The following is a 141764-nucleotide window of genomic DNA, read 5'->3' on the forward strand; positions in this document are numbered from 1 at the left end:
TATCAATACAGCCTGAGCATGAATCAGATTCTTCCCTTCTATAAATATCCAGTTACAGTACTGTACACCATCATGCATATTATCAGAGGTCACAAGGCTGCCTGAGGTATCTGTACACTTATCTCCACTGCACTTACTAAGTTGTCCGCTGACTCGAGAGGATTTCAGCAATGTCTCATGGTCTTCATCAGCACGTGGAGTTTGAGATGGATTTGTGGATGTTTGTGGACAAAATTAGGATTATTGAGCATTTGAATAAGCACTAATTTGAAGAGTTTTGATATTGAGTTTTCAGACCTCTGAAAGGGAAAACTGTAACAAGTGTGCACCACAAAATTTAAAGTGAAAGAGAAAAACGTGCAAACTTTTGTCAAACATAACAGTCACATATTCTGCTTTTCTTACTGTTGCACAAGCCATACTCTGCCAATCCCAGATTATAAGACTGGCCCGCATTTCTACTCCAGTTGCACTTACACGCATCCATGTGTAAATTCTAATTGAATGTTAATTATTCAACAACTGTCTTCGGTTCAACCATGACCTGGTCAGCCACGTGTGACTATTTTGTTAAGATCAACAAATTCACCTTGTCCACCTTCAAAACAGATTTCAACATCACTAACTGCCGCAAGGGTCATGGGAAAGCAGAACATCAGTGACTGGAAAGACAGTGAAGACTTGTGACGGCTGAATTCTGACTATTCTCGGTTTGTTTTGACCCTGAAAAAGTTAAAAATAGCATATGACTACTGTTTTCTGGTGACTATATGCTCCGTTAATGCTGCCTTTTGGTACTGTTATGAAGCAAATCTATTTCAACAGTCATAAAATATAACTGTGGTGGCATCTTTCGAATTCCGTGATTATATTTTGAAAGTTAAAAGAGCACAACTGAGTTGATATTATGTACATACATTTAGGGCAAATATCTACACCAGCTATGATATCCAACCACTTTGTCAGAGTTGTGGTGTTCTTATTTAAACTGTTTGAAATTACACAAATGACAGAAGAAGGGGGGATGATGCTTAACTGCGATAGATGCATAGATAAAGAGATACTGGAAAGGTTTGCATCTGAGTTTTTATAACTTGTCACACGTATAAAGACAATTTTCTTACACCTCAGAGAAGCGGTATGAATCCAAATAGCGCAACATGAAAACATTCTGGCTGACTGATTGTCTTTTTGTGTTGATGGTAAAGAAAAAAACAGAACAGGACCATATCCAGTACATGTTTACAGAAATATAATTTTTTGGAGTTTGACATTTATAATAAGCCAAAACTGATGAATAACTGTAATGTGTAAATTCTTCAAATAACAGCTTCCACTTTGTCCAGCTCTCAGTCTTCTAAAATATCTCTGATCTTACAAATGCAAAATGTTTCAAATGATTAAAAAAAAACTGATGATTACCTCTGACTGTTTGTCTGTTGTAATCTTAAACTTTAATAAAGCTTCCTTTGTAAAAGGATGTCTGCATATTAACAACCAACCTACCCAGATGGAAATATTTTAAAGGCTCATTGAAGTTGATTAAACAACAGCATTAAAAAGTCCTAACATGAAATAGTCTCAACATTTTACTCTTTCTTTGCTCTTAGAGGGGTTTGTTTACTCCATTTCAGTACATGAAGAATTTCTTCACAGGGCTTGTGATTTAAATCTCTTTAGTCAGTAAATTCAGGATAATCGCTGGCTGTGTGGAGGAACGGATTTTAATTAAATGATTTTCTAACCTTGATCCAGTCGTCTTATCCCTGGCAGTTCCTTCACTCTGCTGGAATTAGCCATGGTGTGTGCCACCTACATGTAAGGTTAAACCTACGCTAACACAGGGCAGCTAATAGGCTCATCCATCATGAGGAAATGAGACAGCCCCCCCCCCCCTGTTCTATATCTACCCTCTACACCATCTCGCTCAGCCAGCCCAGACACACTTTTGCACTCTTACAGGCAAAATTGCTGCAAAGTTCTCCACCAGGGTATCCTTTCTTTATTATTCCAAGCGAACAAGGGGGCCCTTCATATTCAATGTAATTTATCCAGTGTCTCATTTCTATATAAAAAAAAAATCCCCAAAAAACGAAACGAACAGAGTGAGAAGGTCGTTGTGGTTTCAAACCTCCAAGCCGCAGGCCTTCCTGAGCGCCCCGAATGTGGAACCGAGGCCAGAGGGTCATGACGAGGCCCATTCAGTCCTGGGTCTGTTTGACACAAGCAAAAACACAGATCCATCAGTAGGACCATTTATAAACCCTGCATTCCGACACTTTGTCCTCCACTCAGGAATTGGCTGGCTTGTAGTTTCATAATATTTTCAGGACTTTAAGAGGATGAGATGCTAAAACATGTAGAGGATCACATTTTCTTAACGCAGCATTAAAGAGAAATGGAAGCAAAAGGAGATATGTATCATATAAGAGATGTCACTCACAACTCATACTGATGCTTGATCAGAATTAATTGGCATCAAATTTTACGCACTGGCATACCGTTAGAGACATTTTTCACCTTGGAGGGTCGGGCTGGTTTCATGATCGACAAGTGTTGGTTGTCGTAAAACATGAGACTTTCACAGAGAAGACTTGAGCTGTTAATGTATAAACTTTAAATTTGCTTAGTTTGAGTGTTTTACATAGTTGCATCAGAACAAATTGTGTGGGTTGTGATGAAAATTTGATGCCTAAGATACACCCACTAACTATGATGACCACAAAGTTGAAGGTACACCTCGTCCATCTACAACAAAACTTCCCCTCTGTTTTCACCATTGTGATAGGTTCCATGAAAGCTTCAAGCTAAAGAGCATTTTGCGAGAGGTCACCATCGCATCTGTTTCAGATGACTGGGACCTTCTAAAGTCCATCATTCTACCCTGCATATTGGAAAGTTAAGACACAGTGGCATTATGTGTGTTCAAATGTGATGTCCAAGTTTCTCTGACAATTAAATGACAAGATATTCGTCCCTGATCCTCCAGGGCAGTTAATCCAGCCATAGTGGGTAAGATCAGTACCATTGTGAATTAGGCCTGAAAAAAAACTTGTTTTATTTGTGCAGATGGAACAAATGGATCTTTTTCTTTTCTTGACACACAGCACAACTTGGGCTGCACGGTGGTGTGGTGGTTAGCACCATCGCCTCACAGCAAAAGGGTTCTAGATTCAATTCCCAGCAGGGGCCTTTCTGTGTGGATACCCATGTATGCATGGGTTCTCTCCAGGTACTCCGGCTTCCTCCCACCATCCAAAACATGCATGTTAGGTTAATTGGTGTCTCTAAATTGTCCCTAGGTGTGAGTGGTTGTTTGTATTATTTGTCTCTGTGTGGCCCTGTGATGGGCTGTCGGCTTGTCCAGGGTGTACCCCGCCTCATGCCCGATGACCGCTGGGATTTACTGTCGGGTATAGAAACCGACAGATTAAGCTGGTATAGAAAATGGATGGATGGACAGCACGGCTTTCAAGGAATGTGGTAGTTTGTATTATTTGGTGCTTAAACTATGTATCATTTACAGATGGGCCAGGACTTGCTGTGTGGTAAAGCTGAAAAAAAGAAAATCGGGTTAACATGCAAGGGATGTGCAATGTTTTCTTAACTCTAACCCTTCGTTTTAATGCCAAAACGGATCCCCACTCCCCCATTTATATTAGGCCAGGCCAAAGAACATACTTGTTTTTATCATCATACTCATTTAGAAACTCCGCTTTGTTGTCAGCATTAATTGTTCACATAGTTTTATTCGAGGATCCCAACACGGGACCCCACCAGGAAACTGAGACCTTACAGAACTCTCACATTATCATAATGTAAATTATGAGCTTGGAGATAATAAAGGAGGAAACTATTTGACTGATGTTAATAGAATGACTGTAAAAGACACAGCTGTGGCATTTGTTGAAGGTATTTGAAGCCCTTGAATTACAAGCCTTGGATATCCAGTCACATATGCCCCTACACCGCCTCTAGTGGTCACCCTCATTGCATATTGCATATAACATAGTGTTCATTTCTGAGGATGTACAAAAGCTATGCTACAAACAAATGTAGAATGGCAGCCATAATAAACACACTTTCATGTAATTTAAAGTGACACATAATCTTAGCCTTGATGCAACCAAACGGTCAGTTCAAAAAATGCTCTCTGACCGTTCTACTACATCAAATTATTTTCTTACTGGATGTACAAATGAAAATGTAATCATGTCCTTAAACATGAGTGAATGAATGATGCTTTGTGATCGTTTAACAAACACAGTAGGTTAAAGCTAAATAGATTGCAAAGCTTATTTTCCATTTTAGATCACAAAAAAATGTGTTTTGGAGCGCTGTAGAAATACAAATAAATTTCACTGTAAATGCAACAGCACATGAATCCCTTTGTAAAACTACACAAAAACCCATGTATCATGAATGTTTTTAAGACGTAGAGGTCTGCACAAAGCCAGTTTAGTTTAACAGACGTTAATGTTCGGTCTGGTACCTTTCCCTTTCCCTTTAACATGGTTGACGCAAAAGTATCCAATAAATTACATGTATATTATATAACATGTATATTCTACTTTTGATTTATTTTCATATAAAGTATTCTGTAAAATTTCTAGCTCAATCTTTGTGATGAGTTTTCTATTGTTGTGTATTTCACATGGAGATTTGCAGGTTACATGCAGGTACTTGCAAACAAACTGGCGCGCACACAAACGTGCGGACACACACACACACACACACACACACACACACACACACACACACACACACACACACACCTTTGATGGTAAAAGACATCTTTGATTTTGTCCCAAGTGCTACCTAGAAGTCTGTATGTTTTCCCAAAAGCAGGAAAATCACGAAAAAAAAAGCTGGGTTTCTAAATTACTGTCACTCAAAGGGTTTCTTTCTCTTTCTCCTCTCCATGTCTCCATTCACCTCTCCTCCCGCCAGCCCCGCAGTCTCAGACTCTTTCCTGCTTCCACCAGCAGCAATGGGGGCTTTCTCTTGTTTCCTGGTGCTGGCGCTGCTGGATAAACACACAGCCTTCCCCTCATATAAAGGCTCAATTCTTCTCCATCATGCTTTAAATATGGATACAAAGAGAAACTTGTATGATAATTTTTGGCATATGGTGGTGGGGGTCAGCGGGTGGGGTGTGTGTGTGTACAGGAGGGGCGGAGGGTAGGCTAGACAAAGTTTTGCCTTGTTCTGATACCTGTCTAAAATTTCGAGGTTTTTGTTTTATGCAAGATCAAACTGATGCCATCTGACAGAGTGAGTGACTGTGAAACTGAGCTGCAGCTTGTGTTCAAGTGTGCCTGAAAATGTGAGGTTTAACAAACGGTTGGCTCCTTTCAGTATTGTCCTGATAAGTGGTGGCAGGGAATGCGGCACCATAAAGTAGCACTGTTATGGCATTCAGGTGGCATGTGGAAACACTGAGCAACCAGAGATAACACAAAGACTTAATTTCAAAACTTAATCGAAGGAGATCACTTCTCCTCTTTGATAGTGGGCTGTAAAGACCCTTGAGTACAGCTATCTTTCATCATTGATTTTGTGATGTAGTAATGGAAATGGAGCCAGTTGGAACATGCCAGAGATGACAAAGATACCCTGGATGATACTGATGGCCTGCTGATAGCCTGTAGATCACCTTACTGCCCCCGTGCCAGCAGCACTGCTGCGAGTCAAGTATGGGCCTCTGAGGAGAGTGACATTACCCGCTGTGGATGCTTTAGAGACTTTAGAGACTAGAAACAGCTTCCAGTGGTACAACAAAGTAGCTGAAGACTTTAGAGCAAATGAGCTGTTGGTCCTTTGAAGGAATATTGACTTTCATTTTCTATTTAGCTCTACTGTACAAAGTTAAAACAAATGACTGCTCTGACAATGATATGACTAGATTAGCCATGAAGTCACAGCTTTTAACGTTTTTTAAGTTGTGCAAAATATTTCCCCAGTTCTGCTTTTTTAACTTTGCATTTTTGGTAATCAAGAATCCTTTTTACATATCAATAATGTATCAACAAGTCCTTCTGTTTCAAGCAATATGTAAAAAAATCCCCACCTTTAAGGCAATCTCAAAACTACTGGCTGTCGTCTGATGACAATTTAGATTTTTATCATAGCCTATTTTAAAATTGATCTACACTCAAACAATGTTTGGCACACCGAGCTGTAACAGACGCACATAAGGCCGTTACTTATTATTTAAATATCTGTTGACAGAAACCCAAAAATACTGTCGATTTCCCCAGAGGCACGGCCATTAACGGTTCCCTGATTGATTCAACAGTAAGTCATTTCACAAAGCCTGTTCAAGTTGGGACTGTTGTACTTTTAAAGTATGAAAGGTGCAGGGGTGGAGTGTGTGTCTGCAATTATTGTTCCTTTAAGTGGAGTTTGCCACAAGAGCCAAATCCATCTAAAAAGGGGATCCAACAGGACACACTGTACACAGGGACTGCTGTGTTACACGTCACGCCTCTTTTTCCGGAACATTGGCTTGCTATTTGAAAGCACACACTGGGGCGTCATTATTCTGGCTTTGTTTGGTTCAGTGTGAATAGGCATAAGAGGCATAACGAGGGGGTCTAATTTTTGACATTATGGAGCAGTTTCTGTGTGAAACGGGCCATTAATAAAGACTCATTCTCACTTTGTAATAAACCGTGAGGCCAAACTCCGGAAAATCTTGGGTTACTCAAGGACACTCGATTATGTGGGTCTCTGGCCTTCTGACTGCTGAATGACTGCTCGCTCTTGAGTTACAGCTTTCCCCATTAATTCTGAATGTAAGATGTATTGATGATGGTGCCCGAGTGAAAGCCAGCGACGGTGACACTGTGGACAAACGGGTGTACTTTGACCAATGATGATGACCAAAAAACTTTGGTCTATCTCTATCTGAGGGAACAAGTTCAGCAAAAGCCTAACATGTTCAAGACACAGAAGCTGATTTAGAGTGAAATGGCTAACCTTTTTTGGAGTTTATTACTGCAGATCATAGCATCTGTTTGAATTTTGAATCTAGCGTACTACTAAAACAGAAGTTAAAGCAAAGCTAAATAATATTTCAAAGATCCTTAGATTGATCTGTCTTTCAATCATTCCGTTTAAAATTCTGACTTAATTTGATGAACTCAAATAGGACTTTGAATAAAATCATCTTTTTACTTTAAGTGCTTCCAGATTTTTTTCTTTTACCTATTTAAGTCACACAAACATTCTATACAGCTTGCCTTTGGTATTGCAGATTTGGACGTTATCAGCAGGTCTTTTTAGGACTTTTAAAGACTTTTTTTTAATTTGCTGAGTGCTTGGTACAGTGCTCTTGAAGCCCTCCGACTCAGGTAGACTCAAACTTGCCCTAACAGCAAATTTGTTCCAGAATTGAAGCCATTGGACGGCCCGAGAAAAATTTTAATTTAAATTCTATGACATACTGTTACAGTCTCTATAGGAATGCTAAAATTAAAGCAGATCCAGCACTGAAAAAAGGGACACTTTGTTCTCTTGTATTAGGGGAGTTTGAAGAAATAGTGTTCGCATGCACACTACATAGTGTACATAGTGGCAGTATGGGGAAGCCAACAGGGTTGCATAACATCAGTTTGAATTTGGTTTTTTAGGAGTAACAGACTCTCCTTGGACTTAAATAGCATGCTTTTAAGAGGATTTCTTCTAGAACTAGCAAAGCTTTTCCCAGCTTCCTCCATGATGTTATTTGATGAGTACTCAGTTCAGTGCTCTTGAAGGCATAATTTCTATGCAGTAATGACAGCATCCAGCTCAACTGCACAACCACGAAGGGACTCGAAACCTCAATCTTCTGATCTGAAGTCAGACGCCTTATCCATTAGGCCACGTGGTCTCATCGTAACTGGGACAACACTGGTGTTGCACAACCGTCTCAATTGACATGCATGCGCAGCACAATGTGAAAGTAGCAGAAAGTGCCACTGGATTTGCAGATCGGGCTGGTATCCCCCAAAAGGTGTGTTCATGCTAAAGGGGTATCTAGCTTTTCAGTCTCCCTGGGGAAGTTTGTGACAGGGTGCTGGACTGAAGTATCAGGCGGAAAGTAGAGTCTCAGATTCAGGAAGAATAGTTTGGTTTTGTCCCTAGTGGTGGATCACTGAAACAGCTCCTTATGTTTGCTAAGAAACACAAGGGTGCCTGGGCCAAACCAGTCTAAATGCGTTTTATAGACTTGGAGAAGTCTTACAACCATATCCCTTGTGATGTCCTGTGGTAGCTTGGGAACCGGTGCAGGACAAGCAGCAGAAAATATATTTATGCATGAATGAGTGTTGCCATTAGAGCTGAGTTTAAAAGATTTGGATGCTTAAACAGCACTGAATGCTGCAACTGGTTTAAGTGCAAAGAATATTTGCAAGGTTCTTCAAAAGTGATGTGTTCTGGAAAGGTCTTTACACATCTGATTTTGCTGTTGATGTTTGTGGAGTCTTGGCCAGTATGGGGATTGAACCCATGACCTTGGTGTTATTAGCACCACGCTCTGACCAGCTGAGCTAACCGGCCTATTTTTGGGGTGCCCTAACAGCAAATTTGTTCCAGAATTGAAGCCAGTGGACGGCCCGCGAAAGCTTTCACTTTAAATTCTATGACCTACTGTTACAGTCTCAATAAGAATGCTAAAATTAAAGCAGATCCAGCACTGAAAAGAGGGACACTTTGTTCTCTTGTATTAGGGGAGTTTGAAGAAATAGTGTTTGCATGCACACTACATTGTGGCAGTATAAGGAAGCCAAGAGCGTCGCGTAACATCAGTTTGATTTTAAGAGTAACAGACCCTCCTTGGACTTAAATAGCATGCTTTTAAGAGGATTTCTTCTAGAACTAGCGAAGCTTTTTCCAGCTTCCTCCATGATGTTATTTGATGAGTACTCAGTTCAGTGCTCTTGAAGGCATAATTTCTATGCAGTAATGACAGCATCCAGCTCAACTGCACAACCACGAAGGGACTCAAACCCTCAATCTTCTGATCAGAAGTCAGACGCCTTATCCATTAGGCCACGTGGTCGCTAATGTGTGCAAACTGATTGTCATCTCATCGTAACTGGGACAACACTGGTGTTGCACAACCGTCTCAATTGACATGCCTGCGCAACATAATGTGAAAGTAGCAGAAAGTGCCACCGGATTTGCAGATCGGGCTGGTATCCCCCAAAAGGTGTGTTCATGCTAAAGGGGTATCTCGCTTTTCAGTCTCCCTGGGGAAGTTTGTGACAGGGTGCTGGACTGAAGTATCAGGCGGAAAGTAGAGTCTCAGATTCAGGAAGAATAGTTTGGTTTTGTCCCTAGTGGTGGATCACTGAAACAGCTCCTTACGTTTGCTAAGAAACAAAGGGTGCTTGGGTGCCTGGGCCAAACCAGTCTAAATGCGTTTTATAGACTTGGAGAAGTCTTACAACCATATCCCTTGTGATGTCCTGTGTTAGCTTGGGAACCGGTGCAGGACAAGCAGCAGAAAATATATTTATGCATGAATGAGTGTTGCCATTAGAGCTGAGTTTAAAAGATTTGGATGCTTAAACAGCACTGAATGCTGCAACTGGTTTAAGTGCAAAGAATATTTGCAAGGTTCTTCAAAAGTGATGTGTTCTGGAAAGGTCTTTACACATCTGATTTTGCTGTTGATGTTTGTGGAGTCTTGGCCAGTATGGGGATTGAAACCATGACCTTGGCGTTATTAGCACCACGCTCTGACCAGCTGAGCTAACCGGCCTATTTTTGGGGTGCCCTAACAGCAAATTTGTTCCAGAATTGAAGCCAGTGGACGGCCCGCGAAAGCTTTCACTTTAAATTCTATGACCTACTGTTACAGTCTCAATAAGAATGCTAAAATTAAAGCAGATCCAACACTGAAAAGAGGGACACTTTGTTCTCTTGTATTAGGGGAGTTTGAAGAAATAGTGTTTGCATGCACACTACATTGTGGCAGTATGGGGAAGCCAAGAGCGTCGCGTAACATCAGTTTGATTTTAAGAGTAACAGACCCTCCTTGGACTTAAATAGCATGCTTTTAAGAGGATTTCTTCTAGAACTAGCAAAGCTTTTCCCAGCTTCCTCCATGATGTTATACGATGAGTACTCAGTTCAGTGCTCTTGAAGGCACAATTTCAATGCAGTAATGACAGCATCCAGCTCAACTGCACAACCACAAAGGGACTCGAACCCTCAATCTTCTGATCCGAAGTCAGACGCCTTATCCATTAGGCCACGTGGTCTCTAATGTGTGCAAACTGATTGTCATCTCATCGTAACTGGGACAACACTGGTGTTGCACAACCGTCTCAATTGACATGCCTGCGCAACATAATGTGAAAGTAGCAGAAAGTGCCACTGGATTTGCAGATCGGGCTGGTATCCCCCAAAAGGTGTGTTCATGCTAAAGGGGTATCTAGCTTTTCAGTCTCCCTGGGAAAGTTTGTGACAGGATGCTGGACTGAAGTGTCAGGCGGAAAGTAGAGTCTCAGATTCAGGAAGAATAGTTTGGTTTTGTCCCTAGTGGTGGATCACTGAAACAGCTCCTTACGTTTGCTAAGAAACAAAGGGTGCTTGGGTGCCTGGGCCAAACCAGTCTAAATGCGTTTTATAGACTTGGAGAAGTCTTACAACCATATCCCTTGTGATGTCCTGTGTTAGTTTGGGAACCGGTGCAGGACAAGCAGCAGAAAATATATTGATGCATGAATGAGTGTTGCCATTAGAGCTGAGTTTAAAAGATTTGGATGCTTAAACAGCACTGAATAATGCAACTGGTTTAAGTGCAAAGAATATTTGCAAGGTTCTTCAAAAGTGATGTGTTCTGGAAAGGTCTTTACACATCTGATTTTGCTGTTGATGTTTGTGGAGTCTTGGCCAGTATGGGGACTGAACCCATGACCTTGGTGTTATTAGCACCATGCTCTGACCAGCTGAGCTAACCGGCCTATTTTTGGGGTGCCCTAACAGCAAATTTATTCCAGAATTGAAGCCATTGGACGGCCCGCGAAAGCTTTCACTTTAAATTCTATGACCTACTGTTACAGTCTCTATAGGAATGCTAAAATTAAAGCAGATCCAGCACTGAAAAAAGGGACACTTTGTTCTCTTGTATTACGGGAGTTTGAAGAAATAGTGTTCGCATGCACACTACATAGTGGCAGTATGGGGAAGCCAAGAGCGTCGCGTAACATCAGTTTGATTTTAAGAGTAACAGACCCTCCTTGGACTTAAATAGCATGCTTTTAAGATGATTTCTGCGAGAACTAGCGAAGCTTTTTCCAGCTTCCTCCATGATGTTATTTGATGAGTACTTGGTTCAGTGCTCTTGAAGGCATAATTTCTATGCAGTAATGACAGCATCCAGCTCAACTGCACAACCACAAAGGGACTCGAATCCTCAATCTTCTGATCCAAAGTCAGACGCCTTATCCATTAGGCCACGTTATTAGCACCATGCTCTGACCAGCTGAGCTAACCTGCCTATTTTTGGGGTGCCCTAACAGCAAATTTGTTCCAGAATTGAAGCCATTGGACGGCCCGCGAAAGCTTTCACTTTAAATTCTATGACCTACTGTTACAGTCTCTATAGGAATGCTAAAATTAAAGCAGATCCAGCACTGAAAAAAGGGACACTTTGTTTTCTTGTATTAGGCGAGTTTGAAGAAATAGTGTTCGCATGCACACTACATAGTGGCAGTATGGGGAAGCCAAGAGCGTCGCGTAACATCAGTTTTATTTTAAGAGTAACAGACCCTCCTTGGACTTAAATAGCATGCTTTTAAGAGGATTTCTGCGAGAACTAGCGAAGCTTTTTCCAGCTTCCTCCATGATGTTATTTGATGAGTACTTGGTTCAGTGCTCTTGAAGGCACAATTTCTATGCAGTAATGACAGCATCCAGCTCAACTGCACAACCACGAAGGGACTCGAACCCTCAATCTTCTGATCCGAAGTCAGACGCCTTATCCATTAGGCCACGTGGTCTCTAGTGTGTTCAAACTGATTGTCATCTCATCGTAACTGGGACAACACTGGTGTTGCACAACCGTCTCAATTGACATGCATGCTCAGCATAATGTGAAAGTAGCAGAAAGTGCCACTGGATTTGCAGATCGGGCTGGTATCCCCCAAAAGGTGTGTTCATGCTAAAGGGGTATCTAGCTTTTCAGTCTCCCTGGGGAAGTTTGTGACAGGGTGCTGGACTGAAGTGTCAGGCGGAAAGTAGAGTCTCAGATTCAGGAAGAATAGTTTGGTTTTGTCCCTAGTGGTGGATCACTGAAACAGCTCCTTACGTTTGCTAAGAAACACAAGGGTGCCTGGGCCAAACCAGTCTAAATGCGTTTTATAGACTTGGAGAAGTCTTACAACTATATCCTTTTTGCTGTCCTGTGTTAGCTTGGGAACCGGTGCAGGACAAGCAGCACAAAATATATTGATGCATGAATGAGTGTTGCCATCAGAGCTGAGTTTAAAAGATTTGGATGCTTAAACAGCACTGAATGCTGCAACTGGTTTAAGTGCAAAGAATATTTGCAAGGTTCTTCAAAAGTGATGTGTTCTGGAAAGGTCTTTACACATCTGATTTTGCTGTTGATGTTTGTGGAATCTTGGCCAGTATGGGGATTGAACCCATGACCTTGGCATTATTAGGCAACGCAAAGCAAGGCATCTCTATCTATATAGCGCATTTCATACCACAGGCAACTCAATGTGCTTTACATAAAGACGAGGCATTTAAAAGATAAAAATTAAAACACAGTTAAAAGCAATCAAAGAAGAGGGGGAAAAATAAAAATATAAAAAAATAATCATTTATTAATTAATTTAAAAGTGAAGAGTGCAGATAAAATACTTTCAGGTGTCATATGCACAGCTTAATAGAACTGTTTTCAGCCTGGATTTAAACATTGTCAGAATTGAGGCCTGTCTCACATCTTCTGGAAGACTGTTCCAGATTTTAGGAGCATAAAACTGAAACACAGCCTCACCTTGTTTAGTCCTGACTCTGGGCACCAGCAGGAGACCCCTCCCAGAGGTTCTCAGAGCCCGAGTTGGTTCACATAGCTCTAACATGTCAGAGATTTACTTTGGCGCTTGACCATAAAGAGACTTGTACACAAGCAGAGCTGTTTTAAAGTCTATTCTCTGAGTGACAGGAAGCCAGTGCAGAGACCTGAGCACTGGACTAATATGGTTGTATTTCCTGGTTCTAGTCAGGACTCGAGCAGCAGCATTCTGGATGTACTGCAGCTGTCTTACAGCCCGTTTAGAGAGCCCAGTGAGCAGGCCGTTACAGTCGTCTAACCTGCTGGAGACAAATGCATGGATCAGTCTCTCTAAGTCTGGTTTAGACACTATTCCTTTGATTTTGGCAATGTTTTTAGATGGTAAAAAGCTGCTGATGTTACTGATTTAATGTGGCTGTTAAAGTTCAGGTCTGAGTCCAATATTACCCCGAGATTTCTAACTTGATTATTAGGTTTAAGAGAGAGAGACTCAAGGTAACTGATAACACTTTCTCTTTGTTTCTGTGGGCCACAGACAATGATTTCAGTTTTGTCTGAGTTTAGCTGGAGAAAATTGTTTTGCATCCACACACTGATCTGTTCGATGCAGCAACACAGTGTATCTACAGTCCTGTGTTCTCCTGCTGTCAGTGACACGTAGATCTGAGTGTCATCTGCATAGTCGTGGTAGGACACATTATAGCTGCGTATTAGCTGGCCTAATGGAAGCATGTACAGATATAACAGCACGGGTCCCAGGATTGACCCCTGGGGAACCCCACAGGTCATAGCCATTTGGTCTGAGACACAGTTACCAATTTCAACAAAATATTTCCTGTCCTCCAGATAGGACTTGAATCAGTTTAATGCACGACCAGAGATTCCCACCCAGTCTTCTAACCTCTGTAATAAGACCGTATGGTCAACTGTGTCAAAGGCAGCACTCAGGTCAAACTGAACTAAAACTGTGACTTTACTTGCATCTGTGTTCAGGCGGATGTCATTTGTCACCTTGATCAGAGCTGTCTCAGTGCTGTGGTGGGGCCTAAAGCCTGATTGGAAAGTATCAAAAGCATTGTTAGACAGGAGAAAATCACTAAACTGTTGGTATACAACTTTTTCTAGGACTTTGCCTAAGAATGGCAGGTTTGATATGGACCGGTAGTTGTTCAGGACTGTGGCATCAAGATTGCTCTTCTTTAGAAGGGGCTTAATGACAGCAGTTTTTAAGGCCTTTGGAAATGTTCCAGTCTGGAGTGAGATGTTGACTAGATGAGCGAGTTGTGGTAACAAACTGCTCAGCACAGACTTTAGGAATCTAGTGGGCAACTCATCAAGGCAGCACGTTGATGAACTCAGACTGCAGATGGTCTCTTCGACTGTTTTGTCAGTGACGGGTGTGAAATGTGTCATCTCTAGGTGTCTAGCTGGCTGCAGAGTAGTTATTTGTATTGTGGAAATTATTGCATTCTTAATGCCTTGAACTTTGTCATTAAAAAATGTTGCAAACTCATTACACTTGGATGTAGAAATGAGTTCTAAAGGCAGTGAAACTGGAGGCTTTGTTAATCTGTTTACTGTAGCAAACAGGACACGAGAGTTGTTACTGCAGTTTTTGATGATTTCAGAAAAATAACTCTCTCTTGTTCTACGCAAAGTCTGGTTGAACACACATAGCTTTTCTTTGTAAGTCTCATAATGAACCTGGAGCTTTGACTTGCGCCATTTCCGTTCGGCTCTCTGGCACTCCCTTTTCTGTGCCCTAACCGACTCTTCTTTCCTCCATGGCGCCCTTTGCCTACTTTTAACCATTCTAACCTTGACAGGAGCACTGGTATCCAAAACATTTAAGAGACTTGATGTGTAAGAGTTCAACAGATCATCAACATTAAAACACGGGGTGTTCTCAAACCTAATCATTTACATAAACTGTGTCCCTGTTCTGTCATTTATGAGTCTTCCCCAAACAACTGCAGACCCGGCTGCTGGTTTGAGTGTAACAGACAGGTCGAAGAAAACACAGAAATTATCAGATAAAGCAACATCGACGACATCCACGTTTGAAATAACAACACCCCTTGAAATGAGCACATCTAGAGTGTGCCCTCTGTTGTGGGTGGGCTCAGTCACATACTGAGTTAGACCAAACATTTCAAAGACAGCAGTGAGCTCTTTAGCTTCCTTGTTATGGGCTACATCCACATGCACATTCAAGTCCCCTGTTATGACTAAACAGTCAAAAGCAGTGCACACAATTGTTACAAACTGAACGCAAGTGCTGATGCAATATTACATCATCTATTAGACATCTCAGTCTTATCTGATGCAGTCTGTCAGTAACGTTGCCAGGTACTTTGATTGTTCAGATGACAGTAACAGTTTTCAGGGATGCACTTTCGTTGGACACAAGATTATATCCAGGGTGAAAGATGTACTTTTATGCTTGACTTATTCCAACATGGATGGGAAGTCTTAAAACTACAATAGATGGCATTATACCGACTGACAAGTTTGCATGCCAACTCTATTCCCTAAGAAAGACCCTGAGATATTAATGGTTTATTCTGGATCCATCTATTTTGCCACGTTCATACAAGAAGGACAAAGTATTTCATGCTTATTACGTAACAACAGAAATCAAGAGAAGAGAAGGCAGCAACTAAAACCGTCAGATAAGGGCTTGCTCCGGGATTCTTTCTGGTGATATAACAGGATCAGATTGGATTTGAGAATGACAGGGAGTGTGACACTGGGAGTAGGTGGAGTGTGGGAATGGTTGAACTCCCACTAAAGAGGTGAAAAAGACTGAAAATGTGGATTTGATGAGAGATAAAATGACAGGAGTGCATTGTAAAGTGGGGATTACAAACACCCTCTAGTGTTCATGGACTTTTTTTTAATTCACTGAGGGATTAACTCTGTACAGCACAGGTTATAATATCAGTTTAACAATGAATATCTGTTCAGATGGAATTATTTTACCCAACACATTATAGCCTGGTTGTTTCTGTACCAGTGTGTGGCATACCTACGATATGATGATTGGCAGCCCTGTGCAGGGGTAATAAAGCAGCTCTTTCCTGTCTGTCAGAGTATAGAGCTCACATTCACTGGCCGCCAATGGACACAGCTTGGTTTGGTTTTCTGAAGAGGACATATAAAAAAATCCTGTTTCTTTTGTAATCATCCCAAAGCCCTATTTGATATTTTAATCCTGTCTCACCTTACCCCAGAGTCTCAAAATTGAGTACTCCAGAAATCTGGAAAAAACAACACAATAGTTTACATTTGGCTAAATCTAAAAGTACATTTTTCCACCGAGAATGTTTTTGTTTTTGTGGAATAACTAAAAAGTCCACATCAAATGTTTTACAATTACTCATGCCCAATCCAAAAAGGAGCCACTCACAGTCACAGTTGGATCCCAAACTAGATTCCAAACCAGATAAACAACAGAAAACCTTTTTTCAATGGGCTCTCTATGCACTCACTGATTCTGCCCAGTTGACTTTTGTACAATGCATAAAAGACCTTACTTCAGGGGCATTTCACGCTCACACAACTTACACCTCGCAGAAATACCAGAGGTGTCTTTATCTGAGCACTGACCCTGTGCAGCATTTTCACGTCATTTGCATCTGGTTGTAATTATATCAGCACAGAGAGAAAATGAAGCCTATACATTGGAACTCGGCTCACCTCGTGCCCTCATCTTAAACTGAGGCACGGGGGAGATTAGGAGACATGCAGGGGAGAGGATGAGGTGAGATAGTGCCCCTATGCCAAACTGTACACCAGAAAACTGATCTTAGAGATAATAAAGATCTAAAACACTGATGTTCAGGTTTCAAGCCGGTAACTTTGACTCATAACAACCTCCTCAATGCAGCGGGCATTAAAGGAAAACCCTGAATGGATTTGACATGTGGAGGAGTAAGAGATAGGGTGAGTGAAAAAGCAGGAAGAAAAAAAGACAAGGCTTTTAGTGTTTGCAGTGAGACTTGTCAGCGGTCTTATGTTGTCTGTGTCATGGAGAGAGTTGTGTACACAAATATATACACCACTCTGACCTGTTCTTTTTCAAAGCTTGAGTTTTTTTCCTTTTTCTGTTTTAAATTTTCTCCTCATGCTCAGGTACCTTTGGCTCAGGTACCTTTGCAGTTAAAAGTCTTGCAATCTTCGAGAAAAAGAGCAAAGAAAATTTTGTGTATTCATACAAATAAAAGCTACCTGGCTGCTGACTGCAATATAAACCATGAAATGTGAAATGATTCAAGGCTGCATCAACTTGCAATAATTTAATTATTTCTATTTGGCAGTCTAGCTTGAACAATGAAAATAAACACAAAGACTACACTAAAAATAAAAACTCCCAAGTAAAAACTCAATCCAAAAAGGTACGCACACTCACACAAAGACCATCATTTTCTTGGGTACATATGATCCAATATACATTTCTGTGTAGAGCTGCATTAATATTTATTAATATATATCAATATATATATATATATGTTGTAGAGTTTGCAACATAAAGTCTTTTCCAGCACATCCCAAAGGTGCTCAGTGGGGTTAAGGTCTTGAAACTAAGGCCTCGTGCACCACTCTTTTACCATTGGATACCATTTCACCTGATGGATCCTGTCATTTTCCTGTTGAAATATGCCCGTGCCATTGGTGAAGGGAAAAAAAATCTACTGATGGAAAAACCTGGTCATCTCAGAAAATTTAAGTAGTCACCTGACCCCAACTTTGGTCAAATAAAGTTGCTGAACTTGGATTTTTACGAAGTGAAGCAACCCCAGATCATAACACTGCCCCTGCAGGCTTTTCCAGTTTGCACTTGGCGTGATGGGTCTAGCACTTCATCCCCCACTCTTCTTACCTCTTCTTATAATAATTTGACCCCTCTGAAACAGAGTAACATGTTTTCCACCACCACGGGATGTGTCTTCCAAAATGTTGTTTAAAGAATGAGAAGCTCCTCACAACATAAGTTAGAATAAATTGAATAAGTTGTTACCAGCTGAAATGTATTCATCATTTCAGTACTTTTCCAATAGGAGGCTCTTACCCGTTTATCCAGGTGTTGACTTTGGCCAGTCAGTGTATTTGGTTGTTTGATAGCTGTGGTCACGCAATGTGTACTCCATGTATAAATACTAGCCTTACATCCCTTCATTAGATATGTTAAAGGCCTACAGAAAGCTGACACTACACCCAATACATAATGATAATACATACACAGAGGAACAATAATGATCATTGGACTCTACACCAAAACATTTCATAAACGCATGAAATTTGCGATTTTGAATTTGCCGCTTGGAAATCCTTCCTGGAATTCCAGACTGGGGGCGGGGCTTCCGTGTGACGTCACAGGTGCCATGGGTTTTCCTGGCTGCCGCTATTAGTATGCTTGTTGAGTGGTGAAGGCAATAAAACGTTGGGTTCAGTGCAGTTTTTATTGCGAGTAGATGTACGAAGTGCTGTGGGTGCGTGTGTTGCCCTCAGCAGCAGCAGCTCACACCACCGGGGACAGAGGAAGCAGAGAGACCCGCGGTCTTGTGTCTGTCTCCCTGTTCGCCTGCCTCCTCTCTGGTGAAATCAGCCGGAGCCATCCCGCCGTGTTCAGCTCCCTGCGGTGCGGACGCTCAGGGGGAATCCACTTGGCGGAGAGCGGACACACCGCCGGATGGTTGCCCTGGTCAGCCGGCAGAGCGATCATCAAGAGCCCCGTCGTGTGTCCACGTCGGGGCTCTTGATGATCGCTCTGCCGAGATTTCCACTCTCCACCTGGCGGAGAGTGTGTCCGCTCTCCGCCAGGTGGATTCCCCCTGAGCGTCCGCACCGCAGGGAGCTGAACACGGCGGGATGGCTCCGGCTGATTTCACCAGAGAGGAGGCAGGCGGACAGGGAGACACAGACACAAGACCGCGGGTCTCTCTGCTTCCTCTGTCCCCGGTGGTGTGAGCTGCTGCTGCTGAGGGCAACACACGCACTTCGTACATCTACTCGCAATAAAAATTGCACTGAACCCAACGTTTTATATTTCCAAGCGACGTCCCACAGACATCGAAATTTGCCGTGAAGAAGCTGTCCAGGTCTGGCAAACTGCTGCTTCGCTACTAGAACTACTGGTGATTGTTCCAGCAGCTGGCACTCGCGACATCACGCACCTGTCGTTCCAGTTTGCCAAATTCGAGTCAAATGTGGTGATAGTTTATTGGGCCTAATCAGGACTATCCAGGGGCCTAAAATTATTTTAAAATCATAAAAAAAATTCCATGGTATATAAGGAATCGATCTGCTATTTCAGTTTTGTGCAAAAATCACCTTTCTGTAGGCCTTTAAAAAACATAGCTTCTTACATCAGCATGTTTTTTTTTTGTACTAATTTTTTATTGATTTTCACAAGCAAATATCAATACAACAGACAAGAGCACAGCTATTGCACCTACCCTCCCTCCCCCCACCACTCTACACGGGAATATATTAACACTTACAACAGTTCACAAACAGTTATACAGACAAGTTCGTTAGATTTTCTTCAGTAACAAGTCTTTAACTCTGGTAATTCCATTGTACCAAGTTTGCATCGTCCTTGGTTTGGCACCATTTGTCTTTGCAGAAGAAAGTTCAAGATAAAGAATGTCCAGAAACATATGCAGCCAGTGTTGCAACGATAAATTGTGGGGGGGTAGCCAAACCTGTACAATCATTTTCTTGGCCACGGTCAGACCGGCAAGCCAAAGTTTTCTAGACCTTTCACTCATACAAATTTGAGAGTCATCACCCAGAAGGTGTAGAGCAGGGTCCATGGGCAGTTTAAAGTCACTTAAATCTGACAGACTCCGTACAACAATTTTCCAAAAATTATAAATCTTGGGGCAGTCCCAAATTATATGCATAAAGGTCCCTACTGTATTTTGGGAGCAAAACACAAGGTAGGTGTAAGGTATGCTCTGTGAGCTATCTTCATATGAATAAATTGGTGATTAGGGTTATGTAAGGCGCCACAAATGTTTTCCCAGCTCGTCTCCCAACTTATCTCTACATCAGCATGTTTTTAAATTCTTTTTTTTCTTTATCATGTGTCGTTCAGTGAACTTATTCAATAACTGATGTAAGCACACAGGCCTCTGGCATGGTCCCTTCTATGAATCTGTGGCGTGCGTTCTTTGCATTTAGCTCATTCGGTGAAATGTACAGTAGGTTCAACAATGAAAAGATCGTGAGTATGATCTCTGCTCAGGGCACCATCTTTCTTCCCACACAGAAGACAAATGGTGTCTTGCCGAATCACAAAAGGAGAAACTTCATAGATAACCATATCTCTAATCTCATAGATGCACACAAAGCTGGAAAATGGTCACATCTCCCACACTGTAGGAAATTTCATCGAGCCAGAAGCAGTGAGGGAGCAATGCACTGACTCGCGTCATCTTGTGCAATTTCATGTGATCTTGTCATGAATGAGATGAAAACGATATGTAGAATGTTGTACAACAGCTCTCTGAAACTTTAGAAACATGCTGTAGTCAGAAAAACAACAAACCAATGCTGAGGGTTGAATGAGCCTGAGAAAAAAAAAAGACAGAAAAAATAAAGGATGGGGAGATGGGCTCAGCACCAAGGTCTCAGGTGTCATTTTCTCCTCCGAACATTGGAACAAGTTAATCTGGGTTAAATCAGACTAAAATTTCTATAAACAGGGCCTAGTGTAAACATTTAAAGAAAGATAGAAGTAGAAGAACCATCCCTAGAAAGTTCTAGTATGCAGGAGCTTGGAAGACAGTGGCTACCACAGATTGATTAAATATGATGACTGTCATCATACCGGAGCTGCCTCAGAAAACAGAGACGTCTCTTGCCTTTCTTGAGGGGACTGGTGCTATTGACCCAGTCCAGGTTATTTTCAATGAGCATGCTGAGATGTTTTTGGTAATTTACCATCTCAACACTGAACCCTCAGATGGAAACAGAGTTGCTTGGTGACCTGAACTTCCTCAGATCCATGACATGATCCTTAAGGCGCTAGCATGGTTGACGCGTCTGTCACGGCGGTGTCACACCGTGACGTCAAAATGACGTTTCAGGCATGGCGCTTCCCTTGAAAAGACGGCGCAGCGCGGTGTCGTGCACCAGTCGATTTTTGTAACTTGGCGGCGCCACCAACGAAAAACCGGATGGACCGTTGTGAGACCAGGCTCAGTGAGGAGGTGCGTTTGTACAGACAGCTGTACGAAACTGCAGTGAAACAGCACAGGGAGCACGTAAACTCCCAAAACTCGTTGGCAGAGATTGGCAGAACTTTGGGGAAAGAGGGAGAGTTCTGTAAGAATGTGTGGAAGAAGCTACGGGACAGATACGTGAAGGCAAAGAAGAGGGCAGAGACTCTGTTGATGCCGGGGGCTTCAAACCTTCACCTCTTTTGACTGAATTAAAAAATTAAAATGATCCGAATACTGCAGCAGTATCATTAATTACAGTATTCCTGCTCTTGACAGCGGCATTGTTTTCTTCTCCACTTTCTTCGTTGTAGAGTAGTTAGCGGTAACCTTAACGTAGCAGCGTGTCGTGGAAATTTTGTCTGAACTCCCTATTAAGATTTTGCTTACCTTCCTATTACATCTGATGAGAAGTGAAATATAGACTTTCAATGTTTCTGCCGGCCATTCACATGTTTATTTTCTTCTGCAAAAGAGGTCAGTCCTCACCAGTCAGCGTTCATGGTGAAGAAAGAACCAGGACAATGTAAAAACGATGCATTTATACAGGAGGAAGGGTTTGATTCTTTCAAGTGTGTATTCTTCAACTGTCTCCTTGCCACACACCCCCCGGGGACGGTCTCACACTTTGGGGAGATGCAGAATCTGGGACAATGGTCATTTAAATGATTATTGTCTCTGTGTTAATCAGCAGACACATGGTCTGCAGATATTGGGTTTACAACAAGGTGTCATCTAAGAGACAAAAGGTTAGCATACATTGAATGTACCATAACACAGCGCCACCTCTGTGACGGAGAGCCCCAGTACTGCTGACCACTCTGATAAAGTCCAACTTTATCGCCGTCAACTTCTCCACCAGTGGAGCCAGCCTGGAGAAGTGAACAACACACAATTTTCACAGTGTCCGCTGGTCCAGGTAGGCATAGATGCGATGAAGCGGGAAGATGATGACATCTTCAACTCCAAGTCTGAGCTGGTAGGCAAACTCAAGGGGGTTCAGAAGTGGTTCTACCATGAGTTGGAGCTGGTCCAGAATGTGTCTCTCCAGGGTCTTCGTGACATGTGGTCTTTATGTGAGTGCCACAGGTCTGTAATCCTTTGCGCTACTGGGATGGGTATCTTCTACACAGCCATGCTTGTGTCAACTATCCTCTGTTGATTCAGAAGATGATCAACAGTGAAGGACACTGAAGAAGTGACAGCTGGGGGAGGAGGAAAGTGCAGTCATGGGTGGGAGCAGGCCTCTCACAGGAGTTTGAGGGGTCGTGAGGAGGGGGATGGCAGCTGTTGTTCAGAAAGTGGGGTGGTCAATCTCCCATTTGGAGGGTTAGCGGTTGGATCCCTCACTTCCAAAGTCCACATGTCCAAGAGTCCTTGGGGAAGACACTGAACCCCACATTTCCCCAGATTTATTCATCATTGTGTGAGTATATGAAAAAAAAAACTTTGTGTGGTTAACCACACTCAATCGCACTTTCTCCTGAAACTTATGTAAGAATGGTATCCTCCATGGCTTTGATTGAGGATTGAGTCTGTCATCAGTTACATACCATGTTCTTACTGTGGGGCCTGTTTTTTTTAATATAATGGAACCAAAGCCTTTTAAAAAAATTAACATTACTGTTCAGCTCAGAATACAATCACTCAGTTGCAATGCATTTTCTAATCTTTTGATAGTGAAGTTCCATGTGAAGTTGCACATGGGTCAACGCACTTCTATTATATAGTTAGAATACAGATATGAGACTGATATAAAACAATGTCTACTTGTTTGTTGGGCCTTTTGATGGGCTGACTCATTTTAGTTTACAGAGTGGTCTGGTTCATGTTTGCTTGGCACAGTGGCAGAGTTGGAGGGAGGAATGTAGCCTCTACTAAAATAGAAGAAAACCATCTTCTGGTGATGCAATAGATGTGTTGCTTAAATGAGTTCTCAGCTGGCTTGCAAAGTTAGCCATGGGTACATGTATGTTCAAGAGTCACAGTTTATTTTAGAGTTGAAAAAGAAAGAGTGTGAACTTAGTGGCTGAAGTCATGATCTCACCTGTGTTGCGGTCCTTGTTCTCTCTTACAAATAACTCCAGAATTATTACAATTCAAGGGATAGTATCATACCACAGGATACGTATGGAGGCCTGTGAAGTACATTCCTAGGTTAACAAACTGACTGCTGCGGCCACCAAGTAGAAGTTAGCAGTCATGATCGTGTATACAGGGTAGAATGTAACAGTAACCACCCATAAACCACTAAAACAAGCTAGATTTATTTGAGAGCTTCCTCAGATGGAACCTCAATTCAACAACAAAATGGTTAACAGAGCATTTTAAAGACTCTAATCGGCTAAAGTGTCTGTATCATGAGATGTCAACAGAGCCACTCTTGGCTCATCTATGTCAGAATTATGGTTTCTTTAATGCCTTACTGACAGCTCGACTTCAGATGAATTATCAGAGGTTTTCCAAATCCGCTCCATTTTTAGGCTTTCCGCTTAAGAATAAAGTTATTCATATTCGCTGAACCTGTCTGGGCCAGTTTATGTGAATGAAATATCACTCAGATCTCCATTAAGCATGTGCATGTGCTTGTAAATATTCTACGTGTCTGCACGCTTGTTTTCTCAGCTTGTCAGGTGATGCGTTTTTAGGAGAGCTGCCACTTTGAAGAAAATTAATCAGCCAGAGCATACCCTGTCAACATTCAGTAATGCACTTTGCTGTGTTCTTGATGCTATCAAGTTGGCAAAGCAAACCTGCGAATTCTTAGTGGAAATTTTGATCGCACTCAGTTCTCCTCATAAAAACTGTCAACAAGTTTTTTTTTCCAAATTTCACAGCTGTTGGAGAACCTTAAGGATTAAGAACAACATTGATTTTGTAGAAGAACTTTATTGAAGAGATTTTCATCCAGATTCAGGTTTGACTCTTCTTCAGATCCACCCCCCTCTTTCTTTCAGGATAAGCACTTATGAGTCACGATGTATGTTCACCTGTAGGAGAGTTTCAGTTTACGTGGGCTACAGTGTTCTGGCTTGCTGATTCACAACATGTGTCTCAATTGTTTCTTTTGACCTGATACAGCTCTGTGCAGGACGTGTTTCCACAGGGAGGTGCAGTAAGGACTTAGTATTGCTCCAGCGTGCCTATGAGCAGCGAGGCCCAAGTCCATAGGGAGACTCAATCTGTCATGGTCCATCAGTGAATCCAGCCAGGGCTGTATTCCTTACAGCTAAATGGAGCAGTTAGTGAGCAGGACTGAGCTGCTACATGCTAACTTAGCATGTAAACGACACCTTTTTTTACGACTTTCCTCATTTATGATATCTATAGTTTCATCATATCTTTGTAGTGTCACTTTTCTTTAACACCCATGAAAATGTCGTGTTTAAAGCCATCTTTTCAGATACTTTGGTCCAGTTTTCATCTTTGTGAATTACGTTTTTACTTGCAGCTGCTCTGCTCACCTTTCTTTCTTTATTTCTTCTGCTTGATATTTTGCAGTCACTTCCCTGCTCCCGTAGGTGAGAATTTATCAGACAGCTGCTCATGTCCACATGCTTTGTTACACTGTTAACACATAATAAGGCCACGCGCTCACGTAAACATCAAAGGCCATCCTTGTTCAGTCGAGGAAATGTCCTCTGTGTTGTTGCTTTGAACACATTCACCTTTATTGTGACTGGTGTGAGGAGATGGAGTGTTCCTGGGACGACGTGTCAATACTGAACCCACTGCAAATCCAAAACTCACACAAAACACGTATGCACTTTTACACACACACAAACCTATATATACAGCCAAGGTCTTGGCACGTCTGAAAAGAACTCTTTGATGGTGCGGCCCTCGTTCCTCATTTGCCGTTTTAGTTGGCATTGAGTTCTCCTGTGGTCCTCTGGCCCCTGCACACACACACACACACACACACAAATGCACGCACACAAAGTCGCGAAAGCTTAATGGAGTCTGCAGGGAGTCAAACTGCTCTCACCTGTTGTCTCTGGCAGCCTTAGAGGAGACGATTAGCGCCCAGCACTGACAATCTGCTCTTTGTTCCCCTCTTTCTCCCTCTCTGCCATCTCATACTTACAGTCTGTTGCTTCTGCTGCTCATTGCTCCGTCCTTTGCCTGGTCTTCTGCTTCTTCTGTTTCTACCTCTTAGAGTCTCTCTGTCACTCTTTGTCTGTGTGTCCATCCAGTCTGCTGACTATTTCTGTCTCCCTCCCTCATTCCTTTCACTCTCCCTGCTTCTATCCATCTCAAATGCCCTTGTGACCATGAGGGCAGCGTGTGGAAAACAGTTGAGCACTTTATCACAGGTCATCGGCATAATCCCCCGCAAACACGCTTTCGTGAGGGCACCGCACGCATGTGCTGCAGTGGTATCATCACTGGGCAGTCACAATGACTGAAGCCAGATTTAACTCTGTTTAATTTGCATTGATATCGAGACGTGGAGGTCAAATGTTTTAAACATTAGAAAGGATGTACACTACACACTACTGGGATACAGAATACAGCACATGTTCCACTCTGAATGCATTAGCAAGTATTAGTTAGGCCCGTTCATCATTTACTGGAATCTGATGGTGTAACGGAGCAGTGCACAAGCCTCAGACCGCCCAATGTGACATTTCCACAGAGTGGATGACTGATATACAGCTGTGTAAAGTGAACTTTGTGACTAGAGGGTATGACCTTTGTGAGATCTGTATGGGTGAGTCGAGCAAAAGCTCCCTGGTACGTAGAAAACGTAGTGAACAGCACTGATAGGGGGAATCAGGTGCAAATGCATGCTGCTCATCATCATAATATCAGCTGCATTTAAAGACAAAAAAAGCTACAACTGAGAACAGAAAACTCCGCCATGTTAAATGTTGTGAAGTGAAGCCTCGTAATATGTTCTTGTAATTCCTGTTTATTACAAATGTAACAGATCAGATGGTTTCTCTGAATGAACCATCAGGAAACCATAATCAGATAATACTTGCAGGTGATTAGGTCCACCAGTCAAACAGTCAAATGAAAAAAATCAGACCCAGTTTAAAAGAACATTTTTTACCTGTTAAAAAAACTGTTAAAACTGACTGTTTTTTTTAGTTTTTTCACTGAAGAAAAGCCTTCGCTGTGATCTGTCCTCTTATTTCGAGGAGGACATTTTCTATAGTTCTGATGTGACTAATACCTCTTTGCATGCATCTTCAGAGCTGCCATTGTTTGCTCACTGTCACATCTAAAACCCACAGCTGCCAGTCAAAGATGCTGATTGGTTCAAAACAACTGTGCCTCAGACACATACACATGGCTTAAACCTACAAGATGGATTATATTGCGATTGTGTTTGAGATCTTAAAATCTGATGCGAATCAAGCTTTGGGTCAACTTAAGAATATAGGCTCAAACACCAGTTAAGGTTAATTGTTTACTAAATATCTGACGGTTGAGAGAAGGTGAAGAGGCAGTTGAACAGAGCATTAATTAAGTTTAAGTTTAGTTGCAAGTCTCAAGACTTAATTTGAGAGCAAGAAATAATGGAAACAGCTGCAGTGAAGCTGCATATTGAATTGAATTTTATATTCAGAAAGCAGTTTGGATGTCCAAGTTTTAGTGTTCTGTGATCTGGTTTAGTTTAGCTGAGGAAGAGGTCCAGAAATGAATTTGGTGACAGTTCAAGTGAATAAACTAAAAGAAGGGTCAGTTGAAGTGCAAGATCTAAAACCAGCTGTAGAGAAAACATGTGGGTATTTAAAGTGGCACTTGATTACAGAATGTGAACATCTAGTCCTATGGCTCAAATAAGATTTACCTTTAATTATATGTGACACCCTCTTTCCTTTAAAGCTTTATTTGCATAAAGGAAATCATTTTTAGCAGAAGATTTACAATTTTGAGAAGGAAGTAATAACATTACAAGGCAAACATACAAATGTATGACATGTTTGCACAAATCTGATTTCCTAATAAGCACTCAAAGTAATGAAAACACCCTCTTTTATACAGTGTCCAGCAGGCAGGGTGTTTGTATGGAGAACTGACACTGCCATAATACGAAATGAATACATTAATATATAAAATGATAAATAGATAAGTTTAGATGATGATAAATGTGACTAAAATCAAATTGCAAAATGATTCATGCAAAAATAATTTAACAGAATGTGAAACAGATACATTTTTCTGCTATAATTTTAAACATTTACACTTGTGTTTTAGTTATTTTAATTTACTTTGTCACTTAGTTTTCATTTTTATTGATTTTTTGATTGGAATATATACATAATTTGTTTCTTTGTTAGTTTGTCACTCCTGTGTTTATTTCTGTATTATTTCCCTTTATTATTGATCAATTTATTCCCTCCAAATCATTTACTTATTTATTTTATTTTGACTTCACCACAAATAGAAACAATAACACAGGCATAAATGAATGAAGTTTCAAATTAAAACAGAACAATGTAACTATTTCACATTCTATTAAGTTGTTTTTCCATTAATTATTTCATTATTTAATCTTAGTCACATTTATCTTCATATAAAGTTATCTATTAAGACATTTAAATACATTTGTAATCATTTTGTTTTATAGCAGTTTCAGTCCTCCACACGTTTGAAACAATCAGGTGCAACCCTTCAAACAAGTTGGACTTCAGTGGTTAATGTGACTGTTAGCATAAGTCTCTTATCACACCTGCTACGAACGTATTTCCGTTTGCATGGAATTGTGCAAACAAAACAGTTTGTGCAAGCGCAATGTACACATACCTGAACAATGACTTAACTGTGACTGGGAAAGGGAACACGATAGATGTCGAGTTTCCTGATACACTAAGGTGTTTCTCAAAGAAATGAAAAACCTCTTTAAAATTTAAATAAAAAGTTACACGTATCAAATTTATAAATGCTGCTTTAATCAACAGAACCAGTCACTCAGTGAGCTGCCCTCTTGTTTCCCTTGGCTTCTCTGAATCTGCAGCATCGTGACTTGGTTTGACTTGGCACGGCAGAGCAGCTGGAGTTCAAACACTACCTGTCAGTCCTCTGAGACTCGTGTCGTTCTGCTGTGATCTCGTTTCCTGGAAAAAAGCAGCAGCAACCTGAGTCTCTGCTCTGCATTTCTTCTGTGTTGGGCTGTAGTGCAGACAAGCACACCATATCACATGTATCACCTCTTGATCTCAGACTTGCTTTAAATACAAGCACAAATACTTGTACTTTATTTTAATACTTCCATTCCATACAGCTTTATATTTCTACTCCCATACATCTCAGCAGCAAAGATCTGCCAGTTCTCCCTCTCCCCTCTCAGTGTTAACTTAGTATAAGTTATGAAAGCGGTGCCTGAAATCAGTTGCTCCTGCACCTGCACTCAGTCTACTCATCCACTAGCAGTATTTCAAGCCTGGCTTCACTTGCTCTCACCTCTGGATTATTCAGTCTTCGAAGTGATTCTTGTGACGCAGTCAGCTGGCCAAACCTTTCTGCCTCAAGAACATTCACTTTTTTTTAGCTTCTGCTATCATGCCAGGGTTCATCAGCCATCACCACACCTGGGTGCCCATTCACCTTACTGCTGGGATACTGTAGTGATAAGAATTATTTATACCTCCATCCACTAGAGGACAGCTACGTCCTGTAAGTTAGGCTAAGAGTCACCTATGAAAAAACAAAACACTCATGTTCAGGTCCATGATACAACAATGTCCCCATGTCCCTTTTTTAATTTAGACACTTTTAGTTTAGATTTTTCTAAGGTTTAGTCATTAAAGCTGCTCGGTTAGGGTTACACAACATAGTTGTCTGGATAGGTTTAGGAATCAGGAATCAAGATAACCAGGTTGGGATAAGGAAGAGATCATTGGTTTGAACTTAAGTACGATGTTAACGTCATGTTACAAGAAGCTATTTCAGAATTCTAATTTATGTAGTGTCATTTTAGGCCCACACATTATACAATCTTATAGTCATGTTGAAAAGAAAGTACACCCTAAGAGATAATAAGATAATACAGATCAAAGCATAATAAAAAGAAGTAATAATCTGGAGTGTGGGCAACTCCATAAAAGCAGACATTTTGGCTGTTTGCAGGACTAGTGCATTCAGGTGTCTGTTAGTACAATGCCATGGAGGAAAGACATCAGCAATGATCCGAGAGAAGCAGTTGCTGCTGCTCAATCTGGGAAAGGTTATCAAACCATCATTAAAAAATTATTCACAAGTGGGAATCATTCAAGACAGCTGTCAGTTTTCCCAGGAGTGGACGTCCCAACAAGTTCACCACAAGGTCAGACTGTGCAATGCTCAGAAAATTAAAAAACAAACAAACACAGGAGCTGCATCTCAGACTCTACAGGCCTCAGTAAGCATGTTAAATGTTGAAGTTTATGACTTTTTTAAAAGAACGTGGTTGCACGGCTCAGGTTCGCAAAGTTGCATCTGAACAAACCACAAGACTTCTGAAACAATGTCCTTTGGACAGACAAGACCAAAGTGGAGAGGTTTGGTCATAAAGCAAATTATGTACAACACATAACAACTGGTGACAACCAAACCCAGCATGTCAGCACAAACACCTCATTCCAACTGTCAAACACAGTGGTGGAGGGATGATGATTTGGGCTTGTTTTACAGCCACAAGACCTGAACACCTTGTAGTCATTGAGTTGATCATGAACTCCTCTGTATGCTAAAGTATTCTAGAGCCAAATTACAGGCTTTTAGCTATTAGACTGGCACGTAACTTGACAATGATCCCAAATACAGCAGCAAATGTACAACAGAAAGCCTGAAAGAGAAAAGAATCAAGGTGCAATGAACCAAAGGCCAGACCTCAATCTCATCCAAATGCTGTGTTATACAGCTTTTGTCAAATGAATGCCCACCAAAAGAATAGTGGGCCAAAATTCCTCCTCAACAATGTGAGAGACTGATAATATTATATAGAAAATTATTACTTCAAGTTATTGCTCCAAAAGGCAATTCAAGAAGCAACTGAAACCATGGGGTGTACTTACTTTTTCATACATTGCTCCTGAGTTTTGGCTTAGATTTTGTAAAATAGATAAAAACATGTTGTCATGATAATAAGGTTGTCATGTGTTGTTGTAACTCAAAAGCCGTGTTCAGGCCAGCTAATTCTTTAATTATTTCCTGTTAAATGAAGCCTGAAAGGACCAAAAGAGGGTTTACTTTCCTCTTAACATCACTGCAACTCAAAGCTTGCAGAAAAGTACAGTAACAGCAAACCTTTTTTTGGGATATTTCTGTGCGAACCACTGTGTTTCTGTGGTGGTTCAAAGGACTATGAGAGGGGAAAAAGTTTTGTTTTACTGTAGTGTGACAGAGCTTTTTTGTGCAGACCATGGAGAGTTAACTATGCATGCAGAGATAAACAAATCTCGAGCACTGGAGTCACTGCAGACCATGTCAAGCAACATCTGGGGGGAATGTGTGCATGAATTTATGCTGGCACATTTGTGTGTCCATGTGCTTTTGTGCATGGGAGCCCACAAACCATAACCTCTTGATCATCACATGATAAAGCCCAGCCCTTTAATCCATCTTACATACAAGTATAAAACGTCATTTACTAAAGATAAAAATAAGAGCGGTAAGGTTACAGTGGGGAGTGTTTCGATTTCAGGCATGCGACCACTGAAAGGATTCCCAACACAAGTTATTGCCACTGTTGGTGAACTGGCAACTTGAGCTGAGTTTGATTTTAAATGCCAATAGATGGCCTGAAGCAAGAAAGAGCCCAAAGTAGTACTCCCTAAATTAGCCCGTCCGTTTAAACAAGACGGAGTTCCTCTGAAGACGCTGCATCCACAAAGGGAGTCTACAACATCTGCAAGCTAAAATTAGAGATGTTTTTTTTCTTCTTCCAAACAGACAGAGCTTTGAGGTTATTTGGGTCAAAGTTCTAGCTAATATCTCATTGTACTTCAGTCTGTCACACTGCAAAACAACCATGCACTTTGTTGTCACATTTTGTTTCATTTTGCACGGTCAATAAATAAATTCTTTTTATATCTAAATAATCTCTCCCAAGAGCTTTCGTCTGTGTGAGGTCCATTGTTTTCTCTTGAGATGGGACTAATGTGAGCCTGACCAATCTGAGTCTGAGTTAAAAAAAAAACTAGTCCTGAATAAATGTCTTGAGACAGTGCACAATGTTCACAAGGTGCTTTAGGGCTCAACAGTCAGCTTGGTTACATACACAGAGGAGTCGAACTACGATTACAATACAGCAGCAAAATCTATTCATTCACTGGCATCTTCAATGTGGATTGTGTGAGAAAACATCCACTTTCTGTGTGGGACATCATTTAAGTTGAGCCAAATTCTCTGCGCAGGTGTTGTCTTTAAGATATTTTCAAAGGTGATTTTGTCAGATGATGCTGCGGTTATGAAATTAGGATTTTATTAGAGCAGAGTGACAGTCTGGAGATGTGGTCTTAAAGGGATAGTTTGCCTCTTTTGACATGAAGCTGTATGACATCCCAAATTAGCAATATCGTTTATGAACATTGACTTACCCCCTGCTGCGTCCTGTGAGCCGAGTTCCGGCCTCGTTTTGGTGTTGACGAAAGTAGTCTGGCTAGTTGGCTGGGGTTACAAAAATAAAGCGTTTTGCTTCTCAAAACAATATGCGTTCAAAAGAGTAATACATTTGCATCACAAAATCGCTGTCCAGGAAAAAGTCAGACCTAACAAATTGCTTGGCGCTATTTTCTCTCCCTTCGTATCACTGCACGCTGCCGCCTGCCAACAACCGCGGTGTAGACCGTGGAGACCGAAGCGCAGACCGAGCAGTAAACACCGTGAAACAGGCGCGAGTCATTTTCAGGAGTGTATTAGCCCGGTTTTGAAAGGTCTGTTGTTGTACAATTTCAGTTGGACAAACATGTTTGGTTTTAGTCATACTAACACAATAATTTGTGATTTTTTTTTTTTGCCATGCGTGCTTACTTACACCCCCCTGCTTGCAGGTCAGGACTGGTGGACAATCAAGGCCCACCAGTAACTGTCCTTTGCCTCATTTGAAACAGGGAACAAAAATGCTTTCCCTGCTGAGGCCTACCCACTTAAAACTTAAGGCTAGATGAGTTCATGGTGCTTCTTTGACAAATAGAAATGGCTGAAGCATGTTGGAACAACGGTTATATAAAATATGCAAAACCACATATTTACAGAAATTTGTAAAGGAAAATGCTTTTAAAAGTTTACAAAAAAACAGAGCATCACAATATGGAACCAAGAGCTGAAACCCAAACAAAATACAAGATTTCACTTTGCAAACAATTGTGATCATATCATCACATTTCATTGTTTACCACAAGCAGACATACTGAAAATCATCATTTTGTCTCATTAAAGGCTCACTTTTTCAGTTCAACAGCATAGAAAACATCTGGATTACTCACATTATTGGTATTCAGTGCGAAGCAACTTTGAGGTATGTCATAGTTTTTTGCCAGCAGGCAAAAGTGAAACGAGGCACTTTCATGCAAAACTAAGTCAAGGCTGAAGCCATGAAATGTTATTAGGTAAAAAGGTGTACTCATTGCCAATGTGTGCTCTTAACGTCTAGAGATCAGTGCACGATGTTTGGATGTTTGTAACAGAACAGAATGTGAGGAGCAGCAGAAAGAAGACTGACTTGAAATTTTAAGTGTATTCTGGCTCAGTGCCTTTTTTTAACTGATGCACCAAACAGTCATTTTCACATGCTTCCAACTGGAGCTGCTCTGCCTACCCTCCTCTTTTTCCTTAAGAAGCCATATACACATGATGTCATCTGAACACATCCAGGATGCCAGACTTGTCAACAAACTTAACACTCCCCAGACCTCAGCAGCATACTGACATCTCCTCCATAATGAGTGAAAAAGGAAACAAGGGGCGTCCATTTAGTTGCACAAACTTTTTGACATAAATCTGAACATACCTTTTTCTCTACTTCAGTCACATGATGAGGAGTACCTGGGGGGAAATTGCACACAATTTGGTCATAGTTTGGTTGAGTGGCTTTTTTCTGTGTATTACTTCATGTTAATAGACCTTGTCTTTCGACAGAAAAGGACTTTGCTTTGTTACAGATGCAGGACTGTATCCATCAGCAGCATCAGCACACCCCAGATGTCAAGGGATAGTGTGACACACACACACACAGACACTCACACACACCTAGTGATACTGTCAGACTGCAAGAGGTAGGTTACAGATTCTCGGAACACACACAAGCACTAAGCTTAAATGGACTTGGATTAAGTCCAGACATCTTCCCCCACCAACTGTCAGTCATATCACACTGCAAACAAAGAATGCAATAAGTACCAGCTAATTAAATCAAACTTCATACGCTCTTAGAAGCTAATACCACTTCACAGCTTATATTTCTGTTTTGGTGCCGCCGTCATCCAACACTGGGGAACCGATAGCTTTGGTACCTTTCTCTAAGCACTCATCTCATTCACATACACCAGTTCAGATAAACACAGATGCCAAAACCTGTCCGGCCTGTGACCCCTGAGCTAGCATGGTGCGCTGTAATTAAAGTACATTAACACATGCAGCACAACTGTTTTCTCCTTCACTGCTGACTGTTTTCCTCTGCTACAGTATTTTGTATTAGGATGTATCAGTGTTCTGTATAATAGCCCCCTCGTTTGATGTGCTGATCTTCAATCACCCTGCAGTGGTGGGGTGAGAAACATCAGACAGTTTTAGCCTTTGGCCAACTCAGGTTTCAGGATGCTATAACTTTTTGAACTTTAAGCTCTGTCCGTGGGATTTTTTCCCCTCGAAGGGAAGCATTTTATTCCTGGTGACAGGTGACCAGAGAGATGTGGCAGGGGGCTGATTGCGGAAATGGCTGAGCTGTGAAAGTCAAGACGTCGGATAGCTATTTAAAAAGCTTGGTGTGGTCCCTGTGAAAAGTATAGGGTAAATGGTTGAAGCAGCTTAACTTTATAAACAGCTGAAAAGGTAGAGAACTAAAGAACAGCTCTTTATCAAATTTCAATGGCTCAAATTCCCCAAAGATCCTGCAATTAATTTATATACAAACCCACTGATATGAAGAGAGTTTAGGGCTTCCAGGACCTCAGGGTGTTTTTGGTCCTTGGGCAGCTGCCTGCTTTTCTCTCTTCATTGTCAGTTATTCAGAACAAAAAGGCCTCTGAAGCCATTTTGGTCTATAACTGGGCCTGAGAACACATTTTTCTTAAACAAAGTGACTACAATATTTTCATACAAGGAGTTGACCTCATTTTCATTGCCACATACAAAAATTGAAATGTTTAATGAACTCTAAATAAACATAAAGTCCGCATCTTGTGCAGTTCAACACAAAGACACTATTTTAAAGTAAATTCCTAAAACATGGGATTTGGAATTGTTTGCTATTGTTTGATCTCTGTGCATTTTCCACAGTTTGTAGGAACGATACCAAAAATGGTGCATAGATAAAACAAGAGCTTGGGATTGCAGTTGTCTGTGTCTGATCAGGCTCTGTCCGTGACGTCCAGCCCCTGGTAATGGTAGGGGTCTGTGGTCTGAGCACCATGGAAACTGCCCATTGGGCCTCAGTGGGGAGGATCATCATGCACACACACACACGCTCCGTTTTCTTTGTTTCTGTTGGACCACCATGTAGGAATTCGCTTATTTGTGGAAATGTTAAGAATTCAAGCACTGAAGTTTAATGTGAACCAAAAACTTCTCGAGCAGTGCGGGTGTCACCCTGGTAGCTCAGTACGACAAGGCTCTGATCGGGTATTTGGCTCTTATTGTAATTTCTCAACTGTTTTTAGGACAAGAAATGCCACGGAAATTGCTTGTGAAAAACAGACTTTAAACCTATTGAAAAAAGACGCTAGCCTTGAGTATATGAAAGCAAGCAAACCCCCCTTTATTTAATTTTTCCCCACATTGCTGAATCTCATTTTCCTTCAGCAGACAATGGCCTCTCTGTGTCCACTGTTTAACGTTTTCTCACCTATCCTAGATGCCCATGCTCACTCTTAGTGTCACACCCACACAGGTGCATACTTTTCATGTTGATGCCTTTTGAAACACACAGACAAATACGCATGAACTCATGAATGCAGCCACACATTTACAGCCAAAGAAGCGGAAAGCAGCAATATCAGTGGTGTGATACCATCCCGAGGATGCCAAGGCAGAACTCAAGTGTGGCACATGCCTTTGATGTGAATCCAGAGCATAGGCATGTAACAAACGCAGATACCAAATTACACCCTGTCCTACTTTGATCTCTTTAAACCCCATGCCTGCCTCTTCAGAGGTAATAAGATTGTGTGTTTGTGTCAGAGTGTGTATGAAAGTGTTCTGTAGGTTTGTGTACATGTTTTCCTGCTCAAACATGCACATGAGTGTGTTTGCATGCACGAGTGCAAATGTGTTAGAGTGCATGCAGCGGATGTCTGTTGCAGGGCTGTTCATGCTGCTGCATTACAGCGCCTGGCTGCAGGGAACTGAACCCTGGCAGCGGCTTGTACGCGCCTGGTAAAAACATGTTCCTGGAGACCTTCTGCTCAGTTTGTCTTGTCGTCACGTAGTCCGCAGCGGACTCCCCACTCTGCCTTCACAGCCGATGATGATCAGGTTGCATCTTGGATTTCCATCTGAACCACCCTCTAATCTCATGACTGTCAAGCGTGAATGGAACCACTTCTCAGGCCTGTAAGGTCACCCCCTAACAGGAATTAGCACAACTCATGTTAATGTGTCCCTCATTACTAAATGGTGTCTTGAGTTTTTTTTGGTACAGTGAGTGAGCTTGTAAAAAAAAAAAAAAAATATGGGAATAATCAAACTGGGAAGAAATGATTTTGTAATTATGAATGCACTGTGGTTATGAGTTAAATACTTGCTTCCTGCTTTCCTGTAACTTTAAATGTGATGTTTGCGTTTTTGAAAATTCGTCTTTATTCTTCCTCACTTTTATAATAAAGTTCTTACTTTTTTTTTTACATTTAAAAGAATAGAAGATTACTTTATTCATCCCCCAATGGGGGAAATTCAAATGAGTCAAGTAGCTAAAAAAAATTATAAATATTTACAATGATTGTATATTAACAACAACAACAATAATAACAATACTAATAAAAAATACTACTACTACTACTAATAATAATAATAATAATGAATAATTAAATAAATAAATTTGAGAAGAACATGTCAGCAGGCACCGTTAAAAAGAATTATGGTGAATGCAGAACTTGTTAAAAAAAAATTGTTAAAAAATACACATTCAAAATTCTCACAAGTCAAAGAACTTTATGAAAGTATTTTTTTATATATTAATTACAATATTTCTTTGGCAGACAGTGGACCCACAGAGACATACAACGAATGCATATTGAGAACAAATTGAGTCATTTGAGTCATCCTGAGCCTGAAAGTCTGTAGGTGTCAAGTGAGGAATACAGTAATGCATGTAGTTGCAACATCCGTGGTTTGAAACTGGTCTGAGCTTTATGTTGCATATCATACCTCCCGTGTCTCCTCACATTTCATCCCTCTTATCACTTCCAAAGAACAAAAAAATGCCTTAGATCTCTAGAGTTTCTTGAACAGAAGCTCCACAAGAGTCTATCATGTCTTTCTTCCTTTAAACCAGTTATTCCCAATCAAAGCAAAGTAACCCAAGAGATAGATGTTGAAGGATTATCTCGACTAATTAACAAACTAACAAAACAAGCAAAAACCATCAGGGAACTGAGCGGACTTGAAATGGTTTAAGCGGAAAAGCAGAGATTTAACCAGAGGCAATCAGTACTTAGAGTTAGGTAAGATCTATCCACACCATTAGTTTGGAGCCAGTGCAATAGAGGATGCGAAATTACATTGCACCATTTTGCATGCTAGGGACAGGAGCTCGAGGTCTTGTAAGGACTGTACCCTTTACAGTCAAATCTGTAAACGGAAGGGACATGATGGCGAGACAGATGGTGAGAAAGAAAGAAGATGGACCTTACCGGAAGAAACTGAATCAGGTTGCCATGTGCAAGATTTGATTGAAGTTAGCTAATTCTGAAAGTACCAAACACAATCATTGATATGTTTGTCCGTTTTATGCGTCACAATAATGATGATAAGGCTGTACTATATGCTTAAAAGCCTTTTTTTCTGGTTGTTGTTACTTGCAGTGGACAGATGTGTTTACCATTTGGTTGTGAAGAGTAGACTTATACTGAGATATGATTTGAGATGCCCACAGTTTCAGCAGAGACACTATCCTGAAGTCAGATTTCAGGGTCAGTGCCTCAGAGCAAGCAACAATGCCATTTGGCATCTATACAAACCGGTGTGTGATGTCAGCTTCACAATCTTTGTAGAAAAACTACTGATCCATGAAGTAACCACTCGTGAAAGCTTAATAAACAGCCCGTACTCCTTTCTGTTGATGTGTTCTCAGGGCTTAATGTCTCACCTGTCTTTTACGGCTTCAACCTGGAGAGTGGTTGGGGGGGTTATAAAAGAAATTGGCATTGGATTTTTACTCTTAATTTTTTTCTCCTTTTTGTTTTTAGGGGGAAAACAATCTATGTGAGAGACAATTTCTCCCTGCATTAATCGTCAGGACTGAATGCTTGTAAATACCTGAGCAACACTGTAAGGATAATGAACATAATGAGAAGAGCACAGGAGGTTGAATGCACTTTATGGGAGTTTGGCGGCACTTAGTGGTGAATATCTGCTACTGAAAGGCTTCGCATCGATGAGGCTGCATTAAACTGTCCACTCTAATTAGTAAAAGGCCCTTAAGGTATTACAGTGACACTTTTGCCACCTTAAGAATTGTGGCATATTACTGTAAATATGGAAAAATCATACAGCTGTCACTCAGTGACTCTAAACCATTACGCAGCTTGTTTACAAATACATGTAAACAATTGCCTGCCAAAATAGCTGACTGATGTAATGGAAACTATGAATGAACTAGGACCTACTGTCTAACCAGGAATACAGGGCAACGTATAAAGGAGCAGCATGAGGCTGCTTAAATGCTGTGGTTTTACTTTACTGCTGGGACTGGTGTCCAGTAGTGTTTGGCTGTGGCACCATAACTCTCTTAGCTGATTTTTGATTCTATACAAACTTCCAGGATTGATGGGAGAGAAACATAATGGAGGTTAAAGAAAGTGTTTAGATAAAGTTATCTGGGCAGATAAATTTAACATTTTAACCAGGCACTTCATTCGCTTCGACATAAGTCAATCGAACAAAATTTTCAAGTATTCAAAATTCTTGCTCGAGATGCAGGTCAGATGAGGAGATGCTTACAAAATGATGCACGTCCTGGATTTCCAGCCGTTCTCACGCAGGAGTCCATTCCTTTCCGAGTTGTTCAGATCGTCAAACACTCCGCTGTTAATTATTTCCTTCTGCCACTGGATAGAAACGGCACCTGTGCTGAACTCCTTGAAGAATTTCGCATCCCTGGCATCGAATTGGACATTCTTGAGCTCAGAGTTGTCCCGAAACTCATCTATGTTTTTGGCGTAGACCACGTTAGGGTTTGGCACCCAGGGGGGCTTCACCAACCCTGCCTCCAGGCGGTGGAAACTGATATTCTTGAAAAAGATATGGTTTCGTGGGTCCCCATCACTACTGACACAAAAAAGACACACGCAGGTCACACATCTGGGTGATTTAACTGACAAGTAAGTGCAACAGCTTCATTACACAGCAGCTTTGCACTGAAACATAAGAAATGAAACATCTACTGAAATTAGAGATACATTTTCCCTGACATCTCCCTCACTCCACTGTTATCAGTTTCATTCATCTTTGTTGCTCTTAATCCACGTTTTCCTGACATGTACACAGATGATCTTGTATCAGCCCAGTCTCTCTCGAAAAGATGTAATAAGTGCATTTGTATAAGTGTAAAAAAAAGAAGTATTTTTTACAAAAAAACAAAGTACAATGTTTTATTTTGTTTTGTTTGGTAATGGAGAAAAACTTTGCTAATTTATGGATTTAATTTGCTAATTTGTTTTGAGATTTTATTTACCATAAAAAAAATATACAGAAGAGAGGATTTTTTTTTTGTGTGTTTATCAACAAGCTCTATTGTCTTTAGAAAAAAATGAAATCAATCTACAAATTGATGCCAGCAACACACTCGGGAGAGAGGCCAGGAAAGAAAAGTTTATGGAATATACCATAAACAGTGCTCTGGAAGATTCGGCAGATTAACACCCCTCTCACCCTCTCAACAATTCTATTTTGTTCTTTTTGCCATCAGGTGCGGACGTATCACAACCAGAATTCCAGGGTTTCCTCCCACAGGTTGTCAGACTGTTAAGTAGTCTTTGAGGTCTAAACTGCTGGGGGACCTCCCATGATGCACCTTTCCTCAATCTCTCTTCTTTAGTCTTCATGTACATATGACAATATTGTTGTCATTGACTTTTTTCAGCAGGTATCCCTGGCCTGGAGTGCGTTGACCCCTCCGGCCTGATCTCTCAGATCCCATCCAGTGGAGGCAGATGGCTGCCCTTCCTGAGTCTGGTTCAGCCAGAGTTTTCTTCCCGTTGGCTCGAAAGGCGAGTAGTTCCATGTTCCCAAACAATGAAAAAAGTGTAATTAACAGGAAGGGGGATTTAACACGATCATAAACGTGCCTCTCTCCCAACTTCTCTGTATTGCTGGCATCAAATTTGAAATTTGTTCCCATTTTCTTGATACAACGGAGATTGTCAGGAAAACACGCTGAATTTTGCTGCATTTCAAACCTCCTGTTTATTCTGGAAATAGAGTGTGCTTCAGAAAAATATTTGGCTCAACAGTACTCCAACTTTATTCATTTGCAGGACAGTCCCCAGATTGATCCAAACATTCATTCCTCCGACCTATCAACACATATTTATGAGCGTGTTAAAAGAAGTATACATAGACATTTTGCCCTTTTGAAAGGCGAATGTGGGTATGTAACTATTTTTGGAACCTTTAAATTTAAGTCATTTTCTATATCTTTTTAAGCTTTTCTTATGAGACTGTAACATTTGTACCCTCGCCCGACGTATCTAATAGATGTACTGGGGTGAGACTGGCATAAATTCCAGCATAGCTCCTTCCAACATTAGTCTTTGCAGAGTGAAAGTGCTGCGTCTTAAGAAGAGCCTTAAACAACTTTGATACAATCAACGAAAATGTGAATACAGAAAAAAACAAAGGCACAGATAAAAAAGACAACCATTCTATCAAGAGATGATGAAGTAATAAGTTGTTAAACGTTGATTTTAGTGGTTCACCAGTTTTCTTCTAGAATTTTCTTTTTTCTTTTCCAGCCTCTAAATAATAACACCCTAAACTGTCTTAAAATCAGTCAACCCGTTCTGTGGACCTCGTGTCACACTTTCCACATGACAGAGGGTTGGGAACAGTTCGGCCGTGTACTTTTCCAGATTATAACATTCAGATCCTTTTCGAAAAGCTTGAGGAAGTGAAACGTGACAGTATTTCTCAACACAAAAGAAAAGCAGGAAGACAAAGTAACAGAGTATTGTGCCATAATGGCTGTTTTTGTGACTCAAACAAATCTTCAACCACCCGCCCCCACTACCCTGTAACTTATTATTACCTTTGATTTATCTGATTGCTTTTTAAAGGATCCTCACCTCTGTGTCATTTCAAAGACGCAGTAACTGTATGTTTTCAAGAGTGTAACATGATGATACATTTTCCCTGCTATCAAGATATTTGGTCAGTGACACCCACAGCACATAATTTAACCTGAAGTAAAAGTAACTGACTTTTTTCTTACCGGCACCCAAGACGATACAAAATCTTCTTCTTGAGAAACTGGCTGATAATATCTCTGGTGGGAGCATCAAAGCGTTTGTCTTCGAACTTGCACTCGTCCTCCAGAGTTCGACGAGACACCTCAGTATTCTGCACCTTCTCCCTGAAGTCTTTAAAAGGAAGGCGAGCGGCCACCATCTCGTAGATGCTGCAGCCCAGAGCCCACCAGTCCACAGACGTGCGGTAGTACTCCTGCTTCAGAACCTCAGGAGCCATGTAGCCTGCCGTACCAGCCTACAACAAGCAAGAGAGAGGGGGAAAGGAGAATGAACGCAGGCTGATTAAGAAAAACTAACAAGAGAAATAGTGAAAACTATCAGTAACTGAATCTTATCATTATGAGGCTGTGAGAAGCTGTGGTTAACTGTAGTAACATGATAAGATAAAAACAGCACCTCAGAGAGGCAGAGTCTCTCAGAAGTAAAGACAGGCAGAGGTTCAATAACCTGCAAAAAGCTGCCTCCACAAATTATGGAGCCATTTCAGAATAATGTTCCAAAATGTGAATGAAAATGAAAAGACTTTGAATATCTTGTCAGCTACAGTTCAGCATTGAATAGAAACGTGATTCTGTTGTGTAAATCACTGCAGAAATCATTGTCTGTGAACACAGATCACAGTGCCATCCACTGAACTGGGTTAAAGGTCTACCATGCAAAGAAGAACTCATATGTGAACATGATCCACAAACGCTGCCGTGCTCGACTGACGTGCCTGTATCAAAATATCAAATACAGCAGAGAAGACCCGGACGGCCAAGCAGCTAAAACCCTACATCAGACAAGAATAAGACACAATTCCTCTGCCAATGGTCCAGCAGAAGAAGACACTGAAAGACTTTTGATTATGAAAGCATGACTATTCATCGTGATCAAGTAAAATGTCTCACTTTCAACATTTGATATGCTTTCTTTGGTCTAATGTGAGCAAAATATTGGTCCTGGAGGTTTGCAAATCATAGCACTGTTTTTATTTGCCTTCAGAGTCACACTTTTTTTTAAAATGGAATTATGGACACGTGGGAAAAGGGTCCACTCAGAACAGGTACTCTGCTAGCCTGGCTGACGCGTCCACAATCTCGATGAGATGGTGGTCTGGGAACTAGGTGTGCATTTTCTCGTATTTGAGCCGTGGTTTACGAATGCCTAGAGCCGTTTATTGGGCGCTACGAATGTCTATCAAATGGCGTCTGGTTCTTCCCATGCTGCTTTGCGCGCGATTCATAGCCAATTGTATCACTTATACCAGATGACGTATGTAGAGCGACAGAAATTCGACGAGGCAATGAAATCTTTCAACGCCAAACGTTGCTCTTTTTTTAAAGTAAACTTGCGTTCTAAGCTACTTAAAACACTTTCTAAGGCTGCATCGAACGGTAACGTTGTGTCCGCTGCCATGTTGGATGAACACTCTACAAGCTTCGGTGTCGCGCATATAAGACGTCGTCATCGTCTTGCTGCCCCCCCCCCGGTCTGTGATTGGTTCCCTAACTCAGGCAAAAATAAGGGCGGTGGTTTCCAGGCTGCCTTTGCAGTGTGAATGAAATCGCGCGCAAAGCAGCATGGGAATTCCCAGGCTACTACTCTGCATCAATTCGGCGATCACTTTAAACCACCTCAAAGTTTGGATCAATTTAATTTTCTTCAGTGAAATCGAAATACATCCTAGTCTTATGTATGCATGCCTTTTATTTGGACTCGGATAGACCTCAAGTTCATCTTAATTGCTGCAACAAACCGTCTTAATCACGGGGACAAAAATATGCAGGCACAAGAATGCCGAACAATAACACACTGTGGCAGAAAATGAAGCCGCTTTGAAGGCACTGCATCAGGATAGCCAGGTGACAAACAAACTCCATTTTCCAGTCTGCATCCCGTCAGTACTGAATGTAGGCCTGCAGTGACTGTGTTGACTCATCTACTCAAACAGACCAGTAAAAGCCACATCTGGTATTGGTACAGAAAAGATTAGTCAGCTAATGCTAACGAGCAGTCCACCATAGATTTCTCAGTGACGTGGTCAACTGAGGATAGGGTCAGGCACCTTTTAATGAGATCAATTTGCGTTCCACGGGGTCACGCTCTGTGCTCTGACTGTTACTGACTGACTATTCTTGGTAAGCTACTTGTAGCGGTGAGTGAAGTGTGTGGCTGCATTAAAGAGGGAAACTAGTGTTTGTGTCAGCAGGAATCTCTGTCGGTGCAAAAAAAAATCTGCAATGCCTGAACTGGGACCATGGAGAATAACACCAACATATATTCTATGAAATGCAGAAATTCATACTGTGGCACAAACTACTAGGAGGTTTTTTGCAGAAAGCTTTGCCATGTAGGTGTCCGACAGTGACAATGTAGGTTAATCTGAAGAGACGGGTCACTGTACTTACCTTCTGGCAGATCATTTTTCCCTTTGGCAGCTCCACTGCCAACCCAAGGTCTGACAGACGACACTGGCCTTTACCGTCCAACAGAACATTCTCAGGCTTCAGGTCACGGTAAATGATGTCCATAGAGTGCAGGTGGAGGATTCCAGTGATAATCTGGGCCGTGTAGTAAACAACACGCTCCATGCGTAAGCCCCTCTCCCCCAACTCGTAGATATGAAACCTGAGGTCTCCCCCAGACATCAAGTCCATGATCAGGCACAGGTGGGTTTTGTTTTCATAAGCGTAAGCCAGGTTTACAACGAAGAGGCTGTTGACCTTTTCCAGGATTTGCTTCTCCAGAAGGGCGAGCCTCTCGCCCCCTTTCTTCTTCAGGCGGCTCTTGTCCAGCTTCTTGCAGGCGTACATTTGGCCCGTGTACTTCACCTGCACCGCACACACCTGACAGACAGAACAACATCACCAGAGGATTTAACAGTTTTTTTTCTTTTCTTTCAATATCAATTGAAACCGTGACATCCTGAAGAGTTTCATTTGGCAAGTTTTTGCTTTAAAAGCTAAACGTTGTTCGCGTGCAAAACAGTGTCGCTTTTACCGAACGAGGACTGCTGCGGACACAAGTGAGAGTCCTTGGATAATGACATATGAGGAAGCCTTACATTTTAAAGCAAAGTAATATCAAGTTACCTCTGTCTGTCCCTTTCTTTTTAAATTATGCATTATGGCAGCAGAATTGTAATCTGAATAGCGTTTATGCCAAACACATTTGCTATGCCAAGGGAAGCTTTATGAATGTAAAGCTCCCCTTGATGCCCATCAACTCCTTATTTATTTATTTATTTATTTATTTTTGTTACAATACTTAACATGTGATAGTGCCGAACCGGACCGGGGGACAGAGAGAGAGGGGGAGCGAAGAAGAAAAAAAAGGAACAGAAATAGGAAGAGACAAACATAGAAAACAATGAAAAATCAGACAACCAGCTGCTACACCTGTAAAAACAAAACTGAAGACAATCCACGGCTTTTGTGGGGAATCCGGCCTTAGAGCCACAAGGAGCACCTGGAAGCAGACAAGCAGAGAACAAACACACAAACAAACAAACAAAGAAAAAAACACAAGCAGCAGCAATCATATATAATACAACTGTGGATACAGATGACCTGTCCCATTCTATTGTACTATCAAACTAGAGTTTGTCAAGTCAGCAGTGCACTGAACAAAGAGAAGGTGCACTATCCTACTGATTGAGCATTTTGTGTATTAATTTAGATATCTTCCTTTAGTGTTAATTCCAACTTTAAATAATAGTTAAATCCATCAAGTAACCTGAGTTGCAAACCCTTGTGGAGATGCTGAGATTCGTGGCACCTACCTCACCAAAGCCACCTTTTCCTAAAGTCCTGAACTCGTAAAAGTATTTGTCAGTGATCTTCTGCCTCTCACAGTCCTTCCACTGCAGAAACCTGTAAAAGAAGGGGCTCTTCAGGTACTCCGAGAAAGGCTTCCTCTTCAAGAAGTTCCTCGTGGCTTCTGTTATCTGGCTCATCTTCGCCTCATCAAAGTTTTTCACCGATAAAGCCTTGCACATCTCGGCATCTTCTCCTGTGAGGTAGGAAAGGAAGGTGCAAGACTGTGGTTGACAGAACTTAGCAAGTATCCTCTGCTTGGCCTTTTCTTTGGCTCCATCCTCAGCGAAGCTCCACTCACTGAGCTCCTCCAGGAACTCAGCGGCAGCCACACACTGCAGGTCAGAGGTCAGGAGAAATTGCTGGAATAACTTCCTCCCAATGGGCTGTTGCTCACAAAGTGACTCGTATGTCATCTCCACTGCTGCCTGGTCAGCAAAGGACCTCTTTGGTTTGGGCAGCGTCATGGATACTCTCTGTATTCTCAGCTCTTTCGAGTCACTCTGCTGAGCCTTCAGGTAGGCTGTGTTGGCCACCAAGTTGTCCAGCCCTGCTAGGTCACCCATGCTGGATGTATCCTGTGGCTTCTTGGAAGGAAGCGGGTAAACTAAGAACACTTGAGTTCAACCATCTGCATGGTCCAGGCACAAGTCCTCAAGCGCCTGCATCCTGAAAGGTCTACATTTATTGCTTCACACCTGACTGAGCCTTAAGGATTTGTTGGTGGCTAAGTGCCTTTGCACGTTTATTTGAAGAGGGCACATCGGGAAAGCAACTTATGTGGTTTGAACATAAGAGGATTTAGGCTGTTCTATTCTTAGCAGACACAAAGTGCCTATGTGCAGTGATTGGGCTGGGACTGGGACATGATAGTATGGCAGGTCCTTCTGTACAGGTGTAGGTTGAACACGACTTAGAATGAGCTAAAGAGGCAAATGAGTGTGTAATTAAGTATCCACAGTTAAAGCTTTATATGGATATGAATGATTGGCTCTTTCTACTTTGATGAGAACTGATTTTTCCTGACAGATACTTTCAATGCATTACTTTATAAAGTCTACCTATGTAGCCTTTGAAAATCGCAAAATTAAGTAGATTCCTCTCAAATTGTACCGGATAAGCTTTATAAATCTAGCACTGACTGCATTGACTTTGTGCACGCATGGAATTATTTGTTCTATCAACAGAAAAAAGTTGATGGAAAAAGTTGCAGTCAGTTCATCATTATCTACTTGATAGTGATGGTTATATCACCGTCAATGTTTCAAGTGTACAACAGGATTATATATATCTATAAAAAAAAAGAATAAATATTATTATATGTATATATTATTTTATCAGTAAAAATAATGGCTCATCACAAAAAAAAATAATGCATCTCATCAACTTGACTAAGATTTTGTTAGAAAACCTCCACCACACGTTTCACATGGCTGGATGCGGCCGTCAAATCCTTAGATTCATGTCTAAGTAAATTATTCTGGTAATTTTTCCCCACGTGTTAAGTAAAGTTACATTTTTCTTGAATTGGCAAAAACAGCAGATACTGCACAGAAACTTTTATTGATAATACACCGCGTGTTCCTTAAACATATTTACCCATAATTTAAATAACCTTAATGGGTTTTTACAAATACGCAACAAGGTAAAGCTTGGCAGTGGAACAATGGCGGCCTCAACCCTTTTGTAATTAAGAGCTCATAGTCTAGTTGTTAATAGAGCTGACTGCCAGGTTGGTCGATTTTAAAATCAAAGCACTTACGCCAATGAGGCCACAACTACTCATTACCAAATGTTTTGTGCTCTATCCAGGTCTCGTCTGCATATCAAATAGCTGCAGACCTCTGGTTATTATACTAAGTAACACGTTTGACCTAAAGGACAGAAATCAGTCTACAAATTATTCCATGAATGTGCACTTCCCATTTTTAAAACTAAAGACATTTATTGTATAAATGCTGGAGTACCACTTCCCACATTGCTCATAGGAATTACATACCAAGCATACTTGAATCACAGCTATTCACAATTCTTTATTCTTAAAAAGAAAGTCACATAATAAAGATGTGCCGAACTCCACAACAGACAATAATGTAAAGCTAACAAGTGAGCAAACATGTTTCATCCATCTTGTCACAACTCTGGTTTCCTTTAAGTGATCGATCTGTGCAGCTTTAAATTTGTCCACTGTCTTCCTTTGATACCTGGGCAATTGGAGACATGCAATCATTAGTTGGAGGACTGCACAGGACGTAGCAGGGGATCACTTGCAAGTCTGTCACCACTCAATCTCATACATGCACAGTCCACCTGGATGTGGTGATCATTTGCCAATTCTCTGAACCACCCAGTCTTGTTGGCAGAGGGGACAGCGATTGTTCTGCTTCACCCAAAGGGACATGCAGCAGTTGTGAAACGAGTGGTTGCACTCTCCCCAAACAACTGAAAGATAAAGACAACACATGAACTGAGCAACAACGTGAGAAGGACAGTAAACAGGCATTTACAAGGTAGACAACCCATAATAGATAAAGCAGAAACTGTATCACAACAGTGATTAAATGACTAAGCATTACAACCTAAAGATACCCTGGATGTGCTGAACCTGCTCGCTTGCTGTGGGCTACATTTAAATGATCTCAGCCTCAGACCTGACAGCAATTGCTCTGCGAGGAAGTACAAATCACATGGCTGAAGATTTTAGCACAACCGGATCTTTCATCGTGTGTCACTGAGGCTTGCTACGTCTTTTAGTGGAGCAGAAAAAACACGAGCTAAGAACAAACACTTAAAAAATTAAGCTCAGAGGACTGAGTAGAATAAATTCAGGGTAAGTCTTTGGGAGTGCAATAAACACTGCGCTGCCTTGCACTGCAGCAGCTTGTGTTTTTTTAAGTGTAAAAGATAATGACGTTCTTCCCTGTGTCCAGGCTCTTCAATGTCGCTCCCTGAGCTGCTCCCCTGGGTTTAGTGCTTTAGTGAAAGGGGCAGATGTTTATTCTAAGACAGTGGTTCATTTGGTGATTTTTGTACATCTGCATAACGATTTAGAGCTCTTTTATGGTTAGCTTTTGAAAGGGTATTGTTCAACGTTCTGCAGCAGAACCGCAGTAACACATTAGCATTTCTTTCTTACTCTGTCACCTCTTAAAAGTGTGGAGTAATTTTTCCATAGGGTAAATTAATTAAACTGCTTCTTACTTTACAGAAATTATTTTTCTTTTGCGTGAAACCTTTGTAAATCACTGCTAGTTTTCATCTGACATACATTTGGCTTCTGATTAACCCAACATCATTTTAAAGCACCATGTAATCGATCAATATTTTTCTTCACGCATTCTTAGAATTTTAACTGATATTATTTTTTTCAGGCTGCAGGTTTATTATTTAAATAAAGCCGTGCATTGCTTAACATAATATCACTAGAACATAAAAAAAAAGAAAAAATTAAGAAAAATTTGTCTTTCAGTTTGTCCATACTGTTGAGACACGAAATGCATCCCTCTGTGATTATCTGGATTAATGACTTCTCTGTAACACCTCAGTCGAGCTAGCTAATGCTAGCTTGTTTAATTTATCTGACAAATATTTGGGCTGCTAATAAATGTTTTAGAGCATGAAGCGTCTTACCAACACAGTCCTCTTGTTTATTTTCCGCCTGGCATCTAAGGCATGCATCTATAAAAAAAAAAAAGGTCAAGGAAAACACATTACAGCAACCCAAAGCCTTGGATTCTGGATAGAAATGGTACTACAGTATTAGGGACGTTAGCCTTCATTAGCAGGGCATCCACTAGTCAGCTAGCCGTCTAAAAGTTCCTCGGACTCACCCATAACTTGTACCCGACAAATGGCGCAAGTATCACACTCCACGTCCCAGCTCCACATAGCCACTGCATTCCACTTCTTCAAGGAAAACATCTTGTCACCACTCGACTTAGAGCCTGAAGAAGTGTTGTGCGAGAGGACTAAACCCGGCTCGTCACCGTCGTCCATCTCTGCTGCACGGCGAACAAGCTAACGTTAGCCTGGCTAAGCTAAACAAAATGGACGAAACCGACTAGCGACGACAGTGCTAATGCTAAAATGGTTAGAGAGCATATTGTCGCCATGGTGACGGAAGAGGGAGCTGTTTGTCAGTATTTTGTAAAGATCATCCAAAACACACACAGCACATTTGTCTAAATACCAAAAAGGTCACGCAGATAAAAATGTCTTTAAGTGAAAAATAATACAAAAACAGAATTTTTTTCTATTTGCGTTTACCTTCAATAAGGGTCTGTTTTACTTGTATCAGTGATTTGCATTGTAGCTACTGTACTTGCATGTGGCCACTTAAAAGATATAACATCCGATGTCTTTATAAATATGAGGCACTTTTTAGATACCGTTTTAGAAATTGAGTGTTGCACTACTTAGAAACCAGTTAAACTTGAAAAATTCTCTTGCGTAGCTATGATACATTGATTTCACACTTGCATAAAAATAAATTAACTTTTAAAATTGTCTTAATATTAGCCTTACATAAAGAACTAAAAAAATAAAAAATGTGCAGGTCTCTACCAAAAGATATCAAAATATGATCGTGGCTGATAGCCCACCAAACATGGATGCTACGGAAGCTGGATAAACAAAATGAGTTCCCAGGTCAGTTCTGATGGGGCCTCACCAGTAATTCATCACTGACAAACTGCCTCTGGGTGCTTATTTCTCACGGAATTCATCTCTTCCTAAAACAAAACAATTGTGTTTCCAGTAAAATAATGTGGTTCATATGGTAAAGTCGGATAGGCAGCTGTTAATATTAGGATGCTTTATGTCCATGAAGTTAAAACTGACCCCTCTGGAGGGAAAAACAGAAGTTTATGAAGTAAAAACTTCCATAAATTTCAGCCCAAAACGAACTTATTGTACCTTTGAGCTCGTTTTAGTTCCAGCATATTACTGCAACACGATGCACGTCGTGCTGCTAAAAATCCTGATCCATCTCAACAGCTTTGGAAAGAGCCGGAACTTGCATTTGGGAGAAGGCATGAGTTTGTTGTCATATATAAAGAACATGTTAGAAACATGTTCCTGTACGATGAGATTCTTCCTTTGCTGTCCGCCAGAATGCTGATAGATTGAAAGGGCAAAATAAAGTAAGAAAGGCACAATAAGTAAAAGTTCAGCATGTGCAAAAATACAATGGGAATATACATACTTAAGTATACAATAGGAAACAATACTACTGTAGCTGCGCATGTGTGGAGAAGTTCAACACGGCTCAACAGGAGTTCAGCAGAGTGCAGTAATAGCTTAAATGTACTGGGTGCCATAATGATACAAGTCCAGTGTGTGCAGGTCCCTTAGGTAGAGAAGTAGTGGAGTATTGTCCATGAAAGTAATACTTCTGTAACAGAGCAGGTGTGCAGTAGGTCAACAGAGGGCAATAGCAAATAATGCTGAATACAAATTCTTTGTCACAGTTCAACTTTTTGGCATAAAATCAAAGCAGTAATCCATCTTCTTTTCTCTGTTTGCCGTGCTGCAGGCAGATGCTCTAGAAGGTTTACTGTAAAAAGGCTGTGAATCAATGATTGTCTGGATTTGATCTAATTTAATTAGATTTTTCAAATTCAGCCTTGGTTGAGCTATTTTGTACCGCTCCTGTAAACCCTGTCACCCAGCAAATGAAAAGTCCCAGTTCCTAAAGGATGGACATGCAGTAATTCTTAGTTAGATCTCAGCTAAAGAACAGCTCCTGAACTCAAAAGAGATGAGTTCACTGACAGTATAGTGCATTTACCCTGCGTAGCATCTACGTCTTCAACACCAAGCAATAACAAGCTGCGTGATTTATAGTTTTTGGGTCCATTTTTTTTGTGAAGGCTATTATGATACGTTCTCATTCGCGGAGGTCAAATACAACAGGGTGACCAGTCTTTGAACAGTTTCCTACTGTCCTTGAACGCAGCGGATTGGTGAACGCTCTCCACACACACACAGCTCCACACACACACAGCTCCACACACAGCTCCACACAGTTTCCCTTGTTACTCAAGACTCAGAATTCTCTCAGATTTGAACCAGCTGAGTGAGAAGTTCTATCTTCTGGAAGTGAACTCAACATGACTGCAAGGATTCAAGGAGCAGCGGGCAAAGGACAAAAAGCAGCGCCAAAGAGCCGAGCATCAGGTAACTTCACTGGGGAGCAAATGGCAAAAGTGCACTGCTGAGACTGACCTGCATGATGTATCCTTATGTCAGAATTTTCTGATTTGTTATGTTGCGCTGTGATACGTTTTGATATGTTCTTCTATCTTTTGAGATCTCCCGAGATTTCTTATTGCAATTACATCGTAGACCTATGATATAAAATGATCATCATTATTATTAGTATTAGTGTTATTATTTGATAGACCACCTTGTTATCCAAACATTCTTTAACCGGCTTTAGTATAACAGTCATGGGGAGACAATCATCACAGTAATGAGCGGTCCAATCCTTTTAGTTCCAACCCCACTTTTAATCAAGAAGATCAACTCCTGAAAGGTTTGATAAATATATTGATGAGGCAAGTGACGTTTTGATTTAGCCATTTATGGGGTGGTTTGTAAAACCCACCGTCTGCGACATGTTGTTAGACACCGAAGCTCACATTTGAAAGTAAATTAATGTGCCGGATGATGTCATGATCAGAAACACTCGGCAGTGGACATCATCATGAATGGTAGCACTTCATTTTCATAGAAATGCCTATCAGGGCATGTGTTGGTTTATCTTTTTAATGAGGTCCGTCAGCTGTGTATGTGTTAATGATGGTGATTTATTTTTTGGTCATCTGTTGTAATCCTAACTTGTTGAAGTGATTGCTATTGTTTGCTATACTATTGTCAGAATTTATATTACTTGGAAAAGTTTAATACACATGTTTATTTAGTCCATCAAACAGTAGAAAAAAATATTTTTTTTCAAATTTGGATAAATGGTGTTTTAAATATGTGTACATATAGCCTATATATGTCTGTATGTATGAAGCATTGTTTTCAAGTGCAACATCCATGCTTAGTCAAGCCCTTTCTCAGTAATAAAGCCTTTATTTGCTCTCGGAGCAATGAAACAGTCCTCACAGCTTTGAGGTTATTAAATCTCATTTTGGCTTACCAGCATGTTTTGCAGGTGCTGCCCTCTTGAAAGGCAGCCAGTACAACAATCTGTTATAGTGCACAACAGTTTGTGCCTAATTACAGACTAAGGGATTTCTTTTGTGGAATATTTACTGTGTCTTCCAGTTATCACATGACCTGCATTAACCGATTCAATTACTTTATAAAAAGGAGCTGATTGAGTTCTGTTTCTTTTTAAGGACACAGCAGCAAACACAAGTGAGCTGTCAGAGAGCATCAGAAATTCTGTTGTCAAAAAAAACCAAAACACCTGTCTGAAGGCAAGAAGGCAATCATCAAGATCTTGAAGTCGTTGTTTTAACTATTTATATTGTTGTGAAAACATGTCACGGTCGGTCATTGAACAGTTTGGTAGCTTCCAGGATTTGACACTGAGATGATGTTTAAGGAGAGAAATCAGTAACTGTTGGCACAGATTGTGGAAAAAAAATAACACATGAGACATTCAAAGAGAATCCGAGTGACATAGAGCAATCTGGAGCGGTGGTTTCAGTCCATACCATGTGCTGCTGCACACTGAACCAAGTGGAGCCTCATGGACGGCTGCCAGGGAGGAGAAGCAAGACTAATGCTCTCAAATGCTTTCACAGATAATCTGTAGTATTTCAAGGACCAGACAAACAGAAAGTGGAGTACTTTTGTAATGTATATGTGTGTGTGTATCATGTATATAATGCACATACAATGCGCATCGGTTTATAGGTGATGAAATGCCCAAGAGGAGAAGAAAAGCCTGCCTGTAGTAAAGCACGGTGGAGGTTTTTCTCATCCTGGGGGAGGCTTTTCTGCCTCTGACCCTTGAGGCATTGAATGCATCAAATACACACACAAAAAAGTAACTGTTTCTTGAGTACATCGTTTTGTTGTTTTTTTCACTTTTGTTCAGCATTCTGGGACATTTTATTCGGGAAAAAAAAAAAAAAAATTCTAAAGGAGTTCATTTGCCCATCAAAAGTTTTGACAGGTGCTGTATTAGTGAGGATATCTTCATTTGTTTACTTGATATTCTGCTGCACGGGACTTCGCAGATCTATTAGGTTGAAGTTGTGCATGACCCACCCATGTTTTAGAATATCTAGCCTCTCTGCAGCGACATCCATCTTTGAGACATTGTGTGCTGTCATTGTGGGCTCCAATTGTTTGTTGTATGAGAAACCAGCTTACTGCCAAAAAGACCTCTTATTGAATTTGGGCAAACCGGAATGTAAACCGCAGCTTGACTGGTTGACTGGGGAACATTTGCTTGTTTGTGTAAAGAGGATTTCTTAGTTTTATTGAATGTACAGGAGCAATGACAAAAAAAAGATTAAAAAAACGTTGAATGTTTCAGCGTGTACAAAGTTCTAAACATTTCCCGACATTCAAACGCTTTGTGTTTTATTCATCCTGCTCCAGGCTTTTGTAAAAGGATTGAAAGTGTACGCTCTCTTATGTGTTTGGCAGAGGTCACGGTGAAGGTCAGGAGAGCTCTGTGGTTGGTACTGGGCACGCTCAGTCTGTCCATGCTGTTGGTGGTGCTGGGAGCCTACACAACGACCCGCACAGAGAGCCTAAATGTGACCGGCTACGCCTCTGGAGTTATTGTAAGTATTGTGTTTGGCTCTTAATACACTCTCGCCATTATTCAGTCGTTGAGATGAGAGTATGATATGTTTCCAGATAATCTCCCAGCAGGAAGTTTAAAATCATATCAAAACATCCTCAGCATGTGATTTTCATTATGAAATCAAAGCAGCAATCCATCTTGCTGCCAAAGCCAGAAGTTTCTCTCTTTGCAGCCCACAGACAGCTGCTGAAGACACAGTTTGCCTTAAAAAAATCAATCAGTGACGGCTGAATAGTCGACGTATATCTGCCTTGAAGTTTTCTTCTGCTTTTGAAGCTGGAAGAATGTAGCAAGTCGTCTTGATGTGTTTTCTAGGTTGAGTCATTTTTAAATTTAAAGGGACATTATGTAATTTCTTCCCCCATCTAGTGGTGCAATTTTATTTTGCAAAGTCGAATGAATTTGCTCTCTAGCGCCTCGCGTTTTCAAATGTGCGTTGCAACTTCTTGAACTACGGCAGGCGGAATGTGTCAAGATTCAAGAAGCTATAGCTTCAGACTCAAGGTCCATACAAACAAAAATACATCAAGACACACAGTACAAAGGATTACATAATACACATAAACAACACTATAAATACAAATGACAGATAACATGTCTGATAACATAAGTTGACATAGCCTTTGGTAGGCAAATCATAATCCGGGAGTTACCGGAAGTGACGTTGACGCAGCGGTAGCGTTAGCCGCAGTGTGTAGTTGCTATCTGGATGTTCTTTTAAATAAACTCCCGGTAAACTTACAAACTTTCTAATGCCTCGTTTTGTGAGTTAAGAGCCTATGTGTACTACGGCAGAAGTTTGGTAACAATCAATGCATTATTAGTGGGATAATTTACGAGATAAAATCTATTTACCATTAGCGCCGGTAGCGGACGTGACGTCAAAATGACGTCATTTCCACTTCCAGGCCTGGCGTTGGGGACACGTCCCCTACCCGGGGACCATATATTAAATTGATTTTTGGAACAGGGAGATGAAATAGGGGCTTGCTCCGTCCACTCCACGCATCGACCTGGAATTGCAGTATCTCCAGGAACGGTGTACTAAAAAAAAAAAAAAAAAGGCCTGGCGTTGGGGAAAACGCGATTCAAAGTGCTTTATGTCCCTCTCGGCACTTCGTCGTTTTTCATAGACCGGAAGGACATGGCAGTCTCCACAGAGCTTGCCCGCTCTATGTAGATACAGACAAGTTATTCTTCACTCAGGAGGATAAGTGAGATTTTTTACAGAGATAATTTTACACCAATGAGGACTAATTTATGAATGAATATGTTGATTTGAGCTAATAAATGACTTAATTTATTACTTAGTGTCCCTTTAAGCCTGTAATATCTTCTCAACGTCTTTAACATGAAAAAAGAGAAACGCTGCATGCTCTTGGATTTGGACCACACAGGCATTACTAATTTCGCCTCCCCATTCATCATTACACCGAGTTTTTTCCTGGGATGAAAGCCAAATCAAAAGAAAGTGTAGAGGTTTTTATGAGAGCGAACCACCGTTTTTTTATTTTATTTTGTGCAGCACTTTATTTATAACAATGTATCCTTCGCAGCTCACCATCGGCTCTTTCCTGGGACTTCTGGGACTCCTCCTGGAAGAGAACCGCAAGCAGCTGGTACTGTATATTCTTCTGCTCGACTCGTACGTTGTTCAGACAAACATGCTCATACATCTTGTACTGGTTTTGTCCCATTGTTGGATTTCTCAGGGAACAATTCAGTGAACAAATTAGCACTTGTACAACTTGTCAGAAATTGTTTAAGTATGAGATATTTTTTTCAAAAAAGATGTAAAGAAATGGTTGAAGAGTGTTTGCCAACAGTAGAAATACCTAATCTGAATGAAGTTTTAGGGAAAAAAGGCATAAAAAAAAAAAATCAAAACACGTCTTAGATTTTACATTCTTGGAATTGTTCATTTTTCTGTGTTGATGACAGCTTTGTATACTCTATACACACAAAATGATTAAATAGATCAATAAAATAGATCATTTCTCAGATGACTTTTGGAAAACACAAAACCAATTTCCACACAATTTATGTTTTTTATGGCAGTAATGCATATTTCTGTTCACTTATTATTTATGGATTGTTTTAACACAATCGTCACTGAAACTAAATCTAATCTTATCGTATGAAGAGGTATTTTCTATGTTTATGTTTGAAAACAGATGTAACTGAAGCAACATGGCTGATTAGAGTTAACCTATATAACTGAGATAGGTTAATTTAACCACTTAGGACAAGTGATAAATTGGTCCAACGCATGCGATTAAATTTAGCCGCAGGTCTAGTAGACATAGATTTAATCAACCCATTTCAAATAAATGAATTAACTGCAAATTTACAACAATCACTCAATGCTGAAAGAAAACCATATGATTAAAACTAACAAGAACTACTCGACAAACCTGAAGCCAATGTTTGTATTCGGATCATAAAAAATGTTTTAGAGTGTAGGCGACATTTAAAAACTCCAGTTTGTAACATCTAACGTAATATGCTGTTTTTCATTTGTGCAGAATCATCTTGAATCACCTAAGAATCAATGAGATTTCAACAAGAAATTTCTGTCCAAAGATGTTTTGGGTTGCCCCTCCCGCCTCTCCACCACGTTGCACTGCCGTCCTCTTGCTGTAGCCCAGAGCAGACAAAGCCAAACCTTGATCTAGTGCAGGCATGACATGGTTTTGGAGCATTTTTGCAATTTTGTAATCTAGTCTGCTGCAGTGACACATTCTGTCAATATTCATCCAAACTGTGCTTTAGTGACACCCTGTGGTAGAAGTGTTTTATCACCCAGGAGACGTGGTTACATAGCATACAAAAATGGGCCAGTTAATTCCTTACATTTACAACACCCTCTATCGTGTATCAGAGCTACCCTAAAGATTTTCAGTGGTGTTTAATAGTATCTAAATATTCTTATATTAAGTAGATTTACCACTGACGTAATTTGTGACCCTGCCTGAGTTGGATATTGTATTCTGCAAGGTCTCTTCCTCAGTATTCTTTGACAGGTCCCTTAGCCAAATCCATCCATCCATTTTCTATACTCGCTTAATCCAACTGTCGGGTCGCGGGGGGACTGGAGCCTATCCCAGCGGTCATCGGGCGAGAGGCGGGGTACACCCTGCATCACAGGGCCACACAAAGGCAAACGAGACATACAACCACATGTACATGCTCACACTCACTCCTAGGGACAATTTTAGAGACACCAACTAACCTAACATGCATGTTTTTGGATGTTGGGAGGAAGCCGGAGTACCCGGAGAGAACCCACGCATACACGGGGAGAACATGCAAACTCCACACAGAAAGATGTCCCCGGGTCGTCCATTAGCCAAATTAGCCTTAAATTCTCTGATTTCTCCCTTGTTAATCAATGTGTAAAACACGATCCCATAATGCATTATGGGATCATCTATAGAAATCACCCATAACACTCATCCCATTGCTCTCCCAACAAAGTGGGGGTTTCTTTGTTGGCAGAGGGGTTATTCCTGCCTATAATGACATTTCCCCATTGTTTTATGTACCTCTGAGCATAGCCACTGGGATTGGTGTGATGTGAATTTTTCCCACCATGCTTTTGCTTCACCTAAATTACTTGTATAGACAAGCTTTCTTGTAATTTCTTTAAGTAGTCTTCAGGAACAGTTCTCCAGGCTTCTTGAAGGACACCCCAAAGCTCTTCTTTGGATGTTGGCTGCCTTTTGTTCTGTTCTGTCAAGATGATCCCACACTGCTTCAGTAATGTTGAGGTCAGGGCTCTGGGGGAGGTTTCATCACTCCACAAGACCTGTTGCCACTGATCTTCAGTCCAGTTCATGCGTAATTTGGCATACCTCAGCCTCATCCCTGTTTCTTTACCTCAAAAATGGCTTCTTGACAGCTACTCTTCTATAGAGACCGTTTCTGATGAGGCCTAGGATGAGATGGATCCACTGAAAGTCCAGATGCATCTCTGGATTTGTTAACATTATTATTGGAGCGTCACTGCTTGTATTTTATTGATGTTTTTTTCTTTGACCTGACATTTCTTCTGTTTCCTCCACTTGTCCAGTTTCCTCACACATGCTGAGACACGTTAAGGTTTCAGCCAGTATATCTTTGTGAATCACCCAAAAAAAAACAAACGTGTGTATAATACGTTATATATCACACGTTGCCACAGGCTGTTAGTAACAAAGTACCTAAAGGAACAATTTAAAATCAGTTCTTTGCTAAGCTCTTTGTTATGTTTAGACACAACACTGGATCATCATTTGACACATAGGTCAGTGTTAAGTGGCTTAACAAACCAAAAGACCTGTTCCTCTGAAAATGGTCAGGTGAACAGACCGGACTGAAAATGAGTGAAAAAGCAGCCGGTCCAAAAAAAAAAAACAAAAAAACATTGTAAGATCTTCAGCAAGCAGGAGAACTATGGTTTTCAGATAAGATGAAAACCATAGTTTATACTGGAGAATTAAAAAAAGCTTTAAAAGTTTAGAAGAAAGTCTGTCCCTGTGACTATTGCACAGTGCTGTTTGCTTTCTTCAAGGCTTTTACTTCAGCCACATCGCTAACTGATGGGATTGGAATGACTGACGGTTGAAATCCAACATGGCAACTTAAAAAAAACCATCCTCTGCTGGGCTCGTCTGGATCTTCCTCTCATCTGTTGGAATAATTTGGTGTAAGGCTCACTGATCAACAGCATTAGGCTGATCCACGTGTGCACATTTCTAACCGACTGTTATTCATAAAAGGAACTTCACTAGATTTGAATTGGCCTGGCTTTGAAAAGCTGATCATCTTTGGGTAAACATACATATTTCAGAATGGATCTCTCACAATGTTTTATACATGTGGCCTCAGATAATCCTGTCCACCAACAAACTCAAGTTTGTAAAGAAATAATCCTTCCTGGAGTTTTCGGAAAGAGCCTGTTGTTCTTGGATTTGGTATCACATATCTACTCCAAGCATGAGGTAAAGTCCTCTTTTTTTAAAATATTTTTTTCATAACATATCAAAATGTGTGGAAAGACAATTGCAAAATAAGGTGTCATGGTGGGAATCCCATTTGTCATATTCGGTTAGCATAAACAATGTGCTGTCAGGACACGGTTCAGGTTATTATTAATGAAGTGCAGAAATTAGGGAGAGGCACCGAGGCGGTTCTGATTTTCTGCACTGCACAGCTTTGCTCTAAGTGGGAGCGTGTACAATGACTTTGTGGAGCTGCTTTTAAAAGAGTACTATCGCCTTCCCATCGTATGACTGACTTGCAGCTTGTCAGCAGATCTGTTGTGTCGTGTTGATGGGAGTCTTACTTGTAGGAATGAAAATTTCTCGGCAACTTTGTTAACTGTCTTTAGTTGTTATTGGTTTGCTTCAACATGAAAAAACACATTCATTATTAAAGCATGTTATAGATCACACAGTCAGATTCTCATGCAGACATGTATGCAAAGTTGTGGAAATTTTACAGTAACTCATAGTAATTAATATCTTAATCTGTCCACTTGCCAAAGGTGTATTTTCTAAGAAAAGTCATTATTAGATTTGCCTCCAGACCTCGGTGGAGGCCTGTTGTGTGAAGAAAAAAAAATGTTCTTCTTTCACACTCCACCGTGTTTTCAGTCTCTGCTGTTATTCACATCTGCCTTCCTCTCCTTTTTTCTCTCCTCCTTTAGGTGACAGCTTCCATCGTATTCCTCAGCTTCGGGATCATCGCCTCTTTTTTGTGCCTGATGATTGATGGCGTCGGTATCGTCTTAGATATGGTGGGTTACCCGCTCGTGCATGTGAGTGCTGAAACACTGCAGGTGGTTGTGTTTGATGATAGAGCGATGCGGTAACGGCAGATCCTGAGCCGCAGTACTGGGTGAGGACTGTGCGGTGTTTGCCAGCATCACACTGTCGACACTGTGCACAATTGTGTTTGTGAAAATAGAATTATAGCCTAGTCTTAAAGATGTCTGCCAGCTTAGTTTTAACACCCGCTTGTGAGAGTTTGAGTTGAGAGGAAAACTTCTGTCCAAGTCTCCAGATGTCAGATGTCCCGAATGAGAGATTAACCCCCTTAAAAGGAGAAGGCTCTCTCCTTTTTAAACATGAGGACACAAGAAAAAGAACGAAGTTTAAAAACGTGTGTAGTTTAAACAAAATACCTCAATGTTTGTGTGGTTCCTGGTTTTCAATTGAAGTTAGTAAGAAATAGAATCAAATCCACCATGTGTAGGTTGATGATAAGAGCAATGAAAACTTTTTGTGACAGTAAAATGTTTTCATGTTCTACTGTGAAATAATCAAATGTTTGCGCTGATATTGTGCATTTAGTAGAGTTGTGAGGGCTTACCCCCTATTGGAGGTACATTTTCAAACAATCAGTGTCATAATACAAGTAGGCTGTAGATTAACTTTTCCCTTGATACAGTGTGTTGAAGGTTAAATCAGAGTATATCTGTATATCTTTCTTTTTCGATTTTAAATATAAAAGTGAAGCTATTGTGTGAAGATAAACCTCATCAGCAGCATTACTCTGCGTGTGGATACTTATCAACACTTTTTCTGAAACCAGCCTTCCTCTAAATGCAAAAACAAATACATTGCATGATGGAAATAGATGGAAATGAGACTAGAACTTTATTATTTTGTCATTCTTGAAATATTTGAAGTTATTTCCATTAACCAAAAGAAACCTAAATCAATAGTAATGATCATGAACTCTCATTCCACCTGTTTAAGTAAATTATGTTTGTAGGGTCAGAGCGTACAGTGTTGTTTTAGGTGAAACTTTATGGGCGATGTTTATTGAACTTTTCACAGGACATGCGTCCACTGAAGGCAGGGAGGTGCCAGTATTACAGCAGCGGCAGCAGCTACATCTACGAGAATTATTACACCACCGTGAGTAAAGATGCACAATAGAAAATAGTTTTCTATTTGGCTTGCTGTGTTGGACGTGTCTGTGTTGATGAATTTTTCCTCCTCAGGTCACGTGTTGGAGTTTGAAGGAGTCTTGTACCATGACGGTCCGAAGTGGGACCTGCTTCTGCTGCGACCTGTATGACTGCGCTAAGTGAGACAATTCATCACTATCCTCCTGCATGGAGATAATGTTAGCGCTGCTGCTGCTGTGTCACTGCAAATGAACAAATGAACACCTAGTTTCCGCTGAAGCGATGTCTGACGAATAATTCAGATTTAACCGAATTGTTGTTCTTTTTGTCTGCAGTGGAGGCTATCTCAGCAACTACTATGAGTTTGTTGGAGTACAAAGCTGTGAGGAAGTCTTCACGCTGTATGTTTTGATTTGGACCCTTGCCGGCCTGAACCTCGTGGCCTTCTTCACAGGGATATTGACCACTGCAGTGCTGGGCAGCATCAAAGACTTTGTAAGACATCCACAGCACCCTGCTGCGCACACATCAGGGCACATCTTTGTGTGTGGACATTTAAGCTCAGCTCAAAACAACCAACTCTGATTAAATTATGACTCCACGATCCAGCTGTCAGAAAAACATCACTCACAGGCTCAGGGCTTTAGGAGCTATGAAAACTTTTACACTTTTTTTTTATGAATATACGGCAAACAATACATTCAAAATACAATTTTCTACAAAAAATCTTTGAATTTTCAAGCTTAACTAAGCTAAAAGATTTTTGGCTGCCAGGGTGCAGAGTAACCGTCAACAAAGCAGAATCTGCACTTGTTTTTAAATGTTTAGAATTGATTGAATTGTGCATTTTAGTTTTACTTTTCAGTACCTCCGAACCCAACTTTATGCTATAGGTCACAGCAGATTTGGACTATTTTCTCATGCACTGTTGTTGCATGTGAAAGGTATAAAGGTTAAAAACGTCTGTCTCCAGCCACAGTATTACGCATTTTTCTTTCCCAGTTATGGGTTGTGCGGTTTCATGGCCCTTGGTTGTGTCCTGGAATCTTATTGTATTTATGTAACTCCCTGGAAATGGCACGTTTAGGTTACTGTCTGTATGTGTCCAGAGTACTTATATTTAAAGATCATTTGCTGAGTGTGATGCTCCTTCAGTACCCTGCAAACTTTCAGCCAAATGATCTCAATATAACATGTTTTATTTAAGATCAAGAACATTTATTTTCCTCGACTTAGGATGGGAAAATTTACAGTCTCACCTGCTCAGTTGACCAGAAACATAAAAACTGGCTTCATGTTCACACATTTTTGGTGAACATGCGTCCAGATGTTTTTTGCTACAATGCTCTGATTTACTGAGACAGCTCTCCCTGCCACTGCTCCGACCATTATGACTGCGCCAAGTGAGACAGTGCATCACTTTCCTTCTTCACTGTCTCCTATAAAAGTGGTCTCCAATAAAAAAAAAAAAAAAAAGGAGTCTTGCTTCAGTCACAGCACCAAAGACGGGATACAAAGTTAAGAGGGTGGGCCATGAAAGCTGATAGTTGCACGAGCAGGGTCAACAGGGCCGTCTCTGGCTGCTAAGCTGATGCACATCAGCGAGGTTTATCAGAAACATTCCTTCACAGCCCCATCCCGCAGCCTCCACCTGTAAAACTATGTGTCACACTGAGTTAAAGACACTTTTCCCACCAAGCTCTCCACAAAGCATTTCGAAAGAAGCGTTATGTTGCGAGTCCCTTCTTCTCACTGTGGTTTTCAGTTTTGAGAGGAGATTAGGCACTCGTTACAGAGGAAAAAAGTGCTGGTTGAATAATAAAAGTAAAAATGTTTTCCATTGTCCTAGATTTGACCACGTTTGTCTGTTCGGTGGCAAATATCTAGTAATACACACCATCAATTTCATGTTTAGATCACAGAGGCGTGTCTGAGGTCCCCGTTCCTGACTGCAGCTTCATTCACACCAAAAGGGGCATTATTATGGGGAAAAAAGGAAATAAAAAAATATTTTTCTGTGCTTGAGAATATATATTTGAAAATCTGAAGTCACGAACAACTAAAAAAATCTAAACAAAACACAACCATAGGGCTTTATCTGGGTCCCTCGAGAACTTCAAATATCTTGTTCAGTGAAACATTTTTAGGGGAAAAGTTTGTCACATTCCCAAAATTCCAGCACCTTCGTCTTTATCTCTTCCCAACTTCAGAATCAATATCAAATAGTGATGGATTCTCCCCACGTCAGAATCTGGAATTTCTTACTACATGCCCTAAAACTAGCTGCTTTGACAAGGTGTTTTAAACAAAGCACGTGTCGGACATTTCTTTAAGATTTCATTAAATGGGAGACCTTGTGAGAAAGGGCATAATATCTCCCCTTCAATTCTAAAACTGAGGAAGAAACTGAGAAAAAAGGAGCGTTCGGTGAGAATAGATTAATCATTTGAATTGTTTTGGCTTAAAAGAAGCAAAAATTAGACTGACAAAACAGCCATTACAGGCCATCGGGATTTTTTTCTTGCATTTTACATACTAAACAAAGATGTTGCTATCATCGTAAATTGTTTGTAAAAAAAAAAAAAAGTTGCCGCCCTGTTCTAAATCTTTATTAAAAGCTCTTTTCACATATTAACTCTGTCCACTTAGAGCACTAAAGATTCTTTGGCGGCTCAGAGATCGAGCTGATTTGACCGTCAACTTTGAAGGCGATAACCCGATAACCCGCAGACCACACACCTTCTGCCATCCTTCACTGCCTGCTGCCAAAGTGGCTATCTGTCCTCCTTATCGTGCTTCTTCCTTCAGCGAATAAGAATATCTGCAACAATCGTTTGTTATTCATCTTGATTTAGAGACCCACCCAAACGGAAAATTCCACCACAGTGGCAACATCTGTTGTTTTATTCGACAGTTAAGAAAGGCTGATTTTGAATACAGAGTTACGAGCAAAAATGAGAAGCTTTTGAATTAAGAAGTAACAGATGTAATGTTGCCAGGATACTGTGAGTCAAATCTGATCAAATCACACCCACATGTTCCTGATGAAGAAGACTTGATGACTTTATAACCATTAAATTCTTCCCCGATCATATTTTTTGTCTCTTTTTTTTTTGTCTTTCTTGTTTCGGATCCGTTTGAATAGATGAACTAAACAGATTGTTCTTCTCTGATTCTTAACAGATCAACGAACCTTTTTGTGTGTTTTTATGTTTTCTGAACACGATAATATTGTGTGTGTGTGTGTGTGTGTGTGTGTGTTTCTTTCTGTGTCAGAGGAGGAGCGGCCCTGCGACCGAACCCACTGAGAGTGCAGCATCTTCTCCTACAGCTCCTCTGCTGATGGACGCCAACACACACACAGTATGCCAGCTCCACCCAGTCAATGTACAGTCAACACACACACACACACACACACACACCAGCACGAGATACAATTATCTGCAATGCAAACATAAACCTCGTCATCTCCTCCCAACATCCATCAGTTCAAAATTCTTTATAGATGGGGGTTTCAAAGTCTCCACCTCACTCAGTCAAAGCTCAGACAGGTGTGCTCCTCCCTACACCCACTCTTACTTACTTTGGCATTAACTTGGTGTCATCCACCACAATTTATGGGTTTTGTGGGGGATGAAAATGGGTTAAGATTGATACAGTGGGTTCAGTTTTTTAGGCTCAGCTTGTTTTGGCAAATGATCACAATGTGCTTAAGTCTTAAGAGGGAATTTGAAAATAAACACATCGACCACAACATCAAAACCAGAGACAGGTGAAGTGAACAACATTAGGATTAAGAAATAGTCAGGATATAAAGTTTTAAAAGAATGTATGAATGTGAAAGATATTTATTAACACTACGGAGAAAGATTAGTGGAGCAGAGTATGTATTTAGACAAACAAAAATATCATGGACTAAGTGAACAAGTGTTTTAAAATGATTTATTTGACCTAATTTGTGTTAATGGCCCATTAGCGCGTGTTCTCTGCTCATCAAAGCCTTTGGGGACTGCTGCTCTGCTCGGATAAAATCAGGATTTTATTAACGGTTCATCCGAGAAAACCTCCATCCAAATACGTTGAAGGCAATGTCTGTGCTTTAGTTTTGATTAAATCTGACATGACCACCCTGAGAGGAATTAGAGGAAGCTCAGATGAACTGCGCAAACAGAGTTTTTTTTTTTAACTCAACCAAGCTGTTGATGAAGATTCTCAGTCGTCCAGGTCATGGTGATCATAAGAGCTCGAATAAGGGCAACTGGACTTCATCTTGGATCTTGATGACGTTTCGCCTCTCATCCGAGGTGTGGTGTGGAGTATCAGCTTGTAAGCAGAGAGGGCCGTTACAGTCGCACTCAGTTTTTCAGCTCCCACTCATCTTCGTCATCTCTCTTAACACTGAGTTGCCAGGGCTCGCAGTCTTTGCCTCCTAAAGACTATACTAGTTTTATATTCTGAAGACTTTGATTAGGCAGTTGTGAACAAGCTTTGAATCCCGCTAAAGTGCCAACAAAATGAAACTGTTCAACAACCTTCTCATTCTTCACGCCTTGTGACGTCAGCACACTGGTACAGGCCTGATCTTTGGCTTAGGAATGCAGTTATTCTGTTGTTATATCTTGGGTCTAGGTCATTAGCACTTTGAGATTTTATTGTAAATGTAAAGTGCGATATAAATAAAATGTATTATTATTATTATTATTATTATTATTATTATTATTATTATTATTATTTAATGGTGGAGATGGACAAAAGGCTTTAAAGAACAGAGGCAGCCGGTTCTGTCATAAAAAACGACCTGAGGTCAACTTCTGGGTACTAAGCTATCACAGGGGGTTGCATAAAAGCCTCACAGTTTCCAGTTTCAGACTCAAAGAAGAAGCACATTTTCCACGATGACTCAATTTACAGGACATTTGGTTCTGCTTCCTTCAAAGCCAAAAGCAAGTCTTGTTCTTCTCCGTTCACTTTTTAACACAGAAAGCAAAGCTGTTTTTTTCAAAGGTGTTTTGAGCCCTGGTTTAGTTCCCCTGATGTGGTTTTTGACCATAAGTTGTGCTGAGGTATAAAGTTTGGATGAGCTGCTTTCAATGTTTTCAGAACTTCGAATGCGTGCAGAACCATCACTGTGAAGTTGTTGGAACAGTATCTGGAAAAACACTAACTAAAACGAGCCAGAAAGCAACCACTAAGATGACGAATCACAAAAAGGATTTGAATTAGCATACAGATGTAAACAACCACAGGGACACACAAAAGAACCTCTTAAAAAAGATTTTAAGAAGAAAAAAGTCTCTTAAAAGATGCAGAAGTTTAAAAAAAAAGAAAGAACTGAATGATCAGAAAGACGCAAACAACCAAAGAAAGTTGCAAAGTGACACAAAATAACAACAGCACATTAAAGTCTACCAAGACATAACATTACTGACGTGACGCACAACAACTACAGGGACAGACACGCGATTAGAAAGGAAGAAATAGAGAGGTTACCACAAAATAATGAAAGATGGAGTCGGTGACTCCAGAGATGTCCAACAGAAAATGGCAAAACAATCTTAAGAGACACACATTGACGACAAAAAAAGATGTAAAAAGGCTACAAAACAGTGGCAAACACATGTAAAATTCACTAGATTACTTCAGAGATGCAAAATAAACACAAAAATCCAAATCAGAAATAATAAAAAGAACTTATCCTGAGAAAAATATACAAAGTAACTAAAAATTTTACAAAACAAATGCCAAAAAATGTATAAAGCAAGTATATAAAGACACCAATGAACAAAAAGAGATAAAGGAGCAAAGCAGCCACAAACAGGCTAACTGATACAACAACAGAAGGAGTGTTTCAGTGTCCTCGGATCCTACTGTTCACCCTGATGTTGATGTATCCACGCCCGACTACTCAAATTTGATTATTAATATGTTTTGGCCTCTGAGTTGTATGTCGGGCTGTAAACCCATGTTTTTTAACACCACAAAGAGTGTAAGTTTTATCAGAACAAAAAAACAGCCCTTATGATTCTCATCGAGGCTGCTGCATTCTTGATCTGAAACAGCAGTTTGAAAACTTGTAAAAGTTTTGTGAGCCGGCCTTGAGATCGGATTTATCAAATCCAGCTCTGGGTCAATTCTACAGCTCATCTGTTTCTGTTTGGTTTTTGGAAAGACGTCGATTCACTTGCGACTTTTCTTCGTAAGACACGTCGTAAGTCATGGTGGGATCACTCTCTACGTATGTTGTATATCAAGGCAGTTTGCTCAGAGAGGACAAGATGTCTGCTTTCTCTTAAAAGTCTGTCTCTGTTTCTTTCCTCTGTTTGTTCTATCCTGCTCATCCAGGGAGCGTCGGTCTTCTCCCCTTCGCCGGAAACGGCAGTTGGCTCGCAGGGTTTTCTTTCCTCAGCGACTCCCCTCACCCCGCTGACCAGCCTGCTGCCTCACAGAGTCCACGTCCTCTCTGCCTGACCTACACCAGCTCTCCTCAACCAGAAGCTTAAAACCAAAACACACACACACACAAAAAAATAGGATTGGAACGAAAAAGACAGATAAATTATTCCTCCATTCAGGTAAATTCCGAGGTGGAGGTATGCGATTGATACCCTTTGATCTATTTGTCCACTTTGTCTGTTCAATAAGAAAACGCAAAACAGAGAGTTGGGGCGCGGGGAAAGTGAAAACCCATTACATTCTGATGCACTTTGGGGTCACCTACTGAAATACAGCATTGCAGGATGGGCCGTCCTAAATGCTCTTCTTGTTCATTTTGATGAAGTTACGGGGGAAGGAGAGCAGAACGATGTCCTTTCCTCCTCCTTTCAGTTCTATTCCAAAGATTTGAACAGTTAACCGTGGTTCGCTCAGAAAGATGAAGGCATTGGGTGTAAAATGGGCTGTTACTGACTTTCAAGGGCATCGGTGAAACCAAGCACAAGAAAAAACAACTTATGTGTGGAAATAACTGAGTTCTGCACCCAAGTTTCTATGTAAATGTTGGATTTGTGCGTGGTTTCACTGGTATTCAGTTGATTGTGTGCGTGTGTACGGATATTGCTCATATTGTGCGAACCTATGCATTATACTTGTCTTCTTGGATTGTTCTCCTTTTAATGTAAAGAATTTAATGTGGCAGATAATACATACTTTAAGGTTAGATTAAGGTAAGGCTTTGAAAGTAGTAGTTGTGAAAAGTGTGTAGTGTGCAGGAAATTAAGAATAGTCAGTGTCATGTCTGCGGTAGTCATGGAAACATGACTGTGTGTGTGTGGATAAGTTTGAATCATATCCCACAAGGCCGCTCACACATATGATTTTTATACACAGACCAGCCACAACATTAAAACTGTTTGCCTAATATGTGGTATGGGTTCCACTCATCCCATGAAAACAGCTCTGACCCGTTGAGGCATGGACTCCTCAGAACCTCTGAGGGTGTGCTGTGGTATCAGGCTGTAGATCCATTAAGTCTTCATGGACTGGGCTTCTTTTACCATCTCAAAATATAGACGCTAGATCCAATAGAGGGAATTTTGTGGCTGCTGGGGTGTGTCTGCTCTGCAAAGATGATGTATGTGGTTCGTGTCAAAGTAACATTCACATTAATGTTAGGATTCGAGGTTTCCCAGCAGAGCATGCCCCCTAGCATCACACTGTCTCCACCGGCCTGAAAACGTGATTCATGAGACCCGGCAACGTAGTTCTAAAGCTGCAGTTATGCTCGCCACATGGGTCATCGTGTGAGCCAAATGTGACATCAATACGGCGTTGTGGATGCTTATAGTGGTGCTTCAGGCACGCTGGACTCTTTTCTTCTGTTTTCTTCAAAGACAGCAGGCGCCGTCAGAAAATGGCACTCCGACACCATAGGAACATCTGCATAAACAAACATAACTTCATAGTTTCACTTTTAAGCTGTTTTGTATTTTTTTTTTTTTTTTTACATTTACAATAGCTGCACCATCTTGGGCTTTGGTAGCACATATAGATGCCTGTAGAGATGGACCTGCTCACACACCGCGCACCAAGATAATAAAAAAATTTAGAGCTACATGGCTGGCCAAAACGACGCCAAAGTGCATGGTCCAGCTCTGACGCTTCAGCCCATTTAAGACGCTCATCAGTGAGTCCCGGGCTCTCATGACCCTGTGTTTGGTCACAAGTTATCATTCATTGGTCATCATACTTTTGGTAGATACTAACCACTGCATACCAGGAACACCCCGCAGAGATGCTGTGACTCAGTCGTTTAGTCATCACAAAATGGACTCTAGTCACGCATATCTTTGCACCTTCCCATTTTTATAAATTAGTCACCAGGAGAATTTGTTGCCATTTTAAACATTTAAACATTATACACCTGAAATACTTCCATGTTTGATGCATCTTTTAACACACACACACACACAAACAACTCTTGGGTTGTCAGTGACTAACCCTCCCTCGGTCTGCTGGGGAGGCGGATAGATCTAACTTATGCTTTCAGTTGACAGACTTGTGTTCAACTCCAGCAGAAACCGTTCCCTCCTTTGTTTCACAGCCCATGTCAGTGTTTCAGCAGCAGCTTTTTCAAAAAGTCTTTGGTTTCACGCATCAAAGACACTTGGTTAAGGTCAGGACTTAAAATGATTTATGTTTTGGCTTTAGATATCAGCTTAGTCGTCTGTAAATATGTCATGTAGGCAATGTGCACATGTTTAAAAAAAAAAAAAAAGAAAAGTAAAGTACAGGACAAACATGCTTTTTTCTTCTTTCTATCTTTTAACTTGCTGCTTCATGTATCCCACCTCTTAACAGATACTGTTGAAGCAGCAGTCAGTGTTATTCACCTGAATGTGGTTCTCATTTTGTGGCTGATAGTTGTACATACACTACACTTGTAATCTTACCAAATGACTAATATCCCACGGAATGTATATTGCCTCACAAATGTACTCCATGCTGAACTTTAAATGTACTAGTTCAACTGCTTATTAAAAACAATCTACTGTTATCATAGACATCATATCATAGATAACATTATCAGGCATTTGCCTTTATGTTTGATCTGGTGGTTCAGTTGACAAGAAGATAATTAATCTCACCTCAGCAATGCAAATGTTTTTTTAAATACATTGAACAAAAAAACTATTTATCAAAACTGATTACCCTGGGTTCTTTACGTCATCATATGTATTGAATAAAAGTTATTTTGGCACATCATAGTGGGTGTTCCTCTATAGTTCGTGTTGAGTGAGTGTAAAAAGGAAAAAAAAGATGAATTCTCCTCCAGACGGGGGCGGACGGGCAAAAGGCAGACGGGTACCGTTTCTTCCGCAAAGCAAAGAGGTTGGAAACTAAAGTCGTGAACTGTGGTAGCTCAGCCGCTGGGCACCCCAGGGTGGTTTCAGCCGCAGGAGTTTGCAAAACAAAGGTCGGTGCACTTCGAAACGAGTTGGGAGCACAGAGTTTTAAGGTTCTCATGCTTATCTAGTGTAGCTTTAATGGGAGAAAAATGAACGAGGAGGGCGAATATGAACACATTCAAAAGTTGAACATTTTATATTTGATAACTGTAAAGAAAGGTATGGTGGCCCTGAAGTGCCAAATACAGCATTCCCACAATCCAACTTTTTTTTTAGGAATGTTACTGTGTTAGGGTTACGCCGTTGGGTTTTGCCCTTTATGGCCCTTCAGAAAAGAATTGGGATTTAAATCACAAAATTTGACATATATCAGAGAAGGTTTACAAGCATCTATTTTAAATTCCAGTTGCATCAAATCTGGTAAAACGGTAGCGATGTGACATCACCGTCTCACTGTCAAAAGGCTGCTTCAAACTTTCAGTGTTATTCATTTGGACTTGCGGTGTAAACCGACTGGTATACAGGCAGTGAGGACTGTGCACAGACTCCAGGGATCAAGCCGCATGCCTTTGAAATAAAATGAGTGTATCCTAGATTCCAGTTTTCATAACCACCTGTGGATGTCTGTTTGACTTTTCACATCAAGATTTGCACTGTTGTAACATGAAGACGCCTCACGCTGGGGTGTAAATGCAGCCCTTCAAACGCAAATATTTTCTTGTCAGGAGATCTTTGAAACTGGATTCCCTCCTGAAAGAAGCGAAGACAGCTTGTGTTACCACATATAAAGCCAAGGCCTTCCCGATCTTTAGCTAGATTTCCCTCTCAATGATCCACCCTGACATCCTCACAGAGGATATTCATGTCAGACTGTTAAGCTCGCAAGCGCAGATACAGGATGTGATGTGAGTTACATCATCTTTTAAAGCTGCCACGTAGTCTTTTTTTTTGGGGGGGGGGACTAAATCTTGCAGATGTTCACTGAACACTGAGGAATTCGAGGCATTATTCAATGCGATTTTTACCCATCTCACTGTCTTCCACCTGTATAGTATGCACTGGGAAACAGATCAATGTTCCATCAAAAGTAATGAGATCTTCATACAGGCACCTCTAAAGCTCACCCAATAACATGACAGGAACTTTGCAGCTTAACCAGACCGCCCAGATTGAAAATGTTCGTTTGATAAGGCAGATCACGTCGGAGGCGGCAGGGCGGCTCGGGTTGCCTGCCTGAACGTCGCTCCATCTGTGTGGCTTCTTAACCGACAAAAGAAGCCAAAATGAATGAAGTATAGCCTGCTACAATGTGATGTTTAAAGATTAAAACGTGCTGTAATCAGCCATGCACTCCTCAACCACTGCTGTGTTTTAAAGACTGACTGAGTCATGACCTTACTAGCACCAAGAAGAATTTCATGTGAATCCACACAGCCTGTCGGGGTCTTTTGTTTTTCTCCACCTAGAGGAAAAGTGTGTTGCGCATTAGGATGTAGGCTACACCTCCAGTCCCACTCTGGCAGTTATCAATCCCTTTAAATACTCGCCCGTGTTACTCAAAATTCTACATTTCAGAGTAAAATAGATGAATGAATAAATAATAATAAAAATGGGCAGTTGTACATTGTCCCTGACTTCCCTTTTTTTTCTCTTTCAGCCTCTGTGAATATGCTAATCATTTTCACCCACATCACCGGCTGACAGTGGCCTTTCCTGTTAACTTGCTCCCATTATTGGACTAAGTTACAAGATCGCATGGAAGTGCAAGTATAGAAAATGATCCCTCAGCTGGAGCTGCTTATTCACCCACGCTTGCCTCTGTGGCTTTTGATATTTTGGCTGGCTTGCCTGAAACCTTGTTGGAAAGCTCCCAAGCTCACGGCCAAGTGATCTCCTGGCTAGTTCTCTGCTGAGCTCGTAGCTCAGTGAGAGAACCTAAGTTGTCCAGCTCCTCGGCCTTCTTAGGGCTCCTGTGGCCCCCACGGCTGGCTGAGGGCCTTGGCTCCTCACTTGGTTTCAACAGTCTTCTCCGCCTAACTTGTGCTAACTTCTCCTCATTGCTAGCCTCTCGCTTGAACAGTTAGTCACAAGACCATGAGACTGGCAGTCTTGACAGTAAGATGAGACCCCGCACGTTAGGGGCATTTATTTCTGACTGCTTTCATAGAGGCAAAGCTCTGTTTTTCTGGGGTTACATTTTTAGGATAGTTAAGTGGTGTTTGATGATTTATAGAGACACCACACGTGTTTTTCTCATATGGACAGATAAAAACTTTGCAACTCGCCATTATTACTGAAACAGCTCTAGGCTTGTTTTCCTATAATAACAAACTCATCAGGGAATAACAGAAACAGTGAAGAACACCTGTTTCGTGTTCCACAGTTTGTTGAAGAAAACCTAGCTTGATATTTTGTCGGATATCTGTGCGTGCAGCTATGCAGGCAATTCTGCTTTCAGTGCCATTATCAGACATTAACCTCCATTATATGTCTATTGGAGGTATTTTTACTTTGTTCTCTGAGCCACTCGGGGCCCAGTAACAAATGGTTTACAGCCCAGTACCAGTCCGTATCGTGCTGGTTGGGGACCAAGCTTCACAAGTGTCAGAATCACTCCAAATCACTTGAATATAAGCTTGACTGTAATAGTTTTTCCCCATGGATGCAACGCTTCAAGTTTTGATAGCTGGCTAATGTTTGGGACAACTGTCTGTCATAAAACAACGTGTATTTAGGTCTTGTGGGTTTTTTTTCTAGACAGACAAAGAGAAAAGACTGTCACATTCGTCATTTCATGCACCAGAAGTTTGCAAATGAGAGCCTTAACAGGCCTGATGCATTTAGAAAAATTGAAAGAAACGTGTCCATCAGCTTATTTCCGCTCACACGTTGGCAGGATCAGATATTCTGAAGGTCGTTTTAAAACAGCGGCTACAGTTATGGAGGACTATACGCATACCTGGGTGTTAACTTGGATGCTGGACTGAAATGGAAATTAGGTTGGACCTCAACGCTGTGGTCGTTCAAAGGGAAGGGATGGAGCAGATTTGATGTCCTTTGGTGTTTTAAGTAAGAAGTCAACAATGCTTCCATTAAGTCGTTGTGTAAAACTGCTAAATAGATTTGGACTGAAATTTAGAATAATAGCAATCGTCTGTAGCCACCATCTAGTTTCGGTCCTTGGGGTTAACTTACATAAGAAAATGAGTACATATATGCATAAATTACACACATCACGACATGAGGATTTTTCTTTTTTCTAATAGTGAATTTATGTCACAGTCTCATTTTCTCACCTGTGATTTATTTAATTTCCCTGAAGTGGGGTCAATACCCACTGAAAAATATAAAAAATATCACACTGAGCTTTTCATTAGGTCATGAAGTGTCTCAGGTTCCAGCGTCCCCACACAGCCTTTGCATTTATTCTTATTATATTCTGGCACATTATTGCCTTTCATGGAACTTCTGGAGCGGAGTAAAGACACCTGACAAACAGGAGAGGCATTGGCAAAGAGTTTATTCTTAACAGAGCACGGACCATAAATGCAAAATACAATGTCGAGCATAATGACTATAAAAACAGACATTATACTGAAGCTGAGACATTCAGACGTGAGTTGGAGATGTGGCGATTATCTCCACGTTCTGCAGCCACTTGCTGTTTGTAGCACAGCAAGAAGCTTCTTTATTAAAAAAAAAAATATACATACATGTTGAAGCCTTCGGGCTGCCTTTTGTCCTTTCACTTTGTTTAAACACAGAACAAGTTGACTGGAAGGAAATGGCTTGTTTTGCAGTCGAAATAGACATCTGTAAAGCATCCGACAGGGTTACAGTCGCCTCGGAATCCCTTTTTGTTCCTGCGTGAACCTCAACCTTTTTGATCACTTCCATAATTAATACATGGTGCTCAGAAACTCACATCTTAGGTTATCCATCTGGCAGTTCAAAGCAAACGTGAACATTTCCCTTTCATTGAAGAAAACTACGTGAAACGGGCTGCAGACCCAAAACGCTCCATTAACGCACCAGAGGGCCGCGTGTTCCAGCGAGCATCTCAAACTGATGAGAACTGTTATTTCAGGACGATGTGCCAAAAGGAAGAAACAAAAAGAAGCAATTCCCTTATTTAACACAGACGAATAAGAAAAATCTACGGAGTTGTGAAATGACATGAAAACGTTTCCCTTTTTAAAAAAAATGAAAATAAGCACATATTCACTAACGTCCACTGACATCAAGAAAACAAAGAGATGGAGCCGTACCGAATAACAGTTGTATAAGCAACGATTGAAATCCAATTGTTACGGCTCAAATGGAGTTCAAAGTAAATCTACATTTTTTTTTCAACCCGTGTCCAATAGTAAAAAGCTTACAGTTGCGTTTTGACTCTCATTAGGTTAGTGATTCCCTTTCAGTACAGCGCAGCGGGATGTCACGCTTTCAACTCCAGTAACATGTTAAGCTTCAACAAGGGAAAACTTTGCAACAGGATGCAAAAACAGCCTTAATAATAACCAAAAAAAAAAAACAAACAAAAAAAAAACAACAAGGTTGTACCAGCATTACAAAAAAAATAATATATCAGTGGTTTTAAAACAAACAAAAAAAACCCAAAACAGATACAGACAGTTTTTCCATTGAAAATAGATTGTTAAACAAACAAGACGTGCGTGCTGGATCAAAGCCAAACCAACTCATCTGCGCACGCGCAAACGACGTTCTTCACCCTGTTTTATCGGCATCAAACGTCCGTCACGTTAAAACGAGTTCAAGTTTCTCTTACTTCATTGTTCAAATGGGTGCAAGGTTGAGAACAAAAGGGAGGAAAAAAAAAAAAAAACACAAAACCAACGATTGGAACAAACGTTTGAAAAAGACTGATCCATCCAGTCCACTGACGGGAAAATAACCCGTCGACATGTGAAAACGTCTGCTGGTTACGTGTAGGCCGAATGCTCAACATTAAGTAACAAAAATAAAAATAAAAAAATCGCGATCATTTACAACTATTTTGGACAGTTTTTAAAGGAGCTGAGCTGCAGAGTGCCACGTCAAAAGCAAACAGCTGGAGCAGCTGGAGCAGCTGGAGTGCTGCCGAGGTGAGAGATAAAAGCGAAAGGAGCGCTTAACAGGTTGCTATGATTGTCTGACTGAACAGGCGGCTGTAGTTATGCCGGCAGGCTCTCAACTGTGACACACCGTACCGATGCAGCTCACAACCACAAGGAAATATAGACTCTTCACCACAGTCATGCCATCAGGATTTAAAACTGAAAGCATGCTAACTGCTCGCTTGCTTGAATCAATAAAAAGATCAAGGATGTGCTAGCAAAACCGTACGCACAAAGAGGACACGAACATTTTATATATATATATATATATATATATATATATATATATATATTCATATACGTCTAAATTTTTTAAACCATTTGTATTCAAAAATACATATTCACGTACATCCAAGAGATTTCCTTTGGTCATGAAAAATATCTTAAAATCTACGAGCTATAAATGTGTTTGTACAGGAACGAAACGAAAAAAAAAAAAAAAAAAGTATTTGAGATCATGTAACTGATCAAAAATGAGGAAAGCTGATACCAAGTATCTAATTGTTTTAATTTGGACAGCTCCAAATATTTAAAGTGCATCTGCATCATTTCCTCAGCATTAAATGTTAAAGAAACATCCATCAATGTAAGGCAGATTGGTTTTTTTCCATCGATTTAAATGTACACATATACATATCCATCCGCACGCGCTCGTTTCCTCTGAAGACGAGGAGACGGAAAGGGGTCGAGAAAGGTTTGAGGGGGGGGCACCGACGGAGGACGACCCTCCAGAGTGATGATTATTATTAATAAACTCTGGACACTCGTATCCGAACAAAAAAAAGGTTCAAAGACGGGGAACCAGTCATCGCAGCTGTTGATATAAAACTGAGTGAATAAAAGAAAATAGCAGCCTATTCACACACCATCTAGTGATGCCTCTGTCACACAGCTGTCGATGGAAAAGGGGACATAAATTAACACACAGAAAGTCACTTTACGAGGGACATGCAGTCCAGGATTGGCAGGAGATGAGTCCACATATTGCCCATAAAAAAAAATTTAAAAAAGAAGCTGTCTGGAGGTCATGGTGTATAGCATTCCTCTGGTCACACAGTGGCCTCTCTTGTTTAGACCACGCAGATTCTGCCCGTTTCAGGCCACACCTGCCCCGCCCGGGTTAAGAGGTTTTCCCAACTATGGGGTTGTCACTGAAACAAAGAGCATAACCAAGTGACTGCAGCAGCAAGAATGGAATCGGGAACAAAAAACGATCAGAAATACATTATTTATAAACGTACATTTGTGTTAAAGTGAAGGATATTTTCATGCTCAGATTTCTTTGTCAATAGGGAGGTGTGCGATTCATTTCATCCTGCAGGCCGACCCCAAACATGCAGCCAAAAGGAGCCACTTTCACAAGAACAAAAGCTGCATTTTGACCACTGGGGCCGTTTTTTCTAAGCGGCGAAAAAAAATATCAGGCATTTGTTCTGTTACATTTCCAATGAGGTTCAGGGTATGTCAGGATCTGGGTTTTCGGTTATGTTTTTGTGACTTAGTTATTGGTATTTTTATTCAGTGCTCTTAGTGTTTTCTGTATTTACATTCAGTCTTTGTTTCACCTTAGTTCTGTTTATCAGTATTCGGGTATGTTCCTGCTCCAGTAATCACCTCCCCAGTATATATGGCTGTTTTCAAAACCGCATACTTCTCCTACTACTCATACTAACTTTAACTTTTTTTTTAAGTTCCCGGATGCATACTAGATTCGCCGAAATGTTGGGTATGCATCATGAGGTTACTACTCATACTCAAACTACCCAAGATGCAACATAACTTGACGTCGCCAATCGTCATTTCCTGTCAAAACGGCAGTTTCAAGCTAGCTACAACGAGGGTAGGTTCACTTCCTGTTTTCAAAACAAAAGCACCAATTATATCGTGATGGCTTTCCCTATGATAAAAGGCAGCGGGTATTTTATTTTGTGAAAATAACCGGAAGTGCTTTGCTCACTGCAGCTAGCTTTAGTATCACCAAATTCGTCGGAACAAGATTGTAAATAGCTGGTATTTTGTCAGATTTTCAACACGTTGGGGATCTAAACGACTACTTTCTCGCCTGAAAATGTTTCAAATGTTGCTAAAGTTTACAGAGTTTAGAGCTTAAGTGAAATCAGCATCAGGCCGGCTGATTTCGGCTCGGGCAGGAGCGAAATGCAATGTGGGTAAATGCTCGGCATACTGTCTGATCGATGAGTATGCAAGTCTGTAGTATGCGCTTTCGAACACAGCCTATGTCTTTCTTGTTCCACCACTCCTCGCCGGATCCTCGTCCTATACTTCTGAATTCCTAGTCTAGTCTTGTCTTGTCTTATCTAAAATCCTAGTCTGTGTTCCACGTCTTCCATTGTATTTCCTGTTCCGACGCCCCTGGTCCATGGTTTCCCTCGTCAGTCCTTTCTGCAAGTATTTCAGTCTGTTTTGTTATTTTCTCAGTTTTATGTTCAGTTTAGTTTTTCAGTACTCCAGCCTTTGCTGCGCTTTTGTTTATATTTTTTGAAAACAAATCCTTTAACTTTATTTTGGCTCTCGTCCGTGTCTGCACCTGGGTCCCATAACACATCATGACAGGGTAGAATGGGCAAAAACAATGGCAGCTGAAATGTGCTGCTCTCCGCCCCGTCTGTATGAGGCCAAACAGACGTGGAAAGGTGTAGTAAAAGAGCGGTCCAGACTTACAGGCTGCCGTACTGTGCTGTCGTGTCGTTCCTGATGTTGTGCTGCACCTGCAGCTCCTCCATGATGTTTCGGAGCTGTTTGAGTGTCTGAAAGGTCTCTTTGGGTTCCTGAATGGTGAACTTCGAATAATCCTCCTGCTCCCATTGAGGGCCCTGGTACACCGCCAAACTGGCACATGCATCTGTGGAGAGGAAAGAAAACGTTGCACAATGCAGCTTACGTTGTTGATCAAAACCAGTTGGCAACACGTGCTCGCCTACAAAAACGGGAATCGAAAACGTGTCTGAGATATTCTAAAGGTTGCACTCAGTTGTTCACGTGAAACACACGAACCGCGTTAAAGAATGAACAAATGTTTCGATTACTTTTTTTTTTCCTTTAGTCTGGTCTTTGTTAACAAGCAGCCTCAATGAAAAACAAGTGTCCCCGTGTTTTTTAACGAGCGCAATCAAGCATCTTCACACGTGCGGCGCATGAATCACGACTGCAGGCCGTTTTGAAAAGATACACAATTCATCAAAGCCCGCTGCGTTCAAATGTCATATTTCACGAACAGGGACCGACCTTCCATGTTCTGGAGCTTGGTGTCGTTTGAGGAGAGGAGGGAGAATATTCTCTCCGTTTCCCGGTCACAGTCGATGTCCAGCTGCAAGTTGGCCAGCATGGTGCTGAAACAGGGGAGAACAAAAGTGTGAGGAGAACTTTCCAGAAACCAAAAACGCCTTCGTCTGAGTTAAAGCGCCGATCCAGCTGAGCCCTCGTTAATCTGAGCGCTACTAATTCATTCTACATAGGCCATGACTGACCATTTGTGAAGCAAAACTTAAAAAAAAAAAAAAAAAAAAAAAAAAGACCATCTTTTGCTTTTTTTTACTAAAAGAAAAGTTGTTTAAAGTCCACACTGATGGTGAAATATATTCCTGAGCCAACAGCAAAAATCAGTGACTACATAACTTCTTAATACACAAGCCAACGTTTTCCCACAACCATTTACTCATTTTTCACACTTTCTGAAGCGTGCATGCATCAAGGAAGAATTTAACTCTCTAAGTTGTTGTTTTCTGATAATCTTAGGCTTAAATAAACAACAATCCGTTAAAGTTTGGTTCAGTTCCTACAAAAAGGCTGCCGACAGTGGAAAAAGGCCACTTATTTGAACATTTACAAGTTAATATTAACTTGTTTCTGTGAGCTTCTTTGTTATCAAGTATTGTACACCTCTTTTATAACCAGCCCATCTAACTGATCCAGCTTCGGAGGCTTTATATTTGCTTTTTAAGCACGTTTTTATTCATTTGCCCCCAATCTTCTCTGCACTTGACTAAGCATCTGCAAGTGATCAAACAGAAGACCGGTGGTACGGTTTTAAAACAGCAGCAGAGCTCTTTTAATGATGTGTTGATTGTGATCTGTTCCACAAACCGGCAGCAAGAATACCGAGCACTTTACGGCTGTTTTCTCGTTGTGTGGGCGATGATGTTGATGCAACACTCACGTTGTGCAGGGCTTACAGCCCGGAGCGCTGCTGCTCTGGCTTTTGCAGCACTGCCAGGCTCCCCCGGTGTAATTTGACGGGTGGAACGTGGCCAGGCGTCCCTCGTTGCAGCGACTGACCTGACCCAGGATCTCCAACCACTCACTGGCTTCCACACAGTTTCCTGCCTGAACATACAGAGGCTTCTCCGAGTGGACCACCTGAAACATCTGATACGAGAGAGACTGAGCAGGTAAGCAAAGGCAGGCTACTGCTTCCACACAGCTCATAGAGAGCATATATACCACATATAGACTCGCAACTTGTAATTATCTACAACAGATTGAGACTTGGGGAGTTACCAAAATTTCACAAACTGTTCACTGCCCCGATAGAAATAATTAACCCACTCTCCAGCTAACAGTAAAGAGTCGCTAATTATTGACAAACTAGGAGCTCCCTGTTATGACAAATAAAACTATCGCTAGCCCTGTTCAGTTATATTGTTGCAGCATGATGCAGAGTTCTGTTACTGTTGTGTTAGCTGTGAAAACAAGAGAGGGCTCGGTTTGTTCACCATCAATGAAAAAGAACAATAAGTGTAATAATTATGGCGCTACGTCATCTTTATACAGACAGAGGACGGACTGAGACTGAACAGGGCAGCAAACACGACAGGGTGGGAGTCAAAGACTTTGGCATCGTACTTTCTAGAGTCAGGGAACGAGTGTAGAAGCTATAAAAGCTCCACTTCTCTTCTTCCCTCGTTTTGTTTTTAAATAAACACTTTGTTCTCATTTTGCTTTGGTAAATTAGGTATTTTAGAAAAGTTCCTCTTCATCTTTAAATTCTGGCATGGGCTATCCTACTGTATTCTGTATGAGGGTAAAAGTACAGAGAGCAAAGTCATATTCTCACTGAACCAACGAGGCATCGGAGGCAAACCCACTTACATTTTTGCGGTTAAAGGCACTTTCATCCAGTTTCTCCACCGCCTTGATACTTTTCACATTGATGGTGCAGAGGGCTTCTTTCCCTGGCGAACAGAGAGCATTCGGTCAAGTTTATGCTTAAAAATCGGAATAATTTCAGATGGCGTAAGCGGCTTACAGAAGTGTTCGTACAAGTACATCTTTGGCACAACGGGCCGCAGGTCTCACCTTTATGTTTGTGGTAGGAGAGCTCCCTGTTGGTCACTCTGAGCCATCTCTTTTGAAAGTTTCTCTTGACCAGATGTTTTCCCCGCTGAGCACGCTTCTGCACTTCCCTACAGGGACGAACATAAAGGCTGAGTAAGAAGATTTGAGATTAAAGAGAGACAGAAAGTTTAAAAAAAGACCATCTTCAATAGTCATTTTATGCCTTTTGCCAAACTCATCTTTACTTTTTTTTTTTTTCATCTTGGCAACCCACTATAAGTTAAGGGAAGTGTGCAAGAAGAACAGAGAAGGACGTGTTCACTGTTAAAAGCCCTAAAAGTTTTTTTGGTCCAACTTTAGTCATGACTGCGCCCCTTTTCATGTTTACTCAGCTGGATTTAAAATGGCTTTGGGAAACGGTCTTATCTCTGTGGGCAGGGGCTTGTGCAGTACAACAATGAAAGACTTGAGTCACAAGTTTCATCCCCCTCCCGTAGTCAGTACTTTGTTACAAGCAGCAAACGCTTTTCCCATGAAAACACAGCCAAGTCTTTCCAATTTAACTTTTAACTGAAGCTCTTCGGTCTCCTCTTTAAACACCTTTAGCGCCACACAGCTGGAACCTCCTTCAGCCTCCGTCACCATGAGACCACCGTGATCTCCCCGCACACTTTTTTTTTTTTTTTAAACTTAAACTTTGAAAAACGGCTAACAAAGACGCAGCCTCCGGTCACAATGAGCGCTCACCCTTCCTTCAGAACCACGGCGTCCTCCAGCCCGCTGGATTCTTTGCTGACATTGGAGGAGATTTCATCGAGAAACTAGAAACAGATGAGAATGGCATCAACGATACGCACAGACATCTAAATATTATGCACAATACAGGAGGATTTTTTATTTATTTTTTAAAAAGTACCTTTTTAACTTTTTCAATGCACTTGTCTTCTTGGAATGATTTGAAGAAGTCATACATGTACGTTTCTTTGAAACTGGACTGGAGAGAGAAATTGAGTCATTATCACAACTGAATGGCTAAACAGAACTTGTCACCTTTATAAAATCATTTTTACTCTCACCAGTTTTTTGGACAAACTGCCCCAGCTGCCCAGAGTCTGGATGGTTTTTGAAATGAGAGTGAGTGTGCGGGAAATCTCAGGATCCTGCAATTAGAGAAGAGCGACGATGACAACGGTGAAATGAATCTCTGGTATATTCATTCCATGTGGTACCAGATGTGAAGACTTACAGGGTGATGAGAACGGAGCTGGAAAGAGTGTGGGGACAGGACGGCCACGGCAAAGAAACGCAGGAACACAAAGCTGCTAACAGCCGAGTACTGAACATGCGGGTCACCTAGAAATGGAAAAAAAAGAACATTCTGCTAAAAAACACAAGCTCACTCGAGCGATACGTGTGGCTTATTAAAGGAAAACACCAAACTGTGCAACAATTTAAAACCTCCAGTTAAACCTAAAGATTTGGCTCCACCTTATGGTTCGAACACCAAAACACACACAATTCCTTCATTTTAGTTTAGAGTCACAGAGTCTGTGGTTCCAGCATGAAAACATAGCACTGTGTGTTAAAACGGGGCAATGACTGGCCACTGTCAAGGCATTCAGTCCTTTTTTTTTTTTTTTTTTTTTTTTTTTTCATGACTGGTGTTGGAATTACAACTGGCCGGTGATCTTGTGATCCATTATTATGAAATGTACAACGCGTTTCATATTTTAACTCTGGAATAATAAGAGTCAGGATGCCTGACAGAAGCAGGGAATCTTTTACCTGGGAAGCGTTTGCAGGCCAAATGTCTCAGAGACCTGAAGACGTCACACATGAGTGGGGGGCAGCTCGAGCTGGACTGGGTGATGGAGGAGAAGACTTTCTGGACATAGACCTGAAGGTTTTCCTGCAGCCATCAAAAATAGAAGCAATAAACATTGGATGTGGTCACTGTTTTAATGTGCAGACCGCAGCACTACACATATTAAACCACAAGCAAAGCTTTATAAACTTTATCAGAACCAAAAGAAAGGAGTTCTTTTACCTTGTTGACCTCCACATTGTCCCCTTCCTTTAGTTTAATGGGATCTATCTCACATGACTTGTTGGATTCACAAATCTATGAAAAGGCAAAAAAAACAAAAAACATCATCAACACACAATTAAATCTTAAGCTTTTTATTCCTTTTTCAAGACATGCCTCTGCTGTGTAGTTTATCCGCACAAATCACATGTGGAACCAAATATGAAGATGACCAGTAAAATATGTCACATTTACCAGATACAACAGCACAAATATATATTTACATATATAAATATATTTCTAAAAAAACTATTTACTGATCAAATTCAGTTTGACTTCGACTGAATTTGAGCCGTGTAGAGAAACTTATTAAAAATGGTGACAATAAAAACAAATAAAAAAAATAGACGAAATGCTCTGTGAGAGCAACAAATCTGCCATTAACATCTGCACATCTGTTCGTTTGAGGCAGAAAAGTTCATGCAGATTTTTTCCACAGTGCCCTCTGTGATTCATCCCTATATTTCGGTCTTAATAGCACTGCATGTGTGTGTGTGTGTGTGTGTGTTTCCCTCCTACTCATACCTCATCTATTACAGGCTTCAGGGTAACAGCAAGGTAACTCTTTCCTACAATCTTCATCATGTCATCAATGCAGCGGGTTGCCAGTGAGTTGCCACGGAATATAGTGTTAGCCTCCCTACAAAGATGCACAAATATTCCATCAACATTTCCAGAGAAAACAAAACACTACTTCACAGTTTCTTATTTTGTGGCAGTTGAAGACTGATTTACACAACCTCCTTTATAAAACTCCAAATGCATCAGGAACCACGAGTTTAACTGCCTCTTTAACAGCTTTTAAAAGTCCAACTTTACAGACTGCATCACAGTTTTCTTCTTCTCTGCTTTATGGGGTGAGGTGTGACGGACTGTTCTCATTTAGAAACGACTCACGTGTTCGTCACAAGTGAAAAAAATTAAGCTGATAAGTCAATTATTCAGATGTCGCCTTTAATGTCAGTTGCATTGTGAAGCTGCTTCCTGTTTACATCCGTGTGTTGGTTACGTCGTTATAACTAAAGAACTTTAAAACGGGAACATAAATTTAACTCTTTCGTGACTTCTCCTGTGCGCCCGAGTCAGCGCCGAGAACACAAGTATGAGAGCACTCACTGAGTGTTGTCCAGCTCCAGTGCCACCACAGCAGAGACAAAAGGCACAAAACGATTGTGGTAGAGCAGCAGTCGAACCATGGGCAACATGGCCTCATATCGCTCTCTGCAGATGTCCCCAAAGATGTGTGCTGCTGCCGCTGAAATGGGCTGAAGAAGAAGAAGAAGAAGAAAGGCCCATCATTGGAGGGCGGAGAGGTGAAAAGCAGAAATACAATTGATGGCAAAGAAAGGTTAAGCAGAGAGGGGAGGAGATAAAGAAAGAAAAGAAAAGAAAATCCATTTTATAATCCAGATTATTACAGAGGCCGTTACATTATATCCGAGCAGCACAGGTGAACAACAAAACAGTACAACACTCCCCATCTTTTAAGGTTTATTGTAACTTGAGTTGTTACCTTCACATCCGGGGACTTGAGCAGCAGGTTGCGGAGTGGTGTGTAGCAGGCAGATGGCAGCACCGTGTCTTCGATGTAGGTCAGCTTCAAACGCAGCGACCCTAAATCATCAGACTTAGACTTGCTGCCGTTTCCTTTGGGCTGGAGGAGATACCTGTTGGAGCGTCGGGACAAAAGAGGCCAATATTAGTGCTCTGTGAGGTGTGGAAAAAAAATCATTTTAATGTTGCTGTACAGAACCTACATACTTTGATTTCTAGCTCTGTGGTCTTTTGACAGCTTGCAGACTATTAGGTAAGACCGTCTTTGTTAGTAATGTATGGCCTGAACACCTCAACAGGAACTCTGTAGATAAGTACGGTAATCTATAAAATTAAACTTTTCAAGGGCCAAATAATCAAATAATTGAAATAGCGAATGTGCACATGTCAACACCTTTGATGTTGCTCGGGCAGACTTGAGAGTAAATTTGCTTATTCATACAACCAGCAGGCAGAGTGCATCACCAACACTCATCTGATGGCACCCAGAGGATGTAGCTAGTTTTTCCTTTTTTTTTTTTTCTCCCCACTTTTCCTCCGCAGGGACCAAATCCAAGTACAAGGCGCATCAATTACAATCCTTTTAAAACGTACTTCAAATCTACATTATGATAGAATGAATATGAAAATAAATAAATATCAGTGACAAAACAGCTGACGAAAGAAACGTGGTGCTTAAAGAAAAAAAAAAAGAAAGAAAAGAAGCATTTTATCCCCCAATTGTTACTCATATTTAAACTGATGCGACAACAGATAAATTAAAAATAAACTGGAGGATGTTTAGCTCAAGCTCTTTGTGAAAAAGCCATACATGTATTACTCAATAAAAGCAATTACAAGGAATTAAAGACTTAACTTTAAATGAGTTACATCCTTTCACACTGGATGTAACGTTTGTTTGATTTTTCCTTTTAAGCCTGATGTGTGTTTTACATGATCTTATCAGAAAAAAATAATACTTTTTAGAGTGAATTTTGAGGTTTTGTCCCCTTTTTATTTATGGAGGAAGCCTCGAGTTGAAATGGGTTAAAAGAAAACTGGCCGCATGCAGATCTCCCAAGAAGTCAACAGGTGGTGCAAAACACAGAACGAATCCACGCAGAGCTCAACTGGAGTGCTTGAAAAGCTCTGAGCACTTATTCTATGTCTGTCCCTAAGATACTTAATCTATGATCACGGAACACATTCAGTGGGGCATTTCTACAGATCATCTGTGCCGATTTATGAAGCCAAACGGTGTTTTCTGAATGCAACATGGACCTCTTCCAGCACAAACACAGGACATGAGGCACTGCCACCATGCAAACAGCCACCCACGCACAGCCCTCACAGCTCTCATGCCCCAACAGATTGCTATCTGGCACAATCTCGAATCGCCGACTCCGATGCAAAGCTACGACAAATACAGACCGAGGGGAAAAAATGCTGAACACAGAGCTGCGGGGTGACTTTTCAAGTCGCCTCGCAGCAGCTGAGAACGCTTGTTGGTACACAATGTCCTCATAGAAATGCAATGAGGGACATTTAGAGAATGCTCCTTCAGCTTTTTTAATTTAGTAGAATGATGAAACGCAGATATGACACAAAACTATTTATTCACAGGGGGCATATTCTGAAAATTAAAAAAAAGTTTCAATCACTTCTTCTGTTTGTAAGAACTCATGTTTGGGTGACTGAAGTAATTATCAAGTGAAAAAAAAAAAAAAAAAAAGACAAAACAAACCTATCTACAAACCACTTTGTTTTGTGGCGCCTGGTATGGAAAACTGCTCGTTCAGCAGTCTGCTCTGACTCTCAGAGATAAATCGTGTGACTTGTCAAGTTTTGCCTGGCCTCGACCTCTTGAGCTCGCCTTCAACCTGCATTTAACCCCCCCAGCTTCAGAGGATCTAAGAGCCCAGTGGATACACTTTATATGAGAAAACTTATATGGTGGAAACAGTTGAGTGACTCCATGATTCTGTCCTCCACCTCAGCTGGGAGGGATAAAGCAACGAGGCTATTATAGTGTGTTCATCCATCTTTTATAGTCATACGTCCACATGTGTGTTGGCCTGCTATAAGGATAAACATTATTCTTAGTTTGAGCCTGTTTAACAGTCCCCGAGCTCGCTGATGATGAAGAACGGTGGACACGAAGGAAAATGAGTATCAGAGGAGCTCATGAAACAGATATGACCTGAGATCTGGAGCTATAAAGTGAGCCCTTTTTGCTATTTTTGAGTGCTGTTTTGGATCCATTAAGAGCTGTTTATCTAAACTAATAAAAGCATGTTTGTTGATAAAATGATTATACAACTTATGTCTAGTACTTACCAGGCTTTGTGAATGTGGTCATTTCGCAAGATCTTGGCGGGGACTCGAGTTTCCCCCAAAAACACATCCTGAGCCAGATTCTCATTGTTCCACAGATCCACTCTGCAAAGACAAATGACAGTGAACGCACAGAACACATTTTGTCTATCAAAGGGCTGAATTAAAACTATAGCACGTCAGACAAAAGCCGTAGTTGTCGTGTGTTCAGCACAAAACATAAACCACGCAAATTCCGACGCAACGGAAGGGATCCGAAGACAACTCCGTGGCGCTTACCTGCTTGGTGCATAATAACCGACATAATACCCGTGCAGTGACACCACCTCAAATCCAAACCTCAAAACCATGCGTGAGTGTTTACCTTTGAGTCCGACTAGTCTTACCCTGTGAGCTACGAGTCCACTGTGACGGAAGCCCCACATATCCTTAACCAAGGCTCTCTATCAGCAGTCAGAACACACCAGATCCAAATTGATTGGTTTTTTTTCTTTTTAAGCCCTCAAGTACTTGAGAAATCTTTTTTTTTTTTTTTTCCTTCTTCTGTCGCAACTATAGAGGGGAACGATACAGACACTGCACTGTGCAGGTGAAACTAAACTTACTTGATCTCGAGCTTTTCAATGTCCTCCTCCTCCACTTGGAAATGATACTTTCTGGAGTAGTTGCTGATCCGTGTGATCTGCGGAGGAACATGTTGAGGCTTACGGACGGGGCTGTCTTATACACACGGCGTCTTTGAAATGTTTTATTCACAGTAATCTACCAAGAACGTGATCCATTCAGACTTTTAACACTGCAGAATTTACCTCAAAGAAGAAGGTTTCGTCAAAATGAGGGTTGCTGGTTTTCTTCTTCACCTTTGTTTTCTTTTGGTCTGACCTGGGGACAAAGAACACAGAAACTGAGCAATTCTCCTGATGATAACCCCGAAAATTTAGAGTGGAGATTGTGAAAAGGATGACATCCAACTTCTGTAACGCTATCAAAATGTGCCTAAATATGCTCGGATGTAGTTTCACCAACTGGAAAAAGGTAAACGTTGGTGGCGAAAAGAGAGCAGACATGTATAGACGGAGTTCAAATGCAGAGGAGGGTTTGGTTTTTATTTTCATTTCAAAAAGCTGCAATTCGACATTTTCTCAGGTGTGTAAATATGATAATTTACTCATTTAAATTCTTAAAAAGACGACTGATAAATCCGTTTTTAATGGTCAATGACAATCATTTACAGAAAAGCAGCTAATGGTCGATATCTTAACATTATTGTCATTTTTGCATATGAAAAAAACCAAAGTTAATAACAGTAAATAGTAAGTAGACGAAAATAGCCAAACTTAAATCCATATTCAACATTATCATGTCTGCGTTATCTCAGTTTTCTAAAGTGGATCCGTTCTACATTCTGCAGATGGCGATTATCTCGAATGGGAAATGAATCGGTCCATCTCTCGTTGAAAGGAAAAAAAAAAAAAAAGGAAAACAACTGAGCCACTTCTTGAGAAATGTGCAAATCAGCAGTTAAGACAGCCTCGCTTCTTTCCGTCCTTTGTGTGGCGTTTGCAGAATTACCTGGATGGTCCGGCGAGGGTCACGGTGGCGTAGGAGTCGCAGTTCTGGCCACTGATCATAGGCAGCTCTTTGCACTCTATTATCCTGCAGCAGTTCACAAAGAGGTAGAGAGTCAGTAAATGCAATCATTGCGCAGAAACTCAATGTAGCCTAGATCCGAGCTACAGTGAAGATCTTTCCTGGAGTTCAACATTTCTAATGTGAGCAGTTCCACAAGAGTCAGCCCAGATTTCCGAATACTGCTGCGCAGCTGATCATAATGGGACCAATCTGTCAATATTTCAGGCAATATGTTCTGATTGGCTTGAGCTTTCCTCACTGTGTCACGAGAGCACACAAGGTAAGACGCACAGATGAGTAGGAAAGTCTTTACGATTAAACAAGCTCTGTATTTACATGTTAACTACAGGATACGTACACTTCATAGGACAGAACAAGAAACCTCCACCTCAAACAACACCAACTGAATGATCTAGAATTGATCCTAACAGGCCTAACGTGTACATGATCACAAACAATATTACTGCAATGAAGTAGCTCATGAATGCTACGCTTTTCATGACAAGTCATGATGGTTGATTAACCTGACTCACAATTTAAAAAGGACATTGCTGCCAAGTCCTATTTCACAAGCAGATGATGTATAAAGTGCAAACGAGTATGAAATGGATCCAGGCTGCCCATGTGTGTGTTCGTTTTCATTTAAATGTATTGCTTTGCCCTCATGATTAGCTTGTGTCACAAAGGGACCATTGCTTTTTAAAAAAAATTTCTTCACAAGGTGACAACATACAGACGCTGAAGGCACCCTAAACAGGATGTGGCTGCTAAGCGGGAGCCTCCAGAGAATGAGAATAAATTCAGCCCATCGCTAAGTGAGGCCAGAGAGAGAAGCCAGGCAGCTGAATGTCAGGATGTTTGTCTATAATCTTCCAGGGTGCCATGACAATATTCCCTGTAGCCTTTAATGCTTCGGTCTTAACCCCCTGCCTCGCTGTATTCTGACCATCTCTGGTGACTGATCACACAGCAGCGGAACAGGACTACTGGAAGTGTGCACAAGAGAAGCTCAACACCTTTGATGTATGTGATTAAGCTGATGCAGAAAAACAGGAGGGTGCAGCATTCGTAATGTCTGCAGTGGTGGTGTGAGCTGATGGTGAGCAGGCCGACAGTTTAAACAAACAACGTAAGTGACACAGTGAATGACTGCAGAAGAAAACCACAGCGGTTTGCAGTGTGAGAAGTGCAGGCTTCCTGCTCAGATGCCATCACTTCCTCTTCATTACAGTGCTCTTCAAGTATGAATGGGGGGTGAAAAACAACATACGTAAACAGTGTGAGGCCTGACATCTGCACATTTACATGTGCGCTTTACATGAATAACTCGATCTTTGAATGAGCCGCTCCCACCCAATCGCCACCCCATATTTTGTTATTTAAATCAGCCTGTGTCAACTATTTGACTTGTAAAGTATAAAGTATTACTGTGACTCACATCAAAATTGAAAATGCTATAGAGGACTAAGATTGGCATGAAATATACTCTTAATCAATATAAACTACTTACAGATAATATGTTTTCCCTCATGAACCTCTGACCTTTTAAACAGCTGATGGCAAGCTGCACAAAGTGCGTATGCAACAGTTTTCTTGGTAAAATCTTGGTAAAAACTATGCTTTTTTTTTTTGTTTCCTTTCCTTGTCTCTTGTAAGTGCTTTTGTATGCATTAGATACACATAAATGTACAATAACAAGCAAATATCTAATGCTATAAATATATATACTTGACTTCTTAAAGCTATACTGATAAAACTTTAGTCTATAACTATTATGCAATTCATCCATAGAATGAAATAAAATGACAAAAAGACCTAAGCAAAGATTTGGGTCCCTCATCTGGTAAATGTCACAGCTTTTTAACATATTTTGCATCAAACCAAGGGTCTCTTAACTCGTTCGGGCCTTTGCTGCAAAAGGCTCCCGGTCCAGAGTTTCATCAGCTGTAGGACGCTCAGCGCGGTTTCGTGATCAGTCGAGTTGAGCTACAGTTATAGAGTTTCAACTTGACTAACTTTCTCCGTGGGCGATTGTCGTCCATGAAAGTAGAATTCACTGCACAGATGTTGCCTTTAAGGTAGTTCAATGGCAGTTCTGTCTGATGACGCTGCGGTTATAAAAATCAGGATTTTATTAGAGCAGAGCGACAGTCCGGAGTTGTATTAAGTCACTGCGAATTGACAGACAGAGTTAAGGGGCGTTTGTCCCCCAAAGAAATTTTTGTTCATTACAACCAAACTGTAATAGTTTCACTTCAACAGTCCAGAGGGTAGGTTTCCAAAAGGCTTCAGGCTTTTTTGTCCATTTCCAAACTTCTGACACTAAATTTCATCGAGAAGATCCTGGAAAGTCTTTCTTGAGGGTCTCTTACACACATATGGAAGTTTTGATTTGCAAAAGTTCCTTTAGTCTCGACCCCAAACAATCCTGTTGACTTCCATTTCCTATTTCCGTCACAAACTATAAAAATGAACATCTAAAAAAAAAACGTTTTTCTACCTTCTTGTAACCTATTCCTGGTTCAGGGCTGTGACTTATTGTTATTTAGAGTGTGTTAGGCAGCTCCAGTTTGGGGAAAAGGTTTAAGCAGTTTTATAAAGTACTGAAATGACTAAATGCACCATATTGCCAACAAGCTTATAAAGTTCTAAGACTGTTAAGTTCTGTTAAAAATGATGTGAAATCAAATCTCCTAGCCGTGTCCGAACATTTCGTGCAAATGTTCGTGCAAAAAAAGGTGGTCCTACTTTCCACCTTTTTTTTTTTTCAGTCTAAAAATGAAGAAAACAAAAATAAAAAACACTACCGTAATCTTACTGACAAAAAGTTAAATGAATGTTTAATCTGTAATTTAGGGGGGCAGACGGTGGCGTAGTGGGTTAAGCAGCCACCCCATGTACAGAGGCTACAGTCCTCGCTGCAGCTGACCCCGGTTCGACTCCCGCACCGAGCGGCCCTGTGCTGGGTTTAATTTTTCAGCGAAAGGAAACACTTGGTTTGATTCTCAGCTTCTAAAATTCGACCCGAGATGTCAAAACGACCTGCAGACTGTGAAAATGAAAAAAGGAACTAATCGTATCAGATCGCACCTCCGTAGATTGGCAACCAGGGAATTTTGGAACTTACCGGACCAGTATGTGTTGACCCGTTGAGCCGTTCTCTGTAATCACTTCATTCAGACGCATCTCCAGGTGAACCTTACCCTGGTGATCACGAGGAAAGGAAAGTGCGTTTAGAGAAGACATGAGATTTGAATCTTAAACTCAGGCACAAGTCAAAAGAAGTCAGTAAGAAGTTTGTTATAAAACAAGACAAAGATAGAGGTTTCAGCTCTCCAGACATATAAATATACTTTTATTTTTGATGCATTTTGTTTGTACCAAGTTCGACATATTTCTCTGTCCTATTTTAAATTGCTTCTTGGTCCTCTCTGTCGCCGTGCTACACAACATGTTTCATCTTGTTTTTGATTAATGGAGGTAAAAATGTGTGACAAGACCCACAACAGCTGTGCATTCTGTCATCACTGAAAAAGATCTTCACGGGTCGGATGTGGTGAAGGTTGCAGGTCTCGCCTTCGGAAGTGTTAGATGGAGAGAAAGGGAGCTATACAGAACGCCCCCACACTTGCACTTTGTCACTGCAATTCAGCTCTTGGCTGACAAGGCAAGTAGCTCTTTCTGATGCAAGAAGGGCCTTTAAGCCAAGATAACCACTTTACAAGGGTCCGAATGAGCCCGGATTCTTAGCAAACTATCACATTATATCTATATACATGGAATATATAGTCACAAAAAAAATGGTGTAATTTAAAAAACACTAGTATTCCTTATGAAATATGCAAGTTCACACAGCTCTTGTTTGGCTACAAACCAAACCAGAGAGGCATTGCATCACCACCTCCATTGCTCACTGATGTAACTGCATTTGAAAGTGTCTACTTGTGAGTGAATCAGTGCAGCAGTACATACCAAGAATAGACCGGCGTGGGCTAATGGCAACTAAAGTCAACATGTTAGCTACAGTGCAGCAGTAGATCACATAGTTTTTGTGCCGTGCCTGCCGAATATCTTACTTTAACACTGCACAATAACCCCAGGTTTAATGTTACAGACACCACACATGTGACTTCTCAAAACAGCTACCTTAACACTTGTCTCTTAAGCATCTTTATAGGTCCAATAAATTACTTTTTGAATTCAGAAATTGTTCTGACTGCTTGAAAAAGAGTCAAGGTCAACAGGAAATGCTGCTCTAATGTCACGCCATCATGCAAAAGTTTTAAAGACCATCAGAAATCTTCTCAATAGCAGGACTTTCGTACCAGATGGTCAAACAATGAACTAACAAACCAGGTGAGGCGGTGTTAAGAGTTTGAAGACAAAATATATAAACTTATATCCTGATAAGTTGACCGAAAAAAAACAAAAACAAAAAAAAAACAAAGGGTAATGAAAATTATAATACTTCCATAAAATATCAGATGGTGCAGCTCAGGAGGCTCTAACGTGGCATCACCTCATTGGGGTACACTATGACATGCTCTGCAGAGGGAGGCCCCCTGAGGTCACTTCCCCTGTGTAGGATGACGCTTAAAGACACTTGATTGTTCAACTGACAGCTCAACTCAATGACACAGGTCCAAATGTAGTTTAATGTATCAAATGCCTGAACGCAGACCCAGTTTCTAGGGGTAAAAACAACCCACCTATGTCCCCAAAACAAGAAGAAAAGACTGAAAAGGGCCATAAACCACCTACATTGGACTGAGATTGACTGAAATTGACACACAGGTCAAGTCTGCCGAAGATCTCTTTGGTAAATTCCAAACTTTGCAACCAACTGGGTCTATGAAATTGTTTACCGATGTCACTGTGCTGATGATTGATGTTTTTAACCGCACGAACAACAAAGTACTTGCTTCATCAATAGAGGTTGACTTACTGCTAGTATGAAAAAATGACTATGAACTTACACAAAAAGCTCTAAAGCTTTTTTCAGACGTAAGACACAAACCCTAGTGGGGTTAGGGGGTTAAGCTTTGGTTTTTGGGGTATTGGTCATGTTTCTGCTGAACATTCTCCACGGCTTTATTGCGACATATCTTCAAAGTGATAGAAAGAACCACAATATTTGCAGCGTGGGCGAGATTTGATGGTGCACCTAGTGAGATACGACATAAAAGCCCTCAGAGTTTTCTGACTTCGTTGTTGCCTTTTTTTTCCCAGCAAACACATCCCATTACAAACTACTCGTGTTAGCACGTCAAGCGTTCTGTGGTGGTGTGATACATAACGGGGTTGCACTTCAGCTTGAGTAAAGAGTCTTCCATCTCCATCATCATGTAAGTCCCAGTTTTTCTCACAAAAAGCCATATAAGTGTGCTACGGTTATGTTAAACCGTCATTCCTTTTCTACATGTTCATGCTGCAACTAAAAACGCTCCAGCAAACAGCGAGAAACAAATTCTAACGTTCGGACACACTCAGAAACAATTAGAGCGCAACAGCTAAAATCGCTGGACAGTGTTGTCAGTTATTTCCGCTGCCGTGTGTGCAGATCTGTTAAAGTGATTGCTGCGGCTCAGAGTATCGCTGGATTATAACTGATACGTAAATGTAACTAGATCTGATCTGTTGAGACTGCGGCCGCAAACTGTCACAGAAAAGCACAACAGTGCTCATTCGACGTGGCGTAGAGATGACGCAGCAGCAATCGCTCGCATGTCTCGAAAGGAGGCTTCTCAAATGGTGTCAAAACAACAGATGTGAGAACTTTGCATGAAAAAAAAGAGTTAGCTAGTGACAATATTGTACAGAAAGTTTACATGTCATGACACTAAAACTATTCCAAACTGGCCCACTAAATCTCACTGGCAACAGCCTGTTCAGGAAAGGAGAAGAAGAAGACGGCGTCTTCTTCAGGCACTTTTAAACCTTACTTTTGGAAAAATCTAATCTCGGTGCACATTTCAGGCCACAAGCAAGTAGATTCGCCACTTGAGATTGAGCTGAGGAAAGAGTTTTAGAACTTTAAAGCCAACTACTAGGATCTAAAATTAAAAGGCAAAAGACAAAAATTGACAATTCAGATTCAACTTCTTTTCAAGGAGTTACCTGAACTTCTGAGTTAGGATCCACAGGCTGAAGGCTAAACCAGTGCTCCTTTCCGCTGTATTTACATAGATCATCCTTCCTGATTGACACCTTGCCTGAAAAGACGGACACACACACACACACACACACACACATTAAACCAAAACAGATCCATTGAGATAAGACGGCATTCCGGTTTATGTCTTCTGAATGTGACTTACCAACAGGGAGGTCCCTTTGGAAAACGCCCTTGGCGAAAACATAGAAGGACAAAAACTGAAATGGGCGCGGGATCTCAAAGTAGAAGTCCTCTCCATAGAAAGGGCTATAAATAAAGGTGGAAAAATAATGTGTTTCCATGGTTACATGATAAAACTTTATTGACATCAAAACAGATCGCCTCATTATTCAAGCTTATACCACCATAGTTAGAGTTTATTGTGTAAATACACACTATAAACACCCACCTTCTCTTGATTCTTGAAAAACACGAGCATTTAGAGAGGTTTCTAATATTTAGTGAAGATGAGTGTTTTTTCAGCAGGTGTGTGTGTGTGTGCTCTCAGTTTAGGATACTGGATCAGATCAACACAGATTGTGAGTCCATGTGAATAGTGAATGAAGCGTGGTGAAATCGAATAATAAAAGGGCTGCAACCACTGTTAAACTGTTGGTTAGAGAGCAAATTTATCCTGTTTATCATCTTACTTCTAGGCTAAGAATTGCGTGATCACTAACACACAAACGTACGTTATATAATGGTTTTGGTTAAAACAATGACGCAAATTCAGAGATACGTGATTGCATTTGCACCCCTTGATTACGCAGAAAAACTCTAAGAAATCATTGCTGAATCGCCATGGCGCTGTGCATGAAGCCTAAATGCAACAACAATATCACCTCACTTTCATAAGCACAGGATTTGCCAATGTGCTGGACAATGAGGTGTCCGAGCAGAAGGTGGACAACACAGGGTGCCCTCGTGACTCATCAGGGTTGTGGGAAATGTTCTTGATATGTCGAGGTCTAAATCTGTCACCGTTGCCATCGACTCTCTCTTCTCATGTGCAAGCTACCGGTATACTAATCATTCCCCGTATTGATGAGCTGTGCAGTCTCTTGTGTTCATATTCAGGTAAACTCGCTAGTCTTCACTGAAATAAGAAATGCTTTGAAAGTCTTATTTTAGTACTTTTAATGGAATCATTTGAAAAAGTAAAAACAAGATAAGAGCTGGTCAACTTCTTCATCGCCTCCTTTAGCAATGCTGGATTATTTTCATCCCGTCATACTTGGTTTTAAGGAACTACGGTGACTTCCTTCCACATAAAAACTCTAAGTTTGCTTTACTCTGACTTTAACCTCACGATATTTTCCAACAAGGTCAAGGAAAAAGGGCTTCAATTTTTGGACTACTCAACTGTACCTCTCAAATAAGACAAGAGTGGGAACATGAAAACGCAAAAAAATAAATAAATAAATAAATCACACAGGATGAGCTGCAATACTATCTGACCAAGCTGAGCAGCAAATGGTTTCGAATGGATGCTAAGTGGGAGCTGGGAGAATAAACTGAGGGCCCAGGCATCTCCACCCATCAGTCCTATGGACAGAACTACTTTCTGAACACGACTGCGAGCCAAACAGTTTGATGTGACGTAGCCAGCTGCAGGCTAAACGCACCCTGATGTACAGCACCGTCTGCAGATGGAGCACCCAAACACTCCATTACAGACTGGTTTCATAAACCTTTCAAATGTTCAAGAGAACTATGATTTCTTCATTTCTTTTTAAATTTCAGAGGCAATTTCGCTTGACTGAGTTCAGAGCTTTCTTCATTCCTACACTGACAGACATGGAAATTTGCTTCGTGTCTATGAAAGGCCAGTTAAAGTAAACGTAGTAACGTGCTACACAGACCTGGCACTATAACTCCTCCCTCTACAGCGTGTGCATGTTGGATGGTGAAATGTCTTGCCTGACACTGCGACACTGGGCTTGGCCAATGTAGCCAGTGTACACCCACACATCCTCCTCGACATCACGTAGAAATAGAGATTGTAACCCCCCCTCCCCCCCCTACCCTCCCTCCTGTTCTGTACACACTTAAACCTACATCCACTACACTACTTTTCCAATAGTGCAGGTAACCTTAGGTAGACCTACACACTTGACCACAGCTGTTTGAACAGGCCCAATTCATCCTCGGGATTAGCTGAAATAAGAGCTTCCATAGAGCCTCTCTACAGTCAAGAGACAGAAGCACATACAAACAGACACGAGTCAAACACCATCAAGGAAAACATGGTCCAAGTATGGGTGATTATGAAGATTTGCTAAGCCGTGGCTAACGTAGGTGAGAGTGACACATAAAGAGAGTGACAGCCCTCACCAGAGACTGTAAAAGTCTCCTGATGTAATGTTTAAAAAGAAAAAAAAAGAAAAAAAAGGGGTTGTTGTGAAATACCTTAAGAAGGCAGGAGCATGTTTATAACCCGATGCTAAAGGAGTTACATAGCAACCTGAGAGGTTACATCTTCTTACTGAACTTAACTTGAGCAGGTTTTTTTTATTGGTAATGTTTCCCACCCTGCTTATATGTATTTTCAAGCACACTGTTAGCATGTTTTAATCTACAATCAAATGTCTTCAAAACAAGACATGTCTCCCATTGACAGTTATACAACAAATATCAAGAGTACAGAGGTCAGCGTTACTGATTCCACATGCTTTCGACATTTCATCTCTATGTCTCTGCTTCATTTGACTTCAAATTGTAGCGAGAATGCTAGCAGCCAAATGAAAAACTTCTCAACATTGTAGTCCATTCCACCATCTTGGTTTCTTGAAGCTGTGTCTGACAGTTAAAGAAAAGCTATTAAAAAGCCCACAGCGCTCTAAATTGAGTTTTGAACTGTTCCTGAAACCTAATTGCTATAATATCTTTATCTTTAGTAATCATAGCTGTTAAAAAGCATCACACTGGCACAACCTGATGGATTAACATTATTGCACATCGATATAACCAGGCCAGAAACAAATGATGAAGGATTGAAACAGAGTTAAAAACAATGGCAAATGGCCCAAGAACCAAGAAGGCTTCAATCGATATATAATTACAAGTATCAGTAAGATGACAGCAGCATATCCTTTGACTTCACAGAGATTTTCAGTTGACTGACAAGTACAATGCACATTTTGATCCAATATACAAATGATTCACACCTCAATTCAGAGAACTACTCTGAGGAGGAAACTACCCAATAACACACAGAACCTGAAACCTCTGCCTCCATATAAACAGAAGGATGTTTGGATTTCTTGTATCACCAACATTACTTGCGATAAATGAGGTGTGCAATGACTTGTGTTGATGGCGCTTATGACAGCAGAACCTTTTCTAATGATATTACAGCGGATTCCTTTCAAATCCCACACAAGACTGTAATACCAACGATGTGACTCAGACGTGATTTTAACGTCCCAAGTATGTCAATTACATTATTTCCTACAATAATACTGCCAATTTCACATTTCATACTTGCACTATTTATATTAGTCAGCGGTGAGCTTTAGAAATCAGTAGAAAGCAGAGAGCCCTCACTGAGAAAACTTTACCAATTATCGACAAACGTAGAAAACGCAGCTGGTCTGTGTGCAGCATCAGAGAAAAGACGATATATGCCAGATATCCTCCATACACAACATGTAATGTTTGAGCACCTTGGATCTAATCGTGCTGTACATCTAGTATTCCATCAAAGTTATCAAGTTTAATGCTTGAAAGTTTACAATTTAATTTGATGCTGCAGAGCGACATGGATGCTATCGGGGCTTACCTGACACTTTTGTCAAAAATCTTGGTGCGGAACACTTCCTCCTGATCCAGATTTATGGTGCAAAATGTACAGAGATCCCTTTGTCGATTTGGACCCGAGACCGGACCCAGGTTCTTAGCTTCACCTGCAGCACCAGAAGAAGAACACAACCGTCACCCTGATATACAAATTAACTTCCTTTAAGAAGTCATAACAGATTTTCATCCATTTTATTAAGACTGTCAAAAACATCTCTGAATTTCTATTGCTCCTTTCAACAAATATATAGTATTTCTATACGAGGTAATGAAATCATCATTTATACATTAAAGTTTCAGATCTCTAAACAAGTAAATCCCTGGTCTTATAATTCAGAGAAGTACAGCAGTGTTAGTCTTAAGAGTCTGCGATGGCTGAAAAACTAAACTTAAAGTAGATGCCAAATTTTACTCTTGGTTTAAAAAATATATAAGAATGAAAAACAAAAGAAGGCAAACGAAAGAAAGAAAGTGTACGTAAAATTAAAAAAACGAGGACTCTGCTTTGATGTTTGACATCCTCATATTCATTTGGGGACACGAGCTCCTGGCAGGGCAAACTGCAGAGCGGATGTAGCTGAAGTAGACCGTATGCTCATATGTGGTTAAAAACATGAAACATTGACTTCCTCAGCATAACCAATGGCGACAGAACAGCGCTGATTCACAAATGACAAACACACATCGGTAATACACCACTTCCATTACATTGAGCCAGGTTACACGCCGTGGAGTTGTGTGCAAGACATACACTAAACAAATAGGCCGAGTCAGTTCGAGACGAGTTGAACTGGCACTGCCAGAAGATATAATGGTCACTTAAAGACAGCATTATCTGTAACTTTACACAGAGTAAGATTTAGACTGCTGGATTAAGGTAGCAGTAAGAGTCTAAATTAGTCCCTTTAGCTTTGGATCGGTACCCTAAGCCTAGGTAGGGACCTCATTAAGAAAAGCCACCGGTGAGATCAGCTATTTAACAGGCTAATAATAATGTAGTATGGCTAATCTTGGGAACAGGCAGTAAAAACAGCCACAAGTTGTCAGTAAGCTTGCACCAGGATGACCCGGTCAGTGTAGAGCACACAAGCAAACGTGCAAATAACCACAAACACACAGTTATAATTTGGTTATTGTCTCTTTTCTTCCATAAAATCCCTAAAAACAGACGCATGCCACCACCTGGAATCCATAACCTGAGGGTAAGCCTAAACAATAGATGTTTTGGCTGAGGACTGCCTAGTCACTGTATGAACCGATCAAAGTACACGGGCCATCAAATAAACTGTCCAGAAGACATCTTCACAGTGTGCCACCTCCATTGATGTATACTCAAGGAAATAAAGGCTAAATGTGAACGAGGAAGAATAGAGTTTCGCAAGACTGCAAAGTGAGTTACATGCCATGATAGTTCCTCAATTTTGTTCTGCTTACCGTTTTCTCATTAATTCATAGTAGTGAAACTGACATTTGCCTTCCTATTGTATGCCCAAGCATTAAGGCTTTTCATACTATTTAGCCTACATTTACCTTACAGTAAACACACACTGCTAAGTTACTTCTATAGCTACTCGGACAGAATCTTGCCCAACTTTGGAAACACACATCTCTCAGGCTCATACCAGAAATAATGTCAAACTGTCAAACATGAAGCGTATATAACATGACATTCATTCTTGAAAACCCTCTAAAGTTGTGGCCCACTTGAAGTTGAAGTAGTTTGACGGCGGGCTGCTTCGATCTATTTACTTTTTTTTACAGAATTAAACTGTGATGAATCCCCCGAAACGTGAACGCAGAGAGGGTGTTGCAGCAGTGGATGCAGTTTAATTGATGAGAAGTTATCGGATCTGCGGCAACATTGTAATTGCAGTACCAGAACCAGTTGAGCTTGTACAACTTGAATCTCAAAATGATAGCAGTGACTGAAACTTTTGAAGACGGCCCCAGAATACAAAATTCCACATTCAAACTGGCACACACGGTGACAAAGAACGAATCAGCTGCTTGAGCCACCTACTTTTATGTCCATATTCATGAAAATGGGATGATCGTGATAATAAACTGACAACAGCTCTGTTTGCCAAAGCAGGTTATTGGGCACAGCACACAAAACAAGGCACTCTACCCAAGTTAATACTTTAATCTTCAATGTTGTGGCAAACAGAAAAGGCATTGCAGCTATTATTAATATTATTCTAATAAATTCCTTCATATGGGAAAGAGGACTGGAGACCTGCAGAGTTTGTAGTGACCGGACTAAATAAGTCGACATTGGGGTACAATAGAAAATATTCACCATTGGTCTGAAAACACAACCCCAAATCCTGTGCACTGCAAGTTATTTTTCCAGTGATGCTCAAGTACATGCACTGGGTTATTAATATAAATGAGTGACTTTAGGAATTTGAGCTGATATATGACATATAAAGCTGTTTACCACACACTGTGAGGATAGCTGTCAGAGATATACAGACACAAATGTAAAATAAACCTTCTGTTATTATCAACCAATTAAGAGAAAACTCTTTCTCATGTAAAAAGTCACATTTTTTGTCGACAAGAATTTATGACTATATCCTAACACTGTAGCAGCATTTGTTTTTTCCCCTTTTTGTTTTTGGTCTAACACCTATCATCATATATCAGGGGGACAAACTATTAGAAAAACACTTGTGTGTGGTACTTATAAGTGAAATCCCTACAGTCTTTGGGTCACGGAATTTGGTGGCACACCTGCATTGAGTAACGTTAAAGCTGAATGGGTTAGCTTAGTGACGATTAACTCAAGTGGCTGGTAGTAGCTAGCTTTACTTCAGTCACCAGCATTAACTTAGCTCGCAGGGCAGCTCTACTCTCCGAAAAGAAAAGAAAAACTAACATTTTCAGTAAGATTAAAACGCTGTGTGAGCTAGGAGATACCAACAAACGGTCGGAAAGCTGTTCGGTGAATGGAATCATTTACAACAAGCTAGTAGCTTCTGCTAGCATGCTAGGATAACTTGACGTTAAACACCAGCAGAGCGAGCAGATATGCTGCCTGTCTCTGCCTTCACACTGTCGGCTGTTGATAGCACGCCGCGCCCCTCCGGCTTTCCGTCTCACCGCTCAGCTATTCTACTGACCTCTCTCCCCGTGTGGGACACATCGGCACGCCGGTCAGACTTACATATTTTACCCCGCAGGCTCTGTACAATCCAAATCCTAACGTCGTCCTCTTCCGCCATGGTCAGGGCTGACTGTTGTTGCTGCTCCGGTGCATTCAGAGCTGGTTTATCATATCCGTTTCTGAGTAAAGTGACTGTCTGCCACGGACTGATTGTACGGCCGCGGGAGCGCGCGCAGTCTGTTAAAGCTGTTTCACTCGTTTTTCGCTCAGTTTTCTGTGGTCCGCGACTGTTCCCCTCAGCATCAAAAAGACACAACACGCCACGGTAACAGAGAGGTTTGCTTATGTGTCTCGTTAATGCTGAGGCGGATTAAATGCGAGTGCAGATGGAGAGGTCTGCGTTGTAATCAGGCATGTTGCTGCTTCGCCTTCTGCTTGGTTGTGTTTAGAGAGTGGACAATTTTCATGTGTTGATGGTTTCTTAATAAAGAGTCTCCATTTAATCTTGTTTGTTGGTCATTAACAGCTCACGGACACAGATTGTTGTATATTAAGCCATTTTAACGTTGTGGTGTAGTCAAAAGATGCAGCGCAGTTTTTAACTTACCAAAACGTGCCCACTGCGCCCAACTTTGGGCTTAAGACGATCTCTGCCTTAAAATGGCTTGATTTAATTTAAGGAAATGTATCTACAAAATAACTACTTAAATAGATAACTAGATCTTTAATAAGTTGCTAAATAACTTGTTATTTAACATGGGCACCTTGTTCTTTTCACTATCATTTAATTTTGTGTCAGAATCAACATTTCAGTGACAAGACAGGGGCAATTGTCACTTTTTTTTGGCAGGAAAAAAAACTGCAATGACCCATAATTTAAAGGTATTGAAGAAGGTTTAAATAACTAGTTGTCCTTTACTCTATACTGTACAACTATTTTGATTGTAATCAAGTAATATTAATGCAGACGCAGCCTTAATCACTTTTTGACAGGCAAAAAAACCCTCCTCTAATATCTCATAATGCCCATTTAAAGGTGTTGTAGAAGTAGGAAAGAGCTGTCCCACAATCTGTACAATATAACTCTCTTGAATGAAATCAAGCCATTTTGTGGCAGAATGATCCTTTCACTGACAAGATAGGGGCTGTAATCACTTTTCGGCTGGCACAAAATAACTGAAATTACATAGTGTGTATTCAAAGGTATTGTAGAGGTTGGAAATAACTTGTTGACTTGTAATCTGTATCGTATAACTGTCTTGCATGAAATCAAGCCATTTTGCGGCAGAATCAGCATTTTAGTGACCGGATAGGATAGCAGTTATCACTTGTTGACACGCAAAAAAAAAAAAAAAAACTGCTTTAATGACCCATAATGGGTATTTAAAGGTATCGTAGGGGGTGGTGATAACTAGTTGGCCTATATTCTGAACAATATAACATTTCCTGAGTGAAATAAAGCCATTCTGTGGCAGAATCACCATTTCGGTGACAATATCTAACATGTGATAAATGCTCAACGCATCCATCGGGTTAATTGCACTGTGTGTATCTTTCTAAACACAACCAAGCAGAGGGCAGAGTAAAGCGTCTTCGTCCGCGCTTGTATTGAACCCGGTTTAGTTAGAACGACTCGCAAAAAATATATAATGTCACGTGTTGCGTTGGGAGGGGGGGCCAGCCGTGGACCACAGAAACGGAGCCGAAACGAGTGAAACGGCTTCGACAGGCTGTGCTCGCTCCCGTGGCCGTACATTGATTTTTTTGGGAGACAGTGACTGTTTTTTTTTGGTACATAAGAGGAAAAGCCAGCCACCGCGCGTGTCACCTCAAGTCTCGTGCAACCTGAAGACTTCGAAACATTTTGGAGAGATGGCGAGCTTCCTCCGGGGTCGCGCTGGCTAGTGCTGCATTGTGTAGGTGGAAGGAGTTTTCAAAGGGATTTGAGGTGTCTGTGTGGTGTCGCTCATTATGCAATAACGCTCTCGGAGATCACCGACTTTGACTTACAGAGTTAGCTTAGCTAGCTAATCTCGGACGCCAGCCCTAAGTGTACCCTTTCATTTCTCTGTGAGCTTCAACTACCGGTCCTGCACAGATGACTGAATGGGTACAGAGGCCCTGTACTCAGGGAAGTTAGTGTCCTCCTCCTTTGTGGTTTCAATACAAAAACAGAGACATAAAAACGACCAAAAGGTGACATAAGTACATAAAGATGAGCACAGAGAACTATAAAAATATTCAAAACATTACATAATGGACCAGATAAGACAGTAATTTACCATCAAAAGAGTCGTAATATGCAAAACACCTGCAAAATATACAAATGGGAGGCTCAGAGGAAGCACAAATCCTGTCTGCATGATAGGAGGTGATGCTCTGTCTCTCAGTTTGGTTTTCTCTGTCCCATAACTCTTCTCCAAGGCCAGTTTATGTGCTTAAAATTTGATCCTTACGTGGCTGTGTCTTGCAAAAGGAAACCCAAAGTGGCCAAACTGTAGCTGGGACAAAGCAGCAGGAAACGGGAATGCCTGCCAACATACGAAGTTTAACATTATTGCTTAAATGTTTGGTTAAACGCCAAATAACTGTAGTTTATGGTCCAAAATAACACATGTGCTTTTCACAGCATCGATTTGAACAAGGTGGTATTTGACAAACCATAAATAACATCCTGTGATATATTTTTTTTCATTGAACAGGTGAAACACGGCTCAGCCTTACCTGGCAAAACAACTTTTAACCAAACGATTAACTGGAAAATTACCTCATTTATTCTAAATGCACTTTTTCAACATGCACAAGTTTGGGTTTGAGTGCATAGTACAGGCCATTGTAGAGCACATCTCTGGACTTTTGATTCAGAAAAAACAAAGCACATTTATCTAATCTACGCTGTCCCATCGCAGTATCTCCTTTGGGTGACAGGGCTTTGGCCTTTTGTTTCTTCCTCTCTTGCAAGGTGGTGCTGCTCTTTGTTCAGGCCAAATCCTCCTTGCTGATACCAGCAGTGAACCTGAAAGGCTGTCAGGTAGGCGATAGAATCTTTCTAACCAAAATGCCACAATGCTCACACTGATTAACTCAAAAGCAATGCTTGTGCTTTTTAACGGCACTTGTTGTCAATTTCTCTCCCGTTTACAGCTCAAGCCTAGTGAAGTCAACGCTGTTGATCTCTAATATTTTAACTCGTATTGCTCACAAGCGTCGCCATCTGTTGCTGTAAGTATAATGTGTTAGCTCCACGGCATTATTGGTGTGCTGTGTTGTACTTTCTTGGTAAAATGCAGTCTTAGAAAGTGGCAGGGATTTCAGAAACATCTGGAAATTGTGTGTTGGGACTGAACGCAGACGCAATCCGTGTGGAGGGAGGGAGGGAGGGAATGAGCTTTTCAGCTGGGTTTGCGCGTCCCTGAAGGACCAGGAGGGGCAGAAAAATGTGAGCTGGGAAACAGGTTTTGTACCAATATGACTGTTAGATCTCGATTTCGATTGTGTTCCGCTTGAAAATAGTTGCACCGGATGAGGTTTCTGCAATTTTTATCTCTTACTTGTGTCAGAGTTGAAGTGTGAGTACAATGTGTTGGTCATTGGTCGCTGGATACAGGAAACATTGAGGTTTCCAGTATCCTCCCCCCAACTGTGTGCTAAAGAAGGACAGGATTTAACTGCTCATTATATTAACAATATTTATTTAATTAGTTTGACATATTTTGTATATATTAAACACACAAAAGGAGTGACTTTAACCTCGGTGGTTCTACGTATTCATTAGAAATGAAAATAATGTGGTTAAGAATTGCAATTGAATTATCAAAGTATTAAAGAGCACGTCAGTATAGTCTGCTTATAAAGTGCAACTCACCAAGACCAGTTAAGTTAAAACAGGAGATTTGGGATTGTGGCAGCAGTAAAATTAATTTTTTCTTTTTTTTTTTCTAAAAAGTGAACATGGAACCACATTTTCCAGCTCCAACACATATAAGTGCTGATCTGATATTGCACAGAATCTGAGGGAACATTATCGTGAGTCACGGGCTCTGCCTTGCATGCATAGACAAAGGACAAGTACAGTTTGTGTCAGGAGGTCGTGTATTACCCAAAAATATCTTTTATAAAGGTTGAAAATAAAAAATCACTGAGTGGTCGAGTTCAGGAGGGAAGAGATTACGGCCTACACTGATGTCGGATTCTTGTATTTGGCCCAGACTTGACTGAGCCTGGCTGTGAAAACAACGTTAACGGATTTCCTGACCGACGCAGGTGCTTGCCGCCAGACGTCATTCGCTCTCTTGTTTTTGCTACAGCTGGTCGCAGTCCTCGCAGACCTTTTCAAAAAAAGGGCTCCTCTTTGCACACCCATTTCTCTGGCTTGCGTAGAAAAATATGTGTGCCGTTGGAGTCTGACTCATTTCTTCTCAAGAGTTTACTGGACTTCTCGTGCTCGGCGCGACTGTTTATTCTTGGTCCCATCAAATTAATCCTGTTGCTGTCGCTGTCTCCGTCACAGGCTTGCTTTTTTGAAATGAGATGCATAGAATGCTGCGCGTTGATCCTCTTTTTTGCTACTTTATGTCTCACCTTTGAGGATTTCAAGGAGAACAGTGAGTCAGTGTAGGGCGGTAACGGGCTCTTTATGCTGGAATATGACACGTCTTGGTAGGTGGTGGAAGACATTAAGTCAGTCGTGTCTTCAATTTTAGGTGTACTCCTGTTGGTAGAAAGTTGTTCTTCCTCTATGCTTTCATGTTTGACGTCAGTGCCCTCTTGATTGTCACTGGCCTCTGTTTTGATGGTGTCCTGTTTATTGTCTTCACTTTGGTGTGCTGAGTGTTTAGAACATGGTGTGAAGGAGTCATATTCATATCCCTTCTCATTTGTCTCCTGGTGTTTTTTCTCATGGCTTCTCTTGGTGGCAAGGTAGAGGAATCGCTGGGGACAGAAGGAGCAGCGGTATTTCTTCTCTGGGTTGGGGCTTCGGGCCGTATTATCAAAGCAGGAGCCATTTTCCATGCAGCTGTTGCAGATGTAATCACCGCCGGCCGGTGCCTCACCGGGGGGACCTTGCTTACCGCAGGTCCTGCAGAAATACGGGTGAGAACCGATAACGTGAGCTCTCAGACCAGTCTCCGTGATAAAAGAGCTGTCACAGATGTCACAGTTGTAGGTGGCCCTCGGGCTGCAGTTCCTGCCAAGGCTGTGTTTTAGCCCCGTACCGCCGCCTGAGCTGCTCTCCTCTGTCAGAAAACCTGTTTTGTCGAGATGGGTCTCACAGGCAGGAGTCCTGTCAAGAGATGTTTCAGGATACTGGTGAAACAAAGCTGCTCTGTGTTTGTATCTGAACTTCTTCCCTTTCTTTTTAGCTTTGTATGAATAGTAGGGACGCCAAAGCTGATCGGCCGTGTCACAGTCATTGGCATCGTCGCGTGTCACTGGTTGCGATGTGGCAGTAACTTCGGGTCTGAAGCGACGCCTGGGGCTCTCTGGGTTTTCCCTTGTCGGAGGGCCGTGGCTTGGGCTCCTCTCCTCACTCAGTTCTATGATTCTCCTTTTCTTCCTGGGGAAGAGCTTAGATCCTTTGATTTGGCGGCGGATTATGGCTTCATTGCCTATTTTGACAGTTATCTGACATAGTGGCATGGCTTCGCTGTCTACAGACGGACCCTGGCACGCGGGTTTGGCAATATACGTCTCTGTTTTCGCCCCCACTGCTTTTTTACGCACCAAAGTGTCTGTGCTTGATTGAAGAATCTCCTTGGTCATATCCTCGACTCTTTTGGCAGAAGCTGACAGCTCACCTAACTTTTTAACAGTGCTCAGGGAGTTGAAGAATGGCAGGTTATGACTGATGTGTTCTGAGTTGATTAGCGTTGGTTGATCCTTTTTGCAATCTGCAGGAGGCTCGGAGTTGGGATGCACAGAGAGGAGGCTGTCACAATTATCAAAGCTTGGATTCTCAGCCACTTTTCTTGTGCTTCCCGGAATTTCCAATTCACTGCTCTGACTGTGGTCCATATCTTGGTCGTACGGCTTGTCAAAGCAGATGCGAGGCATCACGGGGGAGACCATCTTTGTCGTTGCCATGAACGTCAGGGGGAAGGTAGCTGTGTCATGATTGCTGATCATACCGTTATCTTCAAACGGGGGGATAAGAGAAGCGCTGTCAAGTGAGGATGGATCACCTCTTTCAACACTCTCTGAGTACGTCTGACTGTACGTCTTGTATTGTCTCTTTCTGAATTTCATGGGAAGCAGTCTGTAGAGCTTGATTGGATAAACACTTGCTTTCAGCCCCCCATTGGCAGATTTTTTCTTAACAGCCAGACTAGGATCGATGCCATGAAAGGACTTTTGATGGTTCTTCAAGATATAATATGTCATGAATGTCTCCAGGCAGAAAATGCACTGATAGCGCCGTTCGCCTGTGTGCCAGATTTCATGCTTAGTACGATACTCTGCCAAGGCAAAGACTTTATTACAATAATGACACGGATAGGCCCTCTGCCAGGAATGTACATTCTCATGTCGCTTTAGGCTGGATAAGGTGACATAGACCCGCTTGCACATGCTGCAGTTGTATCTTCTCTGACTCCCACCTGGCTTCACCGCCTTCTCCTCCTTTTGTGGCTCTGCCCGGTTCAGCTGAGCAGGTTGGGGTGCGTAAGGGCCGGGGAGGTCATTGGAGGGAAGCTGTGTCATGACGCTCTCCATGTCCGAATGGTCGTCTCCATGGTGGTCCACCTCTTTGGCTGATGCGTCCCTGGTACCTTGCTTAGGTGAGTCTCTTGCAGCCCTTGGACAGACCTGCTCGTGGTTGCGTAACCGCTTCAGATGAATGAACTTTCTGTGACAAAACTTGCAAAATAGATGACTCACAAAACGCTTTTTATGTACCTCAGAGTGAATGGTGAGAAGAGCTTTATTTGAAAATATCTCTGGACAGTTCTCACAGCTGTAGATTAAAATGCTGTCCTCTGGGTGCGGGGAAAGGGGCGGTGGACCTAACTCCATATGAGCATTGTCACTGGCTGCAGGTAACTCTGTGCTCATTCCGTTTTCTGTTTCTGCCTCAGGAAAAAGTGGAAGTGGCGTGATGACGGTGGCAGGTTCAGGAGTGGCCCCATCAGTTAATGCAGGGCTTATTGTGTTTGATGGATCTCTATGCGGTTCTGCTGGCGTAGGAAGTGTACTTCTACCCAAAGAGCCTCTCAGCCTGTGTCGCTTTTTAAGTGGGCCTGCATTTCTGTAAATGAGATACTTCGACTGTGACACAGCTGGCTTACAGACCTTCTTGTTATCGCATTGACTGCTTTCTTTGCCCTCAGTGGATTTGCTTACGGCATACGAGTGTTCCGAGAGTGCGTGGGATGTCTCGTTCGTCGCATTGAGGCAGGATGTTGTGGGACAACTTGATGGGAGCTGTCCCACATCTGGTGACTGCCTCTCCCTATGTGTTTGAACTAGAGGGGTGAAGGGATTGCTCCCAGGACACACCTCGGTGATAGAGAAGGCATTGGTAATGCGAGGCCCTCTGGTACTGTCTAAGTCCTCAGGCCTGGAAGCTTCCCTCTTTGTTTTTTCAGACACCGGGGAAGTCCATGGGCCTGTGGCTCTAACACGTTCATCCTGCTTCTCTTCTTCTGAAAGCTTCTCTAAAAAAGGAATTCCGAGTCTTCTGCCAGCCGCTACAAGCCCCCCCGTGTCCTCTGCACCGGGTGATGTCACCTTTGAGCAGTAAATGAAGTTAAGGATACTCGCAAACACTTCGGACTTCACGTCCATAAGCTCCAGCACTTGGCTGGAGCTCCATGCGTCCGAAGTTGTCAGAGCGTTCCTGAAGTACCCGCTGCAGGCTGCCAGGATGTTCTTGTGGGCCCGAAACTTGACATCCTCCACCACAATGGTAACATCACAGAAGAGGCCTTGTGACCGCTGCTCATTGAGCTTGCTTAGCACAGTGTAAGGGTGCGTGCTATCCATCAGGCTCCGATGTGCGACATCTATAAAAAAAGAAAAAGAGGACAACAAACACTTACATCAGATTATTAGGAAATAGTCTAACTGACTGTTTTACAAAGATCCTTTTTGTGTACATTTTATATTTGAAAATATTGTAGCACTTCCTGAGTTCTAACACTAGATGGCAGTAATATCCTGACACATCAGTTGCAACGTCAACAGTTTGCTCATCAGCTCTGGTGAATGAGGACATCATGATCTCACATGCTAAGTTTGATACGATTCTTAAGCTCATCAAAGCATACATACATGTAAAGAACAGGTAGTTTAGCTGAGCTGATTTCAGATCGTGCCATTACCGTCTGTCATACTGTCTCTTGTGTAAAAGAAGAAGATTAATTGATGTATTTACTTTTTTTTATTATTGTTAAAGTATCATAGTTGAGACAACTAATTGGTTTTGATTTCTTTTTTTTTCTCTCTCTCTTTTTTAGCTTTAAAACCCTTTGTAGGGCTACAGTGTAGGAGAATGATTACTTTGAGAGAGGGATGTAGGGATTTTACATATTTCAGTAAATCTGTAGGAAGGTATGCTATTGTCAACACTGAGCTCCTGCTGCACTAGAGTTATTTGGATTTTACAAGAAAGCGCTCTTATAGGACTGTGTCCTGCTGCTACCGAAATAATCAGAACGACTTTAATGTTTTTGGTCTGTGATGTCCCATCTACTCCACTGATGTTGTTATTTCCCTTGTACACAATTAGAAATGAGAAAGAGTGGCATGAGGAACTCAAGCCACTTATCCCAGGCTTAAGTTTTCAAGACGGCAACAACAGACGTACAGTCGTTCTCACGAAGTTGTAGTTTTCTTTTCTTTTTCTCGCCGATTCTTCTCAGTGCCTGAATTCACATGAAAACGTCAAGCAGACGTTTATGTGTTGATGAGTCATACGCTTCCCTTTTTTTTAGTTTTCTGTCAGTTGGTAACAGAGGCATCCTTTCGCCTGTGTCCCAAAAAGTTGCTGTTGACGATTAGCCCTGCTCACACTTAACTGATGCCCAGTGAGCCAAACAGCAGCCAGCGAGGACCATGTAAGCACACGTTGTAATGTAGCACAAAACCATTGCTTTGAAAAGAAGAAACATTCTCGCAATTCTAAGAGGAGGTTAAAGTTAATTCATTTGAATGACGATGTTTTCAACCAGCGTGGCGTTTCTGAGTCTACACTGAGTAATCCGTGTCTTTGTTGCATGCATACCGTATCTGCTGTGAGACACTCATCTGACATTGCTAAGACATGAGTCATCACACCTGCATCACTGCTATTTAAAGGCCCAGCTTAAGCTCATAAGTCATGATGTCCTGTTATTACTAATTCTTTTAGCTTTACAGCTGCTTCAGACTACTCTGGGTGCAGCTCAGTCGCGTAAGGCACTTTCATATTTTGCTTTTCTTTTTTTTTTTTTTTTCCCTGGACATACCGCGCTTGAAAGTTATTGAATACGTTACGGGGGTGTAGGTAACTATCACTGGTGTCATTTTTCAAAATGCATTTTCTCCATATAATTTCCTCACTTGTTCCCCCAATTTTGACTGTGCAACAAATGCAACATGGCCACCGTTCTTTAAAGCCTCAGACGGCTGAAAACGCAACCGCCCTCCTGCCTTTCTCTCTCAGTCGGGCCTCTGTTGTCATGGCAACATGCTATGGCGCAGCACTTATTGGATTCAGTTGGATGGCAATCGACTGTATTAGCAGTCGTTGTATTCGGTTCCCTGTCTCTTACAAACATCCTGCCCTCTCTGAGAACCTGCAACACAGCCGTCTGCAGAGTAATCGAGGTTTGCCTTTGTCTGCAACTGAATGTGTGTGTGTGTGTGTGTGTGTGTGTGTGTTGGTCTGAGTGCCTTTGTCTGCAACGCAAAATGGACTTTCTCATCTATCACATCATTATCATCAGTGGTACAAGTGATGTGCCACGCATTGATACTATTGTCTATGTTTTTGCTGTTTGCAGAACTGTTTCATCCTTCCTTCGAGGTTGCTGTTTTACTTTGACGCATTCATTTCTAACAGTTTGCATCAATTGTTGTGGGTTTTTTGTGTTTTTTTTTGGCCGCCACATGCTGAGCGGAAATTCTGAATTTGTCTTCGGTGCTTATGAATTTGCCACACCCCAACTAGTTTACCTTCAAAGCCTACATCGAAACATTCTTTAAATCTTTTTCTGAAAAGTGAAAATCCCCACATGCTAAACCACGAACCAAGAAATGACTGTAAAGCACGCACGCAGGATTGTCAGACAAGGAGTGAACTGTCAAGAGCAAAGGCTACTTCACGCACATCTAAGAAAGCGTACTTCCGCAAAAAAAAAAAAAACAAACAGAAAAAAAAAAACAGGTTCAAAATTGATGGTAAGCATGCAAAACATACCTTTGTAAATCAGAGAAAGTGATGCACGGCGAACAGGAAACAATGTCATGCAGTATCCCCTTCTCTACAGCCCGTGTTTACCCAAACACACATGCAAAACAGTTTTATGAGAGCAAGGCGAAAGTATTTTTTTTTTTCTCTGTGATGGTCGCTGAACAGAGGTGTCAGAAGCAGAGCTTTTTCTGACGTCTTTCTTCCTCTCCCTCCCTCTCAGTGTGCAGATGACTCCAGCTCCAGCGTCCTTCGCCTCTATCCTTGCAGCCCAGGTCCTGGGCTGCCCTGCCCTCCTCTGAGCGTCCCTCTTCGGTTCTACGGTGCTGCAGCTGTAGAAGTAACTCGCAGTTTATGCGGCGTATAGCTAAATCGGAGTATGGGTCTGCCTTTGTGCTAGCTGGGCCACTGGAGCTTTCGTTCTGGAGGCACTGAGCAGGAAACGGCAACTTTTATTGAGCATGGCAGAGGACTGTAGGGAGAGCGGAGAGATGCAGGGTGCTACATCACACACCAGCTCTGTTCTCGATTCCACAGCCAGAGAAAATGCTCAGCTGCATTGGTATCAGCGCATGGAGCGAGGGGTCTCCTGCCGTACAGCGGATGCCGTATTAAATCTCTCCAGCACCACACAAGCTTGATGTTTGCCGTGATAAGGGAATTTTGCATAAAATGAAACGATCACCAGCCCGCTCGGAAACAACATACACCTTAAATGCATAACGACACCCCATCTGTCTCAAGCTTGTGCACGGTCTCTGCCTGTGCTGCAAGGCATTACACCAAAGCCCCTTCGTCCATGCTTACGCAGTCACTGTGGTTAGGTAATGCAGAAGCAGAGGGGAGATAACACTGGCTGCTTTCCTATTGTGCAGCTCAACAATCACAGGACAGATGTTCATCAGTGCTTGTTCTGCTTCAGACAAAGTGAGTCCTGCTCTCAGCGGGGACTCAAGGTATACCTTTATAGAGGCTGCTGATTGATGCAAAAGCAGCAGATGCGTCAGCACTGCAGACGAGGGGGAGGGGAGGAAGCTAAACACGACATGGCTCTGTAGCCTCTCGCTAGCCTCTGAGGGTAGAAGCAGCTGTTTTATTCAAACAACTGAGTTTGGAGTCATGACTGTGTCGGTCTCCTCGTCTCGACAGAGAGTCAGGTTAAACCAGACTCGGAGCTGTTTGATTAGATCTTATTGTTGACTTCAAAAGACAAAAGCAGGTGCTGTGCACGCACTTATATGTTGCTCTGACGCAAGGAAACGTGCTCTTCAGTAATTGTTTTCCTTTTAGAGGTCAGTGCATCACAGCCGATTTGTTTTCATGAACACGTGCTACCACTACAGGCTTATTTTTCCGTTTTTGGTGCTGACAAGAAGACGCCTTCATTTTTCTCCCTTACTATGAGACTCCAGGCTACGTTTAGCCTTTAGCAGAGGGAGTCCCATAAGCACCTGGCAAAGATCTTTTAAATGGTTACCTCAGGAAAGAAAGATATTTACAACATCCAGAGAAAATGTATCAGGTTGATGACAGTACACGAAAGCATATGAAGTCATATGGAAGAGAAAGTACACCCTCTTTCAGTGTATAAGTTTTTTGTTTTAGGATGTGAGGGGAAAAAAAAAGATCTGGTTCTTACCGAGTCTTAAAAGGAGGTAAATACGACCTCTGGTGAGCAACAAAATGTCACATGTGGCATTTTGTGATTTTTAAAAAATATATATATATATTTATTTAGCAAAAACTTGGCTAAAATGTGGAGGAAGTGTGTGGAAAAACTGAGTACACCCCATAAAGCAGTAGTTCATAGATCCACCTTTAATGGTTTCCTGTATGATGCTATTGGAATATCTCTTTTATTTTTTTCATAATGTCTCTTCGGTGCATTGAGGTTTGTATTAGTTTGTGTAAGCACAGCTCTCTTAGGGTCTATTAAGATTTTTTTTTCCAACTCTAAATTTTGGTTATTCACTTTCTGCCATCTTTGTCATGAAGTCATGAGGCTTATTGTGAAGTCAAGGCTTTTAGGGGCACCCTAGTTACTCCACTTGCCTCATCTTTGGGTTAGAATTTGTTCGTATGCTCTCCCTTAAGGGATGCAGTTGTGAGTCTGTGTCAGTCTCATCTGTGGGGGGGGGGGGGGGGGGGTCTTCTCTGCCAATGTGACCTCATCCATGACAGGATGCTGTTGTCTGGGATTTGTCTTTCAGAGATTCGTGTCATTCAGATCAGACTGCCTGTGCGTCTGCACAGAAAAATAAATAAATAAAGTCACACTGAACAATAAAGGCTTTTCTCTGCATTTAGACCCTCTGAGCAGCGGAGCAAAATGTGGCCTTGCATTTCTGCTACTGTTACGGGAGTCCTACCAGCCTCGTCTGCCAGTAAAGCCAAACGCTATTTTCCCAGAGCCATTTAGATTGTTAGAGCAGATAGATAAGAGCTTCTCACAGGTCGGGATGAAATGACCCTGCACACCCAAAGCCAAACTTACCTGCAAGCTGAGTCCTCGAAGGCTCGCCAAAAGATGGATCATTCCTCACAATAGCATCTAGAATATAAAAAGGAAAACATGGGAGTAACATGAGCAGGAAACACATTTCCACCACGTCCCCAGACAGATTTGTTGTGCAACTCAACTGCCCAGACTGATTCCGAAATAACTCGCTCATTATAATCTGCAAAAGGCATGAAGACATGTTAAGCAGTACCCTCTGATGGCCTTTCAAATGCATTGGTTTTTCCATCAAGTATTCAATGAGATAATGTTGAAAAGTGTTTTCCCAAACCTGTCAACATGCAGCACCAGCAGTGTCCTTTGACGTCCTCGTTGTTTTCACTGGACTGACAAAGCTGACTTTAAAGCTGACTTTAAAGCTGACTTTAAAGCTGACTTTAAAGTGTCTGCATGTCTAAAGGTTTTTAGGTGCATTAAGCCCAGCGGTGTATTCGCCTCATTGTCTGTCTTAAGAAACAAACTGTTCATCGGATTATGCAGAAAAGCCTTCTGGCTTGATGGCGTTTAACTTTCAGGATATTTATTTTCTTCCTGGTGTCATGGCCCTGTCCATTCATAGCGGCCACCTGTTGTTCCTGTCGGTGTGTGTGCTTGCGTGTTTGCATGTGTAGGTCTCAAATGCACCGTTACTACAATGACGAGATGATTTTTTTTTTTTCAATAAATAAAATCCCATTTTTTTTAGTGGAGGGCAAATTTGAGGTTTTCCATTGACAGTTACTTTGCAGTTTTTTCTTTAGAATTTTTTTCTTTGGGCCTCATTTAAAGACTTTCAGAAACTAATTGTTCCTTCTATCAGTTAAATGAATCATTTTAAAATCCCAAATACTGCACACTACTATGGTAAACATGTTTTAACCACTGTGACATGTTTAATAGTTGAGGCCTCCTTGATTATTCAATGTTTGTACACAGATATAACTCGATGTCATAGCTCATGATAGGCATCACCAACCGTAACATCTTTCAATCCAGCCCTGATATCAAAGTTAAATTGCGTTCAATTCCACAGGACAAAGTATACAGGCCTCTGCTGTTCTGTGATCTCAGCTGCGGCCTGTAGGGACGCTCATCAGCAGGGAGGCAAAGACTGCAGTACATGGCTGAGTAGGCCTCATACCCAAAGTATTCTTAGCATTCAAATACAGTCAAACCCGGGAGCACTTATTGTGCTGCTGTAATAAGCACTCATACCTGGAGTTGTCTACCAAAATGTCTCTGTATGAAGGCTTTGTCAGGCCCGTCTCTGCCGCAGTGGAAGTCTCTCTGGTGTTTGTTCAGCAGGGGGAGAGGAAAGCGACTACCGGGCTCCCATTCTTCTCTTGGCCTAGATCAGGCCTTTACCCTCATCCCTTCTCCCTGTAGACTGTGGTTCTGGCGGAGATTCCCTGTTCCTGCTGTGCAAAGTTGCCTTGTGGAGGCTACTGCCACTGCTGCGTCACACCCGCTGCATCACTGACCCACAAAGAGGTGCTGGGAAGGAGGGGTGGTGTGGCGAATGTGGTGGAGTAAAAGGATAAGCAGAAAACAACAAGCACGGCTCTGCACCGCTCCAACAAACAAGTGGATGAGGCTTCCGCTCTGCCTCAGTATGAGGCCTAGTTACTGCTTTGGTATTCAGGAAGTGAGTCTGGGAGACAGATCCTTTATTGTTACGTAACGAATATTTTTCCTCAGACCAGACTGAGCTGAGAAGGCGGTGATAGGGGCTAATAATAGGTCATGGTACCTACGAGTCAGTGCTGTGTGCGGTCTTGTCAGATCCCTCTGACACCCAGCTGGGCAGAGGAACATTTAATTTTTATGGGAATAGTTAAAGATAAACACTTCCATTTTACATATGTTCTTGTTCCGCCTCACAAGACAGGACTTTGTTTCTTATTCGTCATTCGTATTTGACGAGAACTAACAAAGACATCGCTTTAGTATGTTGCTGTTTTGCTATCATATTTGTTCTCTGATGCACTTAGGTACCTGCAAAAAAACAAAACAGTGCATGTCCTTTGTCTTGTGTTATAGTAGCTTGCTTTTACAGGTTTCATATGAGGCATGGCTGCCTTGGAGATGCCTTTACACTCATAAAGTAGCAAGATTTCAGTCCAGAGTAAAGGTGTAATTAGTATTTATGCCTGGAAATGGTAACCAGAGCTATAGCGTTTATTTTGCACACGTTACCCAAGTGTTTATTTGCTACGTCGTCCCCCCCCCTTTCCCTCCCATATGTCATCTGACTGCAGTTTTTTCTGCCATGTAGCTCCCTCTGCTGGCTTCCCAAATGAACACGGCACACATACACAATCATGCACAAACTCAGGCAGGCTATAGACTGAGGGCCTTCAGCAGAGGGCGCAACAACAGTGACTCACTAGCAAACGTAAACAGGAAGTATGTAAGCTGAAATTGACCAATGACCTGCTATGACGTCAGAGGACTCCAATATTTCAGGGATGTTGTTTTTTAAAAAAAAATCATGTTCCACCACTGTATGGTTCAGACGAACCTGATCAGACACCACATGTCACATTATGTAGGTGATATAAGTTACCTGTAACACCATTCAATTCCCACTCTAAAACTTACACAACTCGCAAGCGAACACTTGTTAGTCTTGTGGTCCAAAGTGTAACTAGAACATAACAATGTAGGAGTACCGATGTGTTTTCAACAAGATTTGACACCTTATTTTGTGGTTCTCACACATTTGGCCAATGATGATGCCACTAAATGTCACTGAAAACACTGGCTGTTGTTTTACAAATCTTACATTTTGGTTGACTTCTCTATACTGTTGTTTTAGAGCGGTAAGAAAATCAGTTCTGCTCTTGCCTTTTTTCTGCTCTTATTTATTGCCTTTTTTGTGGAAAAAGGTGAAAAAGGTGGTCCTCCAGCCCATGGCATTGGCTATGCTCTCCATGTCACTGGTAAACCCAGCACAGCGAGTCCTAACAGTCTGCTCCCAAAACTCCTCAGAGCTGCAGAGCTGGTACCGCCCAGTCAGACCACCAGCACAAGAAAACACAATGCACACGTGTGGTTAATAGTGCACATACGCTCACATGCACAAACATGCATGCTGGAGAAAGAGAAAACGGGAACTAAAAGTAACACTGTACTTCTACTTCATAAACTGACAATAACACCAACAACGTACAGTTGTGAGCTTGTCATTCAAAGAGGATCTCACCCTTCTGAATCTGTGTGAAACCTGAGCCAACAATGTGGAATCTTTCAGCCCGAGGTAGGACAGGATTCTGAGCAATACCTCGTCAGGTAAGCGCTCCAGATAATCGAAATCTCCCCGGCAAAGTGACAGCGTGTAATCCAGGATCCTCTGGCCGAAAACGGTACCAACTTCATCTGCAGAGGACACGCAGCAAAGCACAAGCCCGTTCTTTCCAACTCACATACTGACAGGTTATTATTGAAGCAGATAATGAAACCCAACCAGAGTTTGTCACTGCACGCAGGATTCAGACCGGTTTACTCTGATGAAGAGACCTTACACTGAAGCATTTTGTCATGCAGGAAATCACAATGAGTCGCCCTCAGCTCTTTGGGTGCAACGCCTCTGCTTTCAAGTCGCAAAGAAATCCTCCACGAAGTCCATATTACCTAAAGTTAGAGATACAGAAAAGATGAAAGTTAAATCCAGGAGAGCCTTGTGATTCAATGACTAATTTGAGTCTTGGATCCATAATATAAGGTATGTAACCATTGCTCCATCAGATAATTCAGTTGAACGTGATTCTACTGTTATACTCGACCTGATGTTTGGCAACCACGAGTTGGAAAAAATCTTTTGGAGGTGGTGGACCTTGACCAGTAATTTGAAATAGTTGCTCCCCTAGCAAGGACGCCATTTTGGACGCAGAACGGTAACCATGACAACTGAAAAGCAACGAAAACGCCGTTTACTCAATGGCTGTTTGAACTGGGTTGTTACCTTGATGAAAGCCAACGTGAAAAAGGTAATGCGGAACGTCAAATTATAGTATAGAGAGAACAGTTTTATGTTTGTTTGTTCTGGAGAGAGGGTGGGGGGTCACGACCCAGCGGATTAATACTGTTACAAGCTAATGTTACAAGTGCTGCAGGGATTGTCTTTGTACACATGCCGCCAAATACCCATTTCTTGCTAATACTCTATGGGTATTCAAATCATTACAGACCAATACGCTCAGTGCACGAAGCAGCTAGGTTGAAAAAAAAATAAATCAGAAGCAAGTAGTTCCTGAGCGGATGAATCACGCGGATGTATATTGCAGTTGTAGGCCGCTCAGCTGATGTGAACCTCGCAGGTTGGGAGAGAGAAAAGAGGAGCTGGTGCACTGTCTGTTACAACTACAACACAGGAACAAATAGGTAACAACATTATATGAAAGGATGAAATTTTCACTGACATCTCCGCCATCAGTCTTTTCTACGTTTGAGGTCATTCAGTATCGATTTATATCGGTAGTAGTGTGATTCAGTGTTGCGAAAATATCTCGAATCCCGTTCCTGCTTTCCTGTTTTTTTGTGTGTCTAAAATGTATCAGAGGCCATTTCTTTTCGCTACTCAGCGTCAACGTGCTAACAGCTAGCACGAAGACCTAATGTTGATAAGGTTTGACGAATTTAATCCCGAACAGATAAATTTTGAGTGGTGACTTCTATATAATAGAAATCTAATTACTTTCCTGTCTAGCTGGCAAAGCACTAGCCAGTGTCAACAAGACTAGCTAATATTGATTAGCCTGCATGCCAAGGTTAGCTGCTATAACGCTCTTGTTTGATTTAACGTCGCTAAACGTAACCCGTGTGACTGCCCTGCAGTAACCAATTCGATATAGATCAGGTTTGGAGTTTGTTAGTCGGACAACCAGCTTTAATTGGCAACAACCACTCGCTTATATAGCTAAGTGCCAAGTGTTTATTTTTCTCAGCTTCTCGCAAGCGAACGGTCATTGAAGAGGCTTTTGCTATATTACTCTGCTAAGCTAGTATTAGCTTGCTAATAATTAACTTGGCTCGATGCTTGATACTAGCAGTTTAAGATGGTTGGCTTAATTTTGGCCTCTTTACCCAACTCTAAACAAGAACCATGTGCTTTGTTGACACGTTGTTTGTCAGACAACTGGATTCTACCTGGCTAACATTAGCTTAAACCTGAACAGTGGTGCAATGAAAGGGAGCCATTAGCATTAAGTCAGCTTAGAAAACATCGATGGTCCTTAAATTTTGAGAACGTTGGTTAGCTGTGCTAATGTACACAAGAGAACCTTTGATAGTGTTGCTAAGAAAGTGTTATTGTGTCTGTATCGATACCCGTCGACTTGATGTCGTGTATTTTTTTTTGGATTTTGATCTCCCCATCAAACGTAAAAGAAGGTGAGCTCATCTATGTGCGTAACATGTCCCTTTTTGTTTTCTTAAAACTTGTCAGCCATCGTAATGTGTCATGTCAGCTCGGATACCAGTTCAGCTAGCGTTGGTTCACTTGTAGCCCGATAGCTTTATTACATCAAACCGCTTTCGAAAGACGGTCCAGCCGATGCTGCCATTTTCAGTGAGAAGCTAATCTCAAGTAAATGTGAGAATTATTTGCCTGTCACGGGCCATTTTTGCAATGTCCTGGAAAAAATACGATAATTTGTACCACGAACAGTTTACAAACGAGCTAGTTGCCAAATGTGGCAGTTGGAAAAGTGCCTAAATACGTTGACACACCGGTACGCCAACTACGCAGTTCAATGTAACCACTGCTACATTAGCCAACGTAACTTTAACTGTTCCCAGGTATGGATAACTGTACTTAGTGTTTTTTTGTCGCCATGATATACAATGTATAAAGACTATAATGTTCGCTTTGGGGGATTTGACATGTTCTTTAAAAAAAAAACGGCATATATATGCGGCTGAGCTACTGTCAAATGTATGAGGCAGGCTAGGATATGAGTAGCTAAACATGCTAACGTTAGTCGGTGTTGGTAGACAACTACGTCAGAAATACAGGCCTGTAAATCATGGGTACAAAAACTGGACGCTGTCGTGTTTGCTTAGTTGTGCTGTAATGGAAACCTTGAAGGGCTAGCCTTAAATGCCGTCGATCATTTGATGTACTTAACCAAATACAGGATAGGGGAGTGGGGCACCAGTTGTCAGAATGGTCGAATAACAAAGACGAGGATGCACTGTCAGTGCAGGCCTAACATGGCCCTTTGAGATTGGCAAGTGTGGCGTATTTTTATGATTCATATCAGTAATATCACTGCTCATATTCATTCTTAGGGGATCATTTAGTGTTTCCTTTTTTATATGGCTAAAGGTATTGATGTAGTGATTGGGGTTTCTTAAGTTTTTCAAGGAATAAAATAATCCAACTGTATGCACTCACTCCATATCAGTCACTCCTCATCAGTACCATTATGTCATTGAGACTGACTTAGAAATTACACTTCCTTACATGTTGCAACGATTTTCTTTAACATTTTAACTAAGATGGTCATTGTACCCCCTGGCAACCAGCCCGTCTAGATCAGTTCTCTAAATATAATTCAATGTTAAGGACATTTAAAATAATATCAACTACTTCTGATGTTGAAGTTTGACACAAAGATAATTATGTTTTTTTTTTTTTGTTTGTTTGTTTTTCTGTAGTTTCTAGGACTTTAATGCTAACTTTAAAACAAATAAAAAAACATTGGCCATGACCTTGATTATTGATACTCACAGGGAATCTTGGGCTGTGGTTATATTGTGTTCATAGAATTATATTCTCGCCATTTTTAAAATCAGAAATATGTAAAGTGCCTTTAGGTAAGTAGAATTCATGCTGTAAGTTTTATGGTTTCAGAAAACTCTGAACTCATAATAAATTATGGCATAACTGCAAAGTTGCCATGTCATATATTTTCATGGACAATTAGAGCGAAGTATAAAGGTATTTTTTTGGGGAGGGACTGGGTTATCGTCAAACTGTATAAATCTTGATGCTCCCACTGTTGGGAGACGACCCGCTGACTGAGGAAACCGCGGGGGCGCTGGAATATCTGGAGTTATTTAGAGGAAGGTGATCAGTTAACCCTTTGATCAGTGCAATCTTGATTAGCCGTAGTTAATAAAAATCATTTTAAGTTTTACTTCACTGATCTTGATTGCATTAACTGTGGGTTTTGTGGTTACTGGCATGAGGCTTCTATCAGCACATACACATCCTTGTGTCAACAGTGGGATTGGTGAGTTGTTTCCTGATTGGAGCTTTTGTGCATCTTGATGGACGAGCTTGAGGAAAGTAAGAGGGTCGTAGAGATCTTGTGCTTGAATCTGATTGAAGCGGCAACTTTTCTTTGTTTGTTTTTGTGCTATCATTATCTTTTGTCAGTATTATCATGTTTTTTGTTTGTTTTTTCATTTCAGTGAATGGTAGTGTCTAGAAAGGGTATGTCCCTTCAGGAGAGAGGTGCCAATGTCCAACCGGCCTAATTCCAATCCAGGGGGGTCACTGCGCCGTTCACAGAGGAACACTGCTGCGGCCCAGCCACAAGACCATACAGTAGCTGGAAGGTGAGTCTACCAGCACATTTAGAATATATGTAAAATATCAGTACATTACATTCAGCAATGCTATTTTGGTTTTCCTAAAGGATCAACCGCTGAACCTTATGTCTAATTGAGATGAGTTTGCACTTAGGTCGTCACTGTGGGCAGATAACTTGGATTTCAGTGTTGAATGGTTATATTGGCCTTACTCTAAGAAAAAGCTTATTTTGCTTGCTTAGGCAGATGTGATTAAATGTGTTTTTCATGCTACTCCAGAAGTGTTATTGATAAGAGGATTTGCAGTGATTAGGGGATTGATCAGATTTATTTCATGTGGCTTCATAACAGAAACCCACACTGTTCCTTGCTCTTTAATGTCCAACCTCACAGGTTGCAGTCAGAGCAGGTAAAACATAAAGCAAATTCCCCACCTGAAAGTAGAAGACCTAATTCTAAGGCTCCCAAAGCCACAGCCAGCTCAGCCACTGGCCAGTCCAGAGGGCACAGCTCAACAAGGTACCCCTATTTTCTCCTTGGTGCTCAGAGTATGTGTATGTGTATGTCTTTAGGTTTCCATCACTGTCATGTGTGTTGTACTACTTTGGATTATGTTCTAAATCTGAATAAGTGCAGTTAAATTGTAATTAAGCACTTTTCCATTTTAATGACTTTCCTAAGATGATAATTTATTGTTCCCTTTGCTCCCAAACAGAAGCGGTCTTACACTGTCCGTGGCTTCGTTTGTATTTCAAGACGACCCCGAGGCTGCCGGAACATCTGAACAAGAGCGACCAGGCCACCAGTCAAAGAGCGAGGGCACCCGAGGACTCAAACGAAGCGAAGCTCCTGACCAAATTAGTGTCCTTGGACCAACCCCTGCCAAGAAGCCCAAGTCACTCCCCCCTACCAGAGACAATACCTCAGAGACCAAGAAAGGCCCAGCTAAGTCCAAGAAGAGACCAGTAGCCTCCGAATCACCTGCATCATCAGGTCGAGGTCAGAACAAGAAGAGTGTGGCCGCTGGGGCCTCCCAAATCCAGAAACGGAAAAAATCAGACTCTGTCCCCGGCCTAAGTAGCTCCGCTGGGTCCCTCCCCAATTGCACCGAGGGCAGAACTGCAAAACCCACCAAGCTGGCGTCTAAATCAGCCGCCTCAGCCAAAGCTGGGTGTAGCAACGTGACGGACTCCTCCTCTTCTGCCTCCTCCTCCTCTTCTTCCTCCACCACAGGCACCAACAGCACTGCAACACAGGGCGCTCGAGTCAAACAGGGAAAAGATCAGACCAAGGCACGTCGCTCTCGGTCAGCATCAAGCCCTTCTCCACGTCGTAGTACGCGTGACAAGGAGCAGGCTAAAACTGCCAGCTCTTCAAAATTTGAGTGGGCAGCACGCTTCAACCCCAAAGTAAACCTGCCAAAACCCAAATTGCCCTTGCCCGGATCCTCCAAAACTGAGACCTCCAAACCTGGGCCATCAGGACTACAAGCTAAACTAGCAAGTGAGTTGTATAACCTGTATATGGGTCGTATATATTCTGGCAGAAATACTTGTAATCCATCTTTTTGTTTTAAAAAAAAAAAAAACATTTCCACCTTGTTTACTTTTACTTCAGAAACATTTGTATTGCAGTAGTTCATACATCTACTGATAAAACGAGTAGGTGCTTTAACAGTGCTATGTCTGGTGCTGTGATGAAAGTTATATCTCTGGGATTGATGTCACAGGACTTGATCCATCAGCATCATGACATTAGTTACAAACCTCAGTCTAAACTGTTGGAAACTAATGTAGCCGCACATGTAAACCAGAGATAAACCACACAGAACCTCACGACTAATATAAGAAAACTAAATACGCTCGCATGTGGAATTTCACAAACCTTTATCCAGATATTTTTGCAACTTGCATATGTTTGTATATCACGTATAAGTGCAGTTGACAAATGTTGAACACACTGCACATAAGAAGGCATGTGTGTGTGTCTCGACTAGTGTATCTGGTTCGTATGTAGTGAGTGTGCATTTTACTGAGCTAGTGAGCTGGCTCAGATTTCAGAGGTCTGAAACAGGAGAAGGGCTAAATGCAATCAGCTGTGTGATTGTAGGATGTCAGAATACAGCGTTTATGGTGGCATTTATTATTGACTTGTGACTTCACCATTAACTCAAGAACTAAACTCTGGAGTGACTTGAAAGCAGAACAACAAATTGCATCATGATAAAGGGGCGGTGGGTCTTTTTCTTTTTTTCCCTTCATGTCATGAGATGTTGCGGCAGCATCTTGATCTCATCAGGCTGACTAGGTTATTGCGTTGGCATTGTATTCAGTGCGAGTTTGTGCGGTTGCTGTTTTTCAGTGTCCGTGGCTAAAGCCAGTGTGATTCAGGGTTTTTGAGCACGCTGTCGGTATCACTAGTCAAAACTTGTGAATATCATTCTCTGATTTAAAATGTTTTGTTTTGACTAGAGAAATGCTTTTATGATCTTTCTGGTGGGAACCCACGTAAGGTTGACAGTGTTTCTGAACTCCAACATACTGTATCTTTCACACTAAAATCAGACAGAAACGGCAGTCTGACTCAGCTCCAAGATTTGCCTCCATTGATATCAGACCCTGTAACATACCAGTCTGGCAAGTTCTCTATTGATACTTGCCACTAAAGCCGGGTCACGCCCTGGGCTTTTAGTACTCTCCCAAAAATCTTTGTATACAACTTAAAAAAAAAAAAGAAAAGAAAATGGCTTTCAAAGTAATACAGCCTCCCTGCTACCTCAAACATCACTTTAGAGAAAGTAACACCCGATGAGCTACTCTTTGGCCCACGACTGTTAGAATATCAAGAGCTCTAGGCACTAGTTGAAGCAGAAATTAGGTGGATATGGTGAAGTGAGTGGATGCTGCTGAGGTTAGTGTGGGCTCTGGCTTTTCTAGGTGGGTGAAAGCATAGTAACTTTAGTCTGCTCTGTGTCATGGACTCCGGCCCAAATGGAGAGACAACCCCCACCCGCCCACCCCTTAGTTGGTTTTCACGTGTTGGCCCACCAGCTGACTGACGAGGGGCATGTCTGAGGGTAGGGAAGGATCAACAGTTTGCTTCTCTCAGAGGGAAAGAACTTCATCCCTCTTGGTAAAACTTAATCTTTGAGCTTTTACCTTTCCTCATATTTTTGATACAATCTTCTCTAATGGTGAGTAGCCTCGCACAAGGCCATCATATTCGACACTGTGTTACTTTTCATTGCAAAAGGCCGTTTTGATTTTGTTCCTCTTCGACCGTTCCTGCAGGCTATGCAGTTGAACAGAAATTGATTGTTTGGAGCTGCTTAGTTCTGATTCTTTGGGAAACGTTTGGTGGAAATTTGCTGAAATGTTTGATGTGTTTTTTTAATTTTATTATTCTGTAGCTAATGGGATACAACGACAAGGTCAAATGAGGTCCAAAAATAATTCTTCTTTTTATGTTTGATTCACTTGGTCTTGATTTAATTTTTTTTTTTTTTGTGTGTGTGTTTATTTTTGTACTTCAGAATTATGAGTCACAGATCTAGCATGAAGGTTGTCCTGTCATAGGGCCGTGGTCGTGTTACTATTAATATCCTTTTTGGCTGGTAGTTCACGGCTCTAAACGGACAGCCACCAGACTTTTGCTGTATTGAAAAGTAATACCAAGCAATGCTCAGCATCAGTCTTTACTCTAACAAACTACACTGACTCAAATTTGTCTCAAACGCATAAGCAGACACTTCACACGGAGCAATGCTTTGCATGTGGCCACAGCCAAAGCCTACTGTGTTTCTCTGCTGTGTGTATTGTTTCATTGCAGATATGTAGTGAATGCTGAGTGGGGGTCTGTTTTTAGCAATAAAACCCATTTATATATTAAAAATACAATAAAAAATGCTTCTTATCACACAGCTCATGTGAGTGTCTGCTGGTTTATTCAAATTAGGTTTGAGGAAGTCCACCAAGAAGCGAAGCGAGTCTCCCCCAGCAGAGCTCCCCAGTTCTCGGCGGATCACACGCCAGAAGACCACGGGCTCCTGTGCCAGCACCAGGTAAAAATGGCAGCGTTGACTCTGTTCATTAATTTGGAGGAGATACGGACATCGGTTAGGATCAGCCAAATGCCAGAAATGCCTCCTTTTTTTTAAATTTTTTTTTTTATTTCTCATTCAGCACATAAAATGGTCGTTGTTGAACTAAAACTACAATTTTGAAATAACGTTTGCTACCACAAAGTTGGAATTCTAGAGCCCGGTTCATTGGCATCGGTGTTTTCAAAACTTTAAACGGCAGCAGGGAGCCTCAGCACTATTTATTAATTAGTTTTTTTTTTAACCACTTTATAAGTCATTTTTCTCGTGTGCAAACTGGAACTTGTTGTTACTTTTAGTCATCCGGAGGCAACACTTTCCAAAGCACCAGAAAAAACCCCATCGACACAACATTGAAGGAACAGCACTGTCTCGTTTCATTAAGGTGTTCCATAACATTTCCCGTGTGTTGTTTAGATCATCCTCCAGATTTATGTCCACGATCAAACAAGTGAAGAAAGGACAACTGATATAGAAGTTGTTACATTTATCTCTCTTTGGGCTTTCTGTTGTTTACTGCTAAGGCCCCTTATACACCAAATAGGCTATTGGGCCGATCCTGGTCGTGATGAATGTCTGTGTCGAACTCACCTGACATCTCTTTTTTAGCCACTTCAACCTAAATCATCAGCGCTGCGTCGTGAGAGAGCTCACTCTGATTGGCTGTTGAGCATAATGAATAAAGAGCGCGTCAGCAGTGACGGCAGAAAGCAAACGGACATTGTTCTTATTTGTAGTCTTCATTTTTGCCAAAACGAGAAGCACTTTATCAACAGTGAACTATGTTTCTGGCGGCAGTGCTGCGTTGACTGGCTGAAATTGCACTGTGTTGATTAAACATGTTGTTTAAACACATGATGTTGGGTGTATCATGCAGTATAATACACACCAGCTATTGGAACGTCAGTTTGGGTGCGCAACACTGTGTTCGAGGGTGAAAACGGCGAGCAAGAACAAAGCATTGGGCCAAAGAGGCCTAAGTGAGTCTGATTCTGAAATGGGAAGGCTTCGAGTGTCCTGATCATTGTGAGTTACAGTAGAACGTTTGACCTGAATGGAGAAAGACCTCAAGTACATCTGAGATTGCATAAGATTACATGTTACTTTTATCTAGCATATTAAATGAAAACATCTTTGATGTTGGACACATTTTAGACCACTTTAGACAGCCTGTAGCTGCTGATAGAGGTATGATATGCTGAGAAGAATGTGAAGAGGTCGTAATGCCCCTCAGTTTTGAATCGCCACCTTCTTTTGTATGAAAATGATCCAGAGATTGCAACCACCACCCCCCTCCCTCCGAAAACTGTCTCTCATTTTTTTAAATTTCTCTGCGCTCCTGTAACAGTCGGCGGGGCTCAGGCCTGGGCAAGCGCGGGGCAGCCGACGCTCGCCGACAGGAGAAAATGGCCGACTCTGACAACAACCAAGATGGTGCCAACTCATCAGCTGCTCGGACTGATGAGGCATCACAAGGAGCTTCAGGTAACTTGCACAGAATATGTTGTGATAATCCAGCACATATGCAAACACACAATTGGTTTAGGAGTTACGATTAAGAAACCACCAGCAATTCACTTGGGTATTCAAAGACTTATCAGTATTGTGAACTTGATGGACAGGTTTTTTTTTTTTTTTTTTTTTGTTGGTTTTTTTCCATTATCCTTTTGGTAATTTGCCTCTTGTATTGTTTCTCTGTTCAGCATCAAGCTCAGTTGCTGGAGCAGTGGGCATGACCACCTCTGGAGAGAGTGAGTCTGATGATTCTGAAATGGGAAGGCTTCAAGGTTTGTTCAAACATAGTCTCAGATTTTTTTTTTCCTTTTTAATGTGAAGTAAAACTAGTTATTTAAGTGTAAGCAAATGTTTTTGCTCCCTAAACCTTTCCATTTGTGTTCTTTGTAGCTCTACTGGAGGCCAGAGGTCTCCCCCCTCACCTTTTTGGGCCCCTGGGCCCCCGTATGTCACAACTGTTTCACAGGACCATAGGCAGTGGAGCCAGTGAGTCCAGTCATCCCACAATTGGCAGCGTTTCTTGTTGAGCCGTTGGCATCTTTCTGAATAAAAATCCCTTTTCTGTTTTCAGGTTCCAAAGCCCAGCAGCTCCTGCAGGGCCTTCAGGCCACAGGCGACGAGTCTCAACAGCTCCAAGCTGCAATTGAGATGTGCCAGCTGCTGGTGATGGGTAACGAGGAAACACTTGGTGGATTTCCTGTTAAGAGTGTGGTGCCTGCTTTGGTAAGCCTTATTCACTTTGGCCAGTCACCGTTCCAAGTTATACAGACAGTGAATCGGGTCTATTTTCTGTATTTTTCTTCTGGGCCTCGCCAACACGTTAATTTTCTGAGCAGAGGCCTTTCACATAGTTTTGTGTTATGTGATACTTGATTTCTAACAAATGTGTCCAACTTTTCCCACAGATTACACTGTTACAAATGGAGCATAACTTTGAAATAGTGAGTCCAAATCTTTTTAATTGCTATAAAGTTTTCTCATCATTATTTTATTTCTTTCGTATTCCAACTGATATGATGCATTCCTTGCTCTGTGCACACAGATGAATCATGCCTCCCGTGCACTCACGTACATGATGGAGGCCCTCCCTCGATCTTCTGCTGTGGTTGTCGATGCTATTCCTGTCTTCCTGGAGAAGGTAAGACGCCATAATCTTTACTGTCTCTTGTTATTTCACCATGGTTTTCCTTTTAACATGCCGATGGTTTGCGCCACCTTCTCGTCTGCAGCTTCAGGTGATCCAGTTCATTGACGTAGCGGAGCAGGCCCTGACCGCCTTGGAGATGTTGTCAAGGCGACACAGCAAAGCCATTTTGCAGGCTGTAAGTGCCGCACACTCGTTCACCTTGCCTTTCCATTGTCCTCTCTCATCTGTGCGCCCCTTCACACTGCCGTGTCATCCCTCACAGGGTGGGCTTGCTGACTGCCTCGTCTACCTGGAATTCTTTAGCATCAATGCTCAGAGGAACGCCTTGGCCATTGCAGCAAACTGCTGCCAGAGCATTACTCCAGACGAGTTCCACTTTGTTGCTGATTCTCTTCCACTGTTGACTCAGAGACTCACACACCAGGTATACACCCCCCCCCCCACCACCACCACCACACACACACACACGTCATACAGTAGTTGTGTTTGTGTTCTTCGTGGAGCAAGTTTCATATTCCACAAATTAAACTAATAGTAAATGCAAAAGGGAAAAATGAGGGGTTAAAAAGTGTATTTCACATCACCAGGGCTGACCAAAAACAGGGTGGTGGAACCACTGAGCAGCTTTTTATGCATTTAGGTCAGATAGGAGAAAGCTCTTTGTTAGAGCTCGTTACACGTGACGGCTCCTCTCATCAGCACCCTCTTGTTGTGGTACCAGACAGTTGCATAAGTGTAAGCTAATCAAAAGCAATTAATGTTAACTTCTATCCATGAATCACCTGTGAGTCTCTTGTGGGAATTTGGAAGGGCTTTTTCAGAGTCCAACAACACAAAAATGGCAGCTTGTTGTCTGTGAAAGAAAAGCAGAGGTCTGCTTTAGGCTGAAGGTCAATTATCTCTCTGTACTTTGTAGATGAGGTTTCGAACTCAAAAGTCATGCTACAGAATTGTGGAAAAACAGGATTTACACGAACAACGTTCTGGCATTTATTACTCATCCTCCTGAAGTGGGGGGGGGGACCCGACCTATTTTATTCACTTATTTATTTCTTAATCTAAACTTGGCTCAGTTTGTAGCAGTTGCTGAGTGCTTTATGTTACAGCTGCATCGCTGCAACTACTGGAGCACCGCTGTAGAAAAGAAAAAGTGTGGCACTAAAATGTGTATTTCAGTATTTCACTCTAGGAATCTTTGTGCTGCAACTCGAATGCATCAGTCCTTGAATTGATGTTAACCAGTATCTCAGCCACATATTTCACTGACCCTCACTGTTGTTGCACCTTTTCAGGATAAAAAGTCAGTCGAAAGCACTTGTCTCTGTTTCGCCAGACTGGTGGACAACTTTCAACATGAAGAAGTTTGTACCTCCTTTTTTATTTTTAACATTTAACAATATATGTGTGCTATGTCAGTTGATTGTGGTTTGCCATTGATACCTTATTACCCCCATTTTCCATCAAGCTGCCCAGCTGATATGCACGTGTGTGTCTGTATTTGAATCCACAGAACCTGCTGCAGGAGGTGGCTTCACGAGACCTGTTGACCAACATTCAGCAGCTGCTGGTTGTGACCCCTCCTGTTCTCAGCTCGGGGATGTTCATCATGGTCGTGCGCATGTTTTCGCTGATGTGCTCTAACTGCCCATGCCTGGCAGTCCAGCTTATGAAACAGAGTGAGTAGCTCGCACCTCAGTAGGTTACTTCATGGGGTGTTACTAATTGAGCGTACAGTAAGAAGTTTTTTAGATGTTTCCTTTCTTATTTTGTTCTCATTATACAGTATTTTATTGCCAATAAAGTTTATTTCAAAATAACTGCAACATCCATCAGTTGTGAACAAATGCATGCGTCGTAGCTTCAAAGCTATTTGGTTTTGAGCAGACCCATCAGCGCCTATGTGATTGACTGCATGTTTGATTGGCCTACTGTCACTTCAAGCCGTAATGTCTTTTGTGATATTTCCTCCCAAACAGATATAGCAGAAACTCTGCGTTTTCTCTTGTGTGGAGCATCTAATGGCAGCTGCCAGGAGCAGATTGAACTGGTACCCCGGAGCCCCCAGGAGCTTTATGAACTGACTTCCCTCATATGGTAACGTTAATATGTTATGATCTAACTTCTCCATATAACCATATTTCCTTAAATAAAAACTGTGATTCTATTAAAAGCCTGGCCTTTTATAGTGACCGGTGTGTAGTCGACAAAAACAAATGGAAGCCGGCTTAAGTAAAATTCTGTGGCTTTTTTTTACCATTCTTCCTTTTTTTTTTTTTTATTCTTGCAGTGAGCTGATGCCCTGCCTGCCCAGAGAGGGCATCTTTGCTGTGGATTTAATGCTAAAGAAGGGCAGTGCCCAGACAACAGAGGGAGCAATCTGGCAGTGGAGGGATGACCGAGGCCTCTGGCATCCCTACAACCGCATCGACAGCCGCATTATTGAGGTAGACATTTCTTTCACCAGTGCATGTTGAACCCCATAAAGCGCTTTTTTAAATTGGAGCTAAAATTATTCAAATGCATTCTGGTTGGTCATTCTCAACTTCTCCAGGTCAAAGTCTGTTTTAAAACAAACGTCATAGACATTCATGTCAACTGCACTGTGCTTTGAGTACATGACTGTTGGTCAAAGTGCAACTTAATAGGTGGTTTTAGTAGCCATCAACAAGCCTCTGAAAGAGTTCTGGTTGGCCCGTGTACATGTGTGTACGTTTGAACATGCGCATCCTGTAGTCAGACAGAGAGGTGACGAACCTAGGTCCGTCAGATAAACAGTGGATGTAGCCGCAGGTGATAAGATGAAAAGAACGATTGACAACTTTTTCGTTAAGGCCTGATACGTCCGAAAATAACCACAACCAATGCTCTGACACGGAGCCATCAACCTCCCACGTCATGTCCTGCCCTGGTCCGGAGCTAGCATCAGATAATGAGCCACATACGATCGACTCAGAGCCAGAACCAACTGAAATTTAAAAGGGGTAAAGCGTATACATTTCTAAAAAAGTGGCTTGAGCAGTTTCCCTGGCTAAGATGCAGTAAAGCCGATAATATAATGCACTGCATTTACTGTAAAGTGTGGCAATAGTGCATTTGTGACTGGTTCTAACACATTTCAAATTGAAACGCTGAAAAAAGCACAACGCATCTATGAAACATTACCTGCTCAGTGTCCCCTGTCCCCGCTGCTTTTCAGCTGCAGGCAGCAGCAAACAGAGATGATAATCAAGTTTAACGTTGCCTACCACATTGCAAAAGTTCCCTTCACTAAGTTCAAGTCCGAAATAATTCTTCAGAAGAAAAATGGCTTGAACATAAACCCGACGTACAGCAATGATGTTACGTGCGTGCAATTTATAGGAGTCATCGCAGATACATTGAAAAAAAAAAGACGTCTGTGCTAATTACGAACAGTGAGTACATGGCGTCACTGTGTACGGCCGTATCTTGAGGAGAGGTAGACCGGTGAATATACTGATATATATATTTAACCCAACTACAGGAGTTGGCCATCCGAGGGGCATGTGACTGCAAAGGACGATAGTCCATAAGACATTGAGCCATGAGATGTTCAGTTTGAAGCCCTTAAAACACTTACTTTAATTTAGATTTTCTTTTTATTTAATTTATCTTGAGATGTTTTAAGTTTAAATTTCAGGCCAGTGAAGCACTTTAAGCACCAACACTTTTTCAGTAAGTAGTTAGTAAGTTAAGTTCAGTAAGTTTGTAGAATTGTGCTTCAAATAAAGAACTTTATTTTGACCAGATTGCTAGTTAATCGTTTGCAAGTCAATATTGCCTATATGGACAGCGATTTTTTTTTTTTTTTTTTTTTTTTTTTTTTTTTTTTTTTTTTTTTTTAAATAAACAAATAAAAAAAAGTGAACCTGTAAAACTGCGGTGTTAAATGCAATGCGTTTGAAAATTTGGGTGCACCTAACTTTTGTGCTGGTGCACCTAAGAAAAAAAGTTGGGCGCACCAGTGCAAAAAGAGCCCTGAATCAAGCAATGTACAAACAATCTTGAGCTCTGCTGAGTTAATCCAATGTGACGTACGCATATTTTTAAACCTGTATATATGTCTACCTGGTGTTTTCAGAAAACCCACATTAAAACTCAGTCTTCTGTTTTTGCTTCCCTTCATAACAATCCACCGTAGAGTGATGAGTAGAAATAAATCATTTTTAGTGCCCCCCCACCCCCCCACCCCCCACCGGTGCTGCAGTGTCCTGACCCGTCACCCTGGGGATGGATGATTGATTTATGCATTTAAAATGTTATGTTACTTAGCAACATTTGGGGTGTTTACGGTGTCAGCATCAGCTAATGTTTACACATACAATAATGTGCAGCTTATCTGAACGTGATACTGACAATGGGTGTGTTTTGTGATTATCTGGCCTCGCAGACGGCCCACCAGAATGGGGAGGATGAGATCAGTTTGTCAACCCTGGGCCGTGTGTACACAATTGACTTCAACTCTATGCAGCAGATAAATGAAGACACAGGAACAGCGCGCGGGATCCAGAGGAAGCCCAACCCTCTCGCCAACCCTAATACAGGTAATGCAGTCCTTTCGTTAATCGATTTTTGTGTTGATGTGACTTTGTATGATTTTTCTATTACAATAATAATCTATTTATCAAGCTCATTAAAAGCAAAATCCCTCAAAATATAAGAAGAGCAATTCATTTTCAAATTTTACCGTCGGGTGAAGACTAGCAGCTTTTTTTTGAGACAAGGCAGTCTGCTCCTTCTGAAAGAAGCTTCTTAAACTGACTTCTCCATTTGTGTACATGTCTACACGCGCTGTATAAAGACACGCCGTTTTTTTTAAGTGGTTACTGAACTGAAACCGATTTTTAGAGCATTTGAACAAACAAAGCTGACCTTCTCAACATCTGTTTTCAGGGAGTCACCAAGAGGTTCGTCGAGAAGACGCACGAGCCCAGTTGATGAAAGAGGACCCTGAGCTGGCAAAGTGCTTCATAAAAACACTGTTTGGGGTCTTGTATGAGGTGTACAGCTCATCAGCTGGCCCCGCTGTCCGACACAAGTGCCTTCGAGCCATCCTCAGGATCATATACTTTGCCGATGCAGAGCTGCTGAAGGATGTGCTCAGGAATCATGCTGTGTCCAGGTAATAACGCCAGGGCTGCTTTAACTGTACCAATGAAAGGGGCTGATGATGTCTTTGTATTTCAAAGAAACAAATTGATTCCTGGTAACGGTGTTTGAGTTGAAAGTAAATTGTGTTTGTATCTTCATCTCAACAGTCACATTGCCTCCATGCTATCCAGCCAGGACCTGAAGATTGTAGTGGGATCGCTGCAGATGGCTGAGATCCTCATGCAGAAGCTGCCTGATGTCTTCAGTGTCTATTTCAGAAGAGAAGGTAGAGAGGGATCCCATGGAAGCTCTTACCGCGCCTGTTGTGCTCACCCGAGCAGATGACCTACAATTTTGAACGAATAGTGTTGACCTAAGCATCCTGAAAGAGACAAAGTTGCTCTGAAGATAGCGTATTATACGGCTGACATAATCCTTATCTTTCTGGCTTAATGTATCCCTTTATCTCCAATTTGTCAACACTTTTTAAGGTTAATCCTAAATTAAGATTCAAATGTCTATCACAGAAACTTCAACTCCCCAAACTGTTGTTGCGGTGGCTGCATTTTATGTTTAACTACAGTCCTGATTCAGATCCAAGATGCTTGTGCCAAACTGAAATGGAGTTCTGCTTTTTAAGGCTTCTCTCTCACTTCTCTTCAAGGTGTCATGCACCAGGTGAAAAACCTTGCAGAGTCTGAGAGCTTTCTCGTCACCAGTCCCCCGAAGGCTTGCCCCAGTGGCACTGCCAGTCTCTGCACTACGACCATCAGCACTGCATCCACCACATCCGCTAATAATGCAACTCCTGACCTGGGCTCACCCAGCTTCCAGCACAGCATGGACGACTCACTGGACCTCAGCCCACAGGGGTGAGTTTGAGGGAATGTGTGGCTTTGGTTTGGCTGTTAATAGATGTGTTTTTAAAAAGGCATTTCAAGCACAGACGCATATTTAGTGATGCTCAAACACAACTTGCTGCACCCTGTGTTGAATCGCCTAAAACCAGTTGTAGATGGATTTATGGACAGTTGGCTTAAACAAATTGATTGGAAACTGAAAATCTTAACGTACATTATTAACTCTGTGTTTTGTATGCTGTGATTGTTGATTAAAGTATGTATGTGGTTTAGTCGTATTTACTATAAGTTTCATTTTCCTTTCCCCCACCAAGGCGATTAAGTGATGTGCTGAAGAGGAAACGACTTCCAAAAAGAGGACCGAGAAGGCCAAAATACTCTCCCCCGAGAGATGATGATAAAGTAGACAATCAGGGTAAGCGTTGTTGTCCTATGCTCCAATTTTTAAGGTACTTTATTATTAGTTGTTGTTTTTTTTTTTTTCATAAATTGAACCCTTACTGTTGAGCAGTATAACTATAACTAAGTAACTAGCTGCAGGTTTAATTGTTGATGATTGATAAGTGGTCATGACTAGAGTATGGCAACCCGACCGAAGCCCGACGGGCCCGGTCGGAACCCGACGGGCCGGGCCGGACTCGGACAAAAAATTAGAATGTCTTGTCGGACTCGGGTCGGGCTCGAAAGCAAGCAGACATCGTGAAAATTATAAACAGCCAGAGGACAGGTGTTCATTGCAAACGTCAGTTTTTGTGATAAACATAAATAATTGAATATGCATAAATGAAAATGTTGGTAGGCTATTCGTGCCTCATGCCGTGCAGCATGCATCTGTGTGCATCTGTGGTCTGTGCATGCTCGGTGCGCACGCACGCATATCGAACATTCGAACAACTTTACATTAAACACGTGCGATCAGTGCAGCCGAGCTCAGTTGGCTGGAAGTGATATGGAGGACATTAAAAGAAAAATAGCTTCTGGAGAACTGAAAGTCATGGAAAATGAGAGGGGGAAATCCACTGTGTGCAAACGCTTTAAGCCATAATGGATTATGGTGGATAATGGTGCGCTGTCACCAATGTGTATTTACTGATTAGGGTGCACCGTCTTGCGTTGGTCACTGTCTCGGGCTTCCGGCGGGCTCGGACACAAATATTTTAATTAATCTCGGGCTCGGGTCGGATTTGAGAACTTTTCTGTCGGTTGAGGGCCGGGCTCGGCAGGGCTCCAGACTAACGTTTTACACTGGTTGCACTGGTGCGCCTAACTTTTTTTCTTAGGTGCACCAGCACAAAAGTTAGGTGCACCAAAATTTTCAACCGCACTGCATTTAACACCGCAGTTTTACAGGTTCACTTTATTTATTTATTTTAAAATCGCTGTCCATATATGTCTATTAACTAGCAATCTGGTCAAAATAAAGTTCTTTATTTGAAGCACAATTCTACAAACTTACTGAACTTAACTTACTAACTACTTACTGAAAAAGTGTTGGTGCTTAAAGTGCTTCACTGGCCTGAAATTTAAACTTAAAACATCTCAAGATAAATGAAATAAAAAGAAAATCTAAATTAAAATTGCAAGTGTTTTAAGGGCTTCAAACTGAACATCTCATGGCTCAATGTCTTATGGACTATCGTCCATTGCAGTCACATGCCCCTCGGATGGCCAACTCCTGTAGTTGGGTTAAATATATATATATCAGTATATTCACCGGTCTACCTCTCCTCAAGATACGGCCGAACACACTGACACATTCCTGAACGATCAGGTGCTTTCAGCTGCTGCCTGCCGCTGAAAGGCAGCGGGGAGAGAGGACACTGAGCAGGTAATGTGTTTCATAGATGCGTTGTGCTTTTTCAGCGTTTCAATTCGAAATGTGTTAGAACCAGTCATAAATGCACTATTGCCACACTTTACAGTAAATGCAGTTCATTATATTATCAGCTTTACTGCATCTTAGCCAGGGAAACTGCTCAAGCCACTTTTTTAGAAATGTATACACTTTACCCCTTTTAATTTCAGTTGGTTCTGGCTCGGAGTCGATCGTTTGTGGCTCATTATCTAATGCTAGCTGCAGATGCTAGACTTTTTTTTTTTTTTTTTTTTTTTTTTTTCCCCTCGAACGGGTGGTTGCACCGGTGCACCCTGAGATTTTTTTTTTAGGCGCGCTATTGAGAAAATAGGGCGCATGTGCGACCAAATTGGTCGCACTCTGGAGCCCTGGGGCTCGGACAGAAAAATCCGGCCCGAGCCAGGCTCTAGTCATGACCTGAAGTGGAACTCTGTGGTTTTAGTTACACGGTGAATCAATAAACGCCTTCCTTTTTCTTCTTTGCAGCCAAGAGTCCTACCAGTACTCAGTCACCCAAATCATCGTTCTTGGCCAGTCTCAATCCCAAGACTTGGGGGAAACTGGGTGCCCAGACCAACAATGCCAACTCGGAGCCCTCGCGCACACCTGGAGTGAGCGGCCTGACAAGGCCACCTCCTAAGGACTCGGTTTCAAATAACAGGTGTGTTGATGGTAGTCGATGAAGTTTGCTACTGAATAATGTATCGACTATTTTGTCAATGCCTGATTTCCTTTTGTAGAGACAAGATAAAAGCCTGGATCAAAGAACAGGCGAGCAAATTTGTGGAGCGTTACTTCAACTCTGAGAACGTGGATGGCAGCAACCCTGCACTGAATGTACTCCAGAGACTTTGCACAGCTACTGAGCAGCTCAACCTCCAGGTAAAACATTTACTCCCAAGTGAAAACGCGAGATTATCGATTAGAAATTGAGCTTGAAGGACATGTGTCGCTGTTTGTGTTGAGGAGCTTCTGAATTGCAGCTTCTGAATTGCAACCCTTTTACCAGAAGGCTCAGACTCCTACAAAGGCTAACATGTGTTGATCTCATGTGTTCAGTAAGTGTATTGAAAAGCAGTGCGCACCGTGACTTGAGATGTTTTTCTGATGATGTGTTTCCCAGCTGGACGGTGGCTTGGAGTGCCTGGTTGAGATCTCCAGTATTGTATCAGAATCTGACGTGTCGTCTTTTGAGATCCAGCACAGTGGGCTGGTGAAGCAGCTCCTGGTCTACCTTACCTCCAACTCGGATCGAGACTTGTTGAGTCGCGACGTGCGGCTCAAGAGGTTCCTCCATGTGTTCTCCGGCTGTCCGGTGAGAGACGACCACTTGAGCATTGCCGTGAAAATGTTTAGCTTGCCAAAAGTCTAAAAGTGTTTGTCTGTTGTGTTCAATGACCTGTGTCCTCTCCTAAATCTGTGTTTTGCATAGTCTCTCAAGAAAGTGGAGGTTGTACATGCACGTTGGAGGGTTCGTGACCTACGTTACTTTACTTTTGTATTGTCCTCGTTATTTTATCCCGCTCTCTGTGGTTCACAGGTTCCTGGAATGGACCCCGTAGGTCGTCTGGAACCTATAGAAAACGCACCTTACCTGGCTCTGGTGCACAAGATGAACAGCTGTCTCAGCCAAATGGAGCAGTTTCCTGTCAAGGTGCACGACTTCCCCAGTGGCAACGGCAACGGCAGCAGGTCTGTTGTAGGACATAAACGCGTTCGGTCGTACCACTTGAAGTGCCGTTGCTGGGCATACATTTTTAATCAGATTGATTTCTCTCTGCAGGGGATCCCAGGCGCTGAAGTTCTTCAACACACATCAGCTCAAGTGTCAACTGCAGAGACACCCAGATTGCACTAATGTTAAACAGTGGAAAGGAGGCCCGGTGAAGATTGACCCGCTGGCTCTGGTGCAAGCAATTGAGAGATATCTTGTGGTCAGAGGTGAGGGACTTTGGAGAGTTTATAGACTTCCCCCGTGGTCCCTTCAAAGTGGAAGTGCGTAGCTTTGAATGTTCGTGCATATCTTTACCAGCCATTGTTTTCTCTGTAGGATACGGTCGAATCAGAGAAGAAGACGAGGACAGTGACGATGACGGTTCAGACGATGAAATAGACGAATCACTGGTATTTGAATGCGTGCATGTCACACAAAGCTTCTCTTTCGTTTATAAACCATCTCTGTGAATTTGCTGTAAATATCGTTGTAACACATTTAACTCTGTGGCCACACAGGCGGCACAGTTCCTGAACTCTGGCAGTGTTCGTCACAGACTACAGTTCTACATCGGTGACCACCTATTACCATACAACATGACCGTATACCAGGCTGTACGACAGTACAGTCTTCAGGCAGAAGAAGAAAGGGAGTCGACAGATGATGAGGCAAATCCACTTGGACGAGCTGGAATCTGGACCAAAACGCACACGATATGGTAGAAATACTCTCAAACATTGATGTGACAGCTAAGTTAAATCACTTCAGTTTAATCTTACAAGCAGCACTGACCCCATTCGGAGCATCTTCAGCCTCTAGGTCCTGAGTCCACAGCAGTTGTTTGTTTCATAGGGGCAAACAGTGGTCTAAAGTGGTGTCGATTTTATTAAAATGATTTTTTTTGCATTTTAAAATGGTTACAATGTGGCTCTTAAAGTGTGAAAATGGTTCAAATGGCTCCGTCTCGTCTCTTGGCAGGTATAAGCCCGTGAGAGAAGATGAGGATGGTAGCAAAGACACTGTGGGTGGAAAGAGGGGCCGAGCACAGACTGCTCCCACCAAAACTTCACCTCGCAACGCCAAGAAGCAGGATGAGCTGTGGCACGGTGAGAATCTTTAAGTTTTACACTGAACCAACTTAACTGTGAGACGTTACTGCTGCGGGTCACTTTCTGCTGCATCTGCCTCTGTTTTTAACCTGTTTGCCTGAAGAAAATGTTACATTCACTGTTGAATTCCTCTTCCTCCTTCTTATGAGGTTTAAAGATATGGATAAATTGAATGATGAAGAGGGTGACGGTTTTTCTATGCATGTGAGCAGTGTAGGAGTCGGTTCCCTTAAAGTCGTCTCTTTTTTTCAAGATGGTGTATGTCCCAGTGTCATCAATCCCATAGAGACATACCTCACTTCAGAGCCTCCAGAGACCATAACCTTTGATGACCCCTCTTTAGAGGTCATCCTGCTGCTGAGGGTCTTCCAGTCCATCAGTAGATACTGGTTCTACTTGCATGATGTAAGTCTCCTTCTTTCATCACGGGATCGGATGAAGGCAGAGATTTTGCGTTGTTTTTTTTTTTTTCCTTTTTCTGTCCATGTTGCTCTGATTTCAGTTAAAAGTCATTCACCCTTGTTTGTAGAATGCTGCGTGTAAGGAAATTATTCCGACGAACGAGTTTATCAACAGTAAACTGACTGCCAAAGCCAATCGTCAGCTACAAGACCCGCTGGTCATCATGACAGGAAACATACCTACCTGGCTCATTGAGCTTGGAAAGACCTGGTAAGGGTTTGGTGATGCTGTTCTTTCTCTGATCTGTGAAGGCGGATAAAAACAGGATTGTTTTAAGTTGAATTTGTTCCCTCTCCACCTCTACAGCCCCTTCTTCTTCCCCTTCGACACCCGGCAGATGTTATTCTACGTAACTGCCTTTGATCGTGACAGAGCCATGCAGCGTTTACTGGACACCAACCCTGAGATCAACCAGTCAGACTCTCAGGACAGCAGAGTCGCACCACGTCTTGACAGAAAAAAGGTGCCATTTTCTTTTCTTTTTTTAATTGTTTCATTATATACATGTAACATCTAATGGAATGCACTAAAAAAATTAACCTGCCCGAGAGCTCAGCGGTGTGGTTTTCATCAGTCGCGTAATTCCCCTCCCTCGTCTTCTCCAGAGGACGATAAACCGCGATGAGCTCCTAAAACAGGCCGAGTCTGTAATGCAGGACCTTGGAAGCTCCAGGGCGATGCTGGAGATCCAGTACGAGAATGAGGTGCGTCTTCAGCTTCTACCTGTACACTGAAACCGATCAACTGTCCCGCGTTCACGTGGAGGAGATTCAAGATGTTTTTCCTTTCAGGTCGGCACCGGTCTCGGCCCCACTCAGGAGTTCTACGCTCTGGTATCTCAGGAGCTTCAGAGAGCCGATCTTGGTCTTTGGAGAGGCGAAGAGGTTACTCTGGCCAATCCAAAAGGTGCCCCCCACCCCCCATGTCCTTTTACTCTGAACCAACATGGGTTCAGTATGATTTAACATTTCATTACTGACCCAGTTGCAGTGGCATTAATTAATCAAGGATTTTTGGTCACTGATTTAAAATGAATAGATAAATGAATTCCTTAACAGTAAAATGTGCATTTTAGAGATGATGGTTTCATGATTTGAGTTATTGAAATTCCTCTGAATGTTACTGTTAGTGCAGGGAAAATAACTGCTTATAAATCACTGAACTATAATTATAATTAGACTTCCTGTTCCCTCTCATGACACCCTCTTCTGTCATTGCTCAACAGGAAACCAAGAGGGAACCAAGTACATGTTCAGCACTAGAGGACTGTTTGCTGTTCCCTTCGGCAGGACAACCAAACCAGCACATATAGCCAAAATCAAAATGAAGTTCCGTTTCTTAGGAAAACTAATGGCCAAGGCCATTATGGACTTTAGACTGGTAACGGCTTCCATTTTCTACTTTTTTTTGTCAACATACACATTTTTCAGTTAACATGTTTACTTCCAAAAGATTGTTTATTTTTAGTATGCGTGTGCCACTTTTTTTTTTCACCTACCACTGAATGTGGTGCACACTGATCCCTTTTCCCTTTTCCTTCTGCTCCTTTTCCTAGCTGGATCTGCCCCTGGGGCTTCCATTTTATAAGTGGATGCTACGGCATGAGATGTCGATAAGCTCGCACGACTTGGTGAACATCGATCCTGGCGTGGCTAAGTCCATCCAGCACCTGGAGGATATTATCCGCCAGAAGAAGAGGCTGGAACAGGACCGATCACAGGTGACGCACGGCGCGGAGGATTTGTTTCGTGCATCGGTACCATTGCTGTTTGCTGAAAGCGTTTACTTCTCGCTGTGTTCACGGGCCTTGTTGACCTGAGTTTTGTCCTGTTTTGGTCTCATCAGACCAGGGAGACCTTGCAGCAGGGGCTCGAGAGCCTGAACATGAACGGCTGTTCAGTGGAGGACCTGGGTTTGGACTTCACTCTGCCAGGATTCCCAAACATTGAGCTGAAAAAGGGTGGCAAAGACGTCCCAGTCACCATCTACAACCTGGAGGAGTACCTCAGGGTGCGTGATGCGTTGGTCTTCTTGTAATTTTTGTAATTTGTCTCGCTGTTATTTTTGTTCTTTTCATTAAATGGTCTCCGTCACTTTAACCCTTTTTCTCCCTGTAGTTGGTCGTGTACTGGACTTTAAATGAAGGAGTGTCAAGACAATTTGAGTCATTTAGGGAAGGGTTTGAGTCCGTCTTCCCTTTGCATCACCTGCAGTATTTCTACCCAGACGAGGTAAGAGACTGTCCTGTATTTTCCTGCCCTTCTGTTGAACCCGTCTGCACTCTTTGGTGGCTTATTTTAGTCTGTGTTAATTCCTCGTGTTGTGATTCCTAAGGAATTAGCAGTTTTGCACGTAGTAAAAACAAAACCTCTGTTCTTCATCAGTTTTCACCCAGTTTTCTCTTTTTTTTTCTTCTTCTTCTTGTTGCTCACTGTAGCTTGACCAGTTGCTGTGTGGCAGTAAATCAGAGACGTGGGACGTCAAGACGCTGATGGAGTGTTGTCGACCAGACCA

The 141764-nt window shown here is 41.7% G+C and overlaps 7 protein-coding genes, 6 non-coding genes and 1 pseudogene across 19 annotated transcripts in view; 3 read left to right on the forward strand and 11 right to left on the reverse strand.

Moving 5' to 3' along the window:
• Positions 1-8473: 8473 nt before the first annotated feature.
• trnai-aau (transfer RNA isoleucine (anticodon AAU)) lies at positions 8474-8547 on the reverse strand. Its single transcript has one exon. It is a non-coding gene; the product is annotated as a tRNA-Ile (tRNA).
• A 429-nt stretch (positions 8548-8976) lies between these two features.
• Positions 8977-9049, reverse strand: trnar-ucu (transfer RNA arginine (anticodon UCU)). The gene has a single exon. It is a non-coding gene; the product is annotated as a tRNA-Arg (tRNA).
• A 631-nt stretch (positions 9050-9680) lies between these two features.
• Positions 9681-9754, reverse strand: trnai-aau (transfer RNA isoleucine (anticodon AAU)). The gene has a single exon. It is a non-coding gene; the product is annotated as a tRNA-Ile (tRNA).
• A 429-nt stretch (positions 9755-10183) lies between these two features.
• Positions 10184-10256, reverse strand: trnar-ucg (transfer RNA arginine (anticodon UCG)). The gene has a single exon. It is a non-coding gene; the product is annotated as a tRNA-Arg (tRNA).
• Positions 10257-10887: 631 nt separating this feature from the next.
• Positions 10888-10961, reverse strand: trnai-aau (transfer RNA isoleucine (anticodon AAU)). Its single transcript has one exon. It is a non-coding gene; the product is annotated as a tRNA-Ile (tRNA).
• A 965-nt stretch (positions 10962-11926) lies between these two features.
• On the reverse strand, positions 11927-11999 carry trnar-ucg (transfer RNA arginine (anticodon UCG)). Its single transcript has one exon. It is a non-coding gene; the product is annotated as a tRNA-Arg (tRNA).
• Positions 12000-38239: 26240 nt separating this feature from the next.
• Positions 38240-45651, reverse strand: LOC142388875 (rhodopsin kinase grk7a-like). Its single transcript, XM_075474445.1, has 4 exons — positions 44848-45651; positions 43475-43912; positions 41048-41319; positions 38240-38883 (listed from the first exon to the last, which is right to left on the reverse strand). Exons 1-4 carry the CDS (start codon positions 45445-45447, stop codon positions 38556-38558), a joined length of 1638 nt encoding a protein of 545 aa, XP_075330560.1. The 5' UTR covers positions 45448-45651; the 3' UTR covers positions 38240-38555.
• A 1243-nt stretch (positions 45652-46894) lies between these two features.
• On the reverse strand, positions 46895-48927 carry rnf7 (ring finger protein 7). Of its 3 annotated transcripts, none has more exons than XM_075474447.1 (4): positions 48712-48927; positions 48512-48559; positions 47192-47323; positions 46895-47085 (listed from the first exon to the last, which is right to left on the reverse strand). In XM_075474447.1, the coding sequence occupies exons 1-3, from the start codon at positions 48875-48877 to the stop codon at positions 47205-47207; spliced, it is 333 nt and encodes a 110-aa protein (XP_075330562.1). In that variant the 5' UTR covers positions 48878-48927; the 3' UTR covers positions 46895-47085; positions 47192-47204. The 3 variants fall into 3 exon arrangements, with proteins under 3 accessions (XP_075330562.1, XP_075330563.1, XP_075330561.1); XM_075474448.1 differs by having other exon boundaries at positions 47179-47323; XM_075474446.1 differs by having other exon boundaries at positions 46895-47323.
• Positions 48928-50991: 2064 nt separating this feature from the next.
• LOC142388877 (transmembrane protein 255B) lies at positions 50992-67551 on the forward strand. Its single transcript, XM_075474449.1, has 9 exons — positions 50992-51058; positions 53495-53634; positions 55214-55276; positions 59347-59436; positions 60482-60562; positions 60649-60734; positions 60891-61050; positions 63832-63936; positions 66898-67551. Exons 1-9 carry the CDS (start codon positions 50992-50994, stop codon positions 67021-67023), a joined length of 918 nt encoding a protein of 305 aa, XP_075330564.1. The 3' UTR covers positions 67024-67551.
• On the forward strand, positions 54555-54707 carry LOC142389087 (U2 spliceosomal RNA; annotated as a pseudogene).
• Positions 67552-73402: 5851 nt separating the features above from the next.
• On the reverse strand, positions 73403-101379 carry rasa2 (RAS p21 protein activator 2). Its single transcript, XM_075473641.1, has 24 exons — positions 101018-101379; positions 97832-97955; positions 94214-94317; positions 94014-94108; positions 91024-91100; positions 87837-87920; positions 87074-87146; positions 86870-86946; positions 86268-86369; positions 83911-84064; positions 83514-83662; positions 82923-83037; positions 82359-82433; positions 82097-82220; positions 81558-81664; positions 81388-81471; positions 81228-81305; positions 81059-81132; positions 80333-80439; positions 80126-80208; positions 79194-79402; positions 78263-78366; positions 77699-77879; positions 73403-76167 (listed from the first exon to the last, which is right to left on the reverse strand). The coding sequence occupies exons 1-24, from the start codon at positions 101073-101075 to the stop codon at positions 76137-76139; spliced, it is 2469 nt and encodes an 822-aa protein (XP_075329756.1). The 5' UTR covers positions 101076-101379; the 3' UTR covers positions 73403-76136.
• Positions 101380-104643: 3264 nt separating this feature from the next.
• zbtb38 (zinc finger and BTB domain containing 38) lies at positions 104644-115476 on the reverse strand. Of its 2 annotated transcripts, XM_075473648.1 has the most exons (3): positions 115057-115476; positions 113839-113895; positions 104644-108957 (listed from the first exon to the last, which is right to left on the reverse strand). In XM_075473648.1, the coding sequence occupies exon 3, from the start codon at positions 108935-108937 to the stop codon at positions 105290-105292; it is 3648 nt and encodes a 1215-aa protein (XP_075329763.1). In that variant the 5' UTR covers positions 108938-108957; positions 113839-113895; positions 115057-115476; the 3' UTR covers positions 104644-105289. The 2 variants fall into 2 exon arrangements, with proteins under 2 accessions (XP_075329763.1, XP_075329762.1); XM_075473647.1 differs by lacking the exons at positions 113839-113895; positions 115057-115476 and adding an exon at positions 111354-111895.
• Positions 115477-116352: 876 nt separating this feature from the next.
• fbxo36a (F-box protein 36a) lies at positions 116353-117722 on the reverse strand. Its single transcript, XM_075474240.1, is given in 5 exon segments — positions 116353-116362; positions 116700-116842; positions 117047-117219; positions 117366-117474; positions 117627-117722. Coding segments are annotated over 5 exon segments (531 nt in total).
• Positions 117723-118115: 393 nt separating this feature from the next.
• Positions 118116-141764, forward strand: part of trip12 (thyroid hormone receptor interactor 12) — a 25554-nt gene continuing 1905 nt past the window's right edge. The window contains exons 1-40 of one of the 4 annotated variants that reach the window (XM_075473642.1): positions 118116-118224; positions 121261-121407; positions 121774-121899; positions 122096-122883; positions 125335-125440; positions 126828-126964; positions 127183-127266; positions 127385-127480; positions 127566-127717; positions 127900-127935; positions 128037-128132; positions 128224-128316; positions 128404-128565; positions 129434-129502; positions 129652-129817; positions 130118-130235; positions 130429-130585; positions 132550-132703; positions 133053-133281; positions 133418-133536; positions 133915-134122; positions 134425-134525; positions 136452-136626; positions 136706-136847; positions 137089-137280; positions 137506-137657; positions 137749-137906; positions 138016-138089; positions 138198-138397; positions 138658-138785; positions 139042-139193; positions 139318-139460; positions 139557-139713; positions 139856-139954; positions 140042-140156; positions 140476-140630; positions 140806-140970; positions 141096-141260; positions 141368-141481; positions 141688-141764. The exon at positions 141688-141764 is cut by the window's right edge and continues 18 nt beyond it. In XM_075473642.1, the coding sequence (XP_075329757.1) occupies positions 121310-121407; positions 121774-121899; positions 122096-122883; positions 125335-125440; positions 126828-126964; positions 127183-127266; positions 127385-127480; positions 127566-127717; positions 127900-127935; positions 128037-128132; positions 128224-128316; positions 128404-128565; positions 129434-129502; positions 129652-129817; positions 130118-130235; positions 130429-130585; positions 132550-132703; positions 133053-133281; positions 133418-133536; positions 133915-134122; positions 134425-134525; positions 136452-136626; positions 136706-136847; positions 137089-137280; positions 137506-137657; positions 137749-137906; positions 138016-138089; positions 138198-138397; positions 138658-138785; positions 139042-139193; positions 139318-139460; positions 139557-139713; positions 139856-139954; positions 140042-140156; positions 140476-140630; positions 140806-140970; positions 141096-141260; positions 141368-141481; positions 141688-141764 (5858 nt within the window). In that variant the 5' untranslated portion in view covers positions 118116-118224; positions 121261-121309. Of the gene's footprint in view, positions 118225-118548; positions 119233-121260; positions 121408-121773; positions 121900-122095; positions 122884-124467; positions 124574-124789; positions 124821-125334; positions 125441-126827; positions 126965-127182; positions 127267-127384; positions 127481-127565; positions 127718-127899; positions 127936-128036; positions 128133-128223; positions 128317-128403; positions 128566-129433; positions 129503-129651; positions 129818-130117; positions 130236-130428; positions 130586-132549; positions 132704-133052; positions 133282-133417; positions 133537-133914; positions 134123-134424; positions 134526-136451; positions 136627-136705; positions 136848-137088; positions 137281-137505; positions 137658-137748; positions 137907-138015; positions 138090-138197; positions 138398-138657; positions 138786-139041; positions 139194-139317; positions 139461-139556; positions 139714-139855; positions 139955-140041; positions 140157-140475; positions 140631-140805; positions 140971-141095; positions 141261-141367; positions 141482-141687 lie in introns of those variants that run through there. The other 3 variants (XM_075473643.1, XM_075473646.1, XM_075473644.1) reach the window with 3 other exon arrangements.

This window comes from Odontesthes bonariensis, chromosome 9 (assembly GCF_027942865.1).
Source record: "Odontesthes bonariensis isolate fOdoBon6 chromosome 9, fOdoBon6.hap1, whole genome shotgun sequence".
NCBI lineage: Eukaryota > Metazoa > Chordata > Actinopteri > Atheriniformes > Atherinopsidae > Odontesthes > Odontesthes bonariensis.

Bases quoted from the DNA above. Each gene is read 5' to 3' on its own strand.
- LOC142388877 (XM_075474449.1), top strand. From the start codon at position 50,992: ATGACTGCAAGGATTCAAGGAGCAGCGGGCAAAGGACAAAAAGCAGCG. The intron at 60,563-60,648 runs GTGAGTAAAGAT...TTTCCTCCTCAG, and splicing joins ACGAGAATTATTACACCACC to GTCACGTGTTGGAGTTTGAA. The intron at 63,937-66,897 runs GTCAATGTACAG...CTGCTCATCCAG, and splicing joins CAGTATGCCAGCTCCACCCA to GGAGCGTCGGTCTTCTCCCC.
- rnf7 (XM_075474447.1), bottom strand. From the start codon at position 48,877: ATGGACGACGGTGACGAGCCGGGTTTAGTCCTCTCGCACAACACTTCT. The intron at 48,560-48,711 runs GTGAGTCCGAGG...TTTTTTTTATAG, and splicing joins TTGTCGGGTACAAGTTATGG to ATGCATGCCTTAGATGCCAG. The intron at 47,324-48,511 runs GTAAGACGCTTC...TTTATCTTTCAG, and splicing joins TAAACAAGAGGACTGTGTTG to TTGTTTGGGGAGAGTGCAAC.
- rasa2 (XM_075473641.1), bottom strand. From the start codon at position 101,075: ATGGCGGAAGAGGACGACGTTAGGATTTGGATTGTACAGAGCCTGCGG. The intron at 86,947-87,073 runs GTAAATTCTGCA...GTTCCTCCGCAG, and splicing joins ACGAAACCTTCTTCTTTGAG to ATCACACGGATCAGCAACTA. The intron at 82,434-82,922 runs GTATGAGTAGGA...GCCTTTTCATAG, and splicing joins TGAAGCCTGTAATAGATGAG to ATTTGTGAATCCAACAAGTC.
- LOC142388875 (XM_075474445.1), bottom strand. From the start codon at position 45,447: ATGGGTGACCTAGCAGGGCTGGACAACTTGGTGGCCAACACAGCCTAC. The intron at 43,913-44,847 runs GTAGGTGCCACG...TCTGTCTGTCAG, and splicing joins GAAAAGGTGGCTTTGGTGAG to GTGTGTGCGGTGCAGGTGAA. The intron at 41,320-43,474 runs GTAAGTACAGTG...TGCTTGTTGTAG, and splicing joins GAAAAATGATCTGCCAGAAG to GCTGGTACGGCAGGCTACAT.
- zbtb38 (XM_075473647.1), bottom strand. From the start codon at position 111,402: ATGACATTGTTTCCTGTTCGCCGTGCATCACTTTCTCTGATTTACAAA. The intron at 108,958-111,353 runs GTATGTTTTGCA...CTTTTTTTATAG, and splicing joins ACTTTCTCTGATTTACAAAG to ATGTCGCACATCGGAGCCTG.